The sequence below is a fragment of the Epinephelus fuscoguttatus genome, linkage group LG1 (assembly GCF_011397635.1).
Source record: "Epinephelus fuscoguttatus linkage group LG1, E.fuscoguttatus.final_Chr_v1".
In the NCBI taxonomy this organism is placed as follows: domain Eukaryota; kingdom Metazoa; phylum Chordata; class Actinopteri; order Perciformes; family Serranidae; genus Epinephelus; species Epinephelus fuscoguttatus.
In genome coordinates, this window is record NC_064752.1 from 35,776,590 (window position 1) to 35,904,046 (window position 127,457).

Here is a 127,457-nt window from a genome sequence, read left to right on the forward strand (position 1 = left end):
AAGTCCTACAGGTTTGACTGTGTGCAAATACTATCTGACCCTGGATCACATCACGCCTTCACTGCAACGCTTTGGATGAAAGGATCCACCACACAGGAAATCATAGACCATTACTCCCTAAATGTAACATCCTCTCATTCTGTGTGAGGGAATAGGCTGTTACTGCAGTAGGCGCCATCGTCATGCTTGACTGCCGTCTTGGAAGAAGGGACTATTTTGGCAGGATAATGCGGTCACGCCACTGAGTGAATAGGGGGTCTTGAGAGAAGAGGGCAGAGATAAGAGAATGGAGAACATTCCATTAAAGATAGCGATGGTATCAAGCCAAGGCTCGGGGAAGGCTATTCTGCACCGAAAACCCACCGCAGCACCCATCAAGTGCAAGGTGCATCTGTTACCATGGTACCCAGCCCAGGCAGCCCCTTTCATGTCTGTCAAGACTGGGGAGGGAGAGAGACTAGCAATATGTTAGTCTCGCCTGCAGTTGGAGCTGAAACAGACATGTGTGTGTGTGTGTGTGTGTGTGTGTGTGTGTGTGTGTGTTCGTTGCATGTATGTGTTCCCAGCACACATCCCGGCGGTCCGGGTTTAAGATGCCGTACGCTGACAGAGGCTCGTCACAAAACATGAATCATTTAGTCACCACAGCAGAGTTGGAAATGTCACGTCTCATCAGTGTTCCACACGCCTCGGTGCCCCCTGCACCATTTACATCTCTGGCAATGGAGTTAAAGAGAGGACTTGATTAAAGAGAGGAGCTGAGATTTTAGATGCAAACAGACATTTATTGCATTGGGAAGCAGTGGTGTACATTTTTCCCCCACAGAATCATTTGCAATACTGTAGCTCTTTATGAGATCGTAGTCTGTTGCGCAGTCGTCCAAGCCGAGTGTCTCAGCTCTCCTTTTAAACAAATCAAAACAAGTGTGAATTTCAAATTCTGGACGGGATTATTTGCTCATCTTTCTTCCCATTCCTGTCTCCCCCTTCCATATCTGATCTTTCCAAAGAATGGGATGCTACTTTCTCACAGTGGAAAATGCTGACTTGACCTTCCTTGGCAGCCAGAAAGGCAATCCAGTAACAACAGGGGAAACTGTACAAGGAACACATCCAAAAGTCAGCCGTGCTATTCGCTTGTGTCTTCGTCTGTCTGATACAAAACTATATTTTTGTGTTTTTGCTACAGTTTTAGAACAGTTTAAAAAAACAACGACAAAAAAGCAACATCAAGTACATAATTCCTTAAACCACAATCAACACTAAACAGTAAATAGTACTTTGTCATAATCTTTATTACAAGATATTAGGCCACTGTACAAATCAGTGTGAATCGTACAGTACAACGCAGAATTAAGACTGTTTTGTCGAGGTTTGTCATTCAAAGCTGTATACGAGGTGCTTCAAGAATACACAAGAGTTTCAGAACTTCTGCCGTGCATGCATGATTTCATATTTGCCATGCATGAGTTGGTATCTCAGTGTTTTAAGAAAGAGCCCTAAAAAATGGCGACCCAACAAAACAACTGAACTGTATGAGTAAATGTATAAAGCACAAAAAAAGAACAAGTTGTCTTGTACAGTATTAATCCCTCATGAGATTTGGCACACACGATAATGCACAATGCAATATAAATAGTTTATCAATAGGGTGTGTACAGTCAAGTTACAGTATCAACCAATCCAGGTGAAAGCCTGGGAAGCTTACAAACAGGTGGGAGGTACACTGTATATAAATGACTCGTTAGCTGCAAAGTATGGTAACAAAAAACACTCAGGCAACATCAAGAAATTGTTAAGTGAAAAAAAAATGTCACTTCCATTCACTCAAAGTTTTCTCGACATACAAAAGAACACTCCCTCGGGCCTTAAGTCACTGCAAAAGACATATTCCAAAGGATCAATAAATAAAGTCTTCAACACAGAGAACAAACCAGTTTACCGCTTCCCACTTTGTGCAAGAAAATATGGGCTACCCTTTCCATATTTACAAACTCTGTTATTCATTTGCCCTCAGTCAAAATGAAGAGCAGAAAGAATGGTACCATAGGTTTGATTGATAAGATATAGGAGAAGTGTGTGCTTTAGTTTTTATATTAGATTTATTTCTGTATCCTGTCCCTGATTTCTGCATTTCGACAGCGTCGCCTCCTTCCTTCACCTTGCCCCCCCCCCCCCCCCCCCGTCTTCTTCTCCCGCTTTTGGATTTATGGCGAAACCCTGCAATCGAGGGTGTGTTTGTTTGTGTGAATGTGTGAGTGTATCTGTGTCTGTGTGTGTGTGTGTATGTGTGTGTCAGGGATGGGGTGGGGGGGTCCACCTGGGGGTCTCCTTCGCTGCCATCTCCCGCCCCTGCCAGTGTGTGTCACTCTGATGGCCATGACTGACTGGGAGAGGAGGGCGTGGAAGTGCTGCTTGCTGCCACATGAGAGAAAGTGCTTATCTACAGTGTCTTTGGATTAAAATTGGTAAATATCGCCATAAAAAATTTTCAAGAGTGTCTTTTGGGGGGTGTTGAGCCGAGCGCTCTAAGCCTCTGCCGGGGTCTTCTCTGTTCCATTTTTCAGCGCTTCGTCGTCGCCATTCTCATCCTCAATCACAACTGTGGATGACAGGGGAGAGAGTTAATGAGGGAGGCTCATCTTGGTGTGGCGTCTTGAAAATTCACCACCAACTGACAGGAGGGCATTAAAGCCCAGAACCATTAGCACTGCGCTGTATGAGCAGAAGTGGTGTGTGCATGCATGAGAGAGTAAGAGGATGCAAAAAGAGAAAGATAACCATGAGCGTGACTGTGTGTGTCTGTGTGATGCACATTTATGAATGTGCACGTCTCAGTTTCTGCCTGCGCTCTTGCTTCTTCACCTACAGATGCAGTTCTTGCATGTTTGCCATGTTAGTCCATGTTGTGTCTGTGCACTACTGTACGTGCAACTGTGCGTCTGCAACTGTGCATGCATGTGCCACCACAAGCCAGCCTCAATTTTCAAGGACCATCTCATAGGTTTCATCAGGAATGCAAGACGCATAAAAGCCAAAACACAAACAGCCTGGATGCATCATGCAAACACACAATAAAAATGATAATTACAGAGCATATAAATCTCAATCATTCCAACCATTCATTTGGGGAGGGGACAACTCTGTTGAGCAGCACTCAGAAGGCATTTAACAGCACGCACTGCGCATCCAACTTGTGTTGCAATGCGAATAGATTATTTAAAAACCCATACATCCCGCACGCATGCAAACACTAGAAAATGTCTGTGATATTACGCTCTAGTGAAGACCATGTCAAGGCAAAGGTGTTGCCTTTCAGGCTTCACACGGAGCCATCCTTAATTATGGTCCACTGGTAACCTATGTGCGCATTCAACACATCACCATACAAACGAAAACGCCTTAATTATATAATTACCCCGTTTGCTCCTGCCTATTTGTCCGAGTTTCGGCGGACGTTTGTTCTGTGATCCATTGAAGAAGTTGTTGGTGTCTTGAAGACGACAGGTGAAGGAAAGGTGTCCCTCGTCGCCCTCATTTCCATAATGACTCATTTTTTCTTCGTTGAAAGGCAGCACTTCCGACATCTCCAAATGCGTCTTTATCACCAAGGCGCACAAACTGAAATGTATAGCTCGTCGCCAAGCTTGAACTCGGTCGTCTATAACAAACAAAAGGGGGGAAGAAAAACAATGCTATCTGCTGACACGATCTAGCCCTTTCTGTTCACCCCGAAGACACGTGTCTGTCTCCGTAGGTACGCAACAGAAATAACAGTAAATCAAAAAATGTCCTCAATTTCCCCGCTCGTGGAGCTTCGGCAACATTATTCAAAATTTCCAGAGGTTTTTTCTCTCTGCGCGTATTGCTTTGGAAATGGAGGCGCACGTACAATAGAGCCGTGGAGCGCCCGCTGGTTTCGAGCGGCTGAACCCGTCGCACGGAAAATCTGAGGAAGAAATGCAAATTGAGGAGCGATGCAAAACACGGATCCCGGGGAGACCTGGCGAGGGAGCTGTACGGGGGTTTTCTGGTGCAGCCCAGAGAAGCTTCCAGTTGGAGTCGTGGTGTACCAATGCTCCACTCTCCGGGATCTAGATGCAATCAAACAAATGGCGACTTTATATTCAGAGATGGCACATGAATGTGAACCAATACGCATCTGTGGGAGACGTCGTTTACGCGCCACCACTCGACGAGTTAGAGATGTCAGATCTTCCAAACTGTGTTGCAATTTCACAAATTTGGCGATTTATTGGGTCCGCGGGGTGTTGAGCATGACATATATGTCCATTGAGTCAGACCTCACCAGAGGATGGCGGTGTTTTCATAGGCTGAGATGTGACTTTTGGCCCCATGGCGCACTTCCAGTTTGATACAGAGGGCCTGCGCTGTTTTCATCTGTTCTCACTACAATTACCAGAAAACTATAAAATCAATGTGGGGAATATGGATGGAGGTTGGAGATGCTACACCTGGCACTTTTATTGAATCATCTGGATATTTGTTGAATGAATATGGATGTTTTTTTTAAACAATCCATGTTCCAGATTTGATGATGTTCCAGGTTTTACGCCATAAATTATCCAGATTACTTCGTAAAGCATTAAAGTGAGATGCTTTAAAAACACATTTTGTTCTTTAGTAGGCTTCCTGAAAAAAATGAACACACACAAATAATTTTTTTTTTGTTTTAAAAAACTGATGATATGGATGCCATTATTCCTATAATGACCTCCCACTGTGCATTTTTATTGAAAAGATGATGATTCATAGTAGATATAATGTTCACAAACTCTTATGTAACACAGTTTGGGAACATTGTGGTTTTGTGTTATCACATTAAAGGTGTAACGTTACAAGATTAGAGCTTTGTTAAATGAAGTCCCTTTAGATTGAAACTCCTCACAGGGACACCCACTGCTGCCTGCAGTGTTTACATAAATCTGTAGGAACAGCAGCACAAAGGGATCATATCAAACAACTATACAGTAAAAGACAAGGAGCGATGGAGAGGTATCAAGGGCTTGACATAGGCTGTTCTTTCTCAAGAGGAACTTTACCAAATTGCATTACACAGACAATGAAATAAAAGGTGATATCTCTGCCTGCAGCTGAACTAACTTTGATATGCCGTCGACTATTCACAGAGGAGGCGCAGTCATGACACACCTAGTCCCTGTGGACTTACAGAGGCCATGATTTTTATCAGAGGCTCACCTTTCATATCAGATCATCACAGTAACAATTCTTTCAGTTCACATATTACCATAACATGTTATATTGACATCAGAATTGGCTTTTGTATCAATTATTTTAATTTTTTAGTACGCCTTTTAACAAACCAGACTCATATTATCATTCATGCACAAGTAAATACTCACTTTTCATATATTTTAGACCAAAACAATTGGCTGCAGAGTTTCATGTACAGGTGAGAGTGGGAAAATTGTCTCTTGCCGAAAAAGTAATTGTGGGCACAGAGGTGAAAACTCTAAGAATTAAGATGTCGATGAACACAAAAAGTAAAATTGAGAAAAAGGATGTAAGAGACAGAAAATGATAAGTATCTACATCCTAAACTTAACAACAGCATGAAATGTCATTTGGGTAAAACCAAGGATCCACCAACATTTCATCATCATGCCAATATCTAAATAATTTTGGTATTTACCTAAAGCAAGACTGTGACTTTTGCACAGTAGCAATAAATGACCATTACATAATGATGCTACATGCTAAAATCTATTGTAAGAGTATCACAAGTAGGAAGAGTCATAAAGTCATTGTGAACATTAGCTAACATTATGTTTCAGTGACAGTCACCTGGCAAGACACACAAATGACTCCACAGATCTCATTAGATTCTGATTCAAATGTTTCTAAAACCAGATCGGTGCTTGGAAGTTTGTGACGTCACCTTTTTCCAACTGAGCCCCGCCCACGTCAAACTCAGCAAGTAGAGCACTGACTAAAACACAAAAAGGCTTAAGAAGTCTCTCAAACATGTGTGTGAAACATCTCAAACTGTTCTTGGCACATTTTGTCTTTATGTATGACCTCCCTGCTCGGAGTAAAAGGCTGCTTGCCCCGCCATTTTGGCTCAGGCACCACCTTGTGATGTCAGATGTGAGAGCCATGAGCAGGATCTCAGCCCAGACTCAGAATGTTATATAACACAAAGATGCACAAATTCACCACAAATAATTGATGAGTATATAACTGCAAAAGTCAAATTAAAAACTGACTCCAGACATTCACCACTCAATCCCTGACACAGCTCCACACATTTTGTAAATTTGAATATTTATTGCTATAAAATATTAGCTTTTTTTTCCACAAGTTATGAAATATTATCGCCGGAATAGCCTATACGTATACAGAAAGGTCATAAAGTGCCTCCATGTCGTGGATCCTACAGTTACTGCAGCAGGCAGAGCCCAGCCACAACAAGATAATTTGAGAATGTGAGACACATCACCATTATATTGGTGTTAAAAAAAATTATCAGAGTAATCAGAGCTGTGGTTCAGAGGAAGCTCTTTTCCACAGAAACACCTTTGTTCCATGCAGGCACAAATATTTTGAAGGGCATACCCCTTTTAAAATGGCTACTTTCATAATCATAGATGCATCACTGTGTTTGTCAGTATCTGGTACAGCGTAGGTGTGACCCGTAGATGGTTTGGTCTATCCAACGGCGGAATCTGGACACAGCAGTGTACACTCCCGGAAACTTAGGATCACCGCAGCCATTGCCCCATGAGACCACGCCGTAGACATAGCCACGACACACTAGTGGCCCACCAGAGTCTCCCTGTAAGGACAAGATAAAAAAAAAAAAAAAAAAACATCCGTTATCATGTCATAATGTGCCTTAGTGAAAGAAACAAATGATCTGGGTTTCTCATATTGTAGCTCACTGTTAAGCCATCATAATGTCATTGATTGGTGTTACACTCAGTTATACTGAGAGCAATTTTAAAAAGCATTTATGACATCCATGTCTTACAAGTCCCAGCCTAGTTCGGTCACTTCTTCATTGTAGAATATGTAAGACATTGAAGAGTATGATGGTCAACTTAAATCACAAGATGTGGCTCTAACAGAGAAGAACATCCTACATATGAAACAGACTGACCTGATTATACTTAAAAAACTTCATATTTCAGATATGAAATGTCAGAAAATTATATGTGCCTTCATCATGTGAATTATGAGTGTACATGTGAATTTTACAACATGAAATGCTATTTCACGTGTACTGTAATAAACCACATTAGCCTATATGTGGACTTGTCATATTTCTTAAAAAAAACCTGAGACGTGAGAAAGAAAACTTTTTTTAAAGGATGGTTTGGATTGAATTCATCACATCATAATCTCTTGCTGCCACTTGGAAATGCCAACACACAAAGTTGCCTACTGCAGGGTTAAATATAGCACATTTTAATTAGTCATTCAGCTCTTTACCTAAGGCAAAATATAGCCTTCTGGTATATCACACATTCAATTTCATGTGATTTTCTTCCCACATCAAAGGCCAGGGCAGAAATTCTTCCATGATACCAATAACAAAATCAGAGCATGCTGTTGTCTGTGGATACAAATGACTGTAATTTCAGCAAAGTTTTTAGCCCTGGTGCTATTTCAGGGTTGCTCTTCTATCTCTTCTGTAACTATCATAACTAATATAATTCCTGAGGGTGGACTGCCACGTCGGCTTAATAAAAGTTTGTAGCTGAATCAACACTGACATGATGTATCCTCATACTGTCATGAGGATGAGCTTCCCAAAACTGTGTTATTGTTTGGCTCTAATGTGAGCTGATGAAAAGAAGATGACCCTGCATTATTTGATATACAATGGGAATCAAGAGCAGTACCTCAGAGAATTTATTATTACCAGCCGCGACAACATCCCAACGGCTGGTGTTGTTTACACCTTGTGTGTGTGTGTGTGTGTGTGTGTGTGTGTGTGTGTGTGTGTGTGAGATCATGGTGAAATGTGGCTCTGGTGACACCTGTTGTAGCAGACACTACCACAGAGGCAGTTTTGAGTATTTTATCAGGTTTTTAAATGTCTTTCTTTCTATGTATTTGTGTGTTGTTGACATCAGGTAGGGGGGTAAGAATTTGCATCCTTGGCCCATGTTCATTTTAGGGTCCTTAGCGCTGTTTAGCAATATCGGGCAATCGGTGAGCGTCTGTCGCCCTAGTTTTGCGTTGTGTCCTGTGTTGTTGGCACTAGTCGGCCCCTGTGAGCTGTTTTTTGGCTGATTTGGTATGTTGTATTCGCATCGGAGACAGTGGAGCCCATCAGTGGATGACATCACTCTGATCGGTAGTACAGCTAAGTGCATAAGAGGAGAAACAGAAGTGGATTAAGCACACAAAAACTAAAGTCAAGAGGGCGTGATTTCGAAACCAACTTGTTATATTATATTAGAATTATTTTTTTTTCAGCCACTGAGCTCTTTAGCAAAAATGGTTTGTGATTGTTTATGTTATTGCTCACCAGCACACAGTTAATATCATTTGTTCTGTCAACATCAGGTTTTGTTTCTTAAAGTGCTAACTGGCTAACTAGCATATTATATACATGTCGGCCTTCTGGCTCCTGTCTTTGAATGATGAATACTGACTACCTCCGCTGTTGGCATTGAGTTATTTGTCTCTCAGGCATGTGCAGACTGACGTGCTAGGCTGTTGGCTGTTGTCTTTGTGATTTGTTCAAGCGCAACTTTTTGACCAAGACATAGGCAACATAGGCGACATGATGCAACGCAACAGTCAGTCTTAGTCGCCACTTGTTAATATTGAAAATCTATCTGGAGTCGCAAAACATATTAAGCATTATAATAAAGGTAACCCAGCCTATAATATTTAAAGTCTAAATGAGCATTTCTCAATATGTTTTATCACCAGACGGTGAATTTTTGGAACTTTGAAAAGTTGGCAGTAAAAGCAAATTAATCTCTTCACACACAAATAAATTCTGTTGTGTTCCAAACTTTTCCTTTTTTGGATTTCGAATCAATAGCAAGCCAAGCTAGGGAGACTACTGTAGCCACCGCTATTGATATTTGGTAAAATCTAGAGAAAATGGCGCTGGGCTGAAGACGACTGATGCTTATTTTATCTGCCACAATATTATAACTTTTTGTTTTTTTTATTCGATGTACAGGCTACACATTTTTACATTTGGAGAATGTCGGAATTACTTTAGGGTGACAACACTGATAGATGTTAAAAAATAATATCCATATGATTTATTTGTTGTCAAAGCCTAAGGGAGCCAATGGAGAGAGGCTTAAGAGCCGCATGTGGCTCCAGTGCCGCATGTTGTCTCAGCCTTTAAGTCACAGATCGCAGTGTCACGACTGGACTGATCCCAGTGCCAGATGGTCTAGTTTCAAAATGGATTTCATGGCATTTCAAAGACCAAATGATCATGTTTGTCACAATGGGGCAGACTGGGCAGCCATTGATGTGCAATACCCACTTTCCTCACAGCTAAACCTCTTTAAAATAATTACTAGTGAAAGACGGTACGATAGCTTTTGTCCTATGTACCTTGCATGCATCTTTTCCTCCAGTCCTGTAGCCAGCACAGATCATGTTTGCTGTGACATTTCCATTAAAGGACTCGCTGCTGTTACATCTTGCAGTCGAAACAATGGGTACTGTGACCGTCCTCAGGGTGAAGGGGGCCTGGCCTCCACCAAGATTGTTGTAGCCCCACCCGGACACCCGACACACCAAACCTTCGACCACTCCTGTCCCCTGCCTGGGGAGAGGCGCCAGTGACACGTACCTGTTCAGCACCATGGGGGCCCGCAACTGGACAGAGGAGAGTTTCAGAGTTAGTACGTAAAGAAATTGTAGTACAACTATCTTGTCAAACCTTATCAAGATATGAAATATACAAAAAAATTCTAAAGTTTCTCTAATGCAGTGTTCAAATTTAAAGGGAATCAAAATTAAGATACAGTCCTTCATTGATTTAGAAAGATAAAGATTGCAAACAATTTATTTGGAGAGCATACAGCAGGCTATATTTACCATATATTTTATTACATTGCTTTGCACACTGAGTCACGAAGAATAAAAGGTGCTTCTTTTCATGGCCACATCTCAATATTGCCATTGAGTCATATGGATAATATAAATGGTGTGGTGGTGTGTTAGATTTTTTTCACTGAGGTACAGACTTACATAAATTAACATCCCACTTCTGAGTGTGAGCAGTAATAATGTAAAGAAGTAATATTCCTCTTGATAACAGCATCTATGTTATTGTCACTCACATGATCTTGTCTGAAAGTGTAGACAGTATGAGTTGTTTATCACACAAAGTGTTGTTTCCTTTGCATTCGTGCTGTTTTAAGCCTCTACATCATTAATGACAAAAGCTGAGAAAATAAATTAGAAGTAATATATATACATATATATATATATATATATATATATTAAATGTTACACTTTATATATTTTATTTATATATTTATTATTGTTGAGTTTGATAACCATTGTTACTGTGTGGTTAAAGCTCTGCACTGTGTCTGCAGTACCTTAATGAGCATGATGTCAGCATTGTTGGTGCTCCTGTTGTAGAGGGGATGGGTGACCAGCCTGTGGGGTTTAGCGTACTGCTCAGTACCCTCAAAGGTATTTACAATGTAGTCGCCGGCCACTATCATCATGTGCTCTGCCCTGAAAGACAACGCATTTCCATTTCACATCACATTTAACAACAAATATAGCTGGAGAAGATCATGACCTTGAGATTGAGTCATTACTGACCACTTTTTAGAGCGATACAAAGGAGACAATTTGCAACAGCATAAACAGCGAAAACACAAACAGAAGGAAGGAGAGAAACACAAAAAATGTTGGCATTGTACGCTTCTGCAAACCACACATATTTGTATGGCATTTGTACATTATTATGTAGCAGATATGATGACATTTTCTTTACATTTTAACAATGCTGTGGTTAAGGTGTGGTTATGTTTAGGCACAAAAAACACTTGATTATGGTTAGGAAAGCATGATGTTTTGGCTTAAAATACCTGGTTACAGCACAAATGCAGACAGAAATGCTGCACTGTCTCACTAAATACAAATACCATGGTGGCACAAATGCCAGCAGTAATGCCACTGATATTTTACCAGAAAACAATCGTTTTTGGTGGCACAATCACAGCTGGAGATGCTGCAAATATCTCACTAATAAAAACCAACACACACTCACGATGACCTTGTCACATACTGATGTTTGGTCATGGACTTTCTATATCCAGATATGACGTGCAAGGTACCCTGGGTGTGTTGGTTGCAAATTCTGCCTCTTACATGCACTTCCGTTTTCACAGGAAATTTACAGTTTGCATACAATGTCTTTCAAAATAAACACATGTGAAAGGGCAGCTTTTTCAGTCAGTATATGCCGCCAGAAGTCACTGACCAAGTGTCGAATTTTGACGACTTTGGAGTGAGACTGGGTTGAAAATACAGCCATTGTTGGTGGCACAATGACACAACTGAAAATGCTGCCGACGTCTCGGCAAAACACAACTGGTTTTATTGTTTGTTGGTCTCAAACAGTGCAGCTTGGCAGCAGTCTTGCTGAGATGCCATGCAATCCACTGTCCCCTCTACCTCCTGATGACAAAGTCAGCTCATACACATATAATCAGCACTATATCATTTTATAGACTTTGATATGATACATATGAGAAGTACAAATGAAATGTATCCCTGGTTTATGGAGACACAATGCCAACATTTTCTTCTGGCGATTAGACGATCTTAGTTGAATTGAATTGAATAGTATATCAAAAGGCAGGGAAGGTGGGAGTGATGATGTCAAATGACATTCATGGAAAATCATCACCAGGATTCGAAGTCACAAAGACACAGGCCACCATGAAGCCAAAAGTGCTTGTCTGCCAGGGAACAATGGGTTACTGTGTGCAGGCAGGGCCGGGACAGTATAACAGAAATACGGCCAGTTTCCTGGATCCAGACAAGATCACACACACACACACACACACACACACACACACACACACACACACACACACACGTACAGAATGATGATGATGTGCCAAGGTCAGCTGACTCGACTGCATCTGTGTGCCATTTGACTTCCCAGTGGCCTGTATACAGGTTTCCTTTGCATCATGAGCAAGCGGCATCGTTTTGACGTTACCTACCCGTAGCAGAATGGATGTTTGCTTTTAGGCATCTGTTGGGACCATCTGCTCACAATATAAAATCATGCCAAGTTAGCTTCTACACAGCGACTTCTACAGAGTCAACTGTGAGAATGCCACGAGAATGTCACTGCCTGTGCAAGTGTCTCAGAAACAGTTTGATCTTTACCTTGAGCAGAGTTCAAACACAACTGTCAGGTCACATTTTAAATTTATGACGGATTTATGACAGTATGTCAAGGCTAACATGCGTTTAGCAGGTATTATATTGACCATGTTCATCATCTTAAGATGCCAGTATGCTTCATCAAAAACATGACAACCTGACAATATGGTTTTGTAATTTTTTACCCAACAGTTATGACAGAAAACATCAACAGCTTACTGATGACAACCGCTGAACATTCTTACCCGATGTTACAGTGCGCTGCAGTCAGCACCCAGTACCTGTGAACCAGTGATCCACCACAAAAGTGTTGGCCCCTGGTGCTCTGCAGTGACACAATGTACTTGATGGAGTTTGGCACAGCAGTGTGACCACCGACTATACGGCCCTGCATGAGCACACGGCCTGTGTGGACACAAAACATTTACAGGACAAGGCGTAAAATAAGTAGCTGTGACAGATGGATTAAGATTTGTTTTACAGGTGTTCTACATGATATTCAGAGCGTATCTATAGATTAGGGGTTGTCTGAACACAGCTCTCAACATGGCGGTGGCTGAGCCTGTGGCTAGCAGCTAACAGTGCTAACAGGGGGTAACCAGAGAGTGGACGCTACACTTCTGCAGTGACTGTTGCAGTGCAGAGGGGTGGCAATGAGCTAGCCAGTGGGATACATACCTGTACAGGGACTCACAAGCACAAGTATGCACACGTGGCCAGACCATCTACCACCCTCATATGACACAACGAACAGACAAGCACACAGAGAGGATGCGTGACTTCATTCTCTGGTCAGGACTCAGATATATAGCAACAACTCCCCAGGTATAGATTTCAGTCCAAGTACATCTTATAAAACATGGAGTGTCATCAGTGAACAAAAGAGAAACATAAAGAGCAAGCCCCCCCTAATCCCCCCTTCAAGCCCATTGACCCAACCTAACAATTAGTGGTTTTCTGTCACCTGGGAGGCCACTGCGTAATGAAGGTAATCCAATATAACCTGACCTTCTAGTGTCACCACCTCACACTGGGCTCTGAAACTTTAGAGTGGGGGCTCTCCCTGTCTGCTTTATACAACAGCTCAACTGTACATTGGCTTCAGGCTATAGAGTCGGAGACATGGGAACAGTAAAGGCTATTTCCTGGACATATCTATGCTTCGTTTCTGTAAACGTGGGTGGAAATATGTCTCTTTTTTTTGTTAAGCACAGTTGGGGATTATTTACAAACTGATGATGCTGTAAAGGAAGGAGGAAATCTATTTAAAACCATAGTTTGACTTTATTTGCTTATTTGCTTCTTTTTGCCACAGTCTCCTTTGTTGAATCTAAACAAACACCAGAGTCAAGGAAACCATATTACTGTATATAGAATATATTTTCCTAGAAAAACAACAATGCACCAGGCTATGCTAGCTGCTTCACCATGTTCCCAGCCTGTGTGCTAAGCTAAGCAGACTGGCTGTTGGCCTCAGCCTCTGATTTAACTGATTGAGCTCTCAGCAAAAAGCAAATATGCATATTTCCCAAAATGTCTTATATATGTCATATGTATTTTTTTTTTCAATCTAAAATGCATAAACTTGAAAAGCTAAGACCAGTAAAGTGGCACAGAATTCAACATTTAAAACTGAGCAACTCAACAAAACTGAGAAACATATACTCACTGTGGACTGTCATGAGGTCCAGCAGCACACAACACAAACACACGAGCAGGCTCATCATGGCTGTGGAGGTTTTAGGCTGTTATCCTACACCATACCAGCAGCTAAACCACTGTAGCCACAACCAGCGTCCTCTGCTCCTCTCTGCCGGCCCAACACTGGGCATCCACTCCTTTCTGGAAACAGTAGGACTCAGTCACATCAACCTTTATCCTCCAGTTTTTAATTTCACCCTTCACCATGACACGCAGCACCAGGGTCCAACACTGTAGCATTGATTGAAAAGGAAAGAGAGCAACAAAGTTCACCTTCAAAAACTGCCCAGCACCCCCCTGCCATCCCAGCACTATCACAACTCTTTTGCCTGACCCTCCTGACTTGTCGAAAGGCCTTACATTGTTGCCATGGCAACGCAGGGTACTGTGCCGAGTGGGTTCATCTATACTGTATCAGCACGCTCTGTCTGTGTCATCATCCAGGCTTATCCGTGCTGAAATGTTTCAATAGCCCACTGTGTGTGTGTGTGTGTGTGTGTGTGTGTGTGTGTGTGTGTGTGTGTGTGTGTGTGTGTACGCAGGGCTTTGTTTTGTAGCTTTGGGGAGATTCACATCTGATTCAAGACAACACAGAGGTACTCTACGCAGCCGAGACGCACAAGTGTTCTTCTGTATGAGTATGAATCATCATGTCTGCAGTGATAATAACTCATTATCATCAGCCTGATCATCATCACTATTATCATCATCATCATCATCATCATCAGGCTTCTGGCAAGTCAGCATCATCCGCAGCATGGGAGGAGAATCTCGCCTGACCTCCTCTTGTCCCACATTTAGAGCAGGCTGAATAATTGATGCTTCACCCAGTAGAATGGGAGAGACGGCTTTGTGTGGCCTCCCACCGTCAGGTGTTTCCTGGACCAACACTCGCCTGACTTCACAGGCAAACACCCTAAAACATCAGGTTGTTTCTATTCTATTAATACAGTCAAAGCAAATATGACTCATGCAAATACTTTGTAAATGTTGCAAATATATGAACTTAAGTTGGCCTTAACAATAGCCATTCAGATTCACATTGGGACAGGTGAATGAAATTTAATTTTATAGCAACGATACATGACTGCTATTTAATACCTGTAGCTTCTATGAAAACAGTTGACAGCAAGTTTTATACAGAGTAATGGGGACATGTTTCTAGCGGGGCCACCTATTAGACCTGCTTTTGTGTAGCTTTATTTACTGTCATTGCTACATGTATTACCTTATCATTGTGACTCTGCTGAATGTCTTGGTTACTGTGAAGCACGTTTTGACTTCTGTTCCAGAAAGACACCAAGTAAATAAATTTTCCTTGCTTCCTAACTTAAGTACTGCTCTTTAAAAGAATAGAGAAAGATATTTTCGGAAATATGCATATTTCTTCATAAGAGTTAGATGAGAAAATTTGCACCAATCTCATGTTATTTTAATGTTTCAAGGAAGATATGGCTCCCAGCCTGGAAATAGTCACAGCATGAAATTCCCCAGAAAGCCACGACTAGTCATTTTTACATTGACGTTTTTGTACAGATTAAACAAACAAGATAAAATGTGTTAATTAGTCATTTTCAGAGGTGCTGTGAGGCAAACTTCAGTCTTTATGCTAAGCTAAGCATTTCCTAAGCTAATCATTGATGACAGACAGATGCAACCGGTATCAATCTTCTTATCCTCTTGGCAAAGAGTGAATAAATCTATTTCCCAAAATGTATCCTTCATTAAATGTATTTTTTAGGGTTGGATATGTATAAATTTGTCAACCGTCAAAGCATTGCTATGCTATTCATACAGAGGTGGCCATATCTTTGATTATAGCACACATTCAGCCATTCAGCCAAAAACACACATTTCTGTCTGGTTGTTTTATACATAAACTGTCTCTCAACTGGTTTTCCAGAAACTTTTTTTTTTTGACATGACATATCAGTTTAACAATATATAATAACATTTTGCCCACCACTATTTTGAGCACCACACTCATGCATTCACTTCAACTGTATAGCAGAGGGGGCAGAAATGTTTTTTTATTTTCAATTTGGGTAAACTGACCCTTTAAATACACAACATTTATACTTAGTTTGGCTTTGTCAATAAAAACACAGCACAATGTGAATATAGAGATTAGATCGATGGACAAATAGAGACATAATCTGCCTTTTATATCAACACAGAAGTCTGGATGTGGCAAAGAATTAAATTTCTCCGTGCTGACCACATTTTGGCAACATATGATCCTCTTAGACTCACCGCTTATACACACAGTACATGCAGTTTTGTGCAAGACATCTGCCTCACTCTCTCTGTCTCCTTCTCTCCCTCTCTCTTTCTCACACACACATGCAGACAAAAGCATCCTGTTTGTCATCTCAGCTTTACACCTGAGGGAGAGCGGAGCACGCTATCACCTTTCACCCTAAGACACCTTGGGGAGAGCAGACTGTATGGAGGCTATGAGTTACAGACCAAACACCTGTGTGTGGGAACTAAGGATGGAAAAAAACTGCTGGGAAACTAAGTGAGAGTGACACCTGAAGAGATGGGAAAGGCTGAGAGAAGAGAAGAAAGACACTGCAGACACACGTTATAAGACAGTCTTTCTCTGCTGGATCAGACTTATCAACGTGAACACAGGCCAGGCTGTGGCACTGATTTTGGCATTATTTGCTTTAATTGTGTCATATTGACCCGAGGTCGACTTAAGGGAAAAACCAAGGTACAAAACACATGATCAACCACTCTCACTCTCAGCCCAATTAAACAGGATTTCTGAGAAAAGGTTTTTCCTTGTTTCACGACAGAATAAATGCTTTCATGTCCTGCTACGTCTCAGGTTGATAGTGCACTAGGGGGCAAATATATCATACTCAGACATCATTTGAACTGCCCTCTGTAGCATCACTGGATACACCAACAACATGTCTGGCGAGTATATTCTATCATTTCTCTGGCTTGTTGAGTTTCATCCCTGTAAAGCTTCACTTTGTCTCCCCAACTGGACAATAGGCTGAATCTGTGAGAACAAAGGCCTTAGAAAGAGAAGCGTAATGAAAGAGAAGGCTGCTCTTTAAAAAAAAAAAAAAAAAAATCATGTACTAGGTCACACTCTTGGCTTTCTGCATGTGAGAGACACTTGGATATATGGTGGACAATGGAAGGGAACAATGACAGTGACAGGCATCGTTACAGTATAAAAGAGGAGAGGAGAGAGTTCTCAAGCTTTGCTGTATGTCCCGGGATGAGCGGGGTGTGTGAGGATGTGAGTGCCAGTGTGTGGATGCTGGACTCGGACTGTTTTCTCACTTGACTCTTGATAAGGTGAGACGGCTTTGTATTGGTACCAATTAGAGTGCAACGAGTGACATTTTCTCAATCAATTGAATAGATAAAAACAGAATAGAAAAAATAAGTTTACTTTGGAGTGAATGTGACAACGTATGACCACTGAACAAAGATGATCTGAGCTCCAGAGGTTCATGTCTCAACACACATCAGAGGTCGAGACATTATGCTTTCATACTACCAGGGTTTTCTTGAGTGAACAGCCTTCTCAGGATGGCTGTTAATCTTTCTGCGTTATCCATCCTGTACCTGTATTATCAACGTCGTAAATGCAACAGTATCTTCATTTTAAGGCAACTTTTTTGTCATTTAAAAAAAACAATATGCAAAACATGAAGTTCAATCTTGAAATTTGCAGACTGTATTTCATGTAGTATTAAGGAATAATTTTGGTGTGTGTGCAGGAGTGAATTTAATACATTTAAGCTTGTAAATGATCTTTGATACTCTGAAATTCTGACTTGACAACTTTGATTAATGTGGCTGATTAAACTTAATCATCTTCACGGCTGTTGTGATACTGACCACCTCTGCTGTGTCTTTCTTTTTAGTAGCTTCTAAGATGAACCTGGCTCCATCCTGGCACCTCTCACTGCTCCTCCTGAGTGTTCTAACAGGTGAGGAACAATGGCATCCGAGAACACATTTACAGTACATACTGTCCTTTCCACACACCTTCAGTCACACAGGGCTGACTTCATGTAACTCTAGCTGAGTGAAAACTAAAAGCTGCAGGTTAATCTTGTGTTACAGAGCCTCTCTGTCTCTGTGTGTCTAATCCCCTCTTTGGCTCTTAGGTGTGTACGGGAAGAGAATCATCGGGGGTGCAGAGGTGAACAAATACTCCGTCAAGTATCAGGCCTCCCTCCTGTTCATGAACCATCACTTCTGTGGAGGCACCCTCATCCACCCGCAGTGGGTGGTGTCTGCTGCCCACTGCTGGAGACCGTTAGTTACTGCAGTTTTACACCTGGGGCATATGAAGGGTTCAGTGGCAAAAATATCTCCTTTTTTTTCTTCTGTTCCTCTCAAAGTTTTTGGGTAGCGCCTTTAAAGGAATACAACTCAAACTGTTGGTTCATTTTAAGACCATCTTTTAACAGTTTTTGCAAATGAACTTCTCCTACTGCTGTTCTCTTTTAGGAGGCACCTGAGCCAGGTGGTCCTGAGTGAGCACAGCATCCACAAGCTGGAGGGCTTTGAGCAGAGGTTCGATGTTTCCTTAGTCGTCAGGCACTACCGGTACCAACACTGGACGTTTGACAATGATATCATGCTGATAAAGGTAAGGGATGACTGTGGATTATGTTGTAGCCTATTGTGTCGTGTTCAGATATGGATTTGATATAGATCCCACATATAGATCCCCATTAATCCATCGATTGTTTGGTTTGTAAAAATTCTGAAAATGGTGAGAAATACCGTCACAATCATTGGTGTTACCCAGAGCCCAAAGTGAAACCTTCAAAATATCTTTTTTTTTCAACCAATAGTCCAGAATTTAAATAATTAAAAATTCTAAAATACTATTAAAAGGAAAAGTAGAAAATCTTCAAATTTGAGAAGCTGAAACCATGAACTGATTTTAAAAATTAAAATTGTTTCTGAATAATCTCCTGATAATCAACTGATCAGTTTAGTTGTACTTGTAAATTTAAAACATTTTGTATGTGAAAATGTTCATTTCTATCACTAAATCATTTTTATCACTAAATGTATTATTGCCCTTTCATAAAGTTAGGAGTCTACTTAAAAAGATGGTCTAAACCAATGCAGTAGACTTCCAAATGTTGATCTAAATTGAAAAAATGGTAAAATGTTTATGGCACACTGCTTGATGTTTTTTCCTTTAAAAAAAATAAAAATAAAAATGTTATACATAGGAATTGAAATACAATGATCTTTTTCCACTAAACAATGCATTGTGTTCTTGAGGCTGATAATATACCTTATGAGAAATAATGTGCAACATATGAAAAAAAAGTATCAAGTATAGTATAAAGCAGCATTAAACGGAATTACCTAAGAAAAGTAAGAGTACCTCAAAATTGTACTTAAGTACAGTGTTTAAATAGAGTAACTGCACTGAGTTTCTTTCCACCACTGCTGACAGCAAGCCAAAATAACCCTGATGGATTTATCAGTAGTAGTATTCAGTGGAGCTTACTTTACTCATGATTCATTTTATCAGTTGCCTCAATATTGACCTGCCTTTGATACAGTGAGAAGGCTCTGTTAGTACTTTACTTCCTGTCAGCCAGAAAACTGACTCATTGCTTTTTATTGTGCATATTGGGGATTTTCAATGGAACTGAATTTCCAGTGCACTGTGACATTTTTTCTATTGAAACACACTACAAATGATGCTTACTCCCTATTGAACCAGAGACCTGATTTGGATTCAGTTACATTGAGTACAGCAACTCGTTTACTAAATCAACTGCTTCACACTGGTGCACTTATTTATCCTTTGTTGCCTCCATCTGCTCTTGTGTTATTTATTTTATTCTTTTTTAGACAGCACAGTGGGTCATTTAGATGAGCAACAACTCTTTACTTACATTTGCATGTGAATAAAAATTGTACACTGCTAACTTCAGCAATAGCTTTCTGTGTTGACTGACTGATGGAAATGTTTTCTGTCGGTCAGTTGGACCGTCCAGCTATCATCAATGCCAGGGTCGAGCTGGCCTCTTTGCCAGACCCAGACTCACCGCCTTTGGCCAACCTTGCCCAGTGCACAGTCAGCGGCTGGGGTGTGACCTGGCTCAACAGCTACAGCCTGTCACCTGTGCTGAGGTCCGTGGATGTGAACATCTTTGACAACTGCAGGCAGTACTACTACTTCAGGGTAACAGACAACATGGTCTGTGCTGGCTCTCAATTTGGTGGGAAAGACTCCTGTCAGGTGAGGCAAAAAGGGTGTGTGTGTGTGTGTGTGTGTGTGTGGGCAATTGCTGGGCATTAAGGTTTAAGTTCAAGGAACAGCTAATTGATCTGTTATGATGAGATGTCACAGAGACTGATACATTATTATTCACTACGATACTTTATAGGACTCCCACCCATAGGGTTATCTCCAGGTCGTAAAAGTGAAGCCAATGTGGAAGTGCCTTAAACCTGCATTCTTGCTAATGGACAGCGGGGGGCGACTCCAATGGTTGCAAAAAGAAATCAGATTGTATAAAGGTCTATGAGAAAATGACTGCTTTCACTTTATTTATTACCTCAGTAAACATTTTTCAGCATGAGTTTATGGTCTCAATCACTAGTTTAAAGTCTTCGTCGATACATCATGATGTTCATTTTGTAAAATATGGTCCCATTTAAAGGAAAATAGACAATCAAGCAGGGTACGTTTTAGGGCGTGGCTACCTTGTGATTGACACGTCGCTACCACAGCAATGTCCTTGGGTTCTAAGTCACCTCCACCCCTTGCTTCTCCAAAGCTCCACCCTGTCATCTAAATATGGTCACTTCTGGCTCCACAAAACAAAGATGGTGACAGCCAAAGTGCCAAACTCAAGGCTTCGACATTGTAGTACACAAAGCAATGGGTGACATCACAGTGACTACATCCCCCTGTTTTTTAAATAGTCTAGGGTCCCACCTTAAATTTAAGATACAGGACTGAAACATGTACTATTCCCAAAATGATAGCAAGAAGAGAACAATTCATCTGAGACATTTATTTTTCGGACGCTGTTAAAGCTGCATTGTCAATTATATTGGACCAAACTGTAAACACAGGATTGACATATTATCTTATAAAGTTGTCAAATGTGTAAGCAAACAGTGGGACCTGGAAACATTCATTCTCCTTTTACTCCTTAACTGTATTAAACTAATAAACAAGCCATACCTGTGGTGATGTCACCCGTTAGTTTGTGGTCTACCATTCTAGCATTCTAGTTAGCATTTTGACCATCTTGGACATTTTGAGCCAGAGGTGACCATATCTGGACAAGAGGCCAGAGCTGTGGAGGAGCGAGGGGTGGAGCTGACTGAGAGTGCGAGGACACTATTACTCAAAGTGGCCACGTCTTCATAAATATGTTTATTTCTGCTGTAAAGTCGGGCATTTTAATGTAGATGTCCAGGAATTGACTTCTGGAGCCAGCCTCAAGTGGCCATTTGAGGTACTGCAGTTTTTAGCACTTCACTACATTCACCAGCTCACAAATTTTGACTGTGTACTGTTACATGCTGGATACATATTTTATAGGTTTTTTAGAGCTTTGTTGCTGAAAAAAGCTGCCTGCTTCTGCTGAACACAAGGTTGATACGAGCCAACAATGATTTAGCCCCAAAACACTGATGTTAAAAAAATAAAAGCTCCATAGAGCTGTGGAAAACTGCAGATGATGGTGGTGGTGCTAATTCTTACTTGATTTATTTGAACGACCACTTTCACATTCTTTCAGCTGTGAATACATAAATATTGATTTGTACAGATTTAAAAGCTTTCTACATCAATCAATTAGCATTAAAGCAAGCACACATTTTCAGCTATGATCACATGGGAAACTGACAAAAATCAGATTTGTTTTTTTTTTTTAATTCTTTTGCGATTTTACATGAAAGGCCCAGTGTGTAGCATTTGCCATTGTATAAAATATTCGTAACTATTTTTCATTGGTTTGTAATCACCTGAAAATAAGAACTGTGTTGTTGTTACCTTAGAATTAGCCGTTTATATCTATACAGAGTAGTGTCGCTTCTGCAGAGTTCACTATGTTGTTTACATGGTAGCCCAGAATGGACATACAAACAACATACAAACATATACAAACACTGGCCAGATACAGCCATTTGCGTTTTTGCATTTTGGTCTCTTACATGCTTGGCACATGGGAGAAATTTCAGTTCTGCTAAATGCTACTAAATCCTATCATACTGGACCTTTAAAATGTGTACCGACCTCAACAAAAACTTTTGCTTTCCATCCTCAGGGTGACTCAGGAGGACCTCTTGTCTGTAACGGTAAACTTGAGGGCATTGTATCCTGGGGTATCAGCTGTGCTTATGCTTACTACCCTGGTGTCTACACTAAGGTCAGAAACTACCTCGCATGGATCAATTGGGTCATCCAGAACAGATAATGAGACTCTTAATGACAAACTCACCTAAAACTCTACTGTGATGAAGATTGGAATGGATCCTTGTTGACCCCGAGGTCCTATTTTGGGTTGTCTTCTATCCAGTAGTTTCATATAAACATGAATATATTTGCTAAGAAGAAATAAATACACCCCAAAACACAAGCAGGTAAAAATACACAGTGAAGTCACTTTTAAAAAAGGGTTATTTTGAAATAAAAGTCTGAAATATACTACCACAACTAAATGCACTTTGTATTTTGTAGTTATTCTACTGTGTTTATAGTGTTTTTAAGAAATCATAGAAAACCATGTCACTCATTTTGGAAATCACTTCAGGGATCATTTTGCTCTTTAAAGTTTCCATTTCTCCACTGACACAGAGCTCAAAGAGAAGCTGGACTTAACAATAAAGAGACATATTTTCTCAAACTGTCTCCTCTCTTATTGGCCAACTATCACACTGAAACGTGCAGTAGATCATGAACCACACAAATTATGGAAATTCTCTTGTGCAAACTTTAGTCATATAGGTGAGTCACATCATCCTGTCTGAACTTCCTATATATATGTCACGTCCACACAAACTGAATAATGGCAACAAAAACAAAACCCCCTCTCACTGCCTCATGACAGCATGTTGGCATTCCAGCCTGTGATTGGCTGTGACTGCTCCCTCTCCTCCTTCCCTCTGTCCTCTTCCCTTTTAAAGCTGAGCCACAATAGACTGACTGACATTCACTGACTCAAAAACAACCTCACAAACCCCAAGAGCAACCATGGACCAAGTCAACTTCAGCAGGGGGGTAATGCATATTAAGGACCATGGCTCCAGAGACTTGTCCCAGGAAACAGTCAAGAGGCTGATCCTCCAGTCTCAGAAGGCAAAACAGCAAGCCTACTGTCCTTACAGCAAATTCAGAGTGGGAGCGGCTCTCTTGACCCTCGACAACTGTGTGTTTACAGGTAAGATACAAGTAAAACTTTGTCTTTGGGTTGTGTGATTAGGGTAAATATTTGGCATGAGAAAAGCAAGGTTAGTTGAGTTTAACATTAATGCTGAGTAAACAACACTGAATTCTGCATTCTTATCATTTAAGTGTTTCCCTAAATCTAATCTATCAACTTATTTGCCATTAAATAAATCACACAGGCTACATCTGAAAGGAAGCATTGCAAAAGCTTATTGCAAGCAGGGAACAAATGAGAGCCACAGCATTATGCAACTTGGGTCTTCTCGCTGTCGTTTAACATCTTCTGACATGGGGAAGAAGGAGGTAGTTAAAATTTTCTCTAAAAGAACAAGGAAATTGATCATTTACTTGATTGCAGTTTCATTTCACTGCACTGTGTCAATGATTACTTGACAACAGGCAGTTGAAATGACTGGACTCACAGAGGAAAGTTTTAATTTTATCATGCTCACCATTAAATCCTCTCGGGGAGAAGTCTTTTTTTATTAGAATTGTTTAAAAAGAATCACATTTCTTAGCGTCAACAAATCTTAACTTTCCCATGAGCTTATGTAACCTCTAGTTATTGCATCAACAGCGCTGTAAACACAGACAGGGATGTCAAATCATTGTCAACATAGACGGAACCCTCCTGTTCATGTGCCGGACTATACAAAGCTTAGTGAGACACGTGTGTGGGGGGGCAAGTAGCTGGCAAACAGAGGTGAGTGCAAAGACCCCTGAGTAACTATTTGACCAGGAGAGGAGAAGTAAACAGACAGCCCCCCTTTGATGGCAGAAAGGCCTCTTTTTGTAACTGCAGTGTTTTTTTTTTTCTTCTCTCTAATGTGTCAGTTTTATTTCAGCGAAGCGAAAGCACTTAAAATATCTGATGTCCCCGGCAGGTTGCAATGTGGAGAATGCATGTTACAACCTGGGTCTATGTGCTGAGAGGACTGCTATCTCAAAGGCAGTGTCCGAAGGCTACCGGAGCTTCAAGGCTATTGCAATTGCCAGGTAATGTCCATGTGTACGTAATGTTCTCTGTCCTTCCTGTCACTCCTCATTCCTCTAATAGCAAACCATGACTCACTTCACTTTTGCTCAGTTTCTTTTCGGATATAATGAAACCTCATCATACTTTGTCCACTACTACTGGGCACATTATCTCACAATGGTCCCCTGGGTACAGATATGCAAAGGGCCCTGCCAGTTCTCCTACATACACTGCAAAAACTCAAAATCTTACCAAGAATATTTGTCTTATTTCTAGTCAAAATGTCTCATTTCTAGTCAAAAAAAAAAATCTCATTACACTTAAAATAAGACTCATCACCTAAAAAGTTACTTGTTTTTAAGGCAATTTTCACTTGTTTCAAGTAAATTTTCACTTGAAATAAGTAGAAAAATCTGTCAATGGAGCAAGTTTTTTTTTTCTTATTACAAGCAAAAAAACCTTGCTCCACTGACAGATTTTTCTACTTATTTCAAGTGAAAATTTACTTGAAACAAGTGAAAATTGCCTAAAAACAAGTAACTTTTTAGGTGATGAGTCTTATTTTAAGTGTAATGAGATTTTGGCTAGAAATGAGACATTTTGACTAGAAATGAGACAAATATTCTTGGTAAGATTTTGAGTTTTTGCAGTGTAGGATCAAGAGTTTTGTGTCTTTTTGCAGTTTCATTGTGTTGTGTTCTTTTTGTGATTTCAGTGTGTCTTCCTTGTTATCAGTTTATTTGACATTTGCTGGTGAAAGCTAAGGGCCCCATGACCTTTTGGGTGCCTGGGCCCCTGGGCCAATGCCCAGTAAGCTTGTTGAGCAATCCATCCTCGCTTACTACACACAACCAAAGTCTATCATGCCTTATTTTTAATTTATTAAAAATAAATTAGCCTGTATTTCAACAATTTACAGCACAGGTAAACTCAATTAAAGTCAACAGCACATCAACAAAATACACCACTCTCAACCAATACGAGATCAATTTAAGCTGTAATATTTACAGAAACAAAGCCTACAAAACAGCAAGCTATGGTGTCACATATAGCAAACACAGTAAGACTTTATTAATCATAAATAGTTTTATCTTATGCAATGTATTTTCTTTTAGCTGTATGGGCTTCCTGAGCTCCTGGGACCCTGGAGTTTGAGCCTGATAGACCTGTTCAGTAATCTACCCATGGCTGCAACTAAATAAGCAGAAGCCTGATTTAATAGCTTGTGATGGTGTCTATATTACCCTTGAGAGAACACTGTATAGAACAGAACAACACTAATAGAATTATGAAGATTTATAGTAAATATTCTTTAGAAGACAGTGGGGAAAGTTTAAGAGAGCCAAGGAACCTGTAGTATGATTAGATTCATTATTAAAGCGTCACTGTGAGATACTTTTATCACTTCAAAATATTAAACAGAGGCCTTAAGGTCTTTGTGTTCAACATAAATACATTTCCTCTGTTTTGATTCTCAACCACATTCTTCCTGTTATGTTCCTTGCAGTGACCTGAATGACCAGTTCATCTCCCCGTGTGGTGGCTGCAGGCAGTTCATAAGAGAGGTATGATCTCTGCTGGTCTATTGATTTGGTGCAGTTGCTCAAATTTGTAGTGTATGATCAGGCGCGCTCACAGGAAAGGTTGGGCCCCTGAAAATGTCCAGTGACTGGACCCTTCCCAAATCTTTTATTCATATCAATGCATGCAATCTCTCTCCTTCTAACCGTTCATTGTCAGGACCACTCTGAAAAATCATTAACAAGGGAAGCTTTACAAGAGGACTTGACCACTTGCATAATTTCCTTTTCATGTCATTTCCCTCGCAGTTTGGCTCAAACTGGGATGTGTACCTGTCAAAGCCAGACGGCTCGTACCTGAAGATGACTGTGGACGAGCTGCTGCCCGTCTCCTTCGGCCCCGAAGAGCTGTCCATGAAGAAAGTGTTCGAAATCTCTCCTGAGTACTGACCCTGGATTCTGACACAAAACACAAATGAGTGGCTTCTGTGAACCACCCTGACATGTACTGTGTAAAACGCACATGCTGCTGAAAATGTATTCATGTTTAGCAGTCATTCTATTTATGGTAAATATTTGCTCTTTTATCTGCTGATTGTAAACAATGTCATATTTAAATTTACTCTGTGTATCTGTAATATTAATAAACACAACGTGAGGGTAATTGACAAACTATTAGCCGGAAAATTCACTGTGCTTTAATTAGTGATCCATTAATCAGTGGTGGAAGAAGTTTTCATATAATTTACTTATGTTTAAGTTCTATAATCTAACCACACTGTGAAAATACGCCACTACAAGTACAAGTCCTGTATTCAAACCTTACTCAAGTAAAAGTACTGTATAGTATTATCAGCAAAATGGCAAAATGTACTTGAAGCATCAACAGTATTGATTGTAAAATGTTCCCTGTTAGTGTTTCACTACAACATATGACATTTTAGATTAATATAACTGCTGCATTAATGTGTGTGTGTGTGTTGCAAATGACTGTCGTAGATGTTTAAGGTGGTGCAAATTTCGACTCTTTTGTATACTGTTGAGTGTAGTGTTGTTTAATTGAAAGCAATGCATCATATTGTGTAAGATCATGTTTGTAGCTTTGCTGTCCTGTGAGAACCACGTAAAGTTTGCCCAACCAAGAGGGTTTTAAATCGTTAATTTAGCTTAAGAAGTACTAGAATTTTCTCAACACATAAAGGAAAACTTGGAGATTTGGAGAAACATGTTTTTCACTGGACAGTAAAGGTATGACAAACTGTAATCTAAAAAGCTGTCAGACAAATGTAGTGCTGTAAAAAGTACAATATTTCCCTCTGACATGTAGTGGAGTAGAAGTATAAGGCTGCATAAAATGGAAATACTCAAGCAAAGTGCAAGTACCGTGAATCTGTACTGAAGTACAGCTCTTGAGTAAATGTACCCAGTTACATTCCACCACTGAATGCTGTACTGTTGTAGATAGAAATCTTTAGTTTAAAGAAGCATGATGGAAAATGGTGTATTGTATCCATATATTTTAATAAATAAACTGTTTCAAAAGGAGTTTCTTTCAATAATTTATGTCATTTCTCACAGTTGGATATAGACACACATGGACATACAAGAAAGAAAATAATGATTACGAGTTACAGTGTACTGCAAATATTATTTGTTCAGCAGCAAATTATTCGTTTACAAAGTAAAAGGAGGACAGAGACAGGGTGAAGCATTTTTGATGCCAGTGCAAATTCACTAAACATTTATTAGTGATTTTTAGGTCTACGTATTCCATGCATTGACATTTACAGTGGTTTAAGGGCACAGGCTTTAAAAGGGCAAGTATAATGTGGTAGGATTTATCTTTTCCCCCTGATTCAGACAGTTGACAAAACTTAAATAAGCAAAACCAGCCCTGGATAAACAGTAAATATAAAAACAAAAAGGCAGACGGAAAAACTTTGGGTGCCAATGACCCAAAATGATATTTCACTTTATCAGAGTTCAAACGTGGCTGGTAGCATAGTTAATGTTAAACCCCTAAAGAAAACAGCAGCAAGACATGGCAACTTTGTCTGAACAGGAAAACATAGTGATCCTGGTGATGATCCTGTTCGATCGTTAATCATTTAAAAAACATTGCGAAATGTTAATGTTGTTTTGTGACTATGCTTATTATTGCTGCCTAAAATGCTGTGAAATTGTCTATGTCTTAATGCCTGGAATCAAAAAGGCTGTGTCATATCTATAACAGCAAACAAAGGTCAAACATTACGTTCACCTGAAAGGTCCTAAAAGTTAAATAATAACAATAATAATAATAATAATTTATCTACAAAGTCAGTGCATCAGGCTCAGTTTTCAAGCCTTTTTTTGTAATAACCTTTTTCCACATATGGCCAAAAGTAAAAACTCATGACAGAGGCATGATAGAGGGCTGCCAGTGGTAAAGATCAGTTCCAGGTCAAAGCTAATGTTAGAGGCTCTTGGTGGTTCATACTTAGGTAGAGCAAAACAACTGCGCTTTCTCTGAGCTGTATGACCTCACGTCACCCATTGAATGTACAGAGACGAGAGTTAAAAAGAAACTGGAGTTAATCTATAACACACATAGCTAGCTGCAGCTAACGTCTGTACCATAATGCTTATTGGCTGTTAATGAGTGATAAAAAGGGACGGTACACCGCCTTCATCTCCGCCTGTGCTGTGTGTGTTAAGATTGACTGTGTATGTCTGTACCGCAACTGTTGTTGTTTTACTATATAGTCTCTCCCTTCTTCTGTCTTGTCTTTACACAGAAGGCATGAAGCAGCATCATGCAGCGCAGACTTTACCTTTGCCTCAATATGCGCAGTTTAAAGGTTTGTGGTAGCACACAACTCCAGATAAAATAAGACATTCTGTAAACAGGTTTGCAACAGTTCAGTGCGGCAACCCACCTCTGCAAAAGAGAATTTAAATAATGACTCGAAAACTGCAACACTGCCCTGCAGGTTTCTTGCTTAAGAACTTAATTAGGAGGCAAAACCAAAAAGCACATCCGCTACCGTTCACCATTTGTGACCTCAGCTCTCTGCGGAGGAGTTAGTGGCTTCACCGAGAGAGGGCCACGCAGGGACCTGTAATCTGGGCAGGGTGCCCTCCATCAGCCTCTCCATCCACAGTCCCAACCTGTCAAGCTTGTGGTGGACTTCTATGCTGGTGGCCCTACTGGAGCCCCTCCTGCTTCCAGGCCCGTCCTCCCTGGAGTGGGACCTGGATCGAGAGTGGGAGCTAGATCTGGACCTGGACCGGGACTTTCTCCTGCTGTCAGAGGAGAATGAGGTCTCAGATGAGGAGTCATTGGGATCATCCCCTGTGAAGACGGGTCTAAAGAGGCAAAAGTATTTCTTGTAGCCGTTAAGTGCCAGAACATGGCCTGAGTAGTCTGGAGACTCCTCATCCTCGTCCACATAGCTCTCGCTCCCAGAGGATGAGCGAAGGAGTGACGGCATCCAGTGGCGGTGCTTATCAGCGTTGAGGAAGGAGAAGTGGAGTGTCTGAGTCCTGTAGTGATGGGGGAGTTTAGGATTATTAAGTGGACCAAGCTTTGGTTTTAACAAGCTCAGCCACTCTCAAAATGTATCAAACAGAAACCAGTAAACGGTGTTCGGATAGTCTGTATTCATGAGGCCACTTTCTTTATAATATGTACAAATAAACTAAATGTTTGGCAGTGCTGAGACTTACCCAGAGAAAGAAAAAACCTCCTTGGCAAATTTCCTGAGCAGGGCATTCTTGGAGGCGTTAGTGAGCACCAGTACGACGTTGATGTGACCAGGCCTCAGCTTGACCAGGTTGCTGATGTAAGTGATGTCTGTCAGCTCCGTCACTTCCACAAAGTCCTTCTTTGGAGGGCGGCTGCATGGGTCAATTAGAAAGATAAAGGGAGGAAAAGTTAGAGGGAGGGAAAAGAAACATGGAAACTATAGATGTTTGATATCTTAATATCGTCGGTGTTGTCTTTTCCTGGTTTTAAAGGCTACATTAAAGTAAAGTGATGCAATTTTCAAAACTTCTCTGGCAGTTAAATGTTTTGCTTCTACCCACTTAGACATGAGATCCACATTACTGATCATTATTTATCAAAAATCTCATTGTGTAAATATTTTGTGAAAGCACCAATAGTCATCTCCATGACATTATGTATTGCTCTATTGGCTAGAGCAAAAGTAAAGCAAAGATGTGATACAGAACTTTAAACTTGATCATCACAGCAACACACTGTAAATTAGCCTGCTGCAGATAACTGTATACACTTGGCCACATGACAGAAAATACAAATTTATTAACACTATACTGCTGAGTCATGTTTCATTATTAATGTGAACATTTCTTGCGGCGCTATGGGGGCTGCTTTGACAACTCAAGGACGTGCTTAAGTTAGCAAACCGCGAACCCCCCACGGTCCTGCCAGTTGGATAAACAGCCATTCAACTGCAAAATAAGTTTTAAAAACCATCACTCAGGCAGCCTGTGTGAAAAATTAGGAAACACTGTTCTCTGGTGTCCTTATTTTCCTGTTCGCTGCTGTTGTGGCTCACGCTGTAAATGAAGTAGGTTGCTGAAGATCGACCTGATGTATTCTGCATCCATCTTATGTTCACCTCATTTCACTACATTACCTGGAAGTACTGGCTCTGCTTGATGCATCGTCCTCAGGCTGTGGCGGCTCCTTTGGCTTTGGTTTGCGGGGTTTGCTCTCACCTGGCTCACTGAAAATGCACCGCGAAAAATGGAAATCATCAGTGTGGACACCAATAGTTCTGAATCCAGCCACTACTAAAACCAGGAATAATCATGTAGTAAATAACACATTTCTATTGTAGATCCAGTCACTATCATTAAGTATGTCATTTTTAATCAAAGTAATTTCAAGTCAAATGTTTCGACACATGATTACAACATTGCAGACGGCAAAGGGATCATGGCGCACTCACCTGAAGGCCTGAATGATGACGGTGCCAAACAGAATGAAGAGGGCTGAGAAGATCAATGACAGGATGGGCATCATCTCTCGCCTTGAGGACAGAAAATGTTTATTACTGAGACACGTAGGAGAAAACACACAGCAGCCCATATAAACCAATAACACTCCTCACAGTCTCCCTGTAACCTCTACATATGGCTACATTTCTGAAGGGGTGCATAACAGCTATGAAGGAACACACTACATACAGAGCCTGAACCAGGTAATTATGGCTACATTTTGTTGCCGAAGCATGACTCAGCTTCCAATAAATTTCAAAAAGTACGCCACCCTGTCTGTCTTTGCCTTGTTTGCAATAAATGCTGCAGGCTCTCTGTGTGAGTGTCGTCTTACCAGTTCGAGTAGAGAAGGTCATCATATATTTGCAGGATGTAATCATAGGCGGCATTCATCCACTGAATAATAAAAATCTGGGGAGGTTGAAAAGGAAAAACAATGACATGCAGTTAAATGTTTCACCCTGGTCTCAAATTAAGGTGAGCGTGTGTGTCTGCGGCGTCTTACGGGGGCCATCTCGTTGTTGAGTTCTGGCAGGGTTGCGTCTGAAGTCAGATAGGTGGGGTCTTTCTGAAGGAGCTCCAGCTGTTCATGGAGACGGTACTTATCTTCTTCACTGCCGTTCCAGCCGCCACTCACAGAGCGGTATAAGACCTTACCAGCATGGCTCCGCCTCTCGAGAATCACCACCTGTCAGCAGTGTTAAAAAACACTTGTACTGTAAATTGAGGCTATGCAGAGTCTCAGGATGACATATCGGTAATCTGACACATATCAAATTCTGTATGGTCTAAATATAATTTTTTCCAGCTAGTGCACATTGTCTTCAATATTAATTTATACTGCAATGACTGTTCACTATTTTTTAGAACACTTTCAATGACACCTATGTCTGTAATGCATTATAAACATACTTATAATCTGTTAGTAGCACCATAAAATTACAGTTCTAAACATTTAAAATATTTATAATGCACTATAACAGTGATAATAACACAAAATAAAGCATTTTATAATGACTTATGATTTAAAGTATCTCAACAGCTGAATTGTTTCAGACTTTATCAACTGAGTCATTAGTTTGAGGTTTTTTTTGGAAAAAAATTACATAAGCGAATCATCAAAAAATGTATCAAACTGGAGCACTTGATTTATCTTATGACCTGTTCAACAAATACATTTATCTTACACCATAATGTGTTGTCCTTGCATAGATTTAATGATTTCCCCCACACTTTTTTCCAAACGCAACCAATGCCCTTTTTTTTCTTCAGATGGGTTCATGTGTGTCATACATTTGATTTTAGGAGCATGTCAGTGAGTTTGTGTACAGTAGGAGAATAATAATAATAATGATGCGTGTGTACACTGCATTTCTGTCACTGACCTGAGGTGAGAGTGCAGCCTGATTGTGAAGAAGTGCCTGACAGAGAGGCTGCTGCTGACGCTGGTAGACGTATGCAAACCGCAGCACGTCTTTTTTGTTAACCGATGCAAAGTCCAGGAAGGCCTTATTGCCTGGGAGAAAGGCTTGGTCCTCCCCTGTGATCAGCAGCACACAGTACCTGCGGACCAATCACAGTCACACAATATTTCATTTCACAGTGACAACCACTGTGATGCCTGTCCTACTATTTTGTTTGGATTTAAGCTTCTTACAGAGGCCATGGGATGTTAAAGTCAAATTGGGGCTTAGCTTATATTCTTTTTCTTTCTACATCAGTTCAGCAGTACAGAGACGCCTGCTTTGATCAAGTCTTATAACACAAGTGGTCAATTTAAGAAGAGATATTCAGTAAAGGACCAGATGCTGAGCACTCTGCTCATAAAATGTCTTACTTCCTCCGTCGGTGGAACTGCTTGACAGGGCACAGCTCATCAAAAAGCTGCTGGTTGACCAGCCGTGGCACCTGCAGGAACTTGTTGTTGGAGACAAACTCATCCATGATCTGTCGCTTCATCCCTCTGGCCTGAAAGAGAGAGAGTGCAGAAGATGTGAAGGGCAGCAAGGAAAAAATGTCTGAGTAAATCAGAAGTGAAATTTGGTAACCTAATTCCTTAATTTAAGAATTAATTATTAACAATTATGTGGATTCTTGTTTCACACTTTATTTTTATACCTGGATGATGTCAACTGGCTTTTCTGTGTCCTCCTTGAACAGCAGCATGGTGGGGGCGTATGTGTTAATGTTGAACTGCCGCAGTAGCCGAGTGTTGTGCGTGTCCCCCTGGTCCACGTAGCCAAAACGCACATAGTCTCTGAAGGCAAATGCTGTTAACTGGAGAGTGGAGTGGGAAGATGAGAGCCTCGAAAATATACACATTAAAATACATAAGAGAAGGTGTAAAAAAAGAGGAGAGGTCAGAACAGACTGAGAGCTGCTTCTATATATACTCATAACTGTGTAGTTTTAACTCTGATATTAAAACTGTGTTCCCATAAGTGGCCCTGAATTATTCTCTCTCTGTTTCTATTAAACACATTTATTGACACTGAGCTATTAAAACAATATTGTCTGTGCATCTGACTGTGATAGGTTAATCGGGTAAAGTCTGTGTAACAAAGGAGGAAATATTGATGCATTAGTAAATGAGAAACAGCTGTTCCCACAGATGCCTCTGCAGTTGCTGTCGGGGTCTAATCAATCTGCTCTCGTTTGTATCAGTGGAAACAGCACCAAAGCTCAGAATATTAACCAGCCTGAAGAGCCACACTGAACAGTTCTCTCTGTTTTCCACTGTAACATTTAGTCTAATTAGTGCAACACCTCTGTGCCTGTGTGTGTGTGTGTATGCACTGCTTACTTTATAGAGGAAGGGAATGACAGGGACTTGGTCAAACAAGAGAACACTGGGCTTGTTTTCTGCACGCCAGCTATCCAGGAAAGCCAGGTAGTTGTTATCTGTGATCTGGAGAAACAATGGCAGCTAGGTCAAACATGTATTCTTGCTAAATTAAATCACAGCGCACCACTTTACCATTTGTAAAACGACACTTGATGAGTAATAACTGTAAAATAAATACAATTCTTCACTGACACACACATGCAGCCGTAGTGTTTACCTTTTCCACCAGTTTCTGGGGCAGCAGGTCTTCAATGAACTGTCGCAGGTGCTCCCGTACCACAGCCTGATGGAAGAAGGTCACCCTGCCGTTCACCAGCCCAATGATGGAGGGAGCGCGGTGAGCTCCCAGCTGGCTGGCCAGGCGCCGCTCATAACCCAGGTCCACAATGCCAATGCCAACACCTGGTGTAACATTAAAAATAGACTGCTATTGTACCTGATACAGTAGAGCAAAACACAAGTGTTCCCACAATGAAGGGAAAATACGTACTAGATTTAGACTAACTGATTTTACACTTTTAGTTATTCTACATTCAATGGGTCTAAGATGCACCAATATTCCTGCAAAAATCACCGTAGATGTTAAGTAGGAAAGCTGAGCAGTAAAATAATGAACACAACAAACATGTGAAAAGTGAATTCTCTCTTTCACCAAACAGAGACACTCAAAGTCTCGAGGAAGAGTGACTCCAAGCTGTGGGTTTTTTACTCCAGTCTTTGAAATTAGTGAGGGACTGCCTAATGGATATGGTTCATAAAAGATGCATACATCTGTTTTTAGTGTCTCACAGACTCCTGTGTATCCATAGAGCTGTATACCACAGCGGCAGAGAAAACAAGCCAATGCTGGCTTTCACATAACCAGAGAGAAATGCTTTGAAACTTTGCTTTGAAAATGCTTTTCTTATTTTGATTTCACTCTAAACTGGATTTCTGTTAGAAGGATTTACATCTGGTATCGATAAGGGATGCAGTGTGGGAGTGTTATGACTCAGTAATGTGAAAGGTGTTGCTTATGATGACAACAAATAAAAAAAATCACCCAACTCCTCAGTCCCCATCAACTCTATCTAACTTTTTAGCATTTAGCTTTTAGAATCTGCAACTTTACTGTTTCGGTTCACTCTCACTGCTCTAGTCGATCTCATTTCCAGCCACAGAAGGCAGCTGTTCTCTGCAAAAAAAGTGCTGAAGCTCGACAGATACACACTGTAAGCTACCTGCCAGCACCAAATTGTCGACAAAGTTAGCAATTAGCTAACACTGTAGTTGCAGCTAAAGAATCAATTATACGCTCAGCAGCACCTTTATTAGGTACACCTCTGCAATCAAATGTAAGTGTTGTAGTTTCTGAGCTGACTTTGTCATTAGGAGGTGTTATGCATGTCATGGTGTTCTGCCCCGGTGTGGTCAAAAAGGGTAATTAATGCTGCTTTGAAACTAGAGCAAATCAACAAGAGTATTTTTTCAATAGGGTTTATAACAAACAAAACTAAAAATAGCTTTGCGTGCTACACTAACTTTAGGCTGCAGCTTTTAAAAATCTTGACACATCAATTTTCATAGATACTGAATAAATATTCCACTGGTTATGACTTGTGACTTCGGTATAAAGAGCACTGGGTGCATAAATATGCAGGATATTTTTCCAGGGCAGGCCACTTAGTTATTACAGAATAAGAATGAGACTAGGTCTTCAGGGCACTGTGAACTGTACTTCCAATTAGCAGAATTAACTCAACAACTTTAAATTCATCTCCAGTGCCAGACAATTGTGACATTGGGTTGAATTCCTCTCTTGACTTCACTCTTTGTTCCAGGAAAGCAAGAGGAACAAATAAACCCTGCTGAATAATGAATGAAATGACTGGCTCTTTTGGAATTACACTGGTCCTAATGGCCTGCAACTGAGCAAACATCAACCTCATGTTATGATGCTTTAAGGAAAACCAACCCTGATCCTAGACAGTGCGTGGGGGCGGACTGATGGGAGTCTAGTGACAGCAGACTTACCCAGTGGTTCCAGCTCCTGCACCGTCTCCTTCCACACAGGCTCGATGTGGATGCATGCAAAGCACCACTCAGAGGTCACTTTGATTAGGTACGGCCTCTTGTGGCTGTCTGGGAGGACATCGCTGTTAAACTGCGCGTGATGAAGCAGGTACTTACTGTCGGCAAAGTCCCTGGACCTGGAGGAGAATTGGAAGCAAGACAGTGAGCCTTTTTATAGACAGAGCCTGGAGGGTGCTGTCAGGACATGACCCCAGAGTAAACTGTCTATAACTCCAATTTGTTGAATCATTCTAATTCTCTGTGCACTGAGTTAAAAAAAAAAAAAAAAAAAAAAAAAAAAAGTAAAATTCCACTAATAGGTCCCTTTAGTTTGTTAATCTAAAAAAAGAGTGCAACCTTCTCCTCTCCTTTCAGTCTCAAGATTAAAATATTAGGCTGACATCTGAACGCATCAAGTCTGCATCTAACAATTATTTCTAGGGACACACAATAGTATAGACATGTCATCAGTTTTGGCCTATATTGGCTTTAAAATGGACTATTGGAATTGACCAACGTGCTTTGTCTTATTTTGGACAATGAATAAACATTACGTACATTCAAAAGCATTGTATTTCATGTCTCCATCTGCTGGTGGGCCATCATGATAACAGTATGCATGCATAATATGATGTTAATTCCACTACAGAAACGACTTGATGATAGAAGGGGGGAAAAGTGGGTGTATATCAATACTGGTATCAGTTATCGGCCAAATAAACTGTTATGTATCGGTATATTGGATATCAGCAAAAAAATTCAATAGTGTGCATTCCTAATTATTTCATTTTAAATTACTTAAATTTTCACTCTTTAAATTGCTTATTTTGTTTGACTAACAGGCAAAAAAATCCAACATGTATTTCATTCACACTGGTATGAAATGAAAAAAGCAAGCACACCCTCGCATTTGAGAAGCTATAGCCAGCAAATGATTGGACTATAATCAATTTGTTGTCCATTTTACGCTGTATAAAATAACTTTATATTTTCAAACTGCAGAACTTTACTGTACAAGTTTGCAAAGTGAAATCTAGGACTGGGGCAACAATTGCTTCCAACTAAAAAACATGGATCTAGTATGATGGTAGTTTTGCCTTTTTGTTGTTATCAGTAACCAAAAGGAGGAGCCCAACCTACTCCACTCGCTGTGAACTGTACACTGCAGCATGCTGGAAAATAAATACTTAGGAACATAGTTGTTGGAACTTGGAGAAGAAACATTTTGTCAGATGAAAGAAAAGCAACCTTTTCCCCTCATCAAAAAGGATTTGGTGTAATGCATGCTGGTGCTTTGATTTTGAAAAGGGTATTTACTGTATCCTCAAAGAACTGCTGACAGTACTCATGTAGTCTTCACAAGCATGAGTTCATAGGACATGTTTAACCTGGTGTTTTCTGATTCTAAATATTTCCTAACTAATTGACAGCCTGTACCTGGGGAAATGGAAAAAAGATTCATCAAAGTAAAAGCTGTTGTGGAAGCTGCGGAAACCATGATGCTGTGACTGGCCAAAGGGCTGGTTCTCATCCATCTGTCCATAGCGGTCAAAGTTGGACCTTCGCTCCTCGTTAGACAGAATCTGTGTGCAAGAAAAAATGAAAGGCACAAGTGAGAGGACAGTGCTGCTATGCCTGCACAGAAACAATGATATAGAAAGTGAAACAGAGTGAGACACATAGAAAACATAGTGAATATCAGCTGGGGGTTGTATGAAACAGAGTGTATGATGTTTTGATGCATTTTCACCCACCTCGTATGACTTGGAAACCTTGATGAACATGTCCTCAGCTTTAGGGTCCTTGTTCTTGTCAGGGTGCCTAAAGCCAATACAGGACACCATGGATCACTACAGGGTCACACAGGATTAAATGCTGTAACAGTAGCATGTGACGATTAAAGTCAACAAGCTCCAGTTTACATATCAGATGGACCCTTATAACTGAACAGGGCTGCCCGGCTACAGTCACAATGTACCGGCCTGCTGCCAGGGGACTCAGGGGACTCTGTGTATCTGTCACTCACCATTCTTTAGCCAGAGTCTTGTATGCCCTTTTGATTTCTGCTTGACTCGCACTCCTGCCTACACCCAGGATTTTGTAGGGGTCATATTCAGATGCCACTCTCGTCAACTGCTCACTCAAAATCAGCAGAAAGATGGCGAGTAAAAGTGGACATGTCCGGGGAGGATAGCGGCTGGTTCTCCTCAGCGTCATGGCTCAACTGTTACCACTGTCCTCGCCCTGCGTTAGCGTCAGTTAGCTACCGAAATGCCCGGTGAAGTAATGTTACAAAGCTACACTGTAGCGGACAAATATGTCGAGCTAAGAGTTTACATAGTCCGCTCTACTGACTTCTTAAATGTTGAGTTTAATACAGACGACATACTAACAATTTACCTCGGTAAGGCCATTATTTTTCTAGCTAACGCTAAGTGTCAGCGTCATGCCCGCAATGAAACTTCGACTTCCGCTTGCATATTTCAAAATAAAGTCCCCCTAAACCCCTTTTGAATCTCAAATTGACTGAAAACGATAGATTTTAGGCAATTAATTAAATTTAAATTACCATTAAACATGTGGGCCTATGAAAGATAATATAAACACTGCTGAAAGACACACAGAATGCGGCTACTCAAAGTGTTGCTCATGACAGATTTGCATTGGCATGTATTGGGACATGTTGCCCTAAATTTTAACATGTCCATTTTTTCCCCACAAGGAAAACAGAAAGGTAGCAGAGGAGTTTCATTTTGACGAAACTGAATACATTTCCACCTGAAATTGATGCAGGAACGATGCAAATTGGTGCATTAAAATTCATCAAAATACACTCAATATTTCCTGTGTCCAACCTCACTCATTTAAAGTGCACACAGGTTATCACTTTGCAGCTGGTAAAGGTGGAGCTCATTTTAAATGTTTTATATACTGCTGGATAGTTTAATCTATGATTAGACATAATCATTTATTAGTTGCTTATATTTTGTATTATCAATCTATGTTTCCAAAGTAACCAAAGCAGACAAATTAATGCTGTGGAGTAAAATGTTCAAGGTTTCCCTCTGAGATGTAGTAATAAAGTAAAGGAGTAAAAGTATAAGGTAACATAAAATGGAAATAATCAAGTAGCTACAAGAACCTCAAAATTCTCTGAATTTTAATGATAGCAGTTGCAAAGTATTCTGTTTTTACTCAATAATAATTACTAACAACTATTTTTAACATCACAATTCATAATTCATATTGAAAATGTAATTTAAAAAAAACTGTTTTTCAGGGGAAATAAGATGCCAGAGTGCATAAAAATGCATAAAAATAGAGCTTGTTCACAAAGAGATTTCACAGGGGTGTGTTCCCAAGACCCCCTTACGGGAATCCGGCCGGAAAAAACCCCTGGCAAAAGCTTAAATATGCCGTTCCTACATTCTAATCAATTTAAGATGCCCTCCAAAAATTAAAAAAAAACAAACAAAAAAAAACCATTCAGACTTGTACCCTTCAAAAGGACCTTTGTAATCAATCATTTGGAAAAACAAAAATGAAATACATTTTTTTAAACATATATTGGCTTTGTAGGCTACCACAATACAATAAGAAACACATCTCCCTTTAATCTCTATTTAACTTTTCGTGCGGTTAAACGTACAAACACCCCTCAAATCGTATTTGCTCTCCTGTATGATTATACTAAAAGGCCATACTTCGGTGCTTTTATTATGAAGAAAAAAATATACAACGTCCGGTGTTAATATCTCTGTCCAAACTTGACGGAGAGTGTGATAATGCGCATGCGCAAATCAGTAACTGTCATGAAATCGCTCCTCCTCTTTTTTATTCTTTTTAATCAAATGTTTATTTCTGAATAACCATGCGATATTTAACACAGAAAAACTTTATACAGCTTTGTTTTTTTTTCAATACAAATTACTTTTTATTGAGACGTCATATCAGTTTATAGCAAAAAAAAAGGCCAAAGTTGGTCCTGGAGTAAGTCAGTTTCTTCTCGCGCAGTTATATACGATAATACATTTTTTAAAAATGAATAACATAATATCATACACACAGAAAACAAAAAAGGTCCATATGAGTGTTTTGGGTTTTTTAATCCCCTTTTTCTTACGGAGGTTTCACTTCCGTTTCCTCTTCGTCACTGCCACACAGACTTGACTTGGGTTTATACACCAAAAGACAAAAAAATGTCCACACCGACACCTGGCTCAACTCACCAAGCGGACGGATCAACTTGCTTATTGTAACCAACCTGAGCGACACCGGTGAACTCGGTATTTTCCATCTCCCGGTCAGACCAATATGAGCCGCCCGTGTGTGTCTGCTTTCAGCGGAGTGAGCTTACAAAGTGCGCAGAGGGTCTCATCGCGGTAGCTAGCGTTAGCCCTGCAGAGCTGCCGTCTGTGGGCCGCTCTGGCTGCATCACTCACGGGACAGGTACCTTTCAATTAGCCAAGGTAACTAACAAATCCTCTTTAATTATTACTGCTTACAGCATTGCTTTGACACGTGTGTGTACAGTTCAACTACTGAACTTAGCAAGTAGGTGGTGCTAGGAAGTCATGGGTGTGCAGGGACTTTGCTAATTTGCAAAACTATCCAAGCAAAATCTAATAATCCAAATGCAAACCTCACTGCCAAACTGTAAAACACAGGAAGTGATGGTGCTACGACTAATTTAATGCAATTTGTTACTATAAACATATTTTAAACAACACACAAGACATATTTTCTTGTGCTTATGAATGTTTGTTTACATCTGTGATGAGTGTGCAGCCCTAAAACGTGCTGAAGCAAACATGAAGTACTGTGCGATTACTAACTGCACCTTCATTCAGGCATACATCTAAGTTATAAGATTAGAGTTACACAGCATGCACATTTGTCAGTTATAAGTCAGTCTCTGTGCTCATTCCCTTTCAACCACCTGATAGTTTTCTGATGATGCTTGCAGAACAGTCTTATTTGGGTGTTTTGATAGTTAACCTTATATTTGAGTTACATTAACGCTGACAATCTTTTGTGTTTTCCACCCCAGACTCAGCACCATGAATCTGTTACGTCTAGTGTGCCGCCACAAGACAGCCCTGGTCATTGGCACTGTGTGCAGCTTTGCTGTAGTTCTGGTCTTCTTGGCCAAATGTACCTCAGAAACCCTGAAACAGGGCCACCAGGACCCTCCAGGCTTAGCCCCTCATGCCAGTGCTTTGCAGTCCCATCCAGAGCAGCACAATCCCCCTTCTACATCCAAAGACTTGTCAGCGTTCCTCGTGGTCCTCATCACAACCGGACCCAAGTACACAGAGCGGAGGAGCATCATCCGCAGCACCTGGTTGGCCAAGCGGGACTCTGATGTTCTCGCCATGTTTGTGGTGGGAACTCAGGGGCTTTCCAGCGAGGACCTACAGAACCTTAACACAGAGCAAGGGCGGCACAAGGACTTGCTCTTACTGCCTGACTTGCGAGATTCTTACGAGAACTTAACACTCAAGCTCCTGCACATGTACTCCTGGCTGGACCAGAACGTGGAGTTCAAGTTTGTCCTCAAAGCAGATGACGACACATTTGCTCGCTTGGACCTCCTAAAGGAGGAGCTGAAGGGGAAAGAGCCCAGCCGCTTATACTGGGGCTTCTTCTCAGGGAGAGGGCGAGTGAAGACTGCTGGGAAGTGGCGGGAAAGCTCTTGGGAGCTTTGTGACTACTACCTGCCCTACGCGCTGGGTGGGGGCTACATCCTCTCCTCCGACCTGGTACGTTACGTGCATCTTAATGCAGGCTACTTCAAGACGTGGCAGAGTGAGGATGTGTCACTGGGCGCCTGGCTGGCACCAGTGGATGTGCGGCGGACGCATGACCCACGCTTTGACACAGAGTATAAATCGCGTGGTTGCAACAACAAATACTTGGTGACACATAAGCAGAGCTTGGAGGACATGTTGGAGAAACACCAGACTCTGCAGCGTGACGGCAGGCTCTGCAAGGAGGAGGTCAAGCTGCGGCTGTCCTACGTGTATGACTGGAGTGTGCCACCCTCACAGTGCTGCCAAAGGAAGGATGGCATTCCTTAGTTTTTGTCCTTTTCACAAGGCCCTGAAGTTGGCTTCTGATTTGTATCTTCAAGTCAGGGGGAGGTTAAGGGATAATTCTCCAGTGTTACACCTTTTAAAGTTATGTAGCAGGTTCCAGCCAACATAGTAGATGCTTTAATGATGAAAGAAACCCCATTTCAGATTTGGAAAACCATTTTTCTTATAGTTACAGTATACACACACGTATAGTTATACAACTTAAAAGCTTCGTACTACGATGCCTACCTCCAGTTTCACAGTTTTAAAGGGTGTAACAGTGGGGAGTTGACTGAAAAATAATACCCCTTAACTCTCAAACAGGAAGTCAGTTTCAGGCTCGTGTCCTTTTCAACCAGTTAACTCCTTTGGCCTTGTTTTTCGGACCTATGTCAGTGCTCTCCTCACCGCCAGTTCACCACGTCGGTGGCCTACTTCTCTCCTCTGTCTGTGCTGCTTCTGCTGTACCTCTTGCTCAATATTTTCCAACACTATTCGATATGTTTCACCATTATTTCAGTGTAGTAGTACTGTACAGGGAAACCAGACGGGAGAATCTCACCCTGCCATGATGTCTACTTTTTTTGTGAAAGCAGTTTTTATTTGTATTTTATTTATTGTTAATTTATTCGGCAGCAAACACAACACACTGGTACTGAGTTGGGACAGAACCACGGTGGATGTGGTTGCTGCTTGTGAGTGGAGTTTGTATTTATAAATGTGTTTGGGGGAAATCATGCGTAATTCACTTTTTAAATGTAAAATTTTTGTTTACGGTCAACGGTACAACAAAGTTTCATCTGTTTGGAGGTGCAAAGAATGTGTAAGAGAAAATGGTTGAATGTGTTTTATTCAGCAGGCCTTCTTATTCCTCATACTGGAGCTTATGTGAGGATACTTACATTTCCAAGGCAGCCGTCACACTTCAGAGTTTAGGTCAGTACTTTTACTGTGTGGAGATATCAAGTTATTAATGTTTGTCTGCAGCGCACCACAGATTCAGAATGAGAAACTTGATATAGACTACCAGCCGGCACTTGGTCACTTTTTTAAAACAGGAAACAAAGTTTTAAAGTCCATAAATTATTATTCAACGACTTGTTTTTTTCTGATGTTATGCTCTCCAACCAGAACTTACCCTGTGATGTCACTAGCTCTGTCCTGAAACTTGTGAAATGTGTACAGCATCGCTTAAAGGGTACGATATGACGATGGAGCACCAACATTTAAGAAATGCTGCAAGAGGAGCCATGTCCGAGCTTATTTTTATGGCGGCTTATACATTTTTTTTGTTAACAATGACATGACTTATTTTCTCATTGTTGTCACTAGCAAACCACAATTCAGTACAACCTATGTTTCAGTGTTTGTTTTTACGTGTATGGTCAGCCTCCCTGGATGTTTTATTAAAACTTTTAAATGTATTCTTGTTACTTGTATTCTTATATACTCGTTATTTGAAAGGATACACAGAAAATATGTTCTCTGTTTAATGATTATCTCATAAATTCTCATATTTCTGAAGTAACAAGAGTTTTATCTCATTAATTTAGGGGAAAAAAGCAGATTTTTTTATTATTAAAACTTTTATTTCAGAATTCTGAGATAATAACCTTCTTAATTCAGGAAAAACAGATTTTTTTTTTCTCAAGTGAACGCATTTCACTTCTGTAGCATTGCTACCAACTTGATAAAAATGCTTTTTTAACACACAAACTACAAAAAAAAAATACAATAATCTTACATAGTTTACATACCTTTAAATAGCTGCTATATTTAGTGTAAAAACACACTTATTGGTTTATTATCTTTACACAACACACTTTAAAGAGAAAATACTCTCACAGGAGGATTTTACAACTCCAAACTGCGATTGAAGTAAACAATCCGTTATACTTCAACATTAGTCTCAAAGTAATACTGATCAATTTTGATGATTTCAGTAGAAATATATGCAGTTGCCAGTAAAGGATCCTTTTAACCGACTTTGTAGGAACTTGTCAGGGCTCCACGATAATGTCATTAAGTGTCACTTTGCTCCTGTCATCACCAAGAAAAAGTTTGGACCCGTCTCAGGGTTCCCCTCACACGTACAAACTCCGGTATATTCTGCAGGCTTTCACTCCTCTTCTCCTCCTCCAGCTCGTACTGCAAGACAGGAAACATCTGTGTTTGGATATCCTGCTGATTAAGTATTTGCCAATATCTGCATGTTTGCTCAAACATCCCCAAAAAGTAAATAGATTATTACAAACGCTGTGTTCCCCTGGCTGTGAGACTTTAAGTCTTTGCTCTTGACTAACATATACTCACGATTTGTATTCTCTGCTGCCTCCTGCGTAGCTTCACCTCCAAGTCGGAGGGAGGTGAGAGGGCCAGCTCCCTCTGCTTGTGCTGCTCTTTCTGTTTGTGTTCCAGCACGCACTGCAGCTCAGGCTTTTTTCTGGGCAGTAGACCTCTGACGACACATGGAAAAAGTTACTAGATAAAGATAAGCAACCCAAAAAAATACCATAAAACTTTTTCCCTAGAGATGGTTTAAAGTACAAAGACACACTGTTGGTGGGTGTTTAGTTTCTTAATAAGCTTAAAGGGATAGTTCATCCCAAAATCAACAACACATGTTTTTCGTCTAACCTGTATCACTCTAGATTGTTGTGTTTTTTGAGATATCAGCTGTAGAGATGTCTGCCGTCTCTTGAACATAATGGAACTAGATGGCACTCGGTTTGTGGAGCTCAAAGCACCAAAACAATACATTTGAAACACTCAACAGCAATGTCTCTTTCCAGAAATCATGAAACAGTTACTCAAGATAATCCACAGACCTTGTATGATAAAGTTGGGGGATCATCTTGAGTCATCATATCATCATATTTAGACAGAAAGATGTTGAGTTCCTGCTTTTTCTTTATGCTTTGAGAACTACAAGCCAAATTCTGTTGATTTTGTTGCAGTGATATGAATTATTTTTGCTTTCTCTGACAGATGAGAGTGAAAGCACCGACCCCCTGATGAGAGATTAGCAGTGAGCTCAGTCGAAGGTGTTGTACCTTTGACACGATCAGCGTTAAACCACCTAAACACGTTGCTTATCCCCGACCACAGCGCCGGGCAGCTGGGCAGAGGAAGCCTAAGAGGCTTCCCTGACTGAGGCAGCAGACACATAAAATGCTTATCTGGAGAGCCTCTGCTTTCTGAGAGAAGCTGCAATCTGTCTTTACTGCACACAAAATGTCGCATAGAAAACCAAATCCTTGTCTTTTACATAGTATAAATCTCTGTGGTAAATATAACGTCATTACTGTTGCTGCCTGTGTGGCCTGATCACAGACAGCACGTACAGAGCTCAGTGTTTTCTCACCTTTTGTGGCAGAATAGCAGCTCTTGGTGTAGTGATTTGTGTTGGTGAGAAGCCAGCATGGGATTTGGCAGCTTTCTGGGTTGGATGAGGTCACCAGGCTCCTGCTGTGGACTCTCAGTCACCTGGCGTGGTGAGGCCATCCAGCAGTGATGTCTCTCTGACACACATAAATACAAGCCAGCACATGGAGTCATCACCATCCTGCTCAGTTTTTAATCCAGGACACTTTTGTACACACAGTATTACATGAGCTTCTGTGAAATGGTGCTGCTTAGTGTGATGTTATATGTGCTATCATGAGAGGAACTTAAAAGCAATGGGCTACAATTTGTGATCACATGCGGAGATCATGGCATTTGTTTCTTTAGATTCACAAAACCAATGTAAACCTGACATTAAACTTGACAACTGTTTATTTTATCTTACCTTTTCTATTTCGAAGACCCCTTTTTTGAGATATCTGAATAAAGAACAGCAGATAAGTAAGTGCATTTCATCTGCAAAATGAACTTTGACAACTGAAATGATGCAAATGCAAATCCACACAGACCATTCTGCCACCCATCAGCATATTGTAGCCATTAAATTCAAATCTTTGTCAAACAGGAATCAACACATCTCTACATTCTCACATCCTCACAAAGAAGAAAAGTAATCAGTGTTGTCTTCAGAGTTACTCAGCAATATCACATTATTTACAGCTATGTAGCTGATATGTTAAATTGTCCATAATAAAGTCTCCATGGTTTGTGACTGTTTTGAGTCTTTCATAACAATGGGTGTAGTGTGAGCTTCCTGTTTTGGATTTTACTTCCAACTTTATCAGGGCTTTTAATGTCCAAACATTCCATTCTTTGAAACTGAGCCTAGATGAAACTCTGTCCAACTCAAATATGATTAAATAGGTTTTTTCTTCTTCCCAAGTCCTGATGAAAATAAATATTTACCACAGAAGTAATGATAAAACCAATCTTACCTGTGTGCTATGGTAGAGACGCATTGGTGAACAGAGAAGTGTGTCCTCACAGAAGCAAATGCAGAGAAAGAAGCAGCAGAAGACAGAGTTGTTCACACGGTGCACGCTGAGCTGCAGTTACAGTGAGGCTGATCTGAACAGGTGTGCTTCACTGTCCTGCGATCAAATCTTATTAACTGTCTTACGACCCTTTGTTCCAGCCTTGTTCCCTTCGGGAGAGAAACTTCTGTTGTCTCTAAGGCAGCAACAACATATGGAGGGATTAGGATAATGTAATGATTAAGGATAATGCTACAAGAAATACCAATAAAACAAGCATGGCTTTTGTATCTTTACTGTAAAGACCCACCTGTTATCACACATACTGAATGAAATAATAAAGTAAACTAAATAAATGACAAATTCACATTAAATTGTACTTTAAATGTAAAGTTACACACCACTGTCCTGATGCTTTAAAGTTATATTCAAGATGGAAAAATAATGCACCCAAACAGAGGTTGATGAGGAATGTTTCATGGTCCTGAGGTGAAATTAGTGTAGCAATAGCAAACAATCTGACACAACAAATGTGGGTTACGATGTGACACTGACAATTTTAGCCCTGCAAATACATATTAAATAGAGATGTAGGGGATTAAGTATGATCAAAGTGCTGATGACAGTGGTAAGAGGATGGTCCAAATCACGGCAGTGATACAAAATATGTGCAGTATTAAACAAGTGAAAATACATAAATATTGGGACTACTCAATACATACATGATATATGAGAGACCTAGGTTTAAGCATGTGCATTGGCATTATGCATCACACAACTCAATGCGACAAAGTGTACAGGTGCATTTGCACATATAGGTGTGCAATAAAAACAGTTAATTTTTTCAGCCTGAGCATGATACCAGTGTGAGTCCATCCAGTGGGACAGAAACAATGTATTAAGAGCATATGCACAGTATGCAGGCAGTGCAGGTATCCTGATTCAGATCCCTCCTGACTGGCTGAGACTGAGCTTATTTGCACAGAAAGCACTCTCGAATGGCTGATGGCTGTCAGCACAAAATGTTCCACGGTGGACCTCTGGGGATGAGGTGGAGGTGTCTGTATAGTGGTGTCAGCTCATTGTAGTGTGGGTGGAAGCTCAGCTTAATCCTCATCCTTCCCTCTGTTCTGTACAAGGTGTGGCCAGATTCAGGGCTGCAAGCAGAGCCAGCATTTTTCACCACTTTGTTAATCTCGTCCTTGTCCTCTTTTTCTGTAGGTGCTGCCTCTATGTCATATATGGCAGGGCTGACTGTGCTGAAGACATCCTGCAAGAAATGAGCAATGAAAGACAGTGCAGTATCTCTATATTAACAGTCCTGTCCATTTTTTTGGCAATATTCTCTAACATCCTCTAAACAATATCAGTGCAGAATTTAAATTTCCTCATTATAGATGCTGATCATGGTTATGGATTACCCAGAGGAATATAATATAAGAAAAACTAGCTATGATTCAGTTTCTCTTTTTCCAAATATGTCTCAATTTTTACAGCGGTGTCATGCATTAAGTTGACCAAAATAAAGAAATAGATAAAATAAAATAAATTTAAAATTAAAAACAACAACAACAACAACGTTATCTCAGAACCATAAGAAAAGGTTTCAGGGGGGAAAATCTGCTCTTGTTTTGATGAATATTAATTACAGTATAATCTCTCTTCTGAATAAGATTATTTTAATTTTTTCCAAGAAAAGCTTCTCGTGATTCCAAATTAATAATAATGGTAATTCAGAAAAACAAGAGTAGATTTTTTTCCCTCAGGATTCTGAGATAATAATCTCGATTATTCAGAAAAACTGAGCAGAAGTGTTTTTCTAAGTGAATGCATTTCGCTCCCATACTATTGCTATGGTGGTTGTGTTGCATGCAATATATTCAATAGGAAAGTTTGAAACAAAAAAGGAAACTCTGTACACCTGATGACATTTTCCCAGAGGTGTCATGATAGCGTTAATTTATAGAAAGAGTGCATACAGATAAAAATATGTGATGTATGAGATTTAAAATGTGCAGTTTTATTGTTCATCATAATGTCCAGTAGATGGCAGTAAATGTTCGATGGACAACAACAAACATAAAACGTAGAAGAAGAGTGTAAGCCAGTGAAACCGGAAATGTCAACCGACTGACTGCGAAGCGAATAAGACTGCATTATATCTCCACTTTATGCATGACATGATGGATTGTTAATTTAAAGCAAGAACCCGTCATAATACATCGTCAAAGAGCAAACTGCGAATATGACAAATGGTAGGTCAACTGTGTTTTCCAACTAGTGTCGACAACATAACAGGACATTAAGTTCGGCTAGCTAACGTTACTTCTGGGACGGAAGGCTAACGTGGAAGCTAGGTTAGCTGTAGACGTGGCCCTGGGCTGCCCTGTTATTAGTTTGTTAGCAACTAAACAAATTCGTCCTCACGAAGTTTAATATTTCGCTTCTTTGTTGCAATTATAGAATGATGGTAGAGGTTTGGCATCATTTAGTGAAACGCTAATACCGTATTTTACTCAGGTTGCAAGGTTTCTTGCTAACTAGCTTTAACCAACGGTAGTGTATCAGTGGCTAATGCTAGAAAATAACAGCTATCAATAAGACCACGACTATAATTGAAAAGGCAAGATATCATGTTAGCATGCAAGCTAACTGACTAAACATTTACACATTTGTTGTTCTGGTCCACTGCTGATGTCGGTACACGAGATTCATGATGTTGCTGGAACTGCAAACAACTCAGGACTTGCCAGAGTCAACAACACAGTTGGTACATGCAGGGTGGAGGGAAAATCCACCACAATTCAGGGTTTATACTGAATGTAACTGAATGACTTTTTACAGTGGAGATTATATACACAAAGCAGCAGAAACATAAACAGTTAACCCTCAAATCTACATCAGAGCTAAGACATAAATTGAAGGTGTCATGACAGGTTGTTTGGTGTGGACACTGTAATATAAAGAATATGTGTACAAATGTCCTTATCAAATCACAATTCTTTACATTTTATGTAGCAGCAATATGTGTTTTCAATATTTATTTTCTCCAGTCTGTCTCTTTGCTATTCCTCTGACAGAGATTTTCTGAAATTCATTAAGTAAAACCAATCAGTGCAGCACTGCAGAAAGAATGAGTCTATAACTGAGACTTTATGTTAGTTTCTGGGATTGTTTTTGTCATTTAATTCAGTTTACAGATTTTGTTTTGTACAGTGTCAATTAAGATGAAAAAAAGTAATGTATTTAGATTTTAGCAGGCAAGGTTGACTGTGTGATATTATTCTCCCCTTCTTCCATAGTGTACTCTTTCGATGGCATCTTGGTGTTTGGGCTGCTGTTCATCTGCACTTGTGCATACCTCAAAAAGGTGCCGCGGCTCAACAGCTGGCTGCTGTCAGAGAAGAAAGGAGTGTGGGGCGTCTTCTACAAAGGTAGGACTGTGACTTCTACAGATTGTATCTACAGGGATACCTAAAACTTGAGAATGCATTCTTTAACAAGTGGTTTCATCAAAATGAAATCTGAAAGGTAGGAAGATGTGAATAGTATCTTCGACATCTTTTGTGTATCTTTCTACTCAGAGCTGGCTCATTGGCGTACTGGCTTAGTTTACTGAAACTAATCCGTCTTCAGTGCTGTTAGTTCTGCTTTTGTACTTCATGCTGTCATAAGTAAGGATGTCTCCTGTGGAAAAAGGGCCTATTTGTCTTGCATAGGAGTTTTTTCATAGTGGACATTCTTATATACCATGCAGATGTAAACACATCTAAAAACCCTTAAAGCTCATAGTCAGGACTTTAATCGCAGTAATTTTTTCATTTCAAATTTACTATTCTGTTGTGTATATAGTCAGAACAACTCTAATTTTGACACTACTCAAATATTTACAGACCACACTGTGCTGTTAGACTCGTCTTTGACTTTAGCACTCACCTGACTGATAACACATCTGTTTAGATGGTTTGCTATATCCACCTTGTTCTTTATATCAGTTTACCTGTAATTTTCTTCACTCATCCTCTTCTTCCTCCATCTCTCTTCTCAGCTGCGGTAATTGGGTCGCGGCTTCACATTGCCGTGGCGGTTTCCTGTTTGGCCATGGCTTTCTACATTGTCTTCTTGAAATGATAGCGTCAGACTGGACTGGAAAGGACACTGGACGGGTGCAGACTGGGGATGGACTCATCTCTGTGGTCATGTGCTAATCCTTGTTGGGGTACACCTCCTGGATTACCTGACCAATGAAACCCCGTTTGCCCTGTGGACCCATGTAAAAGACTAGCCAGTGCTGCCCCCTTCTGGTGACTGGGTACATAACTCCTCCCTTGATAATGTGTGTGCACTACAATCATGAAGGGCATCCGCAATCTACTCTACAGTTATTACAGAGGAGAGGAGTCACATGGTATCATTCTGTTGTAGGGTAACACTGTTGGTTGTCTCCATCTACACCCCATAAATATTTATATCGAAGGATGCAGAAGATTGAAGGGCAGTGTGTGCATTATACCATATACCTGTATACAACCCAAAACTAGCCTAGCTGTATATATTTGGGAAAAGATGTGACCAATAGAGATTTGCCAGAGGTTTTGTGTGATAAAACTGAACATGATCAATTCTGCTTGCTCCCAGCTATGCTGTTTTTTCTGTATCACCTCTTGTGTCAAGGGTGGAGGGGAAGATAAACAAAGCTAATATATAAAGATGTTCTTGTGTACACTATATTTTACTTACTCGTAATCTTCAGTGCTGTTGGGCTTCTCCTGAGCTTTGTTTTAGGTTTGAAATACACATTTTGCACAAGTGTATGTTGTATTTACTTTGACATCTGATACTGGATAACCTGTTTTAACTGTCACAAATTGTTACAAATTGAACTGTAAGTCATGTAGGAGTATCACAGCACTAATAACTTTTGAAAGAGGCATATCTCAACGTATTGTTAAAATTGGATAGCTATATCAGACTTGCCTGAAGATTTAAATGCAATGCCAAATAAGGATGGTGCTTCTCATGCCATCTTAATGACAAACTGTTATTCTGAGTTTAATTCTGCCACCTTATTTTATATTTTTCAAAGAAAAAATAATGTTTTTGGGAGGGGATGCAATGCAGTTTTGAGTAAAACATTAATCAGAAAATATCTGTGTTTGTTGTCTTTAAAAAAAAAAAAAAGTTAGATCTCTAATGACATTCAGTGCCTACTGCAATATATCCACCGCAGTCCCTTTTGAACATTTTTCATGTTTTATTGATATGATTTCAGTCACAGTGGGTGTAATTCTGCCTTTTTTGCACTAATCAGCAACACAATAAGGGGAAGTATCCTCCAAATTAGTTCATTTGAGGTACAAAGCTGAAATAATTCAGTGTATACATTTCACCTTCTTCAAGCTAGCATTTAGTCAAGGCAGCTTTGACTGCAGTTACAGCCTTGAGTCTGTCCTAATGTGGATTGATCCACATCAGATTTGTATTTGTGATCACTGCATTTTTTTTCTTCTTTGCAAAACTGCTCAAGCTCTGTCAAGTCACATTAGGATTGAGTCATTCCTGGTCGATAATGTAGTTATTTTTAAAATGATGTATGTGCAGCGTTGACTTCACTTTTGGCATTGTCTTGCTGAAAAAAATAAATCATCTCATTTTTTCCTCCAAGATATCTCAGTGTTTCTGCTGCAGATAAACCCCCGCAGCATGAGGCTGTCCCCACTTGTGTCATGGCTGGCATTATAAATTTCTTCTAATGTTCGACTTCAGGCTATAAAACTTTCTTCCACATGTTTTTCATTCTCACATTTCTCATTTCACAGACTTTTTACCAAACAGGCCAGATGTCAGTCCAAGTTCTTCTCCAACAAAGAGTGTACGGCTAGAGGAGCACACAGACAATAGTATCTGTGTGCAGTAGGGTTGCAGTGGTATACCGGTTTTAAGGTACTTCACAATATTAAAATTTACAGTTATACGGTGTACATTTGCTTATATCTGATAGTGAAAAAATAATGCAACTGGACTGAGAATCTCAATTTTATTTTTGTAATTTTCAAAAGGGAGACTTTTTACAGTAACTTACATTTAAAAAGAAAAAAGTTTCAAGTAGGGTTGCAGCGGTCAGTCTCAACTTTATTTTACTTTATACACATTTCCATTTGAAGAATGATTTCGAGATTCAATCATAGTAATAAAATGTTGTTCAACCCAAAATAACCCTTTTGTTTTCAGTCCTTAAAGGTAGTTTTGTCATATAATAATAATAATAATTCTGTAATACTGTGATATATGATACTGCGACATTTTCTGAGACAGTTATCGTGCCGTGAAGATCTCACACCATTGCAGCCATATTATGCAGTGTCTCCTATCTCACCCAATGAACCCTTTACCTCCTTTACACTTACCAGAAGCCTCTTGGTGGCTCCTGATTTACTGTATGACTGTGCCATATTTGCAGTGGTTATGAGTTACCTTACTGTGCTCTGTACTTCACTGCTTTGGAAATTGCTTCATATCCATCCCCTGACTGGTACCTCTCAATGTCATTGTTTAGGCGAGACATTTTGACTCGTTACATTAGAAAATCGCAGCTGTTATTACTATGCATGTGTAGTATGCATGCAAAGTAAAAACCATCCCCAGATTCAGTCACGTTTGGTGTTTTGTCCCACTATATTGTTGTTTTTCTGGCACTGTGTCTCTCAGATGCCTGTGGCTTACAGTCTGGCACTTGGTTGCTATCTTTTTATGAAGCCCAGACCTCACCTGAGTGCTGTAGGGGGTACATACCCATACACATCTCAAACACTGAAAATAAGAAAATGCATGCAGAGGACAGAGTCTCTGCAGAAAAATACACCACCACACACTTCTAGTGGGCTGTAAGTGATGATTGAAAGGGATTACTTTTGTATGAGTCTGTTGTTTTTTAAGGAAAGGGCATAATACATTTTTAACAAAGGCTCCATTCTATTTAAGTGTCCCAGTAAGCACAACACCAGAAACTTGAAACTGAAGCAGCTAAATTATTTGCTTTTCATACTGTGACGCATCAAAATTTCTTCTATGAAAATGGTCTGTCATTTTCCTTTGTGGAGTTTTGCATATTGGCCAATCAGCTGTGGGACGTTCCCTTGTAATTAACTCACAGTGGTTTGCCACACCTTGATTATACACTGGTGGTTTCCATAAACTAATTATGCAGTTAATGAAAATAAATTGCATCACTTTTCCACATTCAGGTGTGTCATTTTAAATGTAAAAGGTACTTGTGCAATCAGGTATGTGTTATCGTCTTTATATAGTTGTTTTATTATAGTTTTAGGTATTATTTGTTGATTATTATAAAAGAAAATCTTAATTATTGAGTTCATTGAGTTGTGAGATATAAAGTCCAAGGGGTAGGCGGTGTACATTATTTTGTATTTCTTTTAAACATGACGTAGTTTCCAGTCAGATATCTTTCTCTTCACACAGGTGTGAGTGCACTGTATGACGTCATTATATCTGAGGTACATTCAAACAGGTAAAACATGTTAAGCGTTGACTGTCAGACTGTCAGAGGGAGATTCCGACTCATGTCCTCGCGGATATCCCCTGCTGGTTTCGCAATAGCGACCCAGCTCTCGCGAGAAAATAATTATTGGCGGGAGCGCGCAGTCAGTGACGAAGGGACGTCCGCGTTCACGTTTCCGCGCGCCAGCAAAGCGAGACCAGTGCGAAAAATTCACCGAAAGCTAGTCCAGACTGCTTCCTGACCCGTATTGTAGAGGAAGTTGTCTCCGAGCGCCCCGACGTGCACGGAGAGGAGGGGATTTTCTTTCTTTGCACAACTGCACCGACATTTGCACACGAACTGGGCGGGTGAAGTTTTCTGCGTGATTGAGGAGCTTCTCGGTGTTTAAGTGTTATTAGGGAGCAGCAGCACACCGCGTCGTGCCACACGGGGAGGAGAGGAGAGAGGGCAGAAGTTTCCGCTGGCTTGTTTTGTCGCTGCGCGGCTGCTAAATCCACAGGAATGTCGCAGAAGGAGAGACCCACTTTCTACCGACAGGAGCTCAACAAAACCGTGTGGGAGGTCCCGGAGCGGTACCAGAACCTGTCTCCAGTCGGCTCCGGTGCTTACGGATCCGTATGGTAAGCAGTTGTTGCAGAGTAGTATCGAGAGCAGCGCGATTGCACAACGGGTTCCCAGCACCCACAGAGGCCCGTCAGAGTTGCCTCCTCACGGGGTGCTTATCAGTCTGTCAGGGTGCCAGTGGAAGAATATGGGACTATCGGCTGTGCCGTTTGTTTACATTGTCATACTTGGGCTGCTATGAACCGCTGCCACATCGTGCACGCTTCGGGGTGGCTCGCGTTTCTTCGGCGGGTGGGGATTATTGTTGTTTTTGTGCACATTTTTGCTTCGCTGTCTTGCTTAACTCTGCTCCTGTGAACGCATGTGTGTCCCGCTGGTTTCCACTAACCACACTGACAGCTCCAGATCATGTCTTACTGGTGTTAAACATGCAGACGGGCTGCTTTTTACTCGATTATCAGTCTCCTCTAAAGAAGCTGATCAGTGGCATGTCCCTGCTTGCATCATCTGCCAGCGCGGTGCCTTCTCACCAGATTCGATCTGAGCTCATCAGCAGCGAAGTTTAACCAGCACCTAGTGAAACAATCGCCTCCCACTACAATAGTATTGTAGTCCTGCACGTACAACCTGGTACTTTACACATCCGCACATTGCATGCATTATGCATTTTCCAGTTGGGTGCAGCCTGCAGAGTACCAGAAGGTCACGTGGTTTTCAGAAAGTAGGCCCCCTCGTGCACAGTGAGAGCTTTCTATATAGGAGCCCATCCGACGACGATGATGACTCTAGAATGATGTCACCCTTTCTCCCGTTGTGGTACACCCATGACTCACAGTCCCGAGGTTAGGTAGTGGCCTCAGCTGTGACGCCTTTTAGTCATCACAAAGTCACGGATGGCATGGTGCCGTCACTTTAACTTTACCGGTAGCTCTGACCCCTACTTTAACACCTTCACTTGTGTGTGTGGGTTGTGCAGTTATTATTAGTGGTGAATGAAGGGTTAACCATGACCTCATTTTGTACTTCAGGCAATCACTGGGCATATCTGCCAGTGCATATGGAAGGCATGCATGAATACAGTGGCTTCATTATAGAGATATGTGAAATACTGTGATGTATATTAATAACATGCACTTATGTCAGGATCAGAGCGGTGCTGAAAATGAAAAAGGCGTGTTTATCTTCCTTTAATTCGTTTTTTTAAAGGATGAGTCTGTGGTATTTAGGGGCATATATTGGCAGAAATGATATATATAAGACTCATAACTATGTTTTAATTAGTTAATTATCACCTGAAAATAAGAATTATTGCATTTTGTCATAGAATGAGCTGTTTACATCTGCATATGGAGCAGGTCCTCTTCCACACAGCCTAGAGGCAACAACTCAAACACTGGCTCCAAAAAGGGCCATTTGCTTTTTCGTGTTGGCTAACACAGTTCTCCTAAATGCTTGGCGCATGGGAGAAGTTTCAGTTCTGCAACTTCACTGCAATATGCCACTTAATCCTACACACTGGACCTTTAATGTCTGGCCTGATGCTCCACAGTTTGCACAAAAAAGTGGGAGTGAGAATAATAGTAGCACATAAGAATCAAGATTCCTAGCCCTGCACAATTCTGAATCCATTTCACAAATGCCAAAAACAAGTTTTGTATGTGTAAATAAAGTTATGATAACAGCACAAAAAAGTATAACTGAGCCCGAGAGCACACCATGCAGTATGGAAATATATTTACGATAAAATTTTGGAATTTTGGAAGAAAGAAGGACAGGAGGATAGATGATTTGAACATGCAGGGTGACTTGTGTAGCTGTAATTGAGCCAGCTATGGAGGTTCTCGCACTTGTAATGATCAAAGTTTACTTTTGGCAGTCTGAATCTCCTGAGCTCAAACTCAAACAAAGCATAACAGGTTCAGTTTGACCTAAAAGTGAAGACTTGTGTTGTTAGATGCTTCCTTACATTTTCAGAATAAAAGTTGGGACAGTCACCTGGTGGAGAGCAACATTTGGCATCTTTATTATTATAATAAAAATCTAAATGCATTGATGTTAAATGACTAAAATCACATAGAATTTGTTGGCTCATTTTTAAGAGTAATTTAAAAGTCAAATTAAAAGTCATTACTATCTATCATAGTGTCCTTTTTAATTTGGTGTTAAGTTCTATTTCTAGTCTTATTTTCTTAACCAGAGGGTCCACCTTCATGAATACTTTTAAAAGAGAAAATTATTAGAACCGTATTGTACGAGTCTCACTGTCACTTCTGAGCCTAATATGGGATGGTTGGTTTACTGGGACCTGATCCAACTTGTACTGGATTTAAAAAACGAATGGTTCAAATAAATTCCACTACCAATGATTATATTATTTTAGAATGACAACGTTTTACAACAGGCAAGGCACAAATCTGAGGCATGGGTAACACTGTGAGGAAATCTGTTGGATCACCAGTGTTTGGCTGAACTCTAATCTACAGTGCAGATCCACACGGCCACAATAACTGAAATTGTAAGTTAAACAATAAGGCATATAGAATATGTAAATCCCACTGTCTACATAGTTATGTGCTCCCACATCACTTCTTACAGTGGAGCAATACATTCAAAAGCTGACTCTTTTACTTGTGCTGACTTTAACACTGAAAAAGACATGACCCCAATGTCCAGATATGGGTGTGTCTTTTTACAGCTTGCGAGGTTGGCAAGCGACCTCTTGCAGCCTTAAGTGCTCCGAAGCTCCTGAAACAGCTGGAGTTAATTGAGGGAGCAGACTCTGAAACAAGCATGCAGATGATCAGGATTGCACACTCAAATTTGATTCTGCTCTCACAAATCCAGGCCTGTATGCTCTCAAATGTTGACTTGAAGGCTGAGTAGTGTTCAGGATTTGTTTTATGCTCCCAAACATCTCTTGTCGTCAGTATACTTCCTTACCTGCCATACTTCAGAATACACACTCAGCTTCTGTCTTCTTCTCTTATTCTCTTATTCTCATACAGGCAAAAGACTGTAGCATGCTTTCAAATTAATGCAGTCAACATTTTGGCTTCTGGCCAGAAAGGGACCTTCATCATGACCAGTTTGCTTAACTGCCTAACCAATTTGTAGGATTCTCAAAGACCCCCATCTCCACAAACAAGGCCACATGCATCATTCATTCTGTCACCTGCAGCTATTTTGTAGTTGCCTTTGAGGAAATTCCTCTGTGTTTTCCTCTGTATTTGACTAGATCCCCAACCAGTACAAGGAGTTGTCAGCCTGTCTCTTATGATCATCTGTGTGCACGCTTAAGAAACATCTTATGATCACAGAGCCTTTTGAATACTACAACTTCAAATTCTGAATTCTGAAGGCGAAGTGGTCCAAACAGCAGGGTGTCATTAAAACCCTTCAGAAGGTATCTGAAATGTATAAATAACCCCACAGCACCATGTCACGGCTGTTGGTCAGCTGAACACACGCTCTCAGTCATTCAGCCGGCAAACTCTTTGTTGTTGCTGCCACGACGTTCCTCCTCTTGAATTCTTCCCAACTTTTAAATATGGAAAGCATGTACTACGCAGGGTTTTAAATCATGTTTCTCATCAATCTGCCATTCAGATACAAGACTTAATAGAAAAAAAACACTTCTGCTTTCGCCTTATTTCTGACCTTTGTTCTATTATATGAATGTCACACTTGGAGGTGGTCCAGGGTTAGAGTGGAAAGAAAGCGTTTACAGTGAATGCCGTTGGCTGGGATTACAGTATGGACTGTGTGTTGAGTGCCTCGTGTTGTTCGGTCTTCCTCAGCTGAGAGGAAACAAGCACAGAAACCATACAGGCCCACGGGGCGTGCATGCATATTAAATCAATTGCTCATTTTTTTGCTCAGTGCAGGGAAATGAATCATGGCTTAAAAAGTATAAATATTTCAGGCTTTGATGAAATCAAAACAATAATTTCCCAGCTTATAACAAAGTGCATGACATATGTACAGACAGCTAAAACATCTATTGCTAAATATTATTAAGGATTTAATAAACATTTTAAAGAGATAAGATGTAATTGTAACACAAATTTAGAGTGGAAATAATCACTGCATGCCTCAACAACAACACTTTTATTCAGAAGCAACAGAACTCATCACAAGCAGTTATTGATAATCAGAACATGGTTCTCTTTTTAGAACGTTTCCTGCTTTCAGATATTCACGTGTTTGGATATTTCCTCATTCCCAAAACATATTTCAAACTGCTATCAATTTGCTTAGACAACAGATTTCGACAGATTTATATCACAAAAAGTTTTCTGCACAAGGTGCTGTGGTAAAAACATGTGCCTTGCTTGTTGCCTTGGTGTCCTTAAATGTGTCAGTGTACCATGAAAGTGATTCTTCTCCCTTTTTTTGTTACATTGCCAGCAAGTGTTTATTTGGTTGGCTTTCATGGGTGTGTTTATGATGTTTATGTCCCGTAACAGCCTTTTATATTGTCTTTACAGACAATATGTAGCATCAGGTATTCTGCTGATGAAGACAGGATTGTGTGATGAGGCTGATGTGGGGAGAAGGTGCAATATTGTGGCAAGTTCTGGCTGACGCAGTCGATTTTAACCTCAGAGAAATGTACACTGACTTGTCAGCTGTACAAACAAAGATGAGGCTTAAGTGTAAAACCAGCAATTTTCAGTCATGTGAGGTGCGTGGCTGAATACATTTGTGATGTCAAAAGAGTAAAACCATTCATTTTGGTTTGAAAACTGTGGATCAGGCTTTGGAGCCCCAGTATGTCTTGGCATGCAAGACACCACGAGTGCTGAGATGCCCAAAGACACAACTTTATGCAATTTTGTAAACTCCATCATTTCAGCCTTTTTCAGTTACTCTGTCGGACCAGTGAATTTCCCTATAAAAAGTATTTTTAAAGGACTAGTGTGTAGGATTTAGTGCCTCTGGCAGATAAGTTGCAGATTGCAACCAACTGAAACTTCTCCTGTGTGCCAAAGGTGTAGGAGAACTTGAGTGGCCTTTGCAAAAACGCAGATGGCCCTAACAACATGGTGGAGTTTGTGGAAGAGGACCCACTCCATATGTGCATTTAACGCAATGAGTCGTAGTTTCAGGTGATTCTAAACTAATGAGAACAATAATGAATATTGCATACCATTTCTGCCAGATTAGCCCCCCAAATCCTATTGGACATTTAATATATAGTTAGCATATGACACTCGTAAATGCTCTCTATAGATAACAGTATGTAAAACATTGAAGGTGCATGCATGAACATAAATAGCCCAACAATTTGCCCATGAAAGCTATGACTCCAGTTCTACAAAACATTTAACAAACCCATTTAAGGTGGACACACTTTAAGACTCATCCTTCATTAAGTATTGTTAAGAAGAGTAACTGCTGCATCTGAATCACTCACAGATAAAACGAAACTTTCATTGTCTTTCAATGTCAAGTAAATGAAAGAGGCATACATAACTCATCAGTCTTGATTGCCAAACTTGTGAGCACAACTCCCTGGACCACATACAGACATGGGAACCAGTTTATCTGGGAGATCTGGGAGAGGAGGCATAGTTGAGCAGTTTTCACTGTTAGCAGAGCAGATTAGGAAATGAGCGTGTTTATGCGCCCTATGATAATTTAATTAATTTGGATTATGTGAATACTGACATTATTGCTGCTGCCATGCAAACATCTTAACCACGTTATATTACTGTCACTAAGGTTGCAGTCATAGAAAGCTTGGCTCTTCAAACACAGCCAGGTTAATTTTTTATTTATTGTTATTTTATATGTTTAATTAAGGGGGGCTGTGGACAATCATTAACTGTCCCAGACTTAGCAAGATAGCTAAATCCCATCCCCCGGCCATATGTACGTTGATGAAAAGTCAGTGTTAAAACAGATTTACCTTAATAACATTATATGTCAAACAGAGTCATTACTGTGCCTCAGGTCATGGTGTGCATAACAGAGTGTTTACTGTTAAAGATTAAGGTGCATCACGATAGTGAGATCTGATGACTGATGTGTTCTTTAGCTACAGGAGAGCCAGATGATGATAGGGAACATTGAATTGATTACTACTAAACATCTAAAAACATGCTCATTAAAAGCACGTTCCCCATCTCCCCTCTTGTTGCATTGCTTTTGAGTCCACAATGTTCTGCCTGACTGTCATCACATGGCTGTCAGTTCCTGTCATAACCATAAACACATTACAGAACAAGTCTTAATAGCTACAGACTCATATACATGCTGCTGGTGTCCTTTCCATGATGACTGACAGGATTTGTTGGTCAGGTCTGATTTTTCTTCTCTTCACAGTTTATATGCACAGATTTATATGCAGCTATGCCCTAAAAATTAAAAGCAACATCCTAATATGTGTCGAAGGAATACCCACATATCCTCTGGAGTACTTTGTGTTTTGTTTTTTTTCTGTCAGATCATACAGGTTAGATTGGAAGTGCAGCATTTGACTATTATGTTAACTAATGGGGTTAGGCATTCTTGTTTGACTTGGTATGGATGACTAAGCAGTTCAATGCTTGCAAAACAGGTTGTATTTTATTATCATGCTATTAATCATTTTAGCGTGCACACAGATGATTTAGTGTTCCTTCCTATGGTGCTGCTTTTCAACACCTGTGTCAGTATATGCTTCCAATATGGGGTTGACCCTGACATCAGATTTAATGCTGAAAGTATTGCTAATTAGATTTACAGAGGATAAAAAAATATTTCTTGAGTTTTGTGAAAGTAAAGATGACACATGACATCCCAGATGACGGAGACAGCATATTGCAGTCTTATAAAATTTCTGTTCCTCCGGTAGCTGACGTAAATTGCGATCAGTCAAAATGAAGCCGCGAGGCTCGTAATGTGTGTGCCAAGATTTTATAGTGCCAGCCGTGTTCCTCAGCATAAATACACCCCCACGTTAGATTCTGATAAGCAGTCTTACTCATACATACATAGATATGCAGATTGGACAAGGTAGGGAAAAACATCATGAATGCACCGGATGAATTAAGCTGCACAAGAAATGCATCCCTGTGTCGGTGACTGTGGTGTAGAAGCCGCAGTGATGTGCCAGCCTTTATCCTTTTGTCTCTTTAATCTCTTGCGAACCTCCTTTCCTGAAGTAAAGTGAATTGATGGAAAGAGGAAGGACATAACACTTAGACATCTCCACAAGTCATTTGAAGTACACATTTGCCTGTCTTCTTCTGACAATCACTCCTTTCCCCGTGATCCAGGTCTCATAACACTGCTCTGTTTTACAGCACGCGTTTTTATGGCCATGTGTTATTGCACTTCCATTTATTACACACTAATTGGATGATGTATGCTTAGACCTGTCTTGTTTGTCCTGCAAATTAGCAGCAGTTGTTTAAAGACAGTGCATGTGCGTGTTTTGTTTTGTCACTTGGCTTCGGTATACTCTGTGTTAACTGAGTATGGGTTTTCCCTTACAAGTGACACATATACCAGTTGTTCTGCGAGCCGGGAACATAGAGTACACTGGGTGTGGGAGATTATCTCTGACTTACTGGGAAAAAAATGTGCTGCTTATCTTAATGTTCTTAATATGGACGCGTGGCACTCCAGGAGGACCTTAACTTTGTGCACCAACGCAGATTTACTTTTAATGCTACTACTGGTCGTGTTGTACACTGAAACACAGGTATCCAAGTCATGCCGCTGAAAGGTCAATAGTTCAGACCTCTTGATCAGTTTGTGCAATATGTCCAGAGGAAATGACTCCCGTTTCTTACGGTAAAATGTAGTGTTGACATGGCCTTGAACCAAACTCCTAACTGGAAGGCCACAGTGCAGCTGAGACTGGGTCAGTAGTTCATATAGTTCACATAGTTTTAGTACCTTGCACCAATGTATGAATGAGCACTCCCTGCAAGTCATCTGCATTCATTTTGTGAATTCAGTAGTTTGCAAAAGCAGTTTAATGGAAATAAAGAAAACCCTCATTTCCACATGTCAGACCACAATAAGAAGAAGCAATACTTCTCAGCAGAAACGGAGCACAGATTTTTTTTGACTGATTTTGCAATCATCCATTTGTAATACAGCTTAAGTGATTGACCTGGAAGGAATGTGGTTTATTGTAAGTGGGTTGTGTTCCCTCACACGTACAGGAAATGCAGCAATGTCACACTTCTCAAGGAGGCAAGGCCCATCTGCCTCTCTTTCCATCACCGTCACAACGTCTGTCTGTGTGTGGACCAACCAGTATGTTAATTTTTACAGGTTAAATCAATCCTAGATCCTGGCAAAAGGATGGTTGCTATCAACCCTTAGAATATGTGCTGCAGTTTTTAATAAAGGTGCTTGCTTATTGCTTATTTTAAAGCGCCCCCAGCACATTTCACCCTCATCTTTTATGCTATACTTCCTTTGTCTCTGCCCTTTTTGCCACACCTGTTTCTTTTTCCTTCCTTTTTCTTGTACACTGCCTCCACAGTCACAATGACATATTCTGTTACATTCATAACAATGAAATAAGGAAAATAGTGAATGAATGGATGAATGATGACTAAAGCAAACACAACCAGCTCCAGCGGGTTGCAGGACAGGCCCTGATTTTGAGGGATAGTTAGATATGCTAAAATAAGCCACTGTTAACAGTTATGTAGGCACCAGGGGCAAATTGGGTCACATAGCTAATTACTTTCTTTTTCATGAAGTGCAGTTGTTACATTCTTTTTTTTCATATCACTAAAAAAATTGTTTTGTTGTGATGGATTACAAATAGACATGTTGTAGCTAGCAGGTAATTTCCTGAATGAATCAAGAGTAACACATCATCAAATGGAGCTGTAATAACAGGTTTTCAATTTCTGGTGTCAAGTGGTCATCGTGACAGTTAAAGCACCAACACCCTGGAACATGTGAACAGCATCAATATAAAAATGGATTGTCTAACTCTGTCTGAACGCTGCTGATTGGAAGCAAATGTTCACTGACCAACATGTTCTCCTATTTATTCTTTTTTTAGTAAATGATTGGTGGCTTTTTACACTCTTGAGTTGTACACAATGCAGCTGATATTTACAACAGGTTCAGTCATGTTCCCCTGTATGGCCCTGGGCTGCAGAGTATAACAAGAAGCGAAACCAAACCAAGAGCTGGGTGTTATGCAATTATTTGCTTTGTTTATTGGGTTAAAGCCACCTACGCAGTCTAGTGAAACATCTCATTCTCAGTTAAATAAAGGGAAATCTTTTAAGTTTTGGATATGACAATTACTATTAGACTCATGTGATGTGCTTGCTTTTTTTTTTTTCTTTACTATCAAGGTCTTACCGGTCACACTTTCTCTTTCAGTTCGGCGTATGACGAGAAGTCAGGCCTGAAGATAGCAGTGAAGAAGTTGTCCAGACCCTTCCAGTCCATCATCCACGCAAAGAGAACCTACAGAGAGCTGCGGCTGCTCAAACACATGAAGCACGAGAATGTAAGTCGCCTGCAACCATCCCACCCTCACCTCCACCGCCCAGACATAAATCTCTGCCCAGGGCCTCACTCCTGTCTTGTTTATATGCATTGTTCTGTAGTTTAGCTCTTAAGCCAAGATTGCATATGTGTGCACATGGAGTTGCACATGAGGTTTGCACAGTGAGTGCAAACATGTAGACGCAGGCACGTTACACCACTGGTTACATTGTCATGCTGTCTGTATCCTTGTTGACTTGTAGCTCGTAATGATTGCTGGAGCCCATTAAGATCTGCCTTTAGCATAGTGGTTATGTGTATGAAGACCATAGAAAGATAATTATTAGAAAGGACATTGAGCTGTTTGTCACGGTCATTTGATGAGTACAAAAGAAATTGGTAATTGTTATTAGTTGCTATGGTGACAAGGCACGTCAGTGGGGCTGTAAAGTTTGTCATTCACTAGTTTGAGAACTGCGTTTTGGTTTTTTTTTTAGCTTATTCTTACATTTATTTTCCTTGTAAAACATAAAAATACAAATTTATTCTAATCCAAGGACGCATTCACACTGGCACTATTTGGTCCGCTTTAAACGAACCCTGGTCCGCTTCCACAGATAGTTCGGTTCGTTTGGAGTGGTGTGATTGCTCATTCGAACTTTGGTGCAGACCAAACGAGTGAACCCCGGTCTGCTTGAAAACTGGGGGTCTCAGTTCATGTGCAAGTGAACCCTGGTGTGGTTCGCTTACAGTGGGAAATGCAAATGGACTATCCAGCGAACCAAAGACAGGAAGTGACGTAGAGCGCATTGCATTTTGGGTAGAGAAAAAACAAAGCCAACAGCGCAAACTGGGAGAAGTAGCCGTAAAAAAGGAAAAATGTCTCATGGGTAGACGTGGAGTAGTGTGGAGGTGCAGGTGCTTACCCAAATACTGCATACATTTGGTGTTGCTCTATTGTTTTTGTGGTGACCAAGTGACCAAGAGGGAATTCCGTTTCGGTCCTGGCCAATCAATGAGCCGGGTTTTCTTCTTCCTCGTACTTTTTTTCTTCCTGGTCAGTGGTCATTTTGGACAATACCGCCCCCAAACAAGCAGCTGTTGTAACTGCGTAACGTTGTCCAGGCGGTTTGGTCCACTTTAAAAAGTGCAGTGTGAAAGTTAAGGTTGGGTACCATTCATAATTGAACCGATACGGTATCTGGAATTCGGTACCAGTACCAAACGGTACCTTATTTCGGTACTTTTTAAAGTCTAAACTTCTCAGTTTCAACATTTTATTGAGAACATTTAGGAACAGTGCTGCACGTTAACTTTTGTCTGCACATACATTTATTTTGAAAATTCAATAAAAAGATTTAAATAGAAATAAATACAATTCCTTAAATTGGAAGTGTTTCCCCCACCTGCCTTGCACGTTGCGTCGCAAATATTGCAGCGAGCACTATCTCCGTCGACTGCCGTGAAGTGCAGCCAGACTTTGGGCCGCTTTCGGCTCGCCGTTGTTGCTGAGTCTGAGGTGCAAGTCATGCGCTCTTGCTCCACCTCCACCTCACGTACCGAAATTTGGCACCGGTTCATTTTAAGCTACGGTAGTACCGATGTGAATTGGTACCAAGTACAAAAAGTACAGAGTTTCGGTACCCAACCCAAGTGAAAGTGAACCGAACCAAAGGAAGATGTAAAAAAATTTGGCATTCCCCACCCAATCAAACCGAGTCCCCCAGACTATCCTGGTGTGAATGCGCCCGAAGATTCTCTCTTTCACCAAACTAGCTTAATTGCCTTGTTAACTCAAGTAAGATCCCATTAAGTATGCTGATCTGCATGCTGATTATCCCTGTGGCCTCTCTCTGACTCTCAGCTGTTTGCTAAGCAGCAGATCTCTCACTTGTTTTTCGGAGGCAGCTACAGCACATCATATTTTAACAACCTTGCAATTAATGGCGACAAAAACAGGGAAGAAATATTTTATAAGTAACAGATTGAGTATATGAAAATTGAATATCACCCTCACCTCAATGAGTTTGTGATTTACTACAAGTCGGTTTGTTTATACAGAAGTTTATGTGGAAGTTAGCCGGCTACCACGGTTGCAATAGCAACGGCACACATAAAAATAGATGCTGGTCTGACCATCCTGCGACATTGATTTTGAATGGGACCGTCCGTTCTGCTCTCATTCTGTTTCTATGATGGAGACCCACTTGATACAGTAAGTGAAAGGGAGCTCAAACTAGGAACGACCAGGAAACCACCTGTAATGGCAGAGCACAGGCTGTGTCTCAAAATTATGTGAATATTCTGGGAGTGTGCATGAGATCTTTAAGCTATCAGAAAAGTGCCCATTCACTCATGGACTCTTTTTGTGAAGGAAGTATACAACTCTATTTGAAGGCACTGTGATGTCATGCCATGTCACAATGATCCACAGTCACTTACGTCACCATTTAATCATCCACATATACCTGCATGCATCAATCATTCACCCTAACAATGCCTCACTCCCTGTCCCTCCTTCCCACATCACTACAACAGGAGTTGAGCAGTTTAGGTGGATTTATGAAATAGCAACAACTTCTTAAGAAGTATGAAGTGGTTTCTTGTGTTAGATTCATGTGAAACAGTGTAAACACACACATGAGAACACTGGCCTCAAGCAAAGGGAGGCTGCGGTCTGTTGGTGTGATGTCCTGTTAGAAGAGGTTTTCCCCACGAGCGATCAAAGCCTGTTGTGTTGCACCGCTTGGTGAGCAGTGAGTCACCAAACAGGTTTACAACTGCAGTCTCATCATCACATTCTGCAGTGTCTGTTCCTGTCATCTCATTTTGTCACTGCAGCAATTTTGACTCGTGCCGTTTTACTTAAATGTTTCAGAGCAGTGGCTTTAGTTCGCCTCCAACAATCTGTGCTGCTTGTGTTTTGGTTTTCTGTGTCTCTGTGTGTATGTGTAGGTATAGCATATGCAGACACTTGCCCACAAGCGGTTCCTAGTTCCTGTGTGCTGTTTGTGTATCCAGCTAACACTTTGACCAAATAGTGTGGATCCTCTTGTGTTATGTAACAGCAGTGGTTACGATTTCTCAAGCTGAAGTGCAGGTGATGGGTATCTGCACGCTGTGTGGGAGCAAGTCCACTGGTTACTGGTGTGTGTGAGTAAGACTGGAAGTTTCTGTTGCTGCTGTGGTCTTTGTAGGGGAAAAAGGGGGGAATTTTACATTGTGAAGAGTTCACTCAATAGTTAACTGTTGGCTATTGTAATAGGTAGAAATAGACTTGTTATGAAAGAGCTCAGTGATGAGTGACAGGGTGGACTGGTGCTTTCTCCAGTATCATCGACCTGCAGGCACTGTGAAACACGGCAGTTGTAGATGACGCACACACAGGAGAAAAGAAACTGCAGCTTCAAGTATCAAGTCTCAAAGTGGTAGAAACCCACAAGCAGCGGTTAAAGACCAGCAGTGCAGCAGATCCCCATATGAACATGCACCATTTTCACACAACATCACTACTTGAACAGCTTGAACACTCTTGGTAAAAGCAGTTTGGGAATTATAGTTGCATGGTGTACTGGTACTACTGGTAAAATACCTCAGTGCATGCATTTAAAAAAACAAAAACACAAGAGGTTTGCTGGGATTATGTAGGATTATACAGAATCAGTGCCTGTATCGCTGTGCTAAATGCAGGATGCTAATGTTGTATTGAAACTGACTTGCAACAAAATTGAAATAATATCAGTCTTTATCTGAGTGTGGAGCTCCTGACAGCCTTTTTAAAAGGTTATATTGCCATTTGTGGTCATTATTAAGCATGTTATTGCCAGTGTCTGTTTCATCATAACGGGGACGATTGCATAAAGCTGTTTTTTGTTCCTAAATCTTCAAAGCATTTTAATACCTACCTATGCTTTACGCAGAGAGGGATTCTGTGTTGTGCTCACGCTGTTGCCAGGAGACTCCCTGGGTTTCAATTTTGGAAATCCTGTGTGGACCAATGAGCTGTTTGTTGTGGCTCCGGCCCACCAATCAGCTGTGGTTGTGCGTCCTGTGTGGGTGGGCTGCTCCCGTGTTTTTGACAATACCTATCCTCCTCAGTCTCTCTCCAGGGGGCGGGGGCAGGGATGCGCTCAGGGCTTCTCTCTGCCTCTGTGCTAGTATGCATGTGCACGTGCATGAAAGTGTGCATATAGAAATACTGTAGATACACACACACACACACACACACACACACACACACACACACACACACACAATTGTCCTCTGTGTTTCCTGTCTTTGTTCTCTCTCTCTCTCTCTCTCTCTCTCTCTCTTTTTTTGCTCTTTTTAAACCTGAAAACAAGTCTGTTTTGTGCACCTAATTGTCATCTAAGTCTGTCATACTGCCGCCTTCACAAATTATGTTTGGCTTTCTTGTCACACAGTGAAAACTCACATATCCATTTTAATGATACGGTATTGCAAATGGCTTGTTCACTTATCAAAATGCACTTTTGATGTGCAGAATCTCCAAAGCCATTGTAATGTTAATGAATAAAAACAAATGCAACACGCTCAAAATTGAGAAGCTGTCGAAAACACCTTGCTGTTGTTTGAACACGCATGTGAACCCAGTTAAATGTAAACCAATCCAGTATGACACATTGCTTTTGTGCTTAGTGTCTTTAGTGTTTATTCTACTTTGTTCACACTTAGACACATCATATAACACTGCTGGTGCCTCCCGTCAGTATTATGCACAAACCTCACCAGATAATGTTCGCTGCTTCCTCTGAAATTACATCTGTTGTGGTTGTTATCAGCCCCATTTATGTGACTAAACTGCTCGGTAACCAAAACAGAACACGAGGATAACCTCTTGTACGTCACTAAACATAAAAGCAAGCGCGAGTCCTTGAAACCGGAGTAATATAACAAGGCAAAACTTGCCTGTTCGTTTGATTTGATAAAATTCAACTTCAGATATTGCAGGATGATCGAGGTCAAGCACTATAACTTCATAGTTGTAGTTGTTATCAAAGCATGTTTTTGCATTAAAGGAATGCATGCTGATATTCAATGTATTCAAAAAGGTGTTTTATCATTAAATGAAACTGCTTTTTTGTTCATTTGGAATCTCTGTCACACATTTTGTTAATGTCTCTTTGTCCTTTGACCTCTATTTTGTCTTCAGGTGATCGGACTATTAGATGTTTTCACACCAGCGACAAGCTTAGAGGAGTTCAATGATGTGTAAGTCACACATTTTTTTCACCCTTTCACCACCATCGTTTAGGTTTTCCTCTGCCTCTGTGTCTTTTGTGTTGTTCCCTTTTGTCCTGAGCTCTCATTAGTTTTCCTCATTCTCACACAATGAAACCGTTCATATCAGCAGATGATAACCAGATAAACACAAGAGCAAAAGTAGAGTTGCAAACGCATCATAACTCCGCAGCTCATAACTTCATGTGAGTCCAGCACGTGGCACATTTCACCAAGGTGATTGTAGGGTGAACTTGTGCACTATGCACATCACAGCTAGTCTCCATGGTAACAGCCATCTGGCAGTCTCTGGGGGTACTGTGTGTGTGTGTGTGTGTGTGTGTGTGCACAGAATACTCAATCAGCATCCTTGAATTCTCTGCATGGTGTGGCGTCATCAGCATGTTGCACATTTGTTGAAATGTGAGCTGAAGCTACACACACACACACACTCATACTCATCACTGGAGTTGCATAATAAAGATGTGATACTTTTCTTTCATGTGACCAGTAATAAAGACAGAAACATTGTGAAATCAGTCCTTACAAGAGGAGCAGATGCATACACGCATTCACAGGCCAGCCAACAAGTGGTCTCTTGTGGAATGAGGTCAGATTGAGCAGATGTAGCGTGTAAAAACATACACACTTTTATTATATTTGACCTTCTTCTGCTGATGTGTTGGTTATATAAACATTTTACTATCAAGAAAAGATAAGTGGAACAATCAAACATTTTCTTTTTTCACACTCTTTATATCAGCGTCTTTGTCCTTTTCCTTCTTTTAAAAGTGCGCAAATTATCCATGAACCACTAGCTTTTATTAAGTATTATCAAAGTTATGTAAAATAGTAACAACTTATTAATTAAGTCAGTCTTCTATAAAGTAATTGTTGCAGAAAGTAATAAAGTTTTTATAGCACACAGTAAAGTTACAACCACCTCAAACAACTCAACAAATAACAATAACTGAACTCTCACAAAACATTTGAATGTAAAGGATTCTGCATAAGACAAAAGACAGACATGCAGACTTGTGGAGACCACGTCCCATCAACTGTACTGTGTGATTTGCAGGTACTTGGTGACCCACCTAATGGGTGCAGACCTCAACAACATCGTTAAGTGTCAAAAGCTGACAGATGACCACGTCCAGTTTCTCATCTACCAGATTCTCAGAGGCTTAAAGGTCAGTGAAACTCCCTGCCTGTTGATCAGTGGGCTGTTTTAGACTGGTCTGAAACTGTTATAAAGCTGTTAACTTAACCTTTGTGAGTATATTGAAAATACTAAATATCCTTTCTGTCCAATGGTTGAGTAGCTGTAGAAACATATTAGAGATGTCTGTTAGTTTAAGTGGTGTAACCAGTTGAAGTCACGGTACCACAACTGAACTTTGACATCTGACACAGTAACCCCAGAGTAAAGCTCATGGAATGCATGTCTATGCAACTTGACAGGTACACAAAGCAATTAAAAAATAATCAGTCTCGTGCAACACAATGCAACAGTTCATTTCACCAAAATTTGATAGCTAGATTGATAATTTTTTTCATTAGTCATATTGTTTTCTCACTAGATAATATCAAGTGAGAAGTGTCATTGCAACTACATCTCTGTCTTTGCACCTTATTTTCTGAGACAGGACTTCATGTAATTCAGTCATAACCTGTTGCTTTTTGGTGTTCGACTACTGGGTTACACACATGAAACTATAATTTAGGTACAAAAATAGCAAATTGAATACACTTTGAGTTGCACTGTGTTCATATTGAGATCATTATTTTGTTCTTTTTCCCCACAGTACATCCATTCTGCAGATATCATCCACAGAGTAAGTTATGACTGTTAAATGTCCTTTTATAAACTTGAGGTCTGAAGTCTGATAGATTATCTTGTTTAGAGGAAACATGTCTTAACCTCCTAAAGAAAGTCTGGTTACAAAGGCCAAAACAATGATTACTGCATCAGCTATGGTGTTTGTTTAACATTACTAGGGAAAGGCAGATAGAAGGATAGCTCTCTGCTGCTTCTGTATCCTGTCTTGACTTTTCCTTCTTTCTGCCTATCCTCTTCAGGACTTGAAGCCCAGTAATCTGGCTGTAAATGAAGACTGTGAGCTCAAGGTGAGAAATAGCCGTCTTGAAACAAGGCTCACCATATATAATTTAGATGAAGAGTGGAAGATGTTCAGTTATGCACCCTGTTTCCTCTTGCAGATCCTGGACTTTGGTTTGGCACGGCACACAGATGACGAGATGACGGGCTACGTAGCCACGCGGTGGTACCGAGCCCCGGAGATCATGCTCAACTGGATGCACTACAACATGACAGGTACACGCACAGATCGGGTCATAATGTTTTCCGCCACAACTGAATGTAACATTACGTAACTTAGTGACGTCTGTGTGTTAAGGGGTTGTCGTAATTCGCAAGCATTCAATTTGTCAAAAAGGCCAAACAATAATTGAAAAATAATACATAATGGAGGTTTCATTGTCTGCAGTATACATCTCTGATATACAATTTCACCAGATATATGTAGCTTTTTCTTCTGTAGTGATGCCTGTTTAGACTGTTACATAACAAATGATGAGGGTGATTATAGAGAAACTAGGCCAGCTTTTCAATTTTTTAAGGTGCAACACCAACCAAAGCACCCAAAGCAATTATCTGACATGGCTTTGTGGTGTCATCGTAAATGGTCAAATAGATTAGATGCAGTATGTTGCTTTTTTTCGCTGTGCCAAAACTTGCAAGGCGCTGTTGATAGAGTGCCTGTTTTTGCCCCATTTCATAGTTTGGGGATTTTAATACTTCCAAAAACAAGTGTGGCATTATTTTTTCCACCAGAAATTGTTGGTTTCTTTTAGCTGGTGCACCAAACGTAAATGCAAAGACTTCCGAATCTAACAAAGGCGTTGGCTCTGTCTTTTTAGAGTGGTTTTGTAGCAGATGTAAAGCAAGAAATAACATTGAATACTAACCAGATGCAGTGACAGAAACAGAAATTACAGCCCAACAAAAACACTGTATGTTTAAGAGATTCTGAAAAAAAAGAGGCATGTTGAATTTACTTAAAGTAATGAAGTACTTTGTACTGAACAAAGCAAACTGTACAATGTATTGTTGAATCCCTGTATGCGTCCCATGGGAATCCTTGTTGGTCTCCATTATGCCTTTGAAAAGCTTGAGCTTGGGGAAATTAATGTAACTGATACTTAATAGGAAACAGACAGGTTGTATCATATTCTTAAGTGTTCACTGTGCTGCGTGTTTTTCTTCATTACATGTAATAGTGGATATCTGGTCGGTGGGCTGCATCATGGCTGAACTACTCACTGGACAGACGCTCTTCCCTGGCACAGACCGTATCCTTCCACAGCTGTCGTTGCCATGCAAATATAAAATGGCTCCTTGGAGTCAAACTCCACTGTAGGTCTTTGGTAGATCTAGAAGAGACAGTACATGGATGCATACTCGTCTTTTGTGTGTGTATACTTGTGAGAAATGTCTTGTTCTCTGCACCCAAGGTTCTCACACAAGCTGTTGGCTTTGTTGTTAACACCACAATGTTTCAAATACACACACCCACTTGCACAATTTTACCTACTTCACGCTGACTTGAAAGCATTGCTGAGTATTGACTTTTGTGAGCTGCATTCCAAAATAGTCAAGGAAACCTGTGTGAGTGTGTGTGAGAGTATGTGCATGCATGTGATGGGAGCTAATAGTCCCCTGTGGTCTATGACTCAGCCCTGCCCACTGTTGTCTCCACTGCTTCTCCAAGATATGGTACACTTTCCTGTTCCCCCTCCCACAACGCTTCCCATGCAGCAGCAGCGGCAGCAGCAGCAGAGCATGACAAGGTTTTAATAGCAAAACACACAGGAAGACACTGTGTAATAAGGACACACACACACACATATACACACACCTACAGATACAGATGTTGGCAAAAACACTACAGAGGTCACGATCTGTTCAAGATCAAAAGCACAGGCTTGCTGTTGTGAAGTGTTTGTGATTCCTGGTCTGAATGATCAGTCAAGCCATTCACTCTTTCACTGCACACTCCGTGTGTGTGTGTGTGTGTGTATGTGTGTGTGTGTGTGTGTGTGGAGAGATGTTTTGAATATGTGTCCTCACACTTGAGAGGTTGTGGAGCTTCCCATCCATGAAACATAGTTTTATGTACAGAGTGCAATTGTCTGTCTGGTCTGTCTGATTTTACCCGTCTCAATGAAAGGTGATCTTGCTCATGGAGGCTACAAACAAAGTGAAAAGTCCAAAAATCAGATCCTGCATCTTACATGCTCCTGCAGATTTTAAAGAAATACCTCACCCACAAAGTGACCATTTGTATATCAATTATTCACCTCTTGTTTTGCTGAATTCATGAAGAAAACTTTTTGTTGTTGTTGTTTTCCTCCATGGTGAACGAAGAATCCAACAACAGAAAGATAAATTGAGGTAAAGGGGGCCACATTTAACAACAGCAAAACTACATCAAAATATCTGTTTACAAACTCTCACACATCTCGTGCAGTATAATCCAAGTCTCATTTATCCAGTCGTATGCTCAGTTCTTCCCAAACATGTTTTTAACAAAAACCTATTTAACATTTTTACGTATTTATAACACTTCTGCATAAAGTGTCTCACACACTGACAAGTAGCCTCACCTGGGCAAGAGCTTGCATTTGAACTCTGCTGAATGAAATGTACAAGCACAGTTCAAATACATGCGCTTCCCCAAGCATGTTACTGTGCAAGTGTTTTAAATAGCACGGTTGTATCAAAAATGCATGTGTTTTGGAAGCAGCAAGCATACAACTGGATAAACGAGACTTGGATTAAACTGCATGAGTGTGTGAAAGTTTGTAAACTGCTGTTGTTGTTTTTTTTACTTAGTTTTGATTTAGTTTTCATCAACAACAGTACAATCTATACAGTTTCCCCTTTTTCCAGCTGTATATAACATTTGTATACATTAAATTCAGAAATTATCCAAACATAAAAAGATGACAACACAAATATCCACTCCAACATATTAACCTTTTAGTTAGAACAATGAAAACATTTTTTTTTGTTTTTTTGTTTTTAAAGTGAAAAACAAAAGTAATAATGGTCCACTCCACATTATAATCACACAGGAAAGTACAGGTGCAAAATTTGTACTGTAAACTGATGTTTTGATATAGTTTCGCTGTTTTTCAAACATGGCCCCCTATGACTTCAATTCATCAAGAATTCTCTCCATTTTTGGATTCTTCGTTCACCCTGGAGGAACGCTAGAAAAACAAAGTTTCCGTTATGAATTCAAGGAAACACAGGGTGAGTAACTGATATACAGATGATCATTTCTTGGGTGAAGTATTCCTTTAACTGAAAGGAGAATGTGTCTACAGCAAAACACTTATATTAATGTACGAATGATCACTGACATTTTTAAATTTAACAAAGTGGCCTCATGTACTTTATCTGGTTTTGTTTGTACTAAACATTCTCAGGTTCTGGCTTCTGTAATGTAAGGGCTTGATGCTTTTCATTGTTTAATATCATTTGTAGATTGAATGGATTTTGGGATTGGTGACAAGAATTTCTTTCACTGTTTGTTGACATTTGCGATGGCAGTCCTACTTGTTTGCATTTGCCTTTTTTTTATACCTAAGAATGTGCAAAATTACCCATTATTGCATGTCATGCTTTAAGAAAGAAGCCTCAGTTTGCTTGATTAACAAGAACAATCTAACCCCTTAGTAATGAATGATACAATCATTATTCAACATCCAAATGTTGTGAGCAGTAACTGTCAATTATGCATCACATTGTTTAACAGATTACACAGTTGAGTTGATTGAATTTGCGCTGTTGTTGACTTTTTTCCTTTGTTTTACTTATAATGAATGAAAGAATCTTTTCAGAGAGCGACAGCAGCTTTGGCTGTTGTGCCTCTCACCCCCTCTCTCCTGATCCAACACCCTCCATCCCTCCTGTTTTCCTTCATGTGAGTGCGGTAGACATTGATCAGTTGAAGCTTATTATGACGCTCGTCGGAACCCCAGGGCCCGAGCTCTTGATGAAAATCTCTTCGGAGTCTGTGAGTGTCAAGAACCATCCTGCCCAGTTCTGTTGCACTGCCCCTCCTGCCTGTGTTTGTGTTGCCTTGGCAAGAGTCAGACAGTCTACTTTACTTCTTTGTATTGCCACTACTACTTCTAAGCTGCACCTGTTTTGCTCTGAGATTGGGTTTTTTTCTTAATGGCTTCATTTTCACTGCAGCACAAGGCTTTGATTCCAACTTCTTTCTAGCATGTACTATGAACTCCCAACAGTCTTTGAATTTCTTCTTATGACAGAATTGGAGGCCTCTAGTGCAGCACAGGGTCACTGCTTCTATATATATAAATCTTAATTTCATCTTTAAATAAATACCTGGGTACTTCAGTATAGGTTATAGCCAGGTAAGGGTTGCTGTATACTGAAGCTCAGAAACTTTTTCCCTCCTTTCACATCTTCTTCATCCGTACCCTGCGTGTGTGTTTCCCCCCCTTTTCCACCCCTCTATACACAACCCTCCCTAACCACCCATGCTCATTGACATGCTGACCTCCATGTTATGATGCCCCTTAACTCGGAAGCTATAGATATAAACCAGCTGCAGCAGATAATGCGCCTGACGGGGACGCCCCCAGCCTCCCTCATAAGCAGGATGCCCAGCCATGAGGTGAGACACGTGCCCTCCACCTTCCCTCAAGTCCAGGCTCGCCCCCTCCAACCCCACCCACCCTTCCCCAGCTGGAATCGGGGCGGAACCACCGATATCGTTTACACTCAATGTGTTGTACACTATCAAAGTATTTCTTGCCATTTGCATTGTCTTTGCGTTAGCCTCTGCTCTCACTCCACTTACTCCCTGTTTCCTCTCTGACTCACCATGCTTGTCTCAGCAAGGCTTCCCAGAGTGCTTTGCCGGTGTATTCTGATGAGCTAACTGTGGCATCAGCAACACATTGATTCTGAAAATTAAAGTGTTTGTGTAGTGAGTGTGGTTTTGGTGGTATTTAAGTGCTTGAAGCATGCCTCACTGGAAGGGTGAACAGTAATAGTAGTTTTTGCACCAAGCAAATTTAGTACATTAACGTATGTCAAAAGATTTTCCATTTTAAGCTGTAGTGTGACAAAGTGCAACCACTATTATCTTTTACAGTTTTGTTAATCTTTTCTCACAGGCGAGGAATTACATTAATTCACTTGCCCACATGCCCAAGAGGAACTTCGCTGATGTGTTTATTGGTGCCAATCCCCTCGGTAAGTTCCCTTTTCAGCCTCACACAATGGCTGACACTATTACTGGCTCACTGGGTCCCTCTAGTGGTGTCATAAAGTCACTGTTTTGTTTTTTTGGTCAGTGTTACCATCAATTCCAATTCATGTTTGTCCAATTTAAATCATCCACTGTGATAAATACTGACAACAGCCATGTAGAAACAGTTTTAAAGGGACAGTACGTATTTTCAATGTCAAGAGACATTGCTGTTATTTTTTTAAAATGTATTTTTTGGTGTTTAAGCACCACAAGCCAAGTGCCATCTAGTTACATTACATTCAAGAGAAGGGAGATATCTCTACAGCCAATATCTCTGACACTCTGCAACTTATCCAAAACAATGCTTTGATTTTGGGATGAACTGTTCCTCTAACAGCTAGCCATTAATATTAGATGGATAAAGATATAGATTTTGCTTCTTTGCTTTTCACATACTCATCATTGTTCTCTTGCTGCTGTCTTCAAGCGGTGGACTTGCTAGAGAAAATGCTGGTGCTGGACACAGACAAACGTATCACGGCATCTGAGGCTCTGGCCCACCCGTACTTTGCCCAGTACCACGATCCAGACGACGAGCCTGAAGCGGAGCCATATGACCAGAGCTTCGAAAGCCGCGAGCTGGAAATTGAGGAATGGAAGAGTAAGTTGCCTGGGCTATAGCCTGAACTGCTGAGGAGAAAATAGTTAGATACAAGTTGTGTAGTAAAAAGACTGCCTCAAAAAATTTGTCAATAACCTCACTCTATTTATTGTCTCGCAGGGTTAACCTACGAGGAGGTACTCAGTTTTGAGCCACCGTCGTTCGATGGAGATGAGATGGAATCCTGAGGAGGAGGAGGCACCTTTTCTTCCATTTTTTTGTTTTCCAGGAAACACTCTTTAAAGACTATCAGTCTCTTGTGACTATCCACCACTTTTTTCACACACACACACACACACACACACACACACACAGAACCATGACATTCAAGTGCCTGCCGTCATTCATCTCCGGGGGACGTTGTTTTATCAGGGATAAAACTTGACATCTTGTTCCTTCTGTCCCCCACTTTGCTGTTTTTGTTACTCTGCATCCCAGACTTTTAATCTTCCTTATATTTTTAGTGAGTTTTTACCTCAGACATTTATTGTTTGTATTGATCCCCTCTTTGATTCAGAAAACTATAAACTACATGTCAGTATCTTGGACAAATTGAACTGCTAATATGGATTTTATAAAAATGTTCTACGTAGCAGGAATTAATAATATAAGATAAAGTTTGATTGAAACGTTTCAGTCAGCGGTGTGTCTAAAGTTTATCTCTCTTCCACACATTAAGATTAAATATTATTTCTATCATTGCATAGAACTGTGTAAATATGGCAAACAGTATTTGTACATAAGTTCTTCAGTCGAACCAGTTACCGTATTTGTGTATTAGTCATATTTGCTGAGTCATACCTCAGCTGAGCCCTTTGACAATATGAATTTTATTACTAGAGTTTAGCCTAAAGTGGCATATAAAAAGATACAGTATGTAATTTATTAGAAGTATGTAAAGGATAGGCTTAAATATTAAAATATTTACCTCTACACAGCAAATTTAGGGCTTCATATTTCTTAGTTTTGGATTTGAGGGCTAACAGTGTCCCCTTTTTTTTTTTTAACCAAAATATGAGTTTGGAGACTTAGCTTATGTATCCATTTCACCTGCTTAACATCTGTGTAGCTTGTTCTCGTTTCTCCATATCAATTCTTCTTTTAGCACTTCAGTTCTGTTGTTTCAGAGGAATGTTACAGTCCCCATTATCACAGCCTCCAGTTTCGCATGATGAAGCCAGATTTGGCTCTTTAGTTTATCAAAATGTGCTGTTTTCCACCACAACACCAACTGACAATGTACTTTAATCATATTGCATTTATAAAAACACAGTACTATTAATGTTTATTGAATGTTGGGGGGCATCAGTCTGCCCTGTATTTATGATCTTTTTGTTATGTTGTTTGTATATCGATGTAAAAGAGAATATTATTTGTCAGAATTTAAGGTTCTTTTTATTATTTATGGAAAGCTTACCGTTTCAAAAACCAAATGCACCGTCAGTAATCTCAAATATCAGTCAAGCCGTGGTGACTGCAGTTACAGCTTGTGTATCAGAGCCAACAATATTATTAAGGTGTTGCGGACAACCTTATAATTTTAATCAGTTTTATAAATTTTGAGCATTTTGGAGGTGTTCCAGTTCATTTTTTCTCTTCAGTTAAAAGCAATTCTTGAACAACCCCGAGGTACTGCCCTCCAAAAGTATCCTATTTTTTTATAATTTCATTAAAATACATCAAAGCAAAATATGTATTACAACTACGCCAACATTTTGTATTGACATACAGACCACTAAACAGTAGACCCCTTGTTCTGAAGTGTACTACAAACATTAAAATGTTTTTATTTGAACTATTTTGGGAGTCAAATTACCTTGTGACATACAAGCTATATCCACAGTTGCTCTGGCTAATGTCAACCAAACATCAGTGTCTTCACAGTCTCATTTGCAATAGCTTGTTTCCATGTAGTGCTTTTTTTCCTCTAATGTATTATTTTATTCTTTTGTGTGTTAAATCAAAATTTGATGTTATTCTGTAATTCTTGTAATATTGATTGTTTTTTGAGTAATGCTAGAACTATATTTGTCATTCTTTTGAATAATTTAGCAGGGCACATGTTTGTGGGAAAGAGTGTACGTTTACTCACTGGATGCTGAAGGGCAATGCTGAAGCCTCATTCTTTGTAGTTTTACGACAACTGCACACGTTAGGTAGGATATTTATCTTTTTCCATATCCAAATGTCAGTTTGGTCATTGGTTATGCTTTCTTTGCCTGAGATGGGTTCATATCTTTTTACTATGTGCTTTATGACATGTACCAAGACAGCACGTCACGCCGCCTGTAAATATCACCATAAGAAAATAAAGGCTACTATTTTTCAAACCTGTAACTGTGTGTCGTATGTTGTGGTGAGTTTGCGCTGTCATCACTGGACGGCAGCACAGCACAAGTAGAGCAAAACATCTGCCAAACAGGGATACTCAGCTTGCCTTGCCTGAGGCCACTTTTGCAAAATTAAAGAAGGCCGGGGCCAGTTAACAAACAAACATTAATAATTAATACACAAATAACTAGTTTGGACCTCTGTTGGAGGTTCAGGGGGATCCTACTGCTGGCAGTTTTATTAAAAAAATAAGCTCTGCCTTATCGTGGGCCAGACTTGGCTGTAAGGTGAGTATCGCTGGTGTGGGATGGCTAAACCTGTTAGAAAAGAAGGTGAAATAAAACAGAAATTAAGAGCTTTAATCAAAATCTAAACAAAACTAATGAATGAAACACTAGACACACAAGTATGAGTACTTACATGTATTCATACACACACAGTTGGAATCCTAATCCTTAATATCATATTAATACAATAACAGAATCAAGGAAACAAGCTTTCGGGGAGAGGTCGGTTGAATGTTTGCCCAGCCAGTGACAGAGTAAATAAATCAAAAGGAAAACTGATTAAACGTATATTTGCACTATGTTCCACCAGCTTTACATAAGCCATGTGTTCTGGGAAATCACGATAGTCCTTCAAAATGTTGTGCTTCTCACAGATTGATGACTGAGTTGATAACTTTCACTGTTGCACTCAAGGCCATCGTGAGCTCCCTCCACTAATATTGTATGATTCTTAATTATGGAGGCTCAGTGCTGCCAGGAAAAGAAACACAATTGATAAAAAGTTAAGAATAAAAATGTTTGTTTTAGAGTTTGAGTCAAAATTATGTTTCGAAATTACGACTTAAAACAAAACTATGTGACTTTTGAAAGAAGAAAACACATTGCTTCTTTTACAAAAACCTTTTCAGTCTGGTATGACCAGGAGCCTATCGTGGCTAATGTTGACATGTTGCTCTGTATTTCACAGTCTTGAGTCAGTTTAATGACTTTATATCTTATATCTTTTTCTTTTGCTATCATTACATTTTACATATACCTTGATAGCTGGGCTGGATTTAACTAATTCTTTAGCCTGTAATGCAAATAATAGAGAAATAATTCCAGTGACAGTGATGACTGTTAATAATAGGTAACAACCCCAAGGGTGGAGTACCACCAAAACAAAGATGAATTTGATAAATTGGAAAATTGTGGCCCTGTCTCAAAATGTGTTAAAATCTATTTATTTTATATTGTGCTCAAATGGTGCACATTTCCAGTACAACTGTGTTTAATTAGAGTACATACAAACACATCATTATCATTTCACAAGAGTACTGGTTGCTCTGGATTTATTGGGAACATGAAGGCCACCATGCACATATATGCTGCACAGATGGTATTATAATGGGAGGTCAGTAAGGTCCCAACTGCTTTGACAGGTAAATCCAGTTATGACAATGACTGGACCCCTTTGGACTCAGTGAATGCCGCAGGTCTTTGCAGTGTTGTTGTAAAATAACGGCCATGAGAGAATTGTGTGTATTAATGTGGTAAATATTTTAATTTGCTCGCCAAACCACACAGCGAATATTATTAGCTGCTGACAGTTTCCACACACTCCGCCCCCTACAGCTCAACTCTGTTGGGTCGCTCCTTTTCGCGCACTTTAGAGTTTCCACATTTCCGACAGTACGTGAACGCAGCTCATCTCTTGAGTGGTTAGCAACATGGAAAGAAAAGGTAACGTTATAACTCACTTTAAAATGCTTTTAACACCTAGTACCCGACACACACGCATTTCTTCAACACATTTCTGTGGCAAAGTAATTCTCAGATTGGTTTTAACAACTGTAACGAGCCACGTAACAGTTGATGAAAAGTAAGAGTAGACCATGCGCTCTGCTGTGTGTGTATGTGTGTTTTAACAGTAAGCTAGCCCGAGCTATCAGACTAACGTTAGCATCTGATTGTGGACAAGTGACGTTATGCGCCAAAACTTTTATTCAGGTTTAAAGCAAAAAATATGCCACGGTGTCCCTAAAATTATCAACAAATTTACCAGGGCTCGACGTGATAATGGAAAAAACCTGTGTGATATTCGCAGTGAAAAGCACCAAGTTAGTGTTAGCGGCTAACTTAAACTACCTCCTCTGTGGGGCGACACACCACCAAGGCCGGTTTACTTCACGTTAGCTTAGAAGAGGCGTTTACTCCAGCTAAGTTACCTGCTAATTAGCTACTCACAGTTGCTAATGTAACGACGTAACTAGGATTTCTCCTTTACACCTGCTGCCTGGGGCGCAACTGTACTGCTCCTCTAAAATTACCACATAGTCATGAAGCTCTAATAAACAAAACAGCGAATTATATAGTCAAGTATTTGCTGTAACTTACTGTTTCTGTCTACTTTTTAGTACTCGCAATGCAGGCAAGGAAGAAGAGGACGAAGCCCAGGAAACCTGGCAAAAAGTAAGTAGAAAAACCTGCTTGTTTTCTTGTCACAGTTTATCCTCTCTGGTCCGGAAACACAAAGCAGGAGGTGTAACTGCTCTGAATCACAAAAGGATTGACTGCCAAGTTTTTAAGGTTTTCACTTAAAACGAATGTGCTTTGGTTTGTATGTGCATACATAAAACATACAATAAACTTATTAAGATGAATAAAAAACAAGGCAACGTACTGTAACACACAAGAACATAGATATAGAATCGAAAATATACAATAAAAATAAGACAAAGATCGTTTTTAATAGTACTATAACATAATAAGCATGTACACATATAGATAGTGTCTATGGTAAATGGTAAATGGACCTGCATTTGTATAGCGCCTTTCTAGTCATCCGACCACTCAAAGCGCTTTTTACACTACGAGTCACATTCACCCATTCACACACGCATTCATACAGTGGTGACCGAGGCTACCATACAAGGTGCCATCTGCTACTTTCTTCTTTTTTTTTTTAAACTCACTCACACACCAATGGAAGCATCATCGGGAGCAATTTGGGGTTCAGTGCCTTGCTCAAGGATACTTCAACATGCAGACAGGAGGAGCCGGTGATCGAACCTCTGAGCCACAGCCTATGAGGGGTCGGGTATAAGAATCCATGTCAGTGGGGTTCGGACCTTGCTGATGAGGCGCACTGCAGTCGGGAAGAAACTGTTGTTACAGCGTGAGGTTATTGTCCCTGATGGACAGCAGCCTCAGAGGGGAGTGTAACAAAGAGTTTGTGTCCACGGTGGAGGAGGTCGGCTTCAATTTTTCTTGTCTGCCTCGGGGTCTTGGAGGTGTACAGGTCCTGCAGGGACAACAGATTACAGGCAGTCACCTTCTCAGAGGAGTGAATGATACACTACACTCTGCCCTTGTCTTTTGCTTAGCTGCATTTTCTCACTTGGCTGTAAGGTTGGCAACTTTTAATCATCTGCCAAAATGTTTTTCTGTATAGTAAGGAAGTCATTTAATACTATTTGAAACCGTGTTGATGCTGTCAGTTTGAGTGGTTGCTTTGCTATAATAAGAGCCACTTTGAAAATTGCTTACAATGGTTCTATAAAGTGGACTCGAGTTGACATTTATAACACAAAAGATGAAGGAAAATTGATCTAGGTTTTGTTTTTATTTCAAAATCATATTGGTACACATGATGGACATAGAAAATCATCTGAAGTTACGTAAGCCTGCAAAAAGGGGAAAAAAGCCTTTTCAGATGCTTAACAGAGGTGGAGACAGCAGGAGATAAGGGACCTTTTTGTTGAATGCAATTTAGATTTAAAAGCCTGTGTAAATAATACAAATGGCCTCAAGGCACCACACAACAACAAATCTTTGTGGCTGAATTTGTTCTGACATTATGAAGTCAGTTCAGTATTACAGCAACTCAATAAGTGGTGCAAAGAGGCTATATTTCATTTTGTGTGTACAATCGAAGCATGATTATTCATTCATTCATTGTCCGCACTCCGCAATCACTTATCCTGTTCAGGGTTTTGGGTGTGCTGGACCCTATCCCAGCGGACATTGGGCGAGATGCAGGGCACACCCTGGACAGGTCATCAGACTATCACAGGGCTGACACACAGAGACAGATAACCATTCATGTTACATTCACATTTACAGGCAATCATCAATTAACCTAACCTGCATGTCTTTGGACTGTGGGAGGAAGCCAGAGAACCTGGAGAACACCCACACACAGACCGAACTCTACACAGGGGGTTTGAACCTGGAACCCTCTTGCTGTGAGGCTACAGTGCTAAACACTCCTTCACCGCACCGCCCCAGACATGATTAATTTAGTGATGTCTGGAAAATCCCAAATGCTATAAATCTACCTAAAGGCCACTGCGAACAGTGACATGTGTAGAGAACAAATGTTGTAGCACTGATCATTCATAATTAATTTACAAGTTATCACCTGCTGAGTCCTATAAAGCAGCAACAATGGACATGCTGAATCTTGTTTAGCAAGCCAAGGTTGAGGGTAGGGAATTTAAAACACCAGCAATGGCTTTACATGAATAGGGCTGCAACTAACGATTATTTTCATTGTCGACTAATCTGTTGATTATTTCTTCGATTAGTCGACTAATCATTTTATCGAAAAATGTGTTAAAATAAAAAAATGTTGATCTTGAAAAATGTCGGTCTGTCTCGCCCAAACCCCAAAATTATGTCATCTAATGTCTTGTTTCATACTCACACCAAAGGGTTTTAGTTCACTGTCACGGGAGAGTGTGTAAAGCTGCCAATATCTGAACATAAGAAGCTGCAGTAAGAGTATTTTGGGGTACTTTTATAGTACTTTTCTATGAAAAATGACTCAAACCGATTAGTTGACTACTAAAATAGTCACCGATTATTTTAATAGTTGATTAGTCATCGATTAGTCGACTAATCGTGGCAGCCCGATACATGAACCATATGTAATTAGAATAAAAATCCATTGGTGGATCAAAAGGCATGGCATCAAAAGAGATCACTTAATTTTGGGAGCATTCAGTGTCTCTGATAAAACAGTTAGCTACTGTTGTAAACAAAATGTTTGAATAAACTAGTAGTAAGAAATAAACAGTTATTGATGACATTTCTGCGAGCAGGTGTCAGGTGCACCTGTTAAGTTAGATATTGTGTTTATTTTTTGACACCCAGTATATCATTACTTCTGTTGGTGTTTGTATGTTTTCTCAGGCTAAAGTGGTCAGAAACATCTTGATGGGCCAGAAATGGACAGCAGCACATTAAATTCATCATGTATGACAACACTGCCAAAAACTAAAAGCAAACAAAAAGGCCATTCAAACTAGCCAAAACACAAACCCACTGTGGTCTGTGTCCTGAAGTCATCTGCTTGTCCTACCTGCCTAACTTTGATTGATGACCTGCAGATTATGTTTATGATGTTGAACTCCTCAATTATTTCACCTGTCTTTTTCATCAGCTCCTTCATTTCCTTCATTGATTACCACAGTATCTCCAACTAGCAATCCCTGCTCATGTTGTCATGATACTTGAATTTCTAACTTCGATTCAATACCTAAAAAAATATTGATATTCAATACCATTTTCAATACCAAAATTGACATTGAGGGCACACAATTAAAAATGTTTTTAATAGGTTGAATATAACAGGGCTATAAGATGATTTTTAGGACTTTTTTCCTTGGTTAGCAGCAAAGAACAAGAGAATGACTGTAGTTATCATTAACAATAATTAAAACTTTACATTAAGGAAAACTGTATTCTTCTTGCAGTAGTGCACATTTTTCAGTCTATGAAATTGTCACAAATTCAAAATGCAAGTAAAAAACAATACAGAATGTGCCGCAAAAGTCTGTAAGAGTGAGTGAGAAAGTAAATTAATACTATTAATACTGCAATAAATTAACATTCAAATTTTCAGAATTGACATCAATAAATGAATATGTCTGACAACTCTAATCTCTACTATTAGTCCTGTAAGTGTTCCTCTCACCCATTTACCCCCATCTCTTCCCACTTCTCTACATGTTATGAGACTCAACTCTCACCTGTCTGTGCTTCACTTAATTTTCAATTACCCTCACCAGGAGCAAGCCACATGAATATACCTCCATACTTTGATTCCTCTCACCTCCCTTCTCTCTGCCACCATGCCAGCACGCCTACCTCTTTTTTTCTAGATAGCTTTTATTTTTGCGTAGTTACTTAACAGTCTCGACAGTTGTCTCTTGGCAAATGAGGGGATCACAATATTAATCTCTTGGAAAGGTTTTTTTTTTTTTTTTTTTTTAAATAACTGCATGGCTTGACGCAGCAGCCTCATCACATGCTAAATTAATACTCACAGCTGGAGGACTAATCTCTCCAGCTGTCAGAAGGCTACTGTTTCTCTTACTTGACTTAGACAATGTTGGGAGGGTTACCTTTAAAACGTACTGCACCATAGTACATACATGCCCTAAAATCAAATTTGGTACTAATTCCATTAGATTACTTAAACTAAGTAGTGTTTTCTTTACTTTACTCATACTCGCCCTCTGTCCACACTGAATCCATTAAATAAGCTCTTCTCTTATGTCATGTAAACAAACCATTTAGGCTACCTATCAGCTGTGCGCTTGGCTGAGTACTTGCTATCTTTCTACGTTTGTTCTTTTTAAACATAGGTTTTATATTGTGATATTCACTGGAATTGACATACAATAAAGCCAACAGCAAGTAGATTGTTATTAACGTTGGCCATTTACTAGAAACTCTGCTTTCTTGCGATCTCCTCCCGACCAGCTGCCTCCTTTAGATTTTTGTAGAAGAAGGTGCTGTATCAATTACTGAATCAGCCATTCATCCATTGCAGAGCTTTCAAAGCGAGCAACAGAAATAAACAGAAATAGGGCATCTGACAAAAGTTCAGCTCAAAAAATATAATAGAGCAAAATGCAGCACAAGAGAGGATGAAATCAATTTAAGTTGTCAGGCTCAATCAATGACGTGCCAACAAAAAGAGGTGGCTCTTAAGTAGTGATATAAAGGTTTCTATTGTTGGAGCAGTTTTCATGTGTATAGATAAGCTGTTCCAGAGCTTAGTGGCAACCACTGCAAAGGCTTGGTCACTACTGTTTCAGTGTCTACTTTTGGGAATTTGCAGGAGCACCTGACTGGGCAACCTCAATGCTCTAACCGTAGCATGAAGATAGTTCTGCTAGATAAGGTGGCGCCAGACCATTTAAAACTTTGAAAACCAGTGCTAAAACAGTTTTAAAAGAGAGTACCTGCAGTTAGAATTAGGACTGCAAATTGTAAGAACTTTCCTTACTCTGTTATTGATGAAATTAGCCAACAGTCAATCAATTGATTTAAGAAAAACATAAACTCTGCTTTTACCAAACAATACCAGATGTTTTGGGGGGTTTTTTTCAGTCAAAGCTCATATACTCTGACAACATTGCATAGCCTATTGGATGAATAATTAAATTTCAAATGTTGATCAAATTCTTAATGACCAAATAATCAATCGTAGCTTAATTGTTATCATCCCCAGTCAGAATACGTCCAATTTATACATAACTGTAATGAAATACAGTCACTCATAGTTTGTGTTTTTCATACCTGACTTAGTTACTTGTATTCTATTACTTCCCAACCCTGGACTTGGAGCAGGGGTTCTCCAAAGTCTGTCAACAACCTCCACCCACTGATGTACAGGCAACTATCACTGCTTTACTTTGACACTTGAAATTTAAAAAATTGTGACGATTTAAAGGCAGGTTGTGGAGTTAAAAGGGGCATCGTATTTCTGAACATTTATGCACAATGACGATGGAAATTGGAGATCATGTTGGAAAGTATAAATCACACTGAATCTAAAGTATGAATTATTAATGAATGAGTTACGTCTGTGCTCATATTTGTCTCAGTTATTATGACTCGGAAAACAAGTGCGGTTTGTGATGCAGTCAGGAGCTAAGGGTTGTGAGGTACCTTAATTGCCTCCATGAGCTGTGTGTCACAACCAATCCTGCTGCTGACGGGGCCAAATCATCGGGCCAGAAGAAAATAGCTAACTTCCTGTCGTTTTTCCGACATTAGCATGCACCTGTCTCTTTGACCTGGCACAGTATTTTACCCCTCTATCCTCTTGACAGCGATGCTGTGCAAGATTTTGCAGTTGAAAATGCATAATTTCTGTCAATGACCATCAAGCAAGTGACGAGCATCCAAGCATAACTCGACACCCCCTCTCTCTCTCTCTCTCTCTCTTCTTCCTTCCACCCATTGCACTCCTTCCCTCCCTCTCTGTTGTGTCAGTCGCTCTGTTGTGGCTGCTGTGCTGAGAGGACGCAGCAGCCACACTCCAGTAGAAGAGCCAGGGGAGAGGAGAGCAGACCTGGTCCCAGACCTTTGCTTTAAAGTGCCACTCGCCTTTGCCAAGTTTAGTTCAGTATAGACTAGCGAGAAATAGCTGAGGCCAAGTGTCTTCTGGGTCATGTGGCTCCTGGACTGGATCTTCTCCATCAATACAGCTGTGGTGAAGCTAGCCAGCGGTCTCACATGCAAGTGAGTAGTGCATTAGTGGCATGTTTGTGTATGACAGAGAGAAAGCAACATTGACGGAAAGAGATATAAAACTCAGACTTTGCCCATGTCTGTGGTGCTTGCTGACTCTGTGATGAGGGGAGTAGTGTTTTGGTTTGTACATGTGTGCGCCAGATGCCAGTTTACACAGAGTTTGGCAGACTTATTGATGGGATGATCCATTTTTCATTAAGGAGCAGATGCTGACTGTTGCTGCTCTGCGAGGTACCTGACTACCAGCTCATGTGTTTTGCTTTGTGTGTGTGTGTGTGTGTGTGCGTGAGCAAGAACAGGACTGACGGTGTCCCCGGTGGATTTGCGCTGCCAGCTTTTGAAAGAGCTTATCGCCCACTCAATTGTTTTTTACTTTATTTCTGCATTACATTATTTTTTTTCAGACACGAAACCACTTGTTTGTGTAACTTTTATGCCTCCGATGTAATTTTAGAACTACATGTTTACTCAGGAGACTGAACAGGAATAGCCAGCATTGCAGAGTATTTACCAGCGCAGTTGCACTCTATTGTATTTTGCTTTTATCTCTTTCTCCATAGCTGCAGTTCATTACATAACCTATCAAATCTTTTATCATCTGCAGCCCACTGCAGCTCTGTGTCCCTCTGTTTCTCTTTTTTGCTCTTTGTCCTCACCCTGCAGGTTAACCGCTGCCCTTCTTTCCCATCCCATCAGTGGCAGAAATATATAAATATATGGGTGTGTTGATTGTGAAGGAGAGGCGCGTTGCTCCAGGCCATGAAGATGTTGGATTTTCAGCATTGTGAACTAAGAAAATCTGCAGTGGTTTAACTGGTGTTGTAGCATACAAAGCTGCAGTGTCCTGCCTGTCTCTGTTTTGTCATCTCGTGTCATGTTTTGGAAGTAAAAAAGTGTTGATTCTTGTATGACACAAGCAAACCTCCCCCCAGGTGTTGGGGTGCTAAAGTGAAGGTGCTGCAGTACACTCATTTACACTTTGTGTGCATTGCACCCTCAGTACAGTTACCTAGTGCTGCTGTTTCATTCTGCTGCCCAGGCACTTGTCATTGATTTTATCTGGAGCAAGGGGAGGAGGGGGCGACGACGTAAACTTTTTGGCCGCACTCCATCCCTGAGAGCTCTTTCCTCCCCTGTGCCCTTGTTTATTTTGCTCTACAGATCTGATAGGGCTGGATGGGTGGAAACAATGCAGCCAGGAGAAACCAGGAGACACTGACACACTCTGTCATGTAAGATGTGTGCACAGGAGTGATGGAGATGTCAAGTGGTTGTGGCTTTGTGTTAGATTTAAACTCTCACTGGCACGATCACTGGCCCATACGGGAATGTATCCCAGGCCGTAGTTAAACAGAGCATTTAATAGGCTCGTTGTATGTAAGACAGTTTAAGCAGCATCCTCTGTAAATGGTTTAAGAGGTGTAAAAGTGCGACCGGTTTTGTTGAAGCAAAGCAGGAACTTTGGCAGGGGGATATTTATTGTCAGACTTAGTGAGGCTGCAGTTAATGTCTTTTTGAAATGTCGCTCTCCTTCACTTATTGTTTTCATTCATGTCATTGTGCATTTTTTTTTTTTTTTAGTTTATCCAGTGTTCATCTTTAAGAGAGGGACAGACAGAGGGTCTCATTGTGCTTGTGTTGTTTTTTTTTTTAAGGAGGAGGAGATGTATCAGAGGAGAACATTCAGATCCTCTTCTATTTTCTCTGTCCTGCTAGTTTTTGGTGAAAAACAGCAAAAAAAAATTTCACTATTTGATAAGCCCAGATCTGAAAAGTTAAGAATCACACATTTCGCTGCTCCGATTTGTTGTAATTATGTTCAGTCTACTCTGTCCTGCACTGTCACATTATGCAGTGTTGATTAAAGCAGCTGTGCGGAACTTTATACCATTTATGAAACTGTCCCTAGTTCATATCACCCCCCCTTGAAGATCCGCATATTTATTTCAACCCAACAGTGACAAAATAGCCTTTCTCTATATGGCTATTTAGCGTAGCCTCTGTCAAGTCGGACACAGCGGAAGTCAGGAAACCAGAATACGGCACCCGGAGGCAGAAGTAAGTCTGCACGCCCGCAGCGGCCCGCAGCCATTAAACCACAGACGAACAAGGAGCCGTGTTTACGAGTAGGATTTAAGAAACAGGCTAAATGATATGTAGTAGGGAGCAATGAATGATTTCAGACACATTGCACACTGGAAGTTGTTTGCGATCTGCCAATAAATTGAGAGAAGAAGAAGAGCCGTGTTTACAGAGAGTGTTCTTTGAGTAAGCGGTACGCAAGGTATGTAATTTTTGGGGTTTTTTTGTTTTTTTTTAGAGAATATACCTCAACTTGTTAGACGTTGTTTTACTTAAATATATGACGACATGGAAGTTATAAGCAAGCTAAATATAACGTTAGCTGATGTCAACCGTTTTTGTCTAGTAACATTACAACAAACGCCACAAAATTATCTGTGACTGTGACCATGAACACAAATATACAGCAGGCAGTTTTCCTCAGTTTATAAGAAATTCAGAGCTACACCAGAACATTTATGATTTTCCTCTCGCTCTCCAAAACAAATACATGTGGTAATTGCCGGTTGCAGTCGAGATTTTACGAATGAAGCCGAATGCCGGCTGCACTCAGAATTTTACGACACCAGGCTGTGGGTGTCATACCGCTTTGACCAAAGTGGGCACTATAATCAACGAAAACATAAAGTTCCGCACAGCTGCTTTAAATATGAATGAAGATCCTGTTACTACTACAATAATTTCCCACCTAAAAGAAGAAACAACTTCTAGTGTAGTGTTTAGCGCCGCGGCAGCTTGCATGTGTCACTCAGTGCTACATCACATTTGTCTGATTGGTCTATCCAGTTGTGTCCAAGGCATTTTGCTCTGTGCCTGTTGATGCATCTTGGAAACTAAAAATGAGCTGAGAGGTTCTAAATTAGTCTGCTAATGCCAGGTTAGTAATTCAGAGATTACGTTTTTCGCTTGTTAATAAATACATAAATAATGGTTTGGATTGACCAAAAAGTGTAGTTCCCCCAGTACACCAGGTCGTTTGATGCACAGGTGTTGCTTATCTGCAGAAGCTGAGGATTATCAGGACAATCAGTATTAAGTGTCTACTGGTGTTTTGCAGGCAGAGCTCACAAGTTTTAATCATTCTCCTTTCTTTGATAAAACTCCATCAATCACCGCCAGAACTGACATCACAAAAATTGAATCTAAGGAGGAGTGGCTGCACTGCATTAATTTAATTTATCCAATTTCCTATCTTGAATACATCAAAGATAGATGTTAATTTAATTTGATATGTTGCTGTGGACTAAAATGGACTTTAAAACTCACTGATAAGCAGATCCACATCACCATCAGACTCCACTGATAGCATGGCAAAACCTCAGACGTACCGGTCATATTCATTTAATGGCATACTGCTGACAAAAACATGAATGACTAACGTACTCAGATTGGTACTTGATCCACATAAAGAAGTACTTGGTGTTTTACACTAGCTTTGATTGAGGATGTGTTTCACTCTGCAACCCTCTCTTCGAGTGTGTTAAGGCCAAAGATAAGAATTTATTCGTCTTTTTTTGTTTTTTGAATAAATTGCTATATAACTGAATGAATGATCCATGGCAGTGATTCAACATTTGTGCCTCTGAAAATTACACAGGGTGCAGTCAGGAATTGTGTGGAGATTGAAAAGCAAGCATCAGGCACTTTTTTTTAATAAACGCAATCTAATTTCGTCAATGTCTCAAGCGCGGAATGAAATTGTCAAATAGCAAATAAACCATTTCTAGCTGTGGGTTCCCTGCAGATTCCTCTCCTACATCTACGGGTTCACATCGTCTTGATTGTAAAGCTGAAATCTCACAGCATGGGCGACCTCACACCTTAACATGAGGAGCGAACCCTGTAGAGGCTGGGGTATGATGCACTTACAACAGTCTTGAGTAGTATAGCTGTTTAAGAACAGCAACAACAAAAAAAAAGATGAGTGAAACATTGTTGGAATGGCAGGCATACGTGACCGGGTTGGGTGGGGGGTGTTCATGATCATGATGATGATGATGATGATGATGGACAGACAGAGAGAGGAAAGAGGAATGGTGTTGTTTTGGTCAGACAAGGAGGAGGGGTGGGGGCTGATGTCGTCCCTCACCTGCAATGCAGTGCTGGGCTGCATCACCCAATCATCTCCCAGCTGTCAGTGAAGGGGGCAGGGCCAGCGGCTGACGACAGCCAAGGAGAGTTCTCGGTCAGACAGAGAGAGGAGAGGGAGCGAGAGAGAGAGAGACAGTGAGTGTGTGGGAGAAAAAGTGAGCGAGAGTGTCAGCGAGTGTGCTCCAGGACTCAGTGTTCAGCCTGCAGCAGAGCTTCCACATTTCTCCTCTTCTTCCTCTCCTCTCTGCTTGTCTTCACCCACTCTGCCCCTTTCACCCTCTTTCCTCCTCTTTCCCCTCTTCGCATTCTGTTTGTCACCCCTTCCATTATAATCTCTGCTTTTCAGTCATCAGCACAGATCGCTCTCTGCTCCTCTACTCTACTTTTCAGTGTCCATCCTTCTCCCTTTCCTTTTTTTTGGTTCTCCTTTTTCTCCTGTGGATGGAGTGAGAGGGTTTTTTTAACACCTCCACTCTCCTGTCCTCCACCTTCTATCACATGGGTATCCGTGCATCTTGCAGGTAAGAGCAGGTTTTGTGTGTAAGAGTATAGGCAGGCAGGCGTGACAACCAAAGGCAGTTGCAAGTGTTTTCAGTGTTACAGAAGTCCTTGAAGTATCCTGCTTTTTGTTCATGTTGTCTGGCCGTCAGAGGGCATTGAACTGTCCAACTGTTGACGTACTGCAGCGAGAGAGAAAAAAACTTGCATGCGCGATCTTCAATGGCACGATCGTCTGCTGTCTTTCGGTGTTAAATGAGAGAATGCTCGTGCTGGGTTCAAAATGTCATTTTTATGTCATGCATTTTTGCTGAATATTTCTCCCTAATTCTCGTGTTGACCCATCAGTCTGTCCTTGCAGCTCTTTTTCTGCACTCTACTTACTATAAATAGTATTCATTTTGGTAGCTATATTTAGATCTAGCCCTTGTCTTGGGATCGAAGCTTAATTCCGTCATATTTTTAAGGGATTTTAGCAAACAAAAACTCTGACATAGTTAAAGAACTATGAGTTTAATTTTAGTTCTTGAAAACACTTGAGGTTTTTGTCATTTGTTTTGTTGTTAAGTCAAATGAAAGTTTGTGAAAATTTTTCCTCTTGTTTTACTTAGACCAAGTATTTGAACCTCTCCATATCAATCCACCATCCTCTCACAGTAGCCAGGCCACAAAGACTAGTGTATTCAGTATCGACTCTTTTCTGTCAGCGCAGCAGGTGCTACAGAAAGGAGGTCAGGTGCAAAGCACTAGGGCTGTCCCAAATACCATTTTTTAACATTTGGACCTTCGGCAGAATTTATAACGAATATTCGAATATTCGTTCAGGACCTAATTGTATTGCGGAGTTTTGCACAGCGACGACTGGATCTTTGCTCTCAAACCACAAAAAAATGTGATGTCTCCTTCAGTACATTATTCTGTGCTTTCTTTTGATTTTCACATTGGCTAGTCATCCTGTTTAATTTGTCTTCTGATTAAATCGGAACCGTTGAAACAAGTTGTAGGAAGCCTCTGCAAGTAATTGGTTGCTGGCAGACACTCTGTGCTGCAATAAAATGGTTAATCAGCAGTGCCGTGCACTGTAGAGCCAATGCATTGCTGGTTCTGCCGGCCTGAATAGAATATAATGTCTACTGTTGTGTACAGCATTTATAGACTGAGCTGAGTAGTGATGCGTGGGTTGACCCGTAACCCGCGGGACATTATTGGCTATTACTGTCATGGCATCCGAAGGTACTGATGCATTGAGCAGGTGACAGTCCGCGGTCATTTTCAAAACACAGTTGTGTCACGCACTCCAAAAGAAACTTGTTGAAACTTTAAACAATAATTTATTGTACAAAATGGGGGAAACAAACGTTGACAAAAACAGTTCCATAATTCATATTAAATTTAAAAGATAACGAAAAAACAGCTACAAGTTAGAGGGAATAGTGATAAAGCAGTAAAACTTGGCACTGATCCACAGCCTCAGACGGATGCGCTCATGCGTGCACAAGCTCAGTTGGTAGGATACTATATTTTCACATTTTTAACAATGCAATTTAAAAGTTTTGATTTTTATTGATAACCTACATTTACCAACAACAAAAAGACTACATTTAGTACCAAAAAAAATATGTAAAAAAAAAAAAATTAAATAAGTAAATTAAAAAACGAATATCGAATACCAAATTTTCATAATGAATACCTACCCATAGAAACGAATATTCGAATATCCGAATATTTGGGTACAGCCCTACAAAGCACAATGAATGAAAAACAGCCAACATCTAATGACATGGATTAATGGATGAACATGATTCTTTTTAAAAACATGCTTTTTAATACATGTTAGTGGTCTTGTCTTTTTCTTTTTCTCCGTTCTTCTTCTTTAGTCAGTTTTTATCCTTTAGCTTGTGGCCCATATTTTCATTAGCAATAACATGAAAAGATTCTGTTACTTTTTGTTGGCTAATATTAATGTCAGCTGGTCATTATCTCATGTTCTAGAAGAGGTGTTGTAAAGAAAGGTGCTTGACAAATGTTTTCACAACTTTTTTTCCACAAAAATTACTTCTAAAGCAAAGTTTAAGACTACTTTTTGTTATTGGTCATTGCAGTCATTCTTACTTCTATTAAAGAACCTATCGGCTATCAGTCTGATAACGGTAAACCTGGCAACAGCCAGTATTTCAGGGGCTGGGTCTAGCCAGCTGATTGTCACTATATAGACTCTATATACAGATATCTGCATATGAATACAGATAAATTAAAAAAAAAAGTCAAAATAGTTGTCTAACGATAGCCGATGGGTTCTGAGATTGCATTTCAGCCAATGCGTTTTGCCTCTTTTGCTCTCCACATGCAACTGTTTACCTGTTGCTCAAACATGATTGGTCAATACTACTCTGACTACAAAGGAAAACCAAAAACCTTTCGGATACTAAAATCTTGTCCCATTGCCTACAGATTCTGTTTACATATGCAGAATGTGTCGAAGAGATGAATGCCGCTTTAAAGCTTGTTAGAGATGCAGTGAGCTGGACAGCCAAGAATTGAATTGTCTTTAACATTTGAAGCACTAGAGATGAGGGAGGAGAGGAGGCTGACTTAGGCAGCGTTTCAGTATTTTTGTGCACTGTGTGCATGTGAGTAAATGAATAAATGCAGTGTTGTTTGGCCTTTGCCATGCAGTGTGTGGGCTGACAAAGTTCCTGCGAGTTAGTGCCAAAATGACAAAATGAGCTACAATCACAGGCGAGCCCAGTATAAGACTGGAGGCTGCATATTCATCTTTAAGTAAATGTAATAGTATAGTGAACAAGAGCGCGAAACGTAAAAACATTGAAGCAGTTATATTGTCTACGCTCTGAAATGCTGCTCTCAAATGGAGGGAGACCCAAACATTTTCCTGGTTGAAAACATCCTGAGCAAATGAGAATTTGAGTGTTCCCAGTTCTTCAGTGACACCTTTTCTTCTTTGAGAAAAATCTCACAGCAGATGGGTGAATATGTAGAAGCAAAACCACAGAACGAATAATGAGCAAACTCTTTTTGGTTGCTATTGGGATTATTGCAGATATATCTGATATAGTGTATAGATTGGCAGAAGTGCAAACAGAAGCTGCTTTTTATAAATATTTTACTCTCTAATATTATTTGTGTTTCATCAAATACCCTGAATTGGTCAGACTCCAAAAAAAAAAAATTTCTTTAATTCAGTTTACCGAACTTGGAATCCTGTCCTGTCAAAATAGCAAATAACCCAATTTATTAATTCATCTCTTCACCCCTGACTTCAGCTCCACATTGTTAATTGCCTTTCCCCCCTCAGGAGCCGTAACAAACAGTTGAGTTCTGCAGGCAGCTGAGCATGACACAGCTTTGTAAGCATGCAAAGATACATCCAAAGTGGTCATTCTGCTGCTGCTGCTGCTGCTGCTGCTGCTGCTTAGAGTTAAGCCAATGGACTGATTAGCTAGACATGCTAATCCTAATGACTTTTCACAACAAAGCACATCACAACAAATTACAAACAACCAAAGCAATCAGACTGTTTTTTTTTGTTGTTGTTGGTTTTTGGCCTCCACTGTCACATTTCAGAAGCAATGGCTGTTCACACAGTTAAGAGTAAACAGTTTCTTCAGAGGTTATGTGGCAAAGTCAGCAGCTTAGACCCTCTCATAGCTCAAGAGATAATATGTGACTTGCTTTAATTAGCTCTAAATCCTCCACAGCACATTCCAGTGTTTACTGTTCGACTCAGTAATTTAAGCTCAAACACCAAGTCCAAATTTGGCACACAGGACTGATGTGCTCTGTAAATGGCTCTGACAAACAAATCTGATTAGAACAATTTGAATGAGAGATTTCGTATGTAAGACCACCGTGTTGTTTACTTGAAATGTGTGCGAAAAAACCCCCATTTTGTTTGTGAGGCAAACATCTGTCTGCCCCGCATGCAGAGAACTGGATTTATTGCTGGAAGCTGTTCTTACCTCCACAGTGCACCACCATCAGCTCTCTGCAGTAATACAGTGCAGCATCAGAAGGACTCACGATCTTCCTTTTCTTCCCAATAAAAATGAAATAGTGGGTTAATAATGTTTTGTGTTAAGGCAGGAATGTGTGCTTGTTTACTCATTCTCGATTTTTCCAGATTTTGTATTTTGAATGAAGGCTTTCTTTAGTTTTTGTACAGCTGCTAGTGTTGAGACAGCATGACAAAGCAAATAACAAGCCACATAGTCTATTTTGTTAAGAGATAAAAGAGGAAAGGTGTTTGTTTTCAGCATGAAAAGTTTATTTGAGGAATTTAGAAGATTTATGATGAATACAAGATGTCCATCCGTCCAAGCCGGTGATTGAATTTTGGCAAAACATGTTAATGCATTTATTGTGATGCTCTTCAAATTGGCTTCTAGTGGATGCTGGTGAGTTTCTTTGGCTGTTAGTGATTGGTTGATGAGTGCAGACATGAGGTGTGTGGTGTTTGATGACATGTTTGTAAGTCTGCGGTTTGGATTCAGTGGGAGAGATGGTGACGGTGCTGTCTCCTCTTTCAGCACCATGGACAGCAGCAACAGAGCATAGCTATTCAGTTTGTCCAGAAACAAATCATTTATTTTATAGATCCTGAACTACAGAAGCAATGATGATGATGTGTGACAATAAGTCCCTTATGGCATGCTTTAATAACTGACGCAGGTAAAGTCATGTTCCTAGTGAACAGTTTGTGCAGCTGGATGCTCTCCTGTGGCGCGCTAGTTGTAGTTACATGCCGCACCTTCATCTTCATTTCCCCTCTCTTGTTTTACTTGTTTGATTTCCAACTTGAATCCTGTGTGTGAATCTTTTCGTGGAAACAAACACAGTCTCTGTTACTCTCCAATGAGGTGTCCTATATGAACAACTCACCGGAGAATTGGTTTAATAATTTATTCCACTTTGTTCAGATTCAGACAACACGGCATGCTCATTTAAGCATTGTGCACCAGTCACCATCAGTTATTCAACAATGCAATTAATGTTTAATGAAATTAAGTCTTGGTCCAAGGAGTCTCTGTTTAATAGCCTACTACTTGGTTTTGTGGCGATGTTCCAGCTTTAGTTGAAGCTGTTGGGACTTATTATGGAGCTGACTGACACCACAGATTTCTAAGCTTTAAAATGTACTTCTTCTCACTTTGGTCATTGACGCAATCGTACTCATTCATGCTGGTTTAAGTGAATTCCAATTCTACTCCAGGAGTGTGCTTTAGTGTGTGTCAAATTTAGGTATGATGAAAGTATTTCACGCTTGATTATACTTCAAAGCAAAAATGACTACAAGCTCAATTAAAGCTAATGTGTAGAAGGAGAGATATGATGTAAGGTTTTATATATAGTAAATCTGGATTGAATACAGGGAAAAAATGGAAGCCAGAAAAGAATATTAAATGGAAAAATGAAAGGTGTTAAAGCAAAAGCCCTCAGATTTTATAAAAGATAGTGAAGCTAGATGTTCTCTTCTTACAATCAGGGAGAGAGGCGTTAAAAAAAGTGTTCAATGAGTCCACTTTCTGCTCTTTTAGTGCAGGCTGCCATTTCTGTAACGGCTAAAATGAATTTGGATTCTCAAGTGAGGAGAGGTGAGAAACAGTTTGAGTTGAAAATGGTCTCCTAACTCAGACTATTAGCTGGTTTGATCCACTAAGATTCTGCAGTGTTTCAAATAAGGTGACCAGTGTCTGTGTACCAGGCTTCCTGAGTTTGCATGTGCATACACACCTGTAGTGCATAATGTCAGCCACAAATCCATTCATTTTTCAGTCAAAGAGAAAATGTCAGTACATTTCCTGGTACTTTTTTGTGACATAATTAGGGCTGGACGATTATGGCAAAAATAATAATCATGACTATTTTGGTTGATATTGAAATCACGATTACTAAACACGATTGTAAGTTGATCGTGTTGCCTTGGGGGGCAGACTCGACAGCGTGACAAACTTTGCAAACAATTTCCTTTTGCTCGACGTCCGTCAACTTGAAGCCAAAATGTTGCCAGATGACTGAAGTTGTCCTACCTTTCTTCTCAACCAAAGGCTGCCTTTGTTCTCAATCGCTCGCTCCACATATTATTGATCCACACACATCACACGCTTGTTGCTACTGCACAGGGGCATTCACAGTGCTTTTCCAGCACAGGAACTTACATACAGGTGCATTAATCGTTTTTCTTCGATTATAATGTTTTTATGATCGTGAGGAGCCAAAATCGAAATCATGATTAAAATTCAATTAATCGTCCAGCCCTAGACATAATCCACTCTCTCATGAGTTTTTCTGGATGAAACCACACTGTAAGATTTTTGATAAAATGCCTTGCCTCTTAAAGTAGCACATTATGGAAATTGCATTCTTGGATGTCGACTATTTCATCTCAGTGTCACACGATTTCTAGTCTCTGTGAGTAGAAATCCTACTGTCACTCTTCCTCCCTTTGCGTTGCCTCCCTTCCTTTAGTTTAAGCTGCTGTCTTGTCTTTTCTATTTCTTCTCACTCTTACCATCCTTCTGTCTCTGTTTGTCTTCCCCAATCAGACCAGAGCCTCATGGTCGTGGAGGCGGCTCTCAGCCGGGCCAGGCAGACTCTCCGCTCCCAGAGCAGGATGAGGAGATCCTGGGCTCTGATGATGACGAGCAGGAGGACCCCAATGACTACTGCAGGGGTAGGTGTTCAGTGTATTCAAGCCAATAAGACAATTTTAGGACACTGACATAGTGTGCATGTAAATGTGTGTAAATCCATAATCCTGCGTTTCTCAAATCCACTTGCAGTCCAGTTTTGATCCATGTGAATACATTAACTGTCATACACATACACACTTGAACAGCATTGTCTGAGTGTCTCTGCATCTGTCTTTGGTCAGGTGGATATCACCATGTAAAGATTGGAGATCTGTTCCACGGGAGATACCATGTGATCCGTAAGCTGGGCTGGGGGCACTTCTCCACTGTGTGGCTGGCCTGGGACATCCAGTAAGTTTCAATCCTGAACCTGACTATAGTGAAATGTAGATGATGATCTGCAAAAGTCATGAGCTGATTTCACCAAACCACAGCTGCTGCTACATTGCAATGAAGTGTGCTTTCTTAATATTGTAATACCTGGCAAAAAGAAGGGCCTTAAATAGTGTCTGGATCTCTTAATAGTAGCCGAGGAGTACAGTGTGCATGCATAAGTATGTAATGTCCCGAAGCGAGGGCCAGGAGTTTCCACCCTGCCGCTGCCTATATATGTGTTATTTATAGATATATAGATATATGTATGCTTAAGAATTCTGTAACCCTGAGCAGCACGTATTAAGTATCAGGGACCTATTAAAAAATAATAGTTATAGGTTCTAGTAAAGGCCTGGTGCCTTTTTTAGTTTAATGTCGTTGGACATTATTAGAATTTTTATGGAGGTTTGATGTTACTGTTATTGATATTGATAGACATTTCAAAACAAGTTCATGCGGTTGTGATGAGTTAAACCACTGACTGTGTGTCTATGTCTTTCAGGGAGAAGCGCTTTGTGGCCATGAAGGTTGTGAAAAGTGCTGAACATTACACAGAGACAGCACTGGATGAGATCAAACTGCTCAAATCTGTAAGGCGCACACAGTCACCAGGACATAAATATTTTCACAATGACTCACACTTCAGTTATTCCAGGGTCCACAACTTTCACAACCCTGTTTGTGTGTGTGTATTTTCCAGGTGAGAAACACAGATCCTAGTGACCCTAACCGAGAGAGAGTTGTGCAGCTTCTAGACGACTTCAAAATTTCTGGCATGAATGGCACTCGTATCCTTTGTGTTCCTAAAATACTGAAATCCTCTGTTCAGTTTCTTTAATATGCCCTGCACGTTCCTCCACACCTGTAATCAGAGTGTGAATGGTGGAAACAGCAGCACATACAACATTATCGTCCACCCTTTGATCATGTGTTGATGAAGTTGCAGGTTTTGCAAAGCAACATCTTGTTTATAAGCTGAGTTGTGTCCCTAAAATGGTGCATACTGACTAGTCTTTGCTGGTCGGCGCTGTCGTTCTGTGATGGAAGGGAACAGCGCAACAAGAACTTGAATGCTCGGCATCCTTCCATTTTCTCGTCCCTACTATGTCAGTGTGACGGCTTAGACATACTGATTACACTCATTCCAGGCCAAATAGCTACTTTTTGTGCTGAACATCCAGGGGTAAGACTGCAGCACCTCAGGCCAGACATTAATTTAGCTCATCCTTGTCATTGTGCTTGAAGGCCACATTTGTCTGCATTACTTTTAAAGATTACCATATCTCAGCCAGATCTCTACCGTAATTATTGAGTTTGAATGCAGCAGTGACAAGATACAGTTTGAGTGCCAGTCATTTGGCAGTCTTGAGTCTCCAGCAATTTTATTACACCCCCAGATTCACACTCTGCGCTGCTATTTGTGATTCACAGATGTTCATGTGACGTTGGGGTGGCTGTGTGCTTTGGCACCTCTTGTAGCATCACAGTCCCCCGATGCACCGACACTCACTGCATCCCTGTCTCTCCCACGCCATCCAGTCTACAGCTGTGTGCTCAGGCAACATGCCCAGACATCCTCTGGAAACTGGAGTTAACTTTTGTGGTGTACGGATGGATTGTTCAGTCATGGGAAAACTTGAAAGGACATTCAAGTCCAAATATGTGCCGAGGAAAGATGTGGGCAATGATGTGTGTGCAGGAAGACTCATTGACTGTGTTTACATACACAAAATATTCAGTTTTTTAACCTTATTCCAAAAAAACAAACAATACTCCTATTAAACTCTTTGCATGGCTAATGAAAAGAAATAGTCCACTGATATTCCCATTTACATGAAGCCATGCATATTCCGATTAATGTGCCCTTACATTTCGTTTATTACATCAAAATATGGAGTAGAGCAGCTGTTGCTTGTGCCATTTTGCTTCTTTGCATAGAAGTAGGAATTTTTCAAGGATTTCCACCAGTGACAGACTTGTTGGACCATGAGAACACATCCTCTCTCTTTCATTTCTTCAACCACCCTCTTGAAAACCTGTTGATATCCAAGTCTTTCATAATGTATAAAAGTAGGTGAGTTTCTTCCTCTGACCATCAATATGGGCTTTTCTTCTGGGCATGTGTCTGTACCCCAGCCTTGCAAACTGTTTGCTAGTTGGTTTGTGGACAAGGTATCCATGACAGTGTACAGAGCTGACTGTAAACAGGCAAGAGGGTGTAATGCATATTCCAAATGAACTGTATACATGTCAAAATAATGTTAGAAAAACCAGATGAACACCGATGTCTTCATTAGAAGATGCCACATTTGGAAAAAGGCCTAATTTGGAAAATCCAAACTCAATATGCTGTATGAAATTCAGAATATTGTCATATTCACAATAATAGGTGATATTGATGTGCATGTAATCATAGCCATGGATGTTATTTCAGAGTTGTTTTTTAATCAAATACTTTTGGTCAGCGTCTAGTTCAGCTGGTGAGAAATACACAATTTAATGTACTTTATAAATCAGCTATCCCTCAGATAATGAAACTAATCTGCTTTTGATCAAGAAAAATGTGCAGTTCTGTGTATGTATTCATATGTGCCATTATAAACCTTATTGGCTTCGGTCCATTTTAGACTGAGAGAGCTTAAAAAGCTTAAAGTCATTGTAGAAGTTGTGTTCTGTTAGTCCTTGACCTTATCTTCCTTCAGATGTGTGCATGGTATTTGAGGTGCTGGGTTATCACCTGTTGAAGTGGATCATCAAATCGAATTATCAAGGCCTGCCCCTACCCTGTGTTAAAAGCATCATCCGACAGGTACTGCACAGCTACGCTGAAACTTTGTCTATAAAGTGCCAATCTTGAAGATTTTAGTCCTGGTCGATTGGGCAACACCTGTAGTTACTATGGTAACGGCCAGTGTGGTTTGATACCACAGGTCACTGAGTTCTTGGGGCAGCAAAACAAATTTATGTCATTTTAATAAAGTCAGGCAATAACTGGCCTTATTCCATCATTCTGTGAGCAACTATGATCTGATTTAAGTCTGCAGACAGCGGGGCAAAGGGGCATCTTTTTTTTTTTTTGTACATCCTTTTTTTATGAACGATAATGATACTTCTAATCTCACTGACACACACATTCCATTTCCTTTGATCCCTTCATAGTAAAAGTCAACTTGTGTTTCACCAGTTAAATGCTTTTAATGTGAAAATTGTCAGTTTGCATTACTTAATACAACATTTTTTCCACAAATATCAGCCCTTCATACCCATTTAATTATACTGCAAACACATGAATACGCACATCAGTGGTGTGATGTGCGTATCACCATTGAGCCTATGTGCGTATCACCATTGAGCCTATGGCCAATCACCATTGGCCATAGGCTCAATCACCATTGTGTTACCTCATTCCGTGATAGACAGTGACTTCACAGACATTTATTTAAATAAAAATCTTCTCGATTATAACTTTATATTGTTTTTTTTATCATTATTATTAATAGAAAAAAATGATCACTTCATATTTTTATTTGAATGCAGTGTCAGTTGAATCATTTGGAAGACACATACTGGTGTGTCATCCTGAGACAGTTACCAGTTTTTCACACAGCTGGAGACACATCAGAAATTACTTTGCTTATTCAAGTGTAGGATCACAGAACGCCCGACAGGTAGACAATGATGTATTTAACTCTGACATACATCATTCTAACACACTGTCTTTTCTGCACTGCAGGTTCTGCAGGGTTTAGACTACCTCCACACCAAGTGTAAGATCATCCACACAGACATCAAACCAGAGAACATTCTGCTGACCGTCAACGAGTCCTACATCAAGAAAATGGCTGCTGAAGCTACGCAGTGGCAGAAGACTGGCGCTGCTCCTCCCTCGGGTTCTGCAGGTCACAACCTTTTTTATTTACCCTCAGCATTCCACTAAGCAACTTCTGTGGTTTGACGGACATGTTGCTGACAACAAAGAGGTTTGCTGTTTAGATTTATCAGCAGGTCCCGTGCCTTTTACGTTTGACTGGCATACTACTTATTTGGTGTTTACAACTAACAGGCGTTTTGATTAATTGATGTTTTTAATTGAGTTTGGTTTTAAGATTGTATTGTCAAGAGGCACAAACTGGCCATAAATTGGGAATACCCTGGCGTTCCGGCTCTGGTTTGATCCTCTTGTGTGTGTGATTTTAGCATTGAGAGACTTAAAGCATGTGGAAGTTTCTAATAAAAGGGAGAGCTTAGCTGTGTGTCAGTATGACTCACCACTGGATTGGTTATGGAAATTACTGGCTTTCTCAGACGAGTGTGTTACTCCCGCTGAGCCGGGTGCCACTGTAGAGACAGTCTGTTAGTATAGCTTGGTGTGAATCAACTCAGCCACCCGAACAGCATGCTAATTATAGAGAAGCGAAGGATCTGCCACATGTCGTTCACTAACATAATCCTCTCATTCTTCCTGATTCCTACAGTGAGTACGGCCCCAGCAGCCAAACCAGTAAGTTCTGTTCTGTTTTGTTTTGGTTTTTTTCATCAACGTATATCTGTCATGTCACGATACAAACTCTGATTTTTTCGCCCCCTTTTTCAAGATGGCCAAAATGTCAAAGAACAAAAAGAAGAAGATGAAGAAGAAGCAGAAGAAGCAGGCAGAGATGCTGGAGAAGAGGATCCAGGAGATGGAGGGAGGAGCAACACCTGAAGGAGGAGAGGAGGAGGAGGATGAGGAAACAACAACAGAGACCACCGAAGACACGACTTCCTCAACTACCCTGTCTATGTCTGCCACACTGCAAGACATTGCTAGCCATACTATCACAGGTGAGCGAGAGATGGGGGAAAACTGTTTGAGTTCAAATGTTTTTATTGATTTATTGGTCTTAAAAAAACTGGTTAGATGGTGTCCAATGTGGAGCTGCAACAGTTTATAGATTAGTTGTCAACTATTAAGTTCATCTCCAACTAATTCTATAATTAACTGAGGCATCTGAAATCAGCACTACAAGTCTGGGCAGGAGTTGAATAATCCCTACTGTATTTTGCCACAGACTTGACTCCCGACGAGCAGCCCCAGCAGATACTTGAGACAAACGAGCGGAGAGACAATGCAGCCGAGCAGGAGAACAGGATGGAGGTGAACTGCAATGGCCACGCTTCCACACCAGAGAGTGAGGCCAGTCCAGAGGTACAAGGGACCAAGCAGTCGACAGAAGAGCAGGAGGACCAACAGAACGCAAACCAACCAGAAACTAACACAGAGACCCAGGACACATTAAGTAACAAAGAGGAGCATCAGACCTGTAACGGTTCAACTGGAGAACCCGACACTGATGTGCAGCAGCTCCCTGCCTCCCTGAGCCCAGACTCTGTTACTGTAGAGCTGAAGGAGGGAGACAACGAGGAGAAGAGGGAGGAGGAGATGGACACTCAAGGGGAGACCAAAAGAGGGGATGACGATCAAGGCGGCCAGGATGGTTAGTTAAACTTTTTCCCTTTCTTTTACCAACAGTATGGTGATACAATATCTATACAGTGTATTATGCATCTTGTGGTTCCACGACTTGTAGCCATATGAAGCTTGTATTGAGTATTTCTTCTGAGTATTTTTTCAGGATATGAAATCATATCAAGTGTAGGTATTTTTGATTTTTTTGTGCATCAGTTTTCACAGTGTTTAACAAGTATACAAGCGTGCGATTAAACAGTTTACACTGAATTATACAAAATGGTTCATAATGAGATCTACAATTTTCACACTTTTGATCACCTTTAACAGCATGAAATTATCAAGAGCACATTAGTGCATATGCAATCTTAGAACCCGTCAGCTATCAGTCTGATGATGGAAGCCTCTGGAGGCAGCGGCCTATAATTGAGGGCTTCGGGTGTAGCCAGGGGATAACCAGGCCAAGACTTCTTCTCACTTGTGCCGGCCATTTTGGCTAATTTCTGTAAACAGATATCTTCATATGTATGCCAATAGATAATTTTAAAAGCTAGACATCATCAGACAATAACAAGATTGCATTTTGGCCAATATGTTTCACCTCTTTGGCTTTTCAGACTGTTCACCTGCCACTCTAATGTGATTGGTCAATACAACTCTCAAAATCTTGTCCCGGTGCCTACAGGTTCTGCACACGTGCAGATATGTATAGAGATTAGTGCACATGAACCACAGTATGAACCAGGATTTGCTTTAATATATGCACACTAATGCAGTACGCATGTCAGTGACAGTGAAAACATCCATAATAGTTTTAACTAGAGTGGCACAGTAAGCGTGGGCTGTACAGTGTGTTCAGTAAGCACTGAAGGTGAGCTGACTGCATCAGAAAGAATTGGTTATACATATGCATATGTGATGCATATGGATTATCTCAGTACGTCACTAACAGCCTCTGCTAAATAATTATCCAGAGGGTACCCTGTAGTGTTACACATAATAAATCTTTCACTGTAAACTGTCACACCTGCTACAGGAGCAGCCTCCACTCAGAGATACAACTCTGAGTCGTCATATTTAAAATGATCCTTCGAGTTTTGTTCTCAGTTGTTGGAATGACCCAGCGCAGTTATGAACAATCTGCCAGCTTAGATCTTTTTGGTTGTTTTCCATGTGTTTTAATTTTTCTGCCATCCTCCCCCTGCTTCTCTGTCTTGTCCTCTTATCTCATTGTCTCCTTCTCCTCTCTTTAACAGGAGCATCAGGCAATATGTTAGTAAACCCCCTGGAGCCTATTAACGCTGACAAGCTGCAGGTTAAAATTGCCGATCTCGGCAACGCCTGCTGGGTGGTGAGTACAAATTTACATTCTTATGGCATCCTTGAAAGGTTTGTCGACATTTTACCTGTGCTTTGAATCTGACCTTTAAATGTACGTAAACACCAGCACAGGTGTTACTTTGTGCCTCAGCAGTCAGGATTTCTCTTCTTTTTCTTCTTGCAGCACAAACATTTCACAGATGACATCCAGACGCGGCAGTATCGTTCTCTTGAGGTGCTGACAGGAGCTGGCTACAGTACACCAGCAGACATCTGGAGCACTGCCTGCATGGTATAACAGACGCACAGAGCACCTGTAGAGCTATGAGGAGTTGATGTCATTAACACTGACTGGCAAGACAAACTGTGAAGTTATTTTAAGTGTTAGAGCCTGTGGAGTTTCATTGTAATCAGAGACAGTTTTATTAAGTTAATTTGTCATCAGAAGACAATGTGTGTGTCCTTCAGGTCTTATAAACATATTGAATGCATTTGCTACCACATAAAATATTTACAATGCCTTTTTTTGTTGGAGCTGCATTGTTCATGTCAGCCTCCAGTTTTCTTCTCCTCTTTTACTGACTGATTGATACTTGTTACTACAGCTACTGCTGCAGCCTACACTGTCACACACACACAGACTCAGCTGTGAGCATGTATATACACACATGATGTAAGATACAGTAAGCCACCATTAGTGAAAACAGGAGATGTTAGCTGACCCACAGAATGACTTCAGACCCCAAAAATATTAAGTGTTGTGACAACATTGACATGCTTTGAGATAAAGGAAAACAAAACATGACAGTCAGGGAATCCTTGACCTCACTGACCACACGAATGCATCTGTATTTGATTAAAACCCATCCATCCACCACTTCTTGAGTTCATATGTGTTTTTATCCTCAGGCCTTCGAGCTGGCCACTGGAGACTATCTGTTTGAACCCCACTCTGGAGAAGACTACTCCAGAGATGAAGGTCAGTGTCTGCTTCCCCTGAGACATCTGTTCCCAAAATGTTAATTCCTTAATCTAGAATTAAGACTTAAATTGGTATTAAGATGTCTTAAATCAATCTTTCAAAAGTCTTAAAAAGCTCAGACATGGAAAGTGGGATTTTATGAATCGTTACCAAATGCCTCTCTCATTTACATCACACAGATCAGGATAGTGGAAACAATACTCATATTTTGTTTCCAGCTGGGATGCTCAGAGTTGATGATCCACTGTCTGCTAGCTAGATGTAGCTGTATCCTGGACTAAATTGTGAAGTGCTAGTTCAACAAAAATTGGCTATTTAACCAAGATTTTGCAGCATGGCTGAAACCGGTACAAGGCAGTGCATACGAGGCTGGGTGTATTTTATTTAAAAAAAGTTTTTTTACACTTGGCATGATGGAAATCAGCGCGGTGGAATGCAACAGAGTCAGAAACACAAAATTGCCAAGAAAACCTGGCAATAAATGCCTATTATATCCATTAAAAAAAAAGTCACGTTTTATGTTATGTTAAAATAAAATTTGGGCAAAATTGTCCCTAAGCCTGAGTAATTAATGTCAGTTTGGTTAATTTCTTTATAAATTGGTCTTAACTTTCACTCCAAGTGGCATTTAAAAAAAAAAAAGAAAATATCTTAAATCTAACTTGCCTTAAGCTGTAGGAACACTGCAACTAGAGGGCTACTTCAATAGACAAGACACCCTGAAATGAGTATGAACGCCAGGTTTATTTGGGAAGGTGTAGACTTTATAGTGTAAATTGTTCCAAGTCCAGCACTTCACATTCATTGCAGTCGTCCTGTTACCCTTCATCAGCTGTGTTTGTATGTTTCTCTGCCTCCCTGTAGATCACATAGCGCTGATCATCGAGCTGCTAGGTAAAGTTCCTCGGAAGCTGATCTTGGCAGGCAAATACTCCAAGGAGTTTTTCACCAAGAAAGGTAAACACGCCCGCCCTGCCACCAGCTGTCTGCTGCAGCTGAAACCAGTTCATGCTTAAAATATGCTCAGGTGTGTTGGTGCAAAAGGTACTATTTCAGAGTGAGCACCTGACGGCTCAAGGGAACAGCCATCTGCTCAGTTTGAAGGGCAGAACTTGCAATGTAAATTTAGTACAGCTATTTCCAGTACATAGAGGTGATGCAGTGGAGTCATGCCAACCAAAACACACGTTGCTGATATAAAACCATAATTTTTCACTCTATATAATATGCAGTCTGCCAACACTCAGCAGTGTAATTACTGAAATGTAATATTTTTCCCCAGGCGACCTGCGCCACATCACCAAGCTGAAGCCATGGGGTTTATTTGACGTGTTGGTAGAAAAGTACGAGTGGTCCAAAGAGGAGGCCCACTGCTTCAGCTCCTTCCTCCTGCCCATGCTGGACCTGGTGCCTGAAAGGAGGGCCACCGCAGCCCAGTGCCTCTCCCATCCATGGCTCATATCCTAAAGGCCAACCGTGCACACCACTCTCACCCCCACCCTCTTATTGTGAAAGGATAAATTAGGTTTTGGAGATCCTGGGCTTGGAAACAAAGTAAACAAACACGTTCATGTCCACGAGACCCTGTGACTGCATCGTGCCTGCATCCTCTCATCATGGCTCTCAGAGGCTACCCACACACTCTCATGAATTCACTAGACTGCTGCCTGGTTTTTGTTCTGCTTTGGACTACGCTGGTGACAGAAGACACTCATGGTCTTCTTCCTATATTTATGGCCCTTTTTTTTTTTTTACTGGCTGTATAGGACTTATCGACCTTGCTCTCTTTTTTCCGGACTCTAGCTCTTTCTCTGCAGCACATTATTCTCTGTATTTCTAGCTTTGGATAATCAACTGTCCCATCTGAAAGGAGGTTGCACTTGTCTACAAATGCAGAAAGCAGGAAGAAACGTAAAGACTGCCATCAAAACCACACACTGTTATCATTAAGGATATTAACAAGCCAAACCTGTGTCTGTTTGCCAGTCACCATGTTAGCCGTGCCAGCTTTTATGCCTTTGGCTGTCAAAATGTGTGCAAAGTGCTCAGAATTAATCAGTGCGTAATGCTAACAGCCGTTATGAGAGAATAGAAATGTTCTTAGTACTGTTGAGTTAGCTTTATCCTAACAACACTTTTGTACATTTGTATACAGGCAGAACTACATGATTAGAAAGCAGACGTTTCACTGGCACATCAGAAATCAAGCTCTATTTTTTAAGTAAAACCAAACTGTGTAATATCAGATTTTTTTTCTCATGTCTTAAAAAAGCACTTATATGCACAAAACAATGTGAAAAACAGTTTTTTTCCTACGTCATGCACGAGAGGATAACTTCATGCTGTTTCATACCGGGATCACTTTTTGCCTGTTCAGAAAGGCTTCATATAACATTTACCACATTAACAGTAAAACTCTGTGGATCGACACCCAGGGTGCAGTGCACCAAATAGTTGGCCTTCTGCCCCCCCCCCCCCCGCAGCAAAAGCTTTGCACAGCTCCTGACTGTCAGCAATGTAAAGTGAAGGCACAAGCTGAGAGGTTTGAGCTGTTTTGTTTTTTTTAATAGGTTTTAGAAATGCCTCGAAGAATGTTGGTGGTAATTAAAGCTTTGTTTCAAGAGTTCCCACTGCACATGGAGGTGTTGGATTTGAAAATAATAGATTGTACTAAAAAGCAGATGCTGTAATAATGCTTTGAACCCCCTCAAAACCATTTTGTTTTTCTACAAAGTCTCCTCTCCCTCTGTTCATGTTTCCACTCTTCATTTGATTGTTCATTTTTTTTCTGTAGGTAATAAAAATAAACATTTTTCAAAACCGAACTGGATTGTGTATTGCCTCATAAATGTGCCACTGCAGTGTGCAGTCCTCAAAGACTCTGTATTAAACACATCATCATTAATCTAATGCATCATCAGGACATCTAGAGGGGAGATACTGCAGAGTGGTATCAGATTGTATTTTCACTGAGAGCTAACAGAGCTATGATTCAGGATTATATTGAGAAATGTTGGGACATTATTTATCAGGATGTCACACTGGAATCACTCCAAAGGCTCCTTACATACATCACGGTTATTAGTTTGCATATTACATGATAAAATATAGCATTATAAAATGAGTACTGAAATATATATTACATATCTAACATCACACAGGGCAGTTTGCTCAGCTTTTATGACAATTCTCTCTCCAGGGTAACAAGGAGCTTCTCTGGTCATTTTGAATAATAACACCTGAAGGAAAAGTCGATTAACGGTCCTAAAGCTTTCAAATACATCGGAACCCCTCGAGTCAGTAGCGTTCCTCATAAAGCCTCATCCATCTCTTCCCTCTGTTGTCCACAGGAGGCTCAGGCGTTATCTGTAGATGAGACAAAAACATGACTTAAAAAAGAAGCTGATGTTACTGTAATTATCAGTTCAGACACTGACAGATTTGTGTCAGTAGCTCAGCTGGATTTCAACATATACACCTACTATTCAACAAGACCCAAGAGTCTACAGTCAGCATGCTAACATGTTGATGTTTAGCAGTTAGTATTTTCCATCTTAGTTTAGCATGCTAACACAAAATACAGCTGAGGCTGATGGAAATTCAGGGTGGGGAAAAAAATCGATACAGCATAGTATCGTGATATTTTGTGTGGTGATATTGTATTGATACACGGATGTCAAGTATGGATCTTTTATTATTATTTTGTTACTAATAAAATAAGCATTTTCATACAACTTTTGGCACTAGAAAAATAAAATCTATTGCTTTTTCAGTCCACCAGATGGTGCTGATGTCTTTTTCCTGGTGAGGTCAGCAGAGGTCTCAGCAGCATTTGGCAGGAAGTTCATCAAAACAAAGATGGAGGTGCCGGAGAAAAAAAATCAGAAATGTGCTGTTGTCGTTCATATCAAATGTCAGGACTTACTTTGGATTTTTTAAACGCAGATGAAATGGAGGACTTGCACATGGCACTTGACACATGCAATTTGCAAGCAGTGTGACATCAGAAGAAAATACTCACCCCACACTCCACCATCCAGAGGTAGCGTTAGCCGCTGACGGCCAAGCTACTGGTAAAGTGCTCTGCTGAAAAATCAACCAACACTGGACACACGTAGCTCGACAAAACTACCATCCAACTCTGAGAGAGCTAAGAAAACAACATAGTCCATCACCTACTTCATGTGCAATCAAAAATATCATTGTAAATATTTTGTGAAAGCACCAATAGTCAACCCTACAATACCATGATATGGCGATATCAACACTGAAGTATTTGGTCAAAAAATATTGTGTTACTTGATTTTCTCCATATCACTCAGCCTTTGATTAAAGGTATTACAGTTCATCCTCTGAGGAACAAGAATGTCTGTATCATATTTAATGTCAATCCATCCTATTGTTGTTGAGAAATTTCAGTAAAAACAATATCAACCTCATGTGGTCGTTAAAGTAAGTTAAAGATCACCAAAGTCAGCAGGGTTCAGCCTCTGGGAACCGTGGATGTCTGTACAAAATTTCGTGGCAGTCCACTCAGTCGTTGTAGAGAAATTTAAGTCTGGACCAAACTGCTGGACTGGACAACACTGCCATCCAATTTCCTCTCAGTTCACTGAGACCTCAGTGAGTCATCACTTATACAAAGATCATTGAGGTTTCAAGGGTGCCCAGCCTCTGCTTCATCTCTTTCCATTTTCCCTGCACCACTTAACCCAAAACTGAACCCTCTGAAACCTTTACCTTTCCTCCTGCCAACTCTATCATGCACCCTTTTCCTCCCTCTCTCATCTCAGCCTCTCAAATGAAACCCTCCATTCTTCATTTTCTCTCCAGCTAAATATTATCATCTAGCCTGCGTCATCCTCTCCCACCCCACCTTTTTTTCCACCCTCCCTCCGCTCTGTTACCTTTCTCCTCCACCTGAAAGTCCTCTGGCAGCAGCTTGTCCTGTCGGCTGCCCAGGCTGAATGCGAGGAAGGAGAGGATGAGCGAGTCCATGATGCTGATGATGGCCAGGATGTAGGCCCAACGCACCGTGCAGTTGCCCAGGGTGTATTTGTCGGTCCGCTGGCCACACATGCGCTTCACCTCGTCCGAGTCCCAGCCGTCGGGATAGATCATACAGCCAATCACCATGCATGTGCCTGATAGACAGGAATCCACCGTTAGTTTATTCAAATGCACAAACTTTAAACGATCTTGATTTGGGAATGTTACAGTTACAAATAGTATGTATACTCAAGTGAAAATAAGAGCTGCTTCCTTTTCATGTGACTAAATACGACTACTTTATTGCATCTCAAAGTGAAAAGTTGCACTTCCAACTGCACATTTATCTGATAGCTTTAGTTATTACGTATTCACAAATGAAGATTTTTGTGTGCAATACATCTCAAGAGCAGAAAAATAGGTCCAGTGTGTTGGATTTGGGGGCATATATTGGCAGCCCATATATTGGCAGAAATGGTATCACATTCTTAACTATGTTTTCATTAGTTTATAATCATCTGAATCTAGGAATCTTTGTGATTTCATCACCGTAGAATGAGCTGTTAATATCTACATAGGGAGTGGGTCCTCCTCCACGAAGTCTGCCACATTGTTTCTACAGTAGCCAAGAAGGAGCAAATCAAACACTGGCTATAGATAGGGCCATTTATGTTTTTCATTTTAGCTTTGGCCACTGTATCTCTCCCACACACACCTGGTATGCAGACATTTCAGTCTGCAATCTCACCACTAGATGTCACTATGTCCTACAGACTGGACCTTTAAATGGCAACTATAACTGTGTAACTTTTTCATGTAAAAACACCAAACATTTCATGGTTCAAACTTCTCAGATGTGAGGATTTGCTGCTCTTCTTTTTCGTATTTTAATTTATTCTTTTACAATTGTGAGGCTTGGACCATTGGTTGGACAAAACAAACGTTGTGACGATGTCACTTTGGGCTCTGGGTAATTGTGATGGCTGTGTCTCACTATTTTCAGAAGTTTTTACCACCCAAACAATATTGAGAAATTAATCAGCTAGTTAGTTTGCTTTACCTCAACCGAATACAGCAGTGAAATGCTGATTACACGTCAATTAATTAGGAATAATAATCTGATGATATACTATACAATTATATAACTCACAGAGAGCATTTTAATACTTTACATACATTTACCTCATTATAGTTACATCCTTTTTTCTCAGTGACATTTTTAATTTAGGACCTGTACTGGAGTGTTTTCAGTGTAGTATCATTACTTTTACATAAGTAAAGCATCTGAATACGTCCTTCACAGCTGAATGTTTGTGGTTTATATAATAAAATGTTGGCTTGTGAAAGCTCATCTTGCTGCTGTTCCTGATCAATATCACAAACCACCTCCAATGTTAGAGCAACAAAACAGCAAGATGGAGAAGTCACCAGAGAAATAAAATTTATATTCATTCAGGTACACACACACACATACACACACAGGTGAGTTGCCTAGCAACTCCAGAGCATCTCAACTCCAGAAAGATGAACTCGTTCATCCATTATTGACTCTGCAGAAAGACAGCCGCCCTCATGCCGTCCCACCTCAGCGTGCAGAGCCACGTGAAGTATCAGGTGATGAGAGGAAACGTTAACACACAAACACACACTTTCACTTTCTAAGCCTCACACAAGCTTTCACCTTCTCAAAATTCTCACGCTCACCCTCTCAAGTCACTCCCTTATTTCAAGACAGATCATCATTAAACTGCAACGCTCTTATCTTCTAATACAAGAAATTACATTTTCAGACAATTTAAAAACAATTAGGACTCCATTTTTTAATTCCTTAATTTCCCTCTTCACTTTTATCGTTGAGCTGGCTCAAATTAACTCTCAGAAAAAAAACTTAAATATTCTTTAACTTAGGCTAATTCAAGGGGAATAGCTCATTGTATACAGCACATACCTGTATAATTTTAACTCAGTGTGTCTACCACTCAAATGCAACATGGGGCCGTATGAGTATCTTTAAAAACAAAATCATTTGCAGAACTTCTGCAATCGGACTCCAAAGTAAACCTGTCAGACTAATTTAGAGGCTGGAAGAGCTGAAAAAAAGATATGTATGTGTGTGTAATATATGGACATAAAAAGTCTGGCATTCATTGAAGAACACCCGCGCGCGCACACACACACACACACACACACACACACACACACACACACACACACACTCTTAACAGCAGGTGTGAGAGGTCTGCAGAGGAAGAGGAGAGAGTGTAACAGCACACCTCCAGGTTAATCTCATTATTTGTTTCATTACAGGCTCGTCCTTTCACTTGCAGCTACATCTGTTCACAAGCTGCTTCATGTTTCAGGAACAGAGTCATGTTTCACCTCTGTCTGTGTGTGTGTGTGTGTGTGTGTGTGTGTGTGTGTGTGTGTTGAAGGGAACTGCTGAAATGTTGCTGGATGATCGTTCATGGATACTTCACTCTAAGGTCAAATTTTACCGGACAAATCCTCTATTATGCTTCTGCATAACCTTGAGTTGTCTTGTATTTCTGTTTGAGGCCTGAATGTGCTCATGTTTCCTCTCTGTATAAACAAAGGACCTGCAGTTAGTGCTGCCAGGTGTCCTAAGATTTGGTTTAGCTCACTGTTGTGTCTTTCTATCCAGTGGTGGAAAGTAACTAAGCACATTGACTCAAGTGTTCCTTCTTTCATTCTGCTTTACACTTCAGCTGTACCAAAATTCACAGGAAAAGATGGTTTTTACTCCATGACATTTCATTGACAGCAGTGTGCTTAAAACTTCTGACCTCTGAATTTTGAACTGATATATTATTAAACTACTAAACTATGCTGTATAATTTTGAACACGAGACTTTTACTTGTGACAAAGTATTTCTATCGTGTGTTATGTGCTACCTTATAAAAAAGATTTGAATTCTTCTTCCACCAGTGTTTCCATCATATTCATTTTCACTTCTATGTGTCATTGCTTATTAATTAGACCAGGTTTTCCTGTCTTTTTCTTTCTGTCTAAGTAATTCAGTATTTGTATAGATGACACCTTACACAACTTTTTCACAACTTCATACCACTGTTGTTTTACTGTTTTTACTATCTTAACTTGAATTTATTGAACTTGCACTCCATATATCTTAGGTATGCAGGGACTGTGTTGTGCCAGATAAATGTTTGTGTTCTTCTATAGTGTTATTTATTAATGTTGCAGCTTGATCCCAGAGAAACATTCTGCCTTGGACAGACATGTATTGATAGATTCATTGATTTTAACCTCCTGAGACCCTGTGCTCTCGTATGAGGACATCACTGTTGGGGTTTACTCAACCTTATACTCCATTCTACTTAACTTAGATTGTGGACACATTGTTGTGCCATCAAGTGGTAGTAAGAGTATAATATACTCATCCATATAAAAACAAGATGGCAGCCATCTCTGCTAAATCAGTCTGCAGCTGATCCTGACACAAAAGTGGACAAGGTCCAGAACCTGATCACATTTTATGGTTGAAACTTGTTTATTTATGATCATTAATGCTTGTAGTTTGATATGGCAATGAATTTGACCAATTTTAGCAACAGTAACATTATTAATTAGGATGTACTGGTTTGAAGACATTGGGGCTTAATTGTTGTTGACCATGTTTAGTTTTCTATCAGGTCCTACTGATCCCTAATAGCTAGGAGAAATTAAAGATGCACACTAATTATATAGCCGATTAAACATCTCATTTTAAACTCAGAAACTGGAATTTCCTTGGAGTTCATGCCATGTGAATAAAGTTAGACACTATGGCAAATGTTAAGTGTTAAATGAGTAGGTAAGAAGCTTGCAAAGAAACTATGCTTGGCTTGCAGGCATGCAAAGAAACTCAAAAAGATAGACTCATATATAAGTTGAGAAAAGGCCTACTTTGTAGCAATTAAAGTGTATGTATTTTTATTTAGTTTTTGTACTGCATTCTGAACAGATTATATATTTAATGTGCAACAAAATCTATACTGCAGGATTATGGTGCTAGTGGTCTAATCAGAGTGTGATTTAAGAGATTATATGAGACTAAATACATGCTTTTTTGTACCAAGCATCTACAGGCGCTTTTTGTGTGCATCTACAAACTTTGGAGAGACCCTGGTGCTCACTGGAGGCCAGCTGCATCCAGGCGCAGATCTTGTAGACGCTCCCGGCGTTGCAGAAGAAGAAGAGGCTGAAGCAGACGATGCTGCCCACCACCAGCAGCATGGAGATCCCCACGAAGAACATGGCCGTCTTGAAGGCTCCGGATGGGATGGAGCCGAAGTCCAGCGCGCTCCCTTTGCAGGTGAGCTCCGAGGTGAGCGCGTTCCCAATGCAGTAGTGGAAGAGGCCAAAGTATCCGGCCTGCGGCGTGTTGACGCTGTCTCCGATCCAGTAGGGCTGGATGAACACCACCACGGTGATGACGGCGAAGGTTATGGTGAAAACCGTCCACAGGACGCCCACGGCGCGCGCGTTACGCACGTAGTTGGTGTGGTAGATTTTGGCTGCCTCCTGGGCCGGCAGCATGGCGACAGGCAGGGCTTCTCAGAAGTCTTTTGGATGATCTAACAAGTGGGAAACTTATTCTCTTGAATTTTCTTTCCTCTGTAAAAGATGTTAAAGAGACATCAGAAAGAGCTCTTGGTTTCCTGGATCAAATACGACCGTGGACGCCCAAGAAGTTTCCTTGTTGTTAACATTACAAATGTCGCTTCAGATCAGTCTCCATAAGGTTACTGGGTACCACAGCATCAGTAAGTGGTTTCTCCAGTGTGTTTCATAGATGGATGTTTCTCCCTTCTGTATCAGCTGGCAGTGTTTCGTCTCCAGGGGAAGCTGCAGTCCTTAGGTAGGCTGATGAATGATTTATGGCCAGATGATCCGCAGAAACTCAGGTGGCAAGTAGGACTATTCTCCTTTCACTTTCAAGGCCATAAGCTGTAATCACTTTCCTTTATTTCATTTCTTTCAAATTTCTTTCTTTCCCTTTTTTACATAGAATATTTGCTCAGATAAGAAACAGTATTCTAGATGCAGGTGTTAGGGTCAGACATAGGCCCACTAGTCCCTTCCAGTAGGCCCCTCTAGTTTCATGTTTTTAATATCTGTCAGGTCTTAAAACAATACTCATATAGGCTACCCATGTGTAATTGTTCCTCCTTGTTGACGCACTGCAGATAGATGTAATGGGTTTTGAACTAAAAAGACATTCACTTTAAAACATACCAACTTGAATTGACTGAGTGGATTATGTCCCCCATGTGAGGCAGGAATCTCCTCTCAGCCAGTAACCAATAACTCTTGACATGTGGGTATGTGAGTATTGATTTATGAAATGTGAACCTATCCTTTCAGTTGAAAGTGAAGACTGAGCCAGTGATGGAGAGAGACCCTGTGACGGTCTGAATAACATACTTGTATGGACTACAGTGAAACACTAGATGGAGCTGCAGAGCTTCAATGTAACTACATCACCTGCATTTTTCCCCATTTTGCCCCCAAATCACTCTTTAGATAAGTCCCACATTTGAAGTAAACTGGAGGGATTTGAACCTTGGACTGCTACCAAACAGGCCAAATGTGGAGTTTTATGTGTGGGGTGGTGGTGGCACTGGTGTTGAGGGGAGGGGTCAAGAGTCAGCAGTTCGGTGGTGTTGTTTTTTTTTACTTTTGTATGTTAGATTATCTACTAATACATAAAGACATTACATTTTCAGACAATCTGAGACAATTAGGGCTCATTTACATTTACATTTCCTACCCCACTTTTATTGTGTCACTCTCTAGTTCACACCTTGAGCTGGCCCTAATTAACTCTCAGAAAAAACGAAATATTCTCACACATAGGCTAATTCAAGGGAATAATTTACTGTATACAGTGCATACCTCAAGTTTTATTTATAGTTTTAACTCAATATTAGATTATATTGGAAATGTACATTTCTATACTATACCATAAATCAATTACAAGTTAAATTCCCAGCTGAAAAATTATTCATGAAGAAAAGTACATAAGTATTTTTGGTGAAAACTACTTAAGTGTCAAAAGTGAAACTAGACTACTAATTACGTAATGCAAACTGCTTACTTTCTAGAGTGTTCTAATCAGGGAGGCTGGGGATGATTGTAAAACAGAAATAGTGGTAACACTTCCAATTTCTCCAACCAGGAACAGGCTACAAACCACCTGATTCACTCTGCACATGTTTAGTTTAGTCTTTATTCTTCTTCAGGTGAGGAATTAACACCCTATGGCACACACAGCCAAGTTTATAAGGAGAAACACTAATGTTGTGGTAAGAAAGTATTTTACTTCATTTATTTTAGTAATAATAGTGCATACTTTAGAGTTAATTTTTTCTAGATTTAAATAACGTTGAATACGTGTCTTTGTAGGTATCTTTCAAGCAAGTTGGTCGGGCTACACACACACACACACACACACACAAGAATGCAAGACGAGTGCAAACACACATACACAGACAACACATATGTAAGTGAGTGTATCTACTGTATATGTTGTTGTTGTTGTTGTTGTTGTTGTTGTCGTATGTCACTGTCATTATTGTAGTCGTTATTGTGGTTGTTTGTTGTTGTTGTTGCTTGTTGTTTTTATTATTGTTACTATTATCATTACTATTGTTGTTATTACAGTATTATTATTATTATTATTGACAAGGGTTAAGACCAGATAAGTGTATACTTCTTCCTACTCCTTTTGAACATGTAAATGAGATGTGAATATATTGTTTTCTTCTCTTTCTAATTGTTTTAATCAATTGCTTTTTTTTTTTTTTTTTTTTTTTACATGTTCAAATCAAATCAAATCAAATCAAAGGTACACACACAAACACCCCGCCCCGCCCAACACACTCACACAACAGTTATGTCACACAAAATTTAAGTGTTGAATTAAAAGATTGCAGTGTCTTAAGTTTAGGTCATCACCCTTATTATATAATGTAACATTTTACCCAGGCTGTGTTACAACTAACCTGGACTATTGTAACATTTTGCTTCTTGTGTTTGAGACCAAACCAAGCATTTTCTGTTTGTGTTACACAGATAACGGCTACACCATTTTGTAGCAGACGCATGTAACTTTCATATATCACATTTTGAATGCACTGGCTTAAAAGGTTCCAAGATACTGACAGAAATGGTAAAAACATTACAACCATCCCAAGTTTCCCCTACATTATTGTATTCATTTTATTACTGATGCGTGTGCAAGCACTTAAAAGTTTTAAGGGGTCAAAGTGGAGCTAACTGCAACTTTATATGGCTGTGTGGTTAAATTTATAACAATAAATCATATTTCATAAACTGATGATTTGTTCTGTAAATCCTAATCTGTGAAGTGACTATCAGATATAGCTGTTAAAGAAATGTAATACACAGCACAATATAACCCTGTCAGTATGATCAGTTTTCTTCCTTGTTTTTCCGATGCTTTGTATTCACCTATTTGTATGAAATGTGTTTTGTGTCCTGTTCAAAATCCACATCATCAATCCTGAAAACAAAATCACCTGATATCTCACATCTTATGCTTTTATTGTGGCAACATTAAATGCTTATGTCAGATCAAGTACTTTGAAAATGCATGTTTGTGGTGCTTTGTTACAGTCACATCATATTATTATTTCCTCCATGCTTTTCACGCACTCAACAAGTTGTGCTGCCATCTGTAACGTAACACACTTCACTGTCACAGTGTTTTTCCACGTCTGTTAGTGGTTTTGTTCTCAGTGTTGGCCCACATGAATATATTGACTTAAAGACGCCCTTTCACATGCATAATGCTGATACATTTGACCTTTTGGTTGCTTTCAGATTCTAATCATCCAATACTGAGGCGCACAAAGCTCCTTGCTGACTGAATAATATAATAATCTTAGAGCCTGATTTTCAACCTATCTAAAATTTAACCTGATACCTGTCTGTGATGTTTAGTTGCTAAGTTGTTGTTTAGTTGTTAGTTTGTCTCACTTTCTTTGTTTTCTTACCGTTGATCTGGTACATGTAATAAGTTGATATATAGATCTGCAGCAGTGTGTTTGCACATGTCTTTGTGTGTGTATGAGTGTGGGCGCCAGCGTGTCAATGCACTTAGCTTTATTAAGTGATACGGCCCCAGAGTGAGAGGGAGGTTGTTTATAATCAAGTTATTCTGGAGCAGCAATCCAATTTTCCAATACAGAATGGAGTGAGATTTCGTGTGTGTGTGTGTGTGTGTGTGTGTGTGATGCTGGGATTTAATGCATTCCTTGTGCATGCGTGTTTTTGTTTTGCGTGTGTGTGTGTGTGTGTGTGTGTGTGTGTGTGTGTGTGAGTGTGTGTGTGCATGTCTGGGTTTCTTCTATGAATGCATAATGTGATCAAACATGTTAGTCACAGCTCTCTAAGTGGATACATTAATGTTCCATAACAGTGCAAAGACAGTAAATCATGAGCAAGGCCCTGTTGACACTGGTCTGCTCACATACAGTAGACGTTATAGATAAAATGAATACATTCTATTTTACCACTGAAACACTTTTAGCAGAAGCTGCCTCCAGAAAGCGTTGAAGTAAAAACAGATTTTCTAAAAGCTGTGTAAAGTTGTAAAAGCTATCAATAGAGCTCATTCTATGGCTTCAGGGGGAATTCAGGAGTCTGGTGATGCTCCTTACGGTATCCTCCATCTTGCCTGAAGTGAAAGCTGTCTGTATGTGTGTGTGATTAACCTTTTACACCCTCTTTAGGCCGATTCGCTCTATGAGCCTCTGAGAGCACAAAGAGGCTTTTCTGCTGTTTCAGCATCTCTTCCTGTCCCTTTCTGCACGCCTTCTTTAGAGGCTGTTTCCATAGAAACGAGGTGCAGGATGCCGCCAGCGAGATGAGAGGGGAGGTGATGGGGTAAGATGACAAAGAAGTTGAGAACATGAAACTAATTCAGTGACATGTTGCTACTAGAATGAGTGAAAGCTTATGATCTTTTCAAATTCTGGTTCAAGGAAGTGGATTTTTTTCCATCTACAAATGTTATAAACACATTCACACAGGTACAAAATGTGTACAGAATGGACACCAAACATCTGAGTATCATGTAAATTATTAATTTGTATGTTTAAAGTAATCGTGACAGCTTGTTCCTGGAGCTGTGGGCGGGGCCACTGTCACAGATGGACTCTATTAGTCTTTTGTGAACGTGTGAGTAACAGCATGCAGTGGGCTTGGGGCAGGGGACCAAAGAACAACCACTCCTTGTTGACCCCCCACTCCCCACCCCTCCGTCCTCTCTCATCTGACACACATACATACACACTCACACACACTCTGCCTTGTGATGCAGCACAAAATCAGTCAATGAGTGTCACTGCCTCTCCCCGAGGCTGCAGCAGCCACTATAACCCACCAGCCTCCATCCCAGCCGCCTGCCTGCCCCGTCACAGCCCAGCAGGAAGCACCAGAGCTTGGGCAAGAAGCGGAGCAAAGTGTGGGTCAGCGTGTGCCCTGGGGAAGGAGGCTGGAATGTAGGTCTGCTCTACAGGGGATCATGTTCATGACTCATTACTGATCACCCACCATGGTTATATCCTTCTGTGGCTGGTAATATGTGAATACATAAATGCTCCACATGTAGGCTCCTCTGGACTCTCATACATACATCCTTAAAGTACAGTATATTGCTTTTTCAAAGCATCCTTCATGAGTGCAAATGTGCCATGAAGGGGTGGTAATCCTGAAGATGTATCAATACAAAAACATTTACTGTCTTGCTGAGAATTAGATGTTAAGATTGATACCATTTCCTGTTTGTTGCTATTGAGGCTGCAGCCAACAGCTGACCACCAAGACATTGATATTTGGTTGAATTTAGGCTGTGATGGTGAGTGACCAAAGTTCAATGTCAGGACAACGTGTAATGCCAACATCAATTGATGTAGAGTACTGACCGATGACTTGGATATTTTGTTGGTTTCGAGTTGTGTTAAGTAACCAAGATTAAATGTCTTCCAAACATCTCATACCAACATCATCCTTATGTGGAATAATGACAAGTCACAAGGTATGGAAAACAAAACCCCAACGTTTGCAGAATGTCATAATATTAACATGAACACATCCTGAAATTTGAATGTCACTGGACATTTAAAGTATTGTCAACTCGACTTTCATACCTACCAGTATGTAACGTCTGTCTGACGTAAGAGTCCAACGTCTTTCTGATGTCATTTTGACATCTGGTGCCAGCATGGTTAGCTCAGCATCATGTAAAGACTGGGAACAGGGAAACAGCTATTCTCTGTTCGCAGGTGACAAAATCTGCCTACTAGCACCCCCAAAGCTAAGCTAAGTGCTAATTCATGAGCTTGAAAAGTGTTTGTAAGTGAATTTTGTTTCTACTGGACAAAGCCAAGCTAGCTGCCCCCCAAACATGCCAACATCAATTTGACATACAATACAGACGACATTGATTGATATTTTGTCGGTTTTAAGAAGTGCTGTTAAGTAACCAAAATCCAACATCTTGCAAATGTCATGCCAATGTCATCTTAATGTAGAATACTGACATTTAGCCTTGAGGTATGGAAAACAAAACCCAACATCTGCAGAATGTCATAATGTTAACGTCTACACAACGTCAAATTCTAACATTGTCAGACATTTTAAATATTGTCAACCTGATTTTCATTCCAACCAAAATTTAACGTCTGACCAGACCAAAATGAGTTTCCTCCGTGGGGTGGCTGGGCTCAGCTTTTGAGATAGAGCGAGGAGCTCGGACATCCACAGGAAGCTCAGAGTAGAGCCGCTGCTCCTTCACTTTGAAAGAGGAGTCAGTTGAGGTGGTTCGGGCATCTGATCAGGATGCCTCTTGGGTGCCTCCCGCTGGAGGTGTTTTGGGAATGTTCCACTGGTAGGAGGCCCCAGGGCAGACCCAGAACACGCTGGAGGGATTACATATCCCATCCGGCTTAGGAACGCCTTGGGGTCCCCCAGGAGTGAGCCGGAGAGTGTTGCTGGGAAGAGGGATGTCTGGGGCGCTTTGCTCGGCCTGCTGCCCTCGTGACCTGGCCCTGGATAAGTGGATGAAAATGGATGGATAGATGGACCAGTGTGAGAGTCTAACGTCTCTCTGACATCATATGAATGTCCGGTGCCCTCTGGGCTTGCACTACCTCCACTCACATTCCCACACATTGTAAACTATCATGTTTTAGGACTGAGTGCATGTATTTTGGTAATAGAGATAACAGAGTGCATACTTGCAAGATGGTGCCTGTGTCTCACACGAAGTGAAGTACCTTCACGTTCCCTATTGGCTGCTGAACCCAAACTTTCATTACATGGTTGATATCAAGATTTTGAACAAAAACAATTGTGATATTTGAAATATTTAACATCACTGTGCTGACAGTAAAGGCCTCACTACTTTCCACTGTAGGCATGTGACAGCCGAGCTCTGCAGGACGATGGGACAAAACACTACGGGGGGTCCAGCACTGCCAAGAACTGGCAAGGACCTGCTCTGCTTTACGCCACTGCAGCTGACACACATAAATCTAAACCTCCTAAGCAGCTCCTCTGTCACACACATGCAAACATAAAACATAGACACCATCAAACATCTGTGCATGAACTTAGGCTCAGTCATGCAGGAGGGAGGGAAAATAAATAAATAACTAAACGTGAAACAACTGTGCATAATTCAAGTTCTCTTTTTGGCAGTGCACCTCATGTGAGCCGGTGAGTCGTCAAATGTGTTTGCGTAATCCCAGCCAATTCAAACAGTTTTGTTACGATAAAGAATAGGGGATTAGATTATGGAGCTTCAAAGCCAAATATAGAAAACGCATGTGAGGGATTAGAGACACATCAAAGAATAAGGATGGAGAATACATTAGGGTGCAGTTTCATCTTCCATCTCCCTCTCTCTGTCTCGATTCTCATCTTCTTCATTGAAAGAAGCAACGTGACGCACAGGTTTGAGCAGTTAAAAGAACATTGGACTCCCTTGGCATTAAACACCTCATCTTAATTCAATACACAAGGCTGACACGTGGGTTATACATGTCTCAGTATATGGTGGCGTACTGTGTTAGAAATGTGGCGGTGGATGATTTTTGTATGTGTGCATGATGTATATTGATGTCTTTTGCATTATTTTCCATCAGTGTGGATATAATTATGTCTTATTTCAGAATAATATACTCAACATTTAAAAAATAGCCACAAACAGACTGCGGTACATTAAAGTTATGAGTCATAATTCTTGTTTTCAGGTCAGGGTATAATCACATGCTGCAGAAATGAGAAGATGGGCCACAAGCAATATTCATGAAGTGTATCTGTGTGTGTGTGTGTGTGTGTGTGTGTGTGTGCGTGTGCGTGTGCGTGTGTGTTGTTGGAAGAAGAAAAGTGTCATATCCAAAGAGGGAGAATGAATTGCTGACTCCACCGTGACTGACAGAACCCGAAGGCGGCCGGAACGATTGTATTCGAACGCTTCTTATGTAATTAGGGTGCTGTTATTTTGACTATATGAAGCCCTAAATGCAGGGATTATGCTGCAGTTTGGCAGTCGCAATATTAAAATATCTTCAGGGTTTTAGTAACCCACACAGTACGGTTATGAAATGTGCTTTTTACATTGTGCTGAGGAGGAGGAACAAATCAGCCAGAGTGGATTTGAAAACTGTAAACATGCCTGTAGAGGAATAAAAAGCACTTAACATATGCTCAGGAACACAGTGCAGCCTAATTGCATAATAGTTGGTGTAGTCTTAAAAGTTCACCAGACAAAGTACGTTGAGTGTGTGCATTTGTGTGTGAACGCCATCCTTGTTTGTGTGTTTTGTTGTGTTGCGGTGGCTGGTGGCCAGTTCCCAGCAGATCTGGGAGGATTGTAGCTTTATCCTCATAACTGGATGTTAATCTTGTGTGGAATCCAGCACTGCTTCCGGGGAACAGAGTCTGTGCAGCACTAACATCGCCACCTGGTCCTCGGGACACAGACACACACACACAAACACACACTGTTATGGAGTCATAAGCTGCTCTGTGCACACAGAATGGGTTTATAGTTCATGCAATCATTTGCAGACTGTGTTTCATTACATAAAAGTGATTGTTGTTTGTGGCTGTGCGGGGACTATTTTCTGCACTCAGACAGAGAGCAATGTGTCAGCTGAGTTGGCATCTATGTATCACACAGGATAAGTAGGAAAAAGCCACCTAGATAAAGTTGTAATTGTGAAATAGTTAACTCAACTGTGTTGGTGTTAAATTGGGAAATAATGTACAGCAGTTCAGACATGACTGTTCATAGCAAACTGTCAGTATTGAGCATGACTCATAGCTAACAAGAAGGATGGGGATTTGGAAAAGTTGGAGTTTTCTCTACAAGTGTAGATTTGAACGCTGCCAGGAGAAAACACTGCCAACATCACTGACAGCTGTAGTGGCACTGAACATGTGGTAAAGTCACTTTGCATGGATCAGTTAAAGCAGTCCAGCAGAAACCTGGCTGTGTGTCAGCATGTTGGAGAAAACAGACTTGAAAAGGGAAACTGAGAAAAGTTGCTGGGACATCTCCAGGAAGATCATCATATCTGTTTACCTCAACTCAAAGAAAGCATTTCAGTTTCCTCTTCTTAAGAAGTCTGACTCAGCAGGACAGGGAAGTGGGCAGAGAGTAACTTCCCATTCAAACCAGGGCAAATTAACTCCATCTTCTGCAGGAACATAATAACATCTGTATGAGGTTCAACCTTTGACCTTTGAGGCGTTTCAAAGCGGTGGCCCCTCCTCTCCGTCATGGGAACAGTCTCCCCTGTTTATGGGAGTTTAACGGACCTCAGATGTGCCGCTGGCAGTCGGTGAGCTGTAGGTGTGTTATCATTGCTGCCCGCTGTGGGTGTGTCACTGGGCGGGGCCACACAGGCTCATCGAGGCTGCTGATTGGTCTCTTTAATTCAATAAAGGCGGGGCTTATTCGGCAGTTGGTCCAACTGCATGTCAGTCGAATGCGATTATGCTGCGTTCAGGAGCTCCTTGTATTATTGTGTCATCATGAAAGGTGCAGTTAAATTACAAATCTAAGCACATTGACTGTATTTAAGTACAATTCTGAGTTACATTACTTGTTTAGGCTATTTATATTTCATGTTACTGCCACTCCACTATATTTCAGACACAAGTATCGTACTTTTCACCACTTCACCACATTTATTCATCAGCTATCGGTTCAGAATCAGCTGTACTGCTCAACTATTAGGTATACAAGGAATTTAACACCAGTTTATGTGACGGAAAGATAGCAGTGCACACTACTCCAGACGCGTCACATCCTTTCACAGATGTGTACCTGAACCACGTTTGTTCCTGTTCATTTTGCCCACATTAAATAAGTAAATTTATCTGTGAATGCTGGTGATCTGTTTGTTTTAACACCACTTTATATAACAATATACAATTATGAGGGATCATTCTACCTCTGACTAAATATGTTTGATACTTCAACTTGGCTACAGTCACTAATAACTCTTGAGTAGTTTTAATTGTGATATAGTTTTTTGTATTGTGGTATTGCAATACTGTAAAGGGGCATTCCACACCAATTTTACACATCGTGTTCAGCTTATTTTTCAGGGGGAGTAGGCTACTCAGGCTAATCAAAGTTAAAAATGGTCTTTTGTGGCTCTGCAGGGAGTTCTCCAGAGTATGAAAAATAACCCTGATGATGTCATAGGAGTTATATCAGATTAGGCTGGAAACTTAAATCTTATACAAAAAGCATTTGGAGTTTGAAAGAAGTGGCCATTGGGGATCTAACGAAAGATGCTATCCAGTTGTATTCCATATCCGGCTTAAAGGCAGCTTATCTCAGCCTTTGCTGCATCTGCTTTGACCACTGTTGTTATAATACATCTCATGTGAGCCCCCAAATTTATGGAAATGCTATTTTATATTGCTGGAATTGCCTACCCCTTTAAGTAAAGGGTCACCATCCTT

At 40.4% G+C, this 127,457-nt stretch overlaps 11 protein-coding genes across 13 annotated transcripts; 6 read left to right on the forward strand and 5 right to left on the reverse strand.

Annotated features, from left to right (window-relative positions):
* Positions 1-808: 808 nt before the first annotated feature.
* Positions 809-4,285, reverse strand: camk2n1 (calcium/calmodulin dependent protein kinase II inhibitor 1). Its single transcript, XM_049589533.1, has 2 exons — positions 3,419-4,285; positions 809-2,602 (listed from the first exon to the last, which is right to left on the reverse strand). The coding sequence occupies exons 1-2, from the start codon at positions 3,585-3,587 to the stop codon at positions 2,529-2,531; spliced, it is 243 nt and encodes an 80-aa protein (XP_049445490.1). The 5' UTR covers positions 3,588-4,285; the 3' UTR covers positions 809-2,528.
* A 2,361-nt stretch (positions 4,286-6,646) lies between these two features.
* On the reverse strand, positions 6,647-14,157 carry LOC125890615 (trypsin-like). The gene is made up of 5 exons (XM_049579329.1): positions 14,057-14,157; positions 12,633-12,792; positions 10,575-10,716; positions 9,577-9,843; positions 6,647-6,817 (listed from the first exon to the last, which is right to left on the reverse strand). Exons 1-5 carry the CDS (start codon positions 14,112-14,114, stop codon positions 6,647-6,649), a joined length of 798 nt encoding a protein of 265 aa, XP_049435286.1. The 5' UTR covers positions 14,115-14,157.
* A 3,836-nt stretch (positions 14,158-17,993) lies between these two features.
* Positions 17,994-22,723, forward strand: LOC125890621 (anionic trypsin-2-like). The gene is made up of 5 exons (XM_049579342.1): positions 17,994-18,050; positions 18,231-18,381; positions 18,577-18,718; positions 20,084-20,341; positions 22,386-22,723. Exons 1-5 carry the CDS (start codon positions 17,996-17,998, stop codon positions 22,533-22,535), a joined length of 756 nt encoding a protein of 251 aa, XP_049435299.1. The 5' UTR covers positions 17,994-17,995; the 3' UTR covers positions 22,536-22,723.
* A 529-nt stretch (positions 22,724-23,252) lies between these two features.
* cdab (cytidine deaminase b) lies at positions 23,253-27,547 on the forward strand. Its single transcript, XM_049573407.1, has 4 exons — positions 23,253-23,498; positions 24,391-24,502; positions 25,990-26,047; positions 26,312-27,547. The coding sequence occupies exons 1-4, from the start codon at positions 23,312-23,314 to the stop codon at positions 26,450-26,452; spliced, it is 498 nt and encodes a 165-aa protein (XP_049429364.1). The 5' UTR covers positions 23,253-23,311; the 3' UTR covers positions 26,453-27,547.
* Positions 27,548-27,711: 164 nt separating this feature from the next.
* LOC125886963 (dnaJ homolog subfamily C member 16-like) lies at positions 27,712-38,367 on the reverse strand. Its single transcript, XM_049573380.1, has 15 exons — positions 37,933-38,367; positions 37,661-37,727; positions 37,344-37,489; positions 35,868-36,043; positions 34,072-34,256; positions 33,813-33,917; positions 33,128-33,286; positions 32,847-32,977; positions 32,395-32,572; positions 31,515-31,697; positions 31,344-31,420; positions 30,961-31,041; positions 30,646-30,735; positions 29,711-29,881; positions 27,712-29,527 (listed from the first exon to the last, which is right to left on the reverse strand). Exons 1-15 carry the CDS (start codon positions 38,121-38,123, stop codon positions 29,047-29,049), a joined length of 2,421 nt encoding a protein of 806 aa, XP_049429337.1. The 5' UTR covers positions 38,124-38,367; the 3' UTR covers positions 27,712-29,046.
* Positions 38,368-40,017: 1,650 nt separating this feature from the next.
* b3galt6 (UDP-Gal:betaGal beta 1,3-galactosyltransferase polypeptide 6) lies at positions 40,018-43,377 on the forward strand. Its single transcript, XM_049573393.1, has 2 exons — positions 40,018-40,375; positions 40,957-43,377. The coding sequence occupies exon 2, from the start codon at positions 40,967-40,969 to the stop codon at positions 41,984-41,986; it is 1,020 nt and encodes a 339-aa protein (XP_049429350.1). The 5' UTR covers positions 40,018-40,375; positions 40,957-40,966; the 3' UTR covers positions 41,987-43,377.
* A 379-nt stretch (positions 43,378-43,756) lies between these two features.
* si:ch211-160o17.6 (protein FAM107B) lies at positions 43,757-46,601 on the reverse strand. The gene is made up of 5 exons (XM_049585056.1): positions 46,324-46,601; positions 45,774-45,807; positions 45,348-45,504; positions 44,297-44,441; positions 43,757-44,131 (listed from the first exon to the last, which is right to left on the reverse strand). Exons 1-5 carry the CDS (start codon positions 46,345-46,347, stop codon positions 44,030-44,032), a joined length of 462 nt encoding a protein of 153 aa, XP_049441013.1. The 5' UTR covers positions 46,348-46,601; the 3' UTR covers positions 43,757-44,029.
* Positions 46,602-48,458: 1,857 nt separating this feature from the next.
* tmem167b (transmembrane protein 167B) lies at positions 48,459-51,509 on the forward strand. Its single transcript, XM_049585071.1, has 3 exons — positions 48,459-48,617; positions 49,665-49,796; positions 50,411-51,509. The coding sequence occupies exons 1-3, from the start codon at positions 48,608-48,610 to the stop codon at positions 50,491-50,493; spliced, it is 225 nt and encodes a 74-aa protein (XP_049441028.1). The 5' UTR covers positions 48,459-48,607; the 3' UTR covers positions 50,494-51,509.
* A 2,562-nt stretch (positions 51,510-54,071) lies between these two features.
* On the forward strand, positions 54,072-79,453 carry mapk14b (mitogen-activated protein kinase 14b). Of its 2 annotated transcripts, none has more exons than XM_049591080.1 (12): positions 54,072-54,501; positions 63,794-63,923; positions 69,075-69,133; positions 70,221-70,332; positions 70,948-70,977; positions 71,222-71,269; positions 71,363-71,477; positions 72,443-72,514; positions 75,167-75,246; positions 76,379-76,457; positions 76,943-77,116; positions 77,237-79,453. In XM_049591080.1, the coding sequence occupies exons 1-12, from the start codon at positions 54,383-54,385 to the stop codon at positions 77,302-77,304; spliced, it is 1,086 nt and encodes a 361-aa protein (XP_049447037.1). In that variant the 5' UTR covers positions 54,072-54,382; the 3' UTR covers positions 77,305-79,453. The 2 variants fall into 2 exon arrangements, with proteins under 2 accessions (XP_049447037.1, XP_049446977.1); XM_049591020.1 differs by lacking the exon at positions 75,167-75,246 and adding an exon at positions 75,794-75,873.
* A 1,662-nt stretch (positions 79,454-81,115) lies between these two features.
* On the forward strand, positions 81,116-110,214 carry srpk1b (SRSF protein kinase 1b). Of its 2 annotated transcripts, XM_049590837.1 has the most exons (16): positions 81,116-81,177; positions 81,852-81,906; positions 99,222-99,349; positions 99,551-99,659; positions 100,186-100,273; positions 100,384-100,471; positions 102,386-102,492; positions 103,417-103,582; positions 104,159-104,184; positions 104,279-104,507; positions 104,735-105,160; positions 106,389-106,483; positions 106,637-106,744; positions 107,362-107,431; positions 108,299-108,391; positions 108,717-110,214. In XM_049590837.1, the coding sequence occupies exons 1-16, from the start codon at positions 81,165-81,167 to the stop codon at positions 108,899-108,901; spliced, it is 1,986 nt and encodes a 661-aa protein (XP_049446794.1). In that variant the 5' UTR covers positions 81,116-81,164; the 3' UTR covers positions 108,902-110,214. The 2 variants fall into 2 exon arrangements, with proteins under 2 accessions (XP_049446794.1, XP_049446880.1); XM_049590923.1 differs by lacking the exons at positions 81,116-81,177; positions 81,852-81,906 and adding an exon at positions 92,282-92,681.
* A 324-nt stretch (positions 110,215-110,538) lies between these two features.
* Positions 110,539-117,113, reverse strand: lhfpl5a (LHFPL tetraspan subfamily member 5a). Its single transcript, XM_049591156.1, has 3 exons — positions 116,579-117,113; positions 112,342-112,578; positions 110,539-110,800 (listed from the first exon to the last, which is right to left on the reverse strand). The coding sequence occupies exons 1-3, from the start codon at positions 116,979-116,981 to the stop codon at positions 110,790-110,792; spliced, it is 651 nt and encodes a 216-aa protein (XP_049447113.1). The 5' UTR covers positions 116,982-117,113; the 3' UTR covers positions 110,539-110,789.
* Positions 117,114-127,457: the final 10,344 nt, after the last annotated feature.

Excerpts from the sequence above, each read along its gene's own strand:
- lhfpl5a (XM_049591156.1), bottom strand. The coding sequence starts at position 116,981 with ATGCTGCCGGCCCAGGAGGCAGCCAAAATCTACCACACCAACTACGTG. Across the intron at positions 112,579-116,578 it reads CTGGATGCAGCTGGCCTCCA|GCACATGCATGGTGATTGGC; the intron begins GTGAGCACCAGG and ends CCTGTCTATCAG.
- b3galt6 (XM_049573393.1), top strand. The coding sequence starts at position 40,967 with ATGAATCTGTTACGTCTAGTGTGCCGCCACAAGACAGCCCTGGTCATT.
- LOC125886963 (XM_049573380.1), bottom strand. The coding sequence starts at position 38,123 with ATGACGCTGAGGAGAACCAGCCGCTATCCTCCCCGGACATGTCCACTT. Across the intron at positions 36,044-37,343 it reads TCTTTTTTCCATTTCCCCAG|GTCCAGGGACTTTGCCGACA; the intron begins GTACAGGCTGTC and ends ATTCTCCTCCAG. Across the intron at positions 31,042-31,343 it reads GACCTTCTCTACTCGAACTG|GCGAGAGATGATGCCCATCC; the intron begins GTAAGACGACAC and ends TCTGTCCTCAAG.
- camk2n1 (XM_049589533.1), bottom strand. The coding sequence starts at position 3,587 with ATGTCGGAAGTGCTGCCTTTCAACGAAGAAAAAATGAGTCATTATGGA. Across the intron at positions 2,603-3,418 it reads AATAGGCAGGAGCAAACGGG|TTGTGATTGAGGATGAGAAT; the intron begins GTAATTATATAA and ends TGTCATCCACAG.
- tmem167b (XM_049585071.1), top strand. Across the intron at positions 49,797-50,410 it reads GTGGGGCGTCTTCTACAAAG|CTGCGGTAATTGGGTCGCGG; the intron begins GTAGGACTGTGA and ends CTCTCTTCTCAG.
- si:ch211-160o17.6 (XM_049585056.1), bottom strand. The coding sequence starts at position 46,347 with ATGCGTCTCTACCATAGCACACAG. Across the intron at positions 45,808-46,323 it reads GTCTCTACCATAGCACACAG|ATATCTCAAAAAAGGGGTCT; the intron begins GTAAGATTGGTT and ends TTCTTTATTCAG. Across the intron at positions 44,132-44,296 it reads GGCAGCAGAGAATACAAATC|TACGAGCTGGAGGAGGAGAA; the intron begins GTGAGTATATGT and ends CCTGTCTTGCAG.
- LOC125890615 (XM_049579329.1), bottom strand. The coding sequence starts at position 14,114 with ATGATGAGCCTGCTCGTGTGTTTGTGTTGTGTGCTGCTGGACCTCATG. Across the intron at positions 10,717-12,632 it reads GCAGCGCACTGTAACATCGG|GGCAGAGCACATGATGATAG; the intron begins GTAAGAATGTTC and ends GTTGTCTTTCAG. Across the intron at positions 9,844-10,574 it reads CTGACATCATGCTCATTAAG|TTGCGGGCCCCCATGGTGCT; the intron begins GTACTGCAGACA and ends TCCTCTGTCCAG.
- srpk1b (XM_049590837.1), top strand. Across the intron at positions 100,274-100,383 it reads AGATCAAACTGCTCAAATCT|GTGAGAAACACAGATCCTAG; the intron begins GTAAGGCGCACA and ends TGTATTTTCCAG. Across the intron at positions 108,392-108,716 it reads GGAGTTTTTCACCAAGAAAG|GCGACCTGCGCCACATCACC; the intron begins GTAAACACGCCC and ends ATTTTTCCCCAG.
- LOC125890621 (XM_049579342.1), top strand. The coding sequence starts at position 17,996 with ATGAACCTGGCTCCATCCTGGCACCTCTCACTGCTCCTCCTGAGTGTT. Across the intron at positions 18,051-18,230 it reads CCTCCTGAGTGTTCTAACAG|GTGTGTACGGGAAGAGAATC; the intron begins GTGAGGAACAAT and ends TTTGGCTCTTAG. Across the intron at positions 18,719-20,083 it reads ATGATATCATGCTGATAAAG|TTGGACCGTCCAGCTATCAT; the intron begins GTAAGGGATGAC and ends TCTGTCGGTCAG.
- mapk14b (XM_049591080.1), top strand. The coding sequence starts at position 54,383 with ATGTCGCAGAAGGAGAGACCCACTTTCTACCGACAGGAGCTCAACAAA. Across the intron at positions 70,333-70,947 it reads AGATTCTCAGAGGCTTAAAG|TACATCCATTCTGCAGATAT; the intron begins GTCAGTGAAACT and ends TTTTCCCCACAG. Across the intron at positions 71,270-71,362 it reads ATGAAGACTGTGAGCTCAAG|ATCCTGGACTTTGGTTTGGC; the intron begins GTGAGAAATAGC and ends TTCCTCTTGCAG.
- cdab (XM_049573407.1), top strand. The coding sequence starts at position 23,312 with ATGGACCAAGTCAACTTCAGCAGGGGGGTAATGCATATTAAGGACCAT. Across the intron at positions 24,503-25,989 it reads AAGGCTATTGCAATTGCCAG|TGACCTGAATGACCAGTTCA; the intron begins GTAATGTCCATG and ends TGTTCCTTGCAG. Across the intron at positions 26,048-26,311 it reads GCAGGCAGTTCATAAGAGAG|TTTGGCTCAAACTGGGATGT; the intron begins GTATGATCTCTG and ends TTTCCCTCGCAG.